At 39.2% G+C, this 121,896-nt stretch overlaps 1 long non-coding RNA gene across 2 annotated transcripts; it reads left to right on the top strand.

Annotated features, from left to right (window-relative positions):
- Positions 1-20,974: 20,974 nt before the first annotated feature.
- Positions 20,975-84,579, top strand: LOC106028863 (uncharacterized). Of its 2 annotated transcripts, none has more exons than XR_010047937.1 (3): positions 20,975-23,853; positions 24,604-25,960; positions 80,506-84,579. It is a non-coding gene; the product is annotated as an uncharacterized LOC106028863 (long non-coding RNA). The 2 variants fall into 2 exon arrangements; XR_010047938.1 differs by lacking the exon at positions 80,506-84,579 and adding an exon at positions 71,506-72,547.
- Positions 84,580-121,896: the final 37,317 nt, after the last annotated feature.

Below are 121,896 nucleotides of genomic sequence, written 5' to 3'. Positions count from 1 at the left end.
TAATTCATCAAATGAAATGAAAACTTACTTTTGAAAAACGTTTATGAGGTTCTTCCTCATGCACAGTGCAATAGCACCCCTTTATAGCACTGTGTAGTGTAGGATTTATTGTATTACTTTCTTATTGATTGATTGATTGGTTTTTCTGCAGTGCTGGGGATTGAACCAGGTCTCCCCATGTCCTAGGCAAGGGCTCTCTCAACAAGCTACACCCTCAGCCTTGCCTAGAATATTTTTCATTCCCTGAATAAGTTGTGAAAGAAACTTTGGCACATCTCTGCTCTAATTCCATATTCCTTAGAATAAATCATTTTATCAAGTAATTTATTTCATTAAATAGATACAAGAATTAGTTTTAATGAAACAAACAAAAAAGTAGTCATCCAAAGACTATATTATTTCTAGATCATTCCCAAATATTCCTCTCTCTCTTTAACCCCTAAATAATTAAAAAAAATTTTTTTTATCAGTAGTGGGGATCGAACACATGACCACATGCTTGCAAGGCAGGTGCTTATGCCGCTGAGCTAAATCCCCAGACCCCTGAATAATATTTTTAATATCTCCTTTTAATTTGTTTTACAATGACAGTATCAAGTTAGAATTACTTATAATTTAAGAAAACTTCTGTTAAAATTTTCAAATTTTAAATAGAAAATCTTAAGAAAACATATTTTGTCATTTATTTATTGAGACAAATGTGAGAAAGATCTGGTACTTTCTGTTTATCAAGTAAATTGAGCTTTGAAAAATTATTGAATTTGTGGAGTCAGGGTGCAGAATCACAGACCAACAGATAGACAGATACACAATATCAAAAAACAAGCAAATATCAAAGCAAACCTGTAGTCCAAGTGAGAGTATATGCTAAGGCATGGTTGGCTTTTATTTTATTTTAATTTTGGAGTTTTGAGGAAGAGAAGAAAATAGGGAAAGAAGTAAGAAAGGAAGGGAAGGAGAGTTTGCAGAAATTTCACAGACAGGGCCTGGTTCTGCCTCAATTCTTTTCTCTAATTTCTTTATTTCCTTCAGTCTCCTCTTTGCTCACGTCCTCCATCCTGCCTTCATTCACTGTCTTCTTTTCCACATTTATTAAAGATTACGGGGCAACCACTATGTGTACATACTGAGCTAGACACTAGCATACACCAAAACAGATGTCGTCTTGAATTTACAATGTAAGCCAAGCAAACAAAAAGACATTGCATAAAGAACCAGGAGAGCACAAAAGAGGACCCAGCGTAGGTGAGGGTTTTTGAAAGTTTCCTGGAAGAAATGACATTGAAACCAACATGTGAAGGGTGGGTAGATGCAGGCCAAGGGAATTAGGAGAAGATAAAGATTATTCATGCACTGCAAGCAGCCAACAGCAGAGGAGCCAAGGATGTCCATTAGGGTTAGAAGGCAATAGTCTAGGTGGAGAGTTCTCCAGTGACGTCATCCATCCTGGCGTGGAATGCAGGCTGTTGTTTTGAAAACAAAACACATATCAGTACTTACAGAAAGTTGCTTAGCTGGGATGAGGGGCAGGGTAGGACGGGGTACAGTACTTGCCTAGTATGTGTAGGGCAGTGGATTTGATCTCCAGCAGGTCAACAAAGATGAAAACTGTTCTTTTTCCTAAAACTAGTAATGATTAGGTAGAGTTGCAATCTTTATAATAAAAGCTTTCTCTGGAACCAAACAAACAAAACAAAATAAAAATAAATAAAAGTGCTTGAGGGCTCGAGATATAGCTGAGAGGCACAGTATACCCTCCTAGTATGCACAAGTTCATGAGTTCAATCCCCAGTACATAAAAGAAAAGCCATCGAAATATCTTTAGAATTTTAAAGCAAAGAATGTTAGGCATTTAAGAACACATGCAGTATCTATAACCTCTGTCATCCGTTTTCTAGACAGGAACCCGAGTATGGGATATGGGGCAGTCAGGGAAGTCTGCTGGGTGAATTGGTGGCTACCATGTTTAAGAACTGGCAGGGTGACACATCCTTTAGCTGTTGAGAGGTTTTTCTTTAGGGGTCTTCTTCTTAGCATCAAGCACCTACGACTTAGAGGTCTCACAGCAAACATTGTTTCAGATGCTTAATCCTAGCCCTCAAACATTTTGGTGGTCCAAGCCATTAAAGTCATAAGAGTTAAGCACTTCGGGATTTTTACCGAGGGAGGTGTCACTGTGTTGACAGTCAGAGGGAACCAATGCTCAGGGTTGTATTGTCTCTGCCCGTTCACCTCTTGATACAGAAAGATAATCGTACGGCTTGGATCATACGTGGAGATAGACACCTTGGGTCCCTTTTTCCCATCCTCAACTACATACCCATGGCTGAAAGCAGACTTGATTCCAAGCAGTACAGGAGATGTGCTGTGAACGGCCCTAGCAAAGTTTGGTACATCTTTCTGTGACAAAGGCCTGTCCAGCTGTCCACAAGGATACACTCTGGGCCTACGTCCTCTCAAATTATTCTAAATCTTGTTGAATCAGCTCAGCTTCTCAGTGTAAGCTTGTCTGTCTTAGTTGAGCTTCTAATTATGCTTCTGCTGTTGGTTAATCTAACAAAAAGAAAGGGTTAGGGGAAGTACTGGAACCATAGTTTCTCTTTTGCAAATGTCAGGATGCATTTTAAAACTTGATTGGAGGAGTCGGTGTAGCTTTCTGTACTATCATGCAGTTTTTGGCCTTATTTTTTTTGCCCTATGGTACTGAGGATCGAATAGAGGGTCTTAAACATGTTAAGGAAGCACTCTACCATTCCATCAACAGCTTTTTAATAACACACACACACACACACACACACACACACACACATGCATGCACTCACACAGACATAAAGTAGCAAAGAATGTATACTTGGTTTCTAAGTAACCATGACTCAATCATATCTCTACACTGGCAGACAGGTTGTATTTATTTATTTATTTATTTATTTATTTTATTCAAAAGAAGAAATGATATTCAGTTACAGCTTCATGCTTAAGGCAAATATATCCCTCAACTTTTGGAATGATGTTCCCTTTAAGGGACATATAGAGCACGGTTGTTTGTTATTTGTATTTTAAACCAGTAGGTAGATCTTATTTTAAAAGATTTGAAACTGAAGATATGTTATTAAACTCCTAGACGTGTTTTAGGGAGGACAAGGAATAGGGTCATGTGTGCATAAATTCAGAATTAAACAAGTCAGCCTTTTACTGTGAAGAAGGGTTGCGTTTGGAAGGGAATTCTACATGAAAGCAACCTTCGCTGGACAGAGTGGAGTCATTCTGTGCAGGTGATGTGCTTGTCGGGCAGGGATGACATTGTGATCACCTGTATATTTCTACACTTGCCGGGACTCCTCGTAGAGACTCCCACAGGGAAGGTCCTCAAAAGAGAATTAGATGGCTGATCCAGCACAGCTGGAGTCATCAAAGCTGCTGAAATACACAGAGCCCGTGTCCCCGCCTGACTCCACTGTAAAACCCTTCTCTGCTTATTTCCTGCTGCAGATAGAAAAATATTTTGCAGCAGGAGTAGCTGACTCAGAACAGCGATAGTGAGAAGCAAAACTCAATAACAACACAGAGTTAGCAACAGCTATGCATGAAAGTCGCTGCTAATCACTATTATTTGATCTAATCCTTCAGTAGCTAGAGGAGGAACAGTTTTATTATTTCTATTTTAGAGCCAAGAAATCTAAGGCTTAGAAAACCGCCTCAGGCTGTAGAGATAGGAAGCAGAGCCAGGAATCCGGGTCCTGTGTCCGAATCTGGATTCTGTGCTGTTAGTGATTACTCAGATTCACTGGGCTGGATCTTTCAGTTCAGGAAAAGCAGAGGGGCTTGTCTGGGCCCTAGTGCATCCAAAGCAAAGACTGGGTGTGCGATATAGCTGTGAGTTAGATCTTTCCTTCTCTGTTTCTCACAACTTGTCACTATCAGTACCTGGCACTGTCACAAGTCCCTGAGGGCGGAGGTCTGCCAACTCCTGGTCAGGGATCTGATGCTGGGCAGCACAGCAGGAGATGAAGAGGTGGTGGGTGAGAAGCAGTGACACTTCATTTGTATTCACAGCCGCCCTGTCACTCCCATTACCTCCTGAACTCTCTCTCCCTTCTGATCACCCGAAAGAGCACGCACCCCACCCGCACCGAAATCTGAGCTGTAGGGTCATTTGAGTCACCCTTAAACCATGCTGCCACTCCCATCCGTGGAAAAATTGCTTCCACAAAACCATTTCCTGGTGCCAAAGGAGAGGGGGATTGTTGCTTTAATGAGATGAGGGAGCTAGACCAGAAAACTTCAACTATTCTGCTCCGTTGCCCTTTATGTACCCTCTTTCCCACAAGACCCAGGGGCTGAACAGTCTGCTCTGACTATCCTTTTGGGGATACCCTTGATGTGCATGTCCTGCAGTCCAGCTTCTCAGACACACCTTGTCTATAATTCTTAGGTGTGATTCTGGGCTTTGTTGCATATTTTAGTTTCACAGTTAATAAAACGTATTTTGATCTATGTTCTTAGAGCCATGTGACATTAATGTTAATACAGACACAACTCATATTAGTGAACACCTGCCTTGTAGCTATTCACCCTGTGTCAATTACCAGGTTTCATGGTTTACTGTTAGTTTAAGAAAATTCCATATGCTCTGACCTCATGACACTTAAACCTTGCTTGTGCGGTTAAAACAGGAAAACTAGTTATTTGATCCCATGAAGGTAAATCAGCTGGTAGACACACTCAGATATTTCCATCCCCACTGGTGTGGTGGGAGGCATATATTATTCATTAGGAATACACAAGAGAGTATTTGCTTTTAGTGCCTTTATAACCAAAATCCAATACAAAGAAGACACAGCCCTAGTGCATTTACCTTTAACATGTATCATGATGTCATCATATAAGAACTGTTCCCCTAGTTTCCCACATAGGTTGCTTATCACGGCTACCCTCCCACGTGCTGGTGGTGTTGTCTGAGAAAACCGGAAGCAGGAGCTTTAGTCAGGCCCTCAGGGTGAGGCATCTGCTCCCGGGCTGGTGCCAGTCAGCCTAGGTGTTCGTGGAGCAGGTTTGGCAGGCCACCAGAGAGAGAGCATTTCATAATCCCGCACTCACCCTGAGGATTCCAAACTCTCCAGATACTAAGAAGAACTCAGGCCTGGCAAAGAAGAAGGAACTTATTCCATGATCTAAGCAGCTGGAGGAAGAAGTCAACTCAATAAGATTTCTTTTTCATTTTTGTTTTCTTTTATTTTTAGCTTGCATGCATTTTTCTTCTCTCACCAGATTTCACAGTGTATTAATTTGTTCTGTTGTTAGGGCTCTTGAATGTACTGTTGCATAAATTCATCCTTAAAAACTATCTCGGGTGTTTCAGCGTGGAGAAACTTGTTTATGCAGTAAGTTGTTAAGATGGCTAACATTTATGGAGAGTTTCCTTGTACTAAGTGTTGAGGTAACATGTGCATGGAAAACCTCAGGTTATCTTGGAACACCATCCAGTGTCTCACTAGTCTTACCAAGTCTAATTACAGTTGAAGAAATTGAAACATACGAAGGTTAAATAGGTCAGCAGAGCAAGTAAACTGCCAAGCTAAGAAAGAACTGCTGCGATCTGGTCAAGTCCATCTTCTGAGCGACCTTGAGATCCCTGAGATGGAGCCAGCTCCTGCCTCAGTGCCCACTAATAACCAAGTCGCCATCCTTGCTCACCACCTGTTTTGCTTACTATGTATTCATTCAAATCACTGGGAAAAGTACTGCCTAGGAAGCCAGTTTGAAAGTTTTTAATAAAACTAAACATGCTCTGACTTTGTGATTCAGCAATCAGGCCTTTTGATATTTACCAAATAGACCGAAAATGTATGTTCTCAGAGAGATCTGCACATGAATGTTTATAGTAGCTCTATACATAATTGCCAAAATGTGGGGTCAACCAAGGTGGCCTTTGACAGATGAATCAGTAGAAAGGCTGCAGTACATCCCAACAATGAACGTTATCCATTCTTAAAACGAGATGAGCCAGGAGGCCCTGAACAGTCATGAGGAATCCTAAGTGCATATTTTCAAAGTGAAAGAACTAGTCAAAAAAGGGCACAGGCTGTCTGATTCCAATGACAACATTCTCTGATAAGCAAGGTTATGAGACAGTAACAATGATCAAAGATCTGCATGGTTCTGGAGAAGGAGGACTACATTAGCAAAATATGGAAGAAGTTTTAAAGCTGTGGAAGTCGTCTGTATGGTGGCTATTGGTCATTGTACTTTGGTTAACACCCATAGAATATACTGCATCAAGAATGAATGTGAATGTACCTGTAGATTTTCATTATGAATAACCTATCAATACGGGCTCGTCCAGTGTAATAAATGTAATGTTCTAATGTAAAATGTCCATCGTAGGGGACACTGGTGGGGGAACATATAAGCGTGCTCTGTACTGTCTACTTACTTTCTTTCCCAACTTGCTAAAACTTAGTTATTTGTTTGTTTGCAACATTGTAAACTGAAACCAGCACCTCATACACATGATAGACATGTGCTCTACAAGTAAGCTACATCCCTGCTTCTTTTTATTTTCCTTTGAGACACAGTCCCTTTAAATTTCCTTGGATGAGCTCAAACTTGTGATGGCCCTCTCTCAGCATCCTAACTAGCTGGGGTCACAGATCTGCACCTATTACCATATTGGGGATGAAACCCAGGGCTTAGTCCATGTTAAGCATCTGCTCTACTACGAAGTTACATCTCAGGCCATAAATAATAATAATAATTATTTTTTTTTTTGTAAAAGACAAGGAGGAAATTGGATGGCAAAGATTAGCAGGTAGGATTAGAAGAATATGTTTCAATTTTTCATTACAGCTATTTCTAATAGTTATTCAAAATAAATAAATTTTTAAATAAAAACAACCATTTAACTGTCTTCATTGCATATTCAAAATAAATTTAAAGCTTTATTTTTATTTATTTATTTATTTTTCATTTTTATCGGTACCGGGGATTGAACTCATGACCACGTGCTTGCAAGGCAGGTGCTTATGCCGCTGAGGTAAACCCCCAGCCCCAAATTTAAAGCTTTAAAGCAATGAATCTGGGAGTACAGTTCACTGCCAGAGAATATCCTTATGTGTGAAGCCCTGGGTTCAATTTCCAGCAAAATATATACAAAAAAATTAAAAAGGCACCAAAAGAAAGAATTTTCAGTTTTGAGCATCATCTTATATTGAACTCTGTTTTAATGCTGAAATCTTCGTCTACTGTGTTCTTGATGCATTAGGAGTAGCGTGCTTCAATGACCCTCTCAGTAAGGAAGGGCGGGGTGTGCCCAGAAAGCGTGGCCTTCATCCTGCCAGCTGATACAGGGCTTCGTTCTGCCAGCCTTTCCCCTTCTCAGCCACACACACTTGCATTTATTCCTCATACACTCTGTGGGGAGCTCACTCTTGTCTTTCAGGCAAGACAATGCACAGGAGACTTGAAGAGAAAAAGAGGTAAGGACACACATGTGCACAGAAAGCCTGAAAGAGAGATGAGGAGAGAAGAGAGAGGAGAGGAGGAGGGTGGGAGACGGTAAACACAGTGTTGAAGGGTCAGTTAGGAAGTTGCTGTGAGTTTGCATTACAGGTTTGGCCTTGGCAAGTGATTCTCAAGAATGAAAGAATACCTTCAGATTTTCCAGCAAAGAATGGAGCTGGAGGTCTTTTTGATTCTCCTCAAATCTTGAAAGGAAAACAAAACCAGAAACACAAAAGGACTAGGTCATATCTGCCATCACTTCCTGCATCCTCGCTACCAGGCCTGGTAGACACCATCAATCATACGCGGCCTCCATCTGTGAGCCTGTCACTTGGTTTGCTCCCTATGGTCACGAAAGCAGATGAGGAGCAAATGCCAGACACTTGGCTGCGTGGGTCTTCAGTGCTGATTGGGTAGAAGAGTTACTTCTCTTTGCCTATATTTTAATTTTCACCAAATCCAATTTACTTGGACAGAATGAGACAGTTATGTTTAGAGAGAGAAAATGGAATAAACCCAATTCCACTTAGGTGTTTTTTAAAAAAATATTTATTGATTGTTTTTTGCTAAACTGAAAACATTAGAAGTTTTAAATATTACTGGACAGGGTTACTTGGTTTGGAACGTGCGTGCACACATGCCCTAAGTTTGATGCAGTTGAGAATGATACAAACAATGTGCTTTTTCCTCTCTAACCAGTTGCTGAACATTTAGCTTTAAATACAGAATCATAAAATCAGCCAGGGCGAGAATTTTGCTCCATTGTATTACATAAAAATGGCTTATGAATGGGAACTTGCAGTCCTATTTTGTTCTGTTCCAAGGAGCCAAACTGCAGAGTTCTTCCTAGGCTGAATTAGCTTTTAGTGATGTGCCTCAGTCTTTCCATGGGTGCTGGAGGTGGTGGCCCTAGATTATCCTGCACAACTCTGCAAATAGTGCCAGAGTTTATTTTCAGGTACAGAATCCAGAAGGCACTCATCCTGTTTCTATCAGTAAGTTCATAATATCAGGAAGTAAATGATATACTTCAACTCTCTACATCCTATAGATTCCAATATGCACATCTGGGTCAGTGCATTTTCTCCTGAGCTAGAGGGGAATTTGGGCGGTGTCCTCCTCCCCACTCCGGCTGAGGTTTCTGGCCACAGCTGTGTTCTGAATTCGCTGAGGAAAGAGGCTATCTGAGTGTGTTCTCAACACTTCATTCATTCTATCCTTTAAACAACTAAACCTCTAGATCCAGATACAAGTAACCTCTATCTGCATTCCTCAAAGATTAGATTTCCTTCCCAAAGTGAATACTTCATTCATTTGCCAGAGGCATGCTCTGTCCTAATACCATGCTGCATGGTTTACAAATTTTACTTGATTTTGATGTTCCTGCAACTCTTTGTGTCATTTTTTAAGTCTGTTAATGCTAGGGATTGACCCCAGTCCTGTGTACTGAGCTCTCTCTTTGCATCCCTTCTTTTAATTTTTTCTTAATCTTAAAACAAGGTTTTGCTAAATCGCTGTTTCTTAAGCCAGGTACAAACTTGTGCTCCTTGTGGTTCAGCCCTGTGCACTGGGGTGTTATTTCTGTTTCACAGATGAAGAGGCTGACATTTACACAGATCACAGGAGCATCAGCATTGACTTGAGCACCAGCAATTGCTGCAGTCGCAGCAATAGTGTTGCTTATCATGGAGAATTTGCTGGTCCTCAAATGTGGAAAATACACTATGTTAGGAATCTTCACACAAGTCTTTGAATGAAGAGTTATTAATATCTCCGTCTCACAAGTGGAGAAACTGAGGCCAACAGAGCCAATGAAGTACCCAAGGACAGAGAAGGCATTATATTAATAGAGGCCCAGGAGGTAGCTTCACTCCAACACTGCTGATTTTCTTACGATGAGTCCTAGAAATATAGGGGTATAAAAGTAAATCATAAAATTGCTGTATTAAAATGAGGTAAGAGGGTAGGGCTTAGCTCAGCAGCACAAGGGCCTGCTTTGCAAGCGTGAGGTCCTGAGTTGGATCCCAGGTACCAAAATAAAATAAGACAAGAAATGTTAAAGCAAAGAGGAAAACTGTAAAACCTTACTGTTATTGAAAGATTAAAAATTTAAAATCTTGAACATTTAACCATTCGTAATAACCCTAGATACCCAGAAAAATTTGCCCAAAATTCAATGTTAGTTTCCCTGTCAACAATAATGCCTGTTTCAGTTTCCTAGTTAAGAGGGTTGTTTTTCATTATTACTATCAACATTTTCTAACACTTAAAACAAATGTGATACTCATGAAAGTTGAGGGCAGAAAGTAAAAGGCTGTCAGATGCTGGGGTAGTATAACTGTTTTTTTTTTTTTTTCCTTAAATATGTGTCTTGTTCTTTGCTTTTTAATAACACCCAACAAGTAAGAATCAGCATAAATAATGAAAGAATAAGGATTTTGTGTAAAAGTGAGAGGAAAATCAAATACTTTGATATACCTGCTGGTTACTCTTAGGTAGTATGTAGTAAAATGTGACTATCCATGAGGACAAGAAGACACTTCCTGCTCTGAATTCCCAGGCATGATTCTTCCAGTTACTACTCTTTATGTTCAGGATGTGAGCACACTGAGTTCACCCCAAGGCATGAAAAGAAGGATGTGTACAAACATTGCTAATTTAACAGAGTGTAAAAGACCTTTGCCTTAATTTACTTTATTTGTTGAGATTGACATGAGCATGCGAAGGAAGATTAAGTAACTTTCATTTGTGCACTTGGAACACAAAGTGATTAGGCATGAGATGAACTCCGGAAGAGATGCCCTTGCATATGGCGCCACTTGGAACCAAAGGGCTTCTGCCTCTTCATGCTTCATGGACCCATATCAATCTTTCTGCCTCCAGCATCTCTGTCTCCTCCCTCCCCACTACCAGCACTCACATGTGTGCATAGTCATCTTGGGAGGGAGGGAAGTTTATTCTCCAGAAACAATTTGCTCGTTGGCCACTCTTGGAGTCTGCCAACCAGGTTGCCAATTCTTATGTAGACACCTGCCCATTTGGAACAGGAATGAAAACAGCCACTCATTTCCCAGAAACCATCAAACACCCTGTCAGTGAACAACAGTTCTCCATTAACGGCAATCTGGGCAAGACACGAGTGGGTCACATTCATAGATGATTATCAATTCTCCCAGCCACTCGGCTCCCTTAAAACTGCTGAAAGTTTCTGATCCTCTCAAAGTAATTTCAGAAGGATTACCACTCAATACTGGTAACACTAAGCCACTAAAACTTGATTTTTTTGGTTTGGCCACAGTTGGATTTCCAAACAACAGTACAAGGTCAGCCTGTGTTTTCAGGTGGTTTCATTGTCAGAATAACAATGAGAGTTATTTCTAACCACATCACTATTGAATGCTGGAATATATACATACTTTTTTTCACATAGAAGAAAGTACATCCTGCCCCACTGTGTGTGTGTGTGTGTGTGTGTGTGATAGGGGTCCTTGGCACTTTACTTGTTCTTTGTTCTTTGCCCTATAGACACACTGCCCCGATCTTTGGAATACAACATCCTCATGAATCTTGGATACAACTTATTGTAGGTCAGGGCTGTCTACCCCTTTCCGATGCAATGGTATCACTGAAGCGAACTTTCTGAGAAGCTTGGGTCCTGTCTTTAGAGCTCCTGCCTGGCGGAGGCTGTGGACTAATGTGGGTTTAACGCTGTTATGAGTCAGGCGGCTGAGCCGGGTAACAATACGAGTCTGTTGGACATGTCTTCTGGGTTGTCACGTTCAATTTGCACATGACCTCCTGGCCAAAAAATGGGAAAGAAGTGGGAGAATGTTGGACTGAAAGCTCATATTATTGCTTTGACAGCTTCACTCATCTAGAAGTAATGCAAAATGCAATTTATATTTATAAACTCTGACCTCCTGCACAGAGAGGGAAAGTATCTAATGATGGGCCGAGGTAGTGGAGGAAGAAACAGATCGCAGTACAGCTGGAATTTGTCTACATTTTTGCTTTTCAACCATTCAATTACAGTCAAAAGATAAACGAAACCCAGACAGTGCACTGGTGAGGCATGACACAATTATTTTATAGTGACTGGGTTCTGGCTTGGAGTCTTGGCAAAGGTGGCTGTGACACGCCTTATTTCACTGGAGACAGATAATCTGCCTTCTCCCACTGGACAAAGGCCCTCTGCTTGTAGGTGCGTCATTATGCCCATCAGAAAGGAAAAAAGACACCAGCCAGTCACTGACACCCCAGATATGCATTTGGAAATTCTTGAGAGAGGCTGACACGTTAATCCTATTAACCAAGATAAATCAAGTCAGGCCTGGTGGTAACTGGGGCATTATTCACTTTTGAGTGGAAATAGGCAGTGGACAGAAAGCACCGTTTTCTTTTGTGCATCAGGAAATTTACTGGCTTTTACATGTCCCCGAATAGCTTCATTTTGAATAGAATCTATGCACAAACTGGGGAGAAGGAGAAATCATCATCAGGTCCTCAAATATATCCTAAGTATTTCTGAGCAGTGTTTCAAAGGAACGTGGTTTCTACAAAAGCAGGGCTCACAAGGGAAAAAAAAGATTCTGGGTTTCCTGGACATAAAAAGAGACAGGAATAATCGCTTTCATAAAGTCATCAGTGTCCTTTGAACTGGTGGCAGTCTACCATTGGTTTGTTTTGTTTTAAGATCCCTTTTCCAGACCCACAGCTCAACCTTAGAAAATAAAACAAAAGAGACAGGAGAATTGCATTAAACAATGCACCACTGCGTGCCTGATTCAACTGCTCAAACACAAGCACATTTTCTATATTCCTCCAGTTTTTCCCTTCTGTTATTTCCTTTGGGGGCACAAACGCTTTGGTTGTTTACATTTTTCTAGCTATAAAATGTCTCCTTACTATGTCCCACCAGCACCTTCTGATACAGAGGGCACAAGTGCTTTATTTTTTTTTCCCCCTTTAGTAAAAACAAGCTGAGCACAATGGTCTTCTATGCCCAGGAATATCAAATAACCTGTGCTCTCAAATGGATTCTTTCTACTTTCTGGATCTCGCCAAAGTTATGACAGAGAGTATTCCCACCTTCCAGAGGAAACGACCTGCAGAGTTCAGCCGGTCGATTTCTCCAGGTTTCCTCTAGAGAAGGAAACTGGTTCAGGTTTTGAAAGCATCTTTTAAAAAACATTTTACCAGCTTCCCTGCCCAGGGCATGTGAAGGGGGACAGGTGTGAGTGGGGCAGGGGCCAGGCTCAGCATTTGAGTCGGTGCTGATGCCGTTGTGCTTGGGGACACTGTGGGTAGGAGGATGGCAGTCCCAGAATCAGGGCAGGAGGAGGATGTTTTCCTTTTCATGGCTGGATGAGAACTGTATTATCCCCACCCCCCACCCCCATTTGGTGAGCCTGGAAGAAAGTTCTGGGCTGGCCATGAAAACCTGGGGCTCAGGAGGAAACCCACAACAGGCTTCCACAAGGGGCCCTCCCAGGTCCTCTTAACCAGCAAGAAACTGGAGGTTGAGAAGGCAGCTTCGGTTTGTTTCTCTTACCCCAAGCACCTGCCTTCCTTCACCTGCCTAATTCTCCCCCTCTTCAAGTGACCTCACAACTGTCACTTTCATTTTGTCACTAACTGTTGGAGACAAATTAAAAAAAAAAAAAATCTGGGAGCCTCTGGCACCTACTGAATATTCTAAAGTGACTTCTCTGGGGGTTGACCAGGTAGGAAGAAAATGGGGGTGAGGCTTTTTTCTCAATACACAGTAGGCAGTTTGGGAAGATCTGAAAGCAGAGGTCAGGTGGGTGGCCTTGGGGAGCCCTGTTCCGCAGCCCCTTTCTGGGAATGCTGAATCCAGCTGTTGCCCCTTCTCACCCAGGTGAGACCGGGCCTCAGTCTCATTAGACCTTAGCCTGCACTGCTGGGACAGAGAATTATGAACAAATCTTGTTTTGATTCCCAGTTTATGGGCATAATTGTAGGGCGGGTTTGACTAATGAAGGAAGTTAGTTTGAGTCAGTTTACTAACTGACTCTGTGAACAGCTCCCGGGATGCTGGACGCTGGGCGGTGGACTGCAGCATGGGTCTGGTTTCTCTATCCTATCCGAGCCCTCTCGGCCACCCCTCTCCTCGGGAAACGAAAACAGGAGCCCCTAATTGCAGGGTTGAGCCTTCGCGGCCCGGGGGTCTGCAGCCCCAGGGGCTGCGAGCTGGATCCCACCCTAGCTGCAAGAGAGGAGGCGCCCAGCTCGCTGCCTTGGGGTGCAGGGCTCCCCGGGCCTCGCCGCCGGCCCCGCAGGAGTTAAAGCCCGAGGCGGACACCAGGGAAGCCGCCACCGCGCTCCCTTTCTCGGCTGTCAGCTGAAAATAGAACGGCTGCCCTCTGGACTTAAACTCCCGACAGAAAGGGCATTTTATTACAGGTTGTGACAAGTTGCAGAGAGACTCGGAGAACTCCTAAGGGGAGCCGCAGTGCAATGAAAAATGCTCGCGATGCGTGGAAGACAGAGCGAAGACGGCTTCAGATGATAGGTGCGAGAGGACCGAGCCGCTTCTGCACGGGCAGGGCCGGTGGGAGCCGCGCGGGGAGCCGGCCAGCCGGAGCCAGGCCCGGGGACCGGCGGCGCTGTCCCTCTCAGCAGCGGCCTGGAGCCCGAGGCCCGGCCAGGCGCCTGTCCTGGGCGAGCCACAGGCCGAGGCTGCAGAGGACCGCCCCAGAAGATGCCAGACACCTCCGCGCCCAGCGTTTGCTGTTTTGTTTTCGGTTATCCGCACGAAGGAAACCACTCTTCCCTGCTCTGGCAGGCTCCCTTCTGGTTCTCCGAAGGGACAAGCCTGAGATCACCGTTCTGTTTGCAACAAGCCTCCCACCAGATCCTCCTGGATTTGCTTTATTTATCTGTTTTTCTCTCTCCAAGTTTCCCTCTTCTCACTTTAGTTAAAACTGGTGAGAATACAATCACCGCAAAGACTTGTGTTTTCTGCCACGTGCTGAATTCTGTGGATCTTCTGCGAAGTCAGCTCCATGGCCCCCGTTCTTAAGGATTTTTCTGGTCAGCTGATTTTGCAGGGCGGGGAGCTGGTCCTGCCTTCTTTCTCATCACCGTTGGCCACTGGAGAACAGCTGGGAACTCAGTGCTGGGAATTCAGAATGGGGTGGGGGCCCTGGCGGAACCCAAGGCAACACGTCAGGTGCAGACGCAGACCGCAAGTGGGGTGGCCCCAGGCTCCCACCTTAGTGAAGGAGGCAGCTATGTGGGAAAACTTAGGGAGTAAGAAGGTTGGGCAGCCCTGCCTCCCAAAAGGCTGTCGTCCCAGGTCCATCCCCACACAGCTCACCTGGAGATGGAGTTAGTAGTCTCAAGAGCTAGACTCCCCTATAAAGTTCGTTTCCTTAAAGGATTTTAGCTCATGTGAATTCGTAGACTAGAAAGTTTTCTGCAAGCAATACTTAAGGCATTATGCATACACTTAAAAACAACTGCAGATGCTCTGTCTCCTCCCTTAAAGAACTATGCAAATGACGTGTGAACAATGTCTTCTAAGTCTATGTTTGAGAACTGGGAGAAGCAGATAAAATTGCAAATATGAGGCCAGGGGCCACCAGTTTTTCCTCTTTGAAAGACTGACTTCTGCCCGGAGTTTGAAAAGTTGCTCAAGCTCTTTTCCTTCTCTTGCATAAAATGTAACAACTTAAAAACTATTGATTGTTAGTTTCCAATAGGCTATTTAGTGCGGAGAGGATCTTGGGTACATTGTAGAGGATCTTGGGTACATTGTAACTCCTCTTTTGCTTACCCAAACTAAGAGCACCTCCCAAATCTGTTTTCTCCACTCAGACCCAATATTTAATTATACACTTCTTTCAGAACTATTCATTCTTCTGTCAGAGTGTGCCTGATTTTTACAAACGGTCTCCCTCAGGAACTCTCAGATCTCCCCCTTAACGACTTATATGAGACGTAACAACAGATCTCCACCTGAAACTGATGATGGAAACAGAAGAACGTTCTTACTACAAGCTAGCCTGCAAAATGTGCCCTGGGTACCTGTGCAAAGAAACTTCTGCAAAAACTTAGTCAACATCAAACAGACACGGGTGGAAATAAATGGAAAAAAAAAAAAAACACCCGTAACACAGGGAATTTTTGTATAGCACTGAAGCTAAGATGAGTGGACTGGGAGGTATTATTTGTTACTCTACAATGATGTACTAATAGTGATTATTGTACCTTAAAAATAAAACTGTTTCCAGGAAGAGCAGGCCATTTGTTCTCATTTTGAACTAAACAGTTACAAAGTACTTGTTTTTCAAATGGCTCTCTACTGTGCATATGGTCAGGAGGAAAATTTGCAAAACTGTAGGATCATTTCCATTAAATAAATAGCACGTGGAAAATGTCAACCCTCATGATACAAAATCTTTCTCTAATATTTTTCTCTTCAAAAGATTAGGGGAGAGAAATTGTAAACGAAATTACTCCCCCACCTTGTTCTCTGTAAATTGAAATCTTTCAAAATCTAAGAGGGTAACACAAGCAATAGAAAAACTCAAAGCAGTTTGAGTGTTGTGTTTATTTCTACACGTGGGAAAAAATCTCAATAGGTAAAAAACTCAATCTGCAACTCTGTTTTTTCTCTTTCTCTCTGGAATCTGAGAATATCTCAACTCATCCTCTAGAACCAAACTTGAATATGCTGAAAGCTTCTTTGATTTTCATGTTGTTCTCTTATGCACTGTGTCCTTTTCTTTTCCAGGAAGCAGCAAATTGTCAAGAGAAAATAAAAAGTCACACATTTCAAACTTTCACCCACACTTCTCCCAAAAGAAAGAGAACAGAGAGATTTAAGTCAAAGATACCAGAAGCTGTCAACAGCAGTTGCTGGAAAAACAGTTGTACAAAGAAGAAAGGTCATCTACAAGAAAGCTAAAATAAAAACCATCACCTGTAAGTGAAATTGCTTTGGCAGAGAAGTGTTCTGACTTGTGGCGAAAATACTAACAAAATTGCCACTTGGAAGCCTATAGGAGGGAACATAGTGTTAAGGAGAAAAAGAGACACGTTTGTAAGGAGGGGTAAATGAAAGCAGGAAAAATCCCCAGCGATGTGTTTTGCACCCCAGTCTTTACACAACTTCCAGGTATCCTGGAGATGGGCTGGAAAATAAGGCAAAGAAAGTACAGGCTACGTTAGCCCCTTTGGGAGGAGGGGGGATCTTTTTACTATTTTCTTCCCTTCTGAGACTTGGAATAATAAACTCGAGTGCCCGCCATCAGCCCCTGTCCATCTTCTTTAGCAAACTTGACATAGTGGAAGAAATATGACACGTGAATTATTAAAGAGGAGCTAGTTGACTTTTAACCCTGGTTGCTTTTCTCAGACCCCATTACCTGCAAATTTATCTGGCGATACACTGCAAGAATTATAGGGCACGCAGGCAGATCTAGGGGGTTGTGAACATATCAGAGAAAAGCAGGCTGTTTTATTTTACCATGTGCTACACTTAAAGCAGTGAGTCGCATGTTTCAGAAAACAAACCATTCTTCTAGGAAAGGGCCCGGTTTCTCTGTCCAAGAAGCAAGACGGGAAAGAACTCACCAGCATTCCTTCGTCTCTGATTCTCTCTCCCTCCAGAAAGAGCTGCTTAGGATTTTAATTTGTTTACTTCTACTTAAATTAATTCTTAACTTTAGGAACAACAAACATAAAAGGCCCTCTTCCTATTCCCCTCTCATCTCCTTTCCTTTTGGGCATAACTGCTTTTACTTAGTTGGAAACACTTGTCAAAAGGAAAAAAAAAAATATTTTCTATGTACTCTGAAAGATAGGAGCACACAGTCCCTTCCCCAAAGTCAGTTTCGTGGCAAACTTTACAGACTATCCAGAGACTATTTGGCCCAACTGATAAGACATAAAAACCAACAGTATCATCCAGGCACTCAGACAAAAGTTTTATTTGTTCATTCATTCATTTGGGTGCTAATGAAGCAGCTATTATCCTGTTGAGGAACTGGGCAGCTGCTGATAGAACACTATGGGAAGGAATGCATTGAACACTTAGGGCTCTCTTCTTTTAAAATGAACAAGAAAGGAACGCATGATAAAATCCTAAAGAAGAACTCTCAGTAGATTTGTATATTCTGTTGCCAAGGTGAAGGTAATGATTGAATCTATCCTAAATCTGAGTGCTGGAGTAGTCAGAAATGACTGCATCTGACAGTGGAGCCAGGAAGCAAGTGATGGATGCTATTGTCCAAACGTGACCCTCCATTAACACCACCTATCAGCATCTGGATGCTGTCACGGGTTCCCATCCCTGAGCCAAGAGGGTTGCCTGGCCTGCTCCAAGGCTTCCAGGGCTTGTGTGCAGCGCTCAACCCCGCATCAACTAAATGGGTGGAGAGACCGACCCAGCCGCTGCACCCTGTATCTTCCCTGGCCTTATTACCCTGTGCGAGGCCCATTGTTTGGCAGGTGCTGCCAATTTGCTCCTTATCTTGCCTCTGTTTATGAGGGCTTTTTATTAATAACAAAAGGAGAAATGGTATTAATATTAATTAACACCATAAAATGAAACAGTTTCGGGAACCCACCAAATGAATAATCTCATCTTATAATTGGAGCTGGGGAAGAAAGGGAGGGGGAGAGGAGAGGGGAGGGAGCAGGGGGGAGATACAGATGACCTACTGGGTGACAGGCACAGGTTGGAAGGGTGACATTTTATTGTAAGCCTCCCAATGAAAGGAAGAAAAGGAAGGGACCAGTCAATTTAATGCAGGGACCAAGAGTGCAAGAGTGTTGCTAAGAGACAGAGATGCTGGCAAAGTTCTATCAGAAGCACTACTCTGACCTTATGCAAATAGAGGCGGCCAACTCTTTGTGGAACCGCTGAAAACTCCACCCCCCCCGTGTCACCAATACCTGGCATCGAGCCTTTTATTCAAATGTTCTCTAAAAACACACACAGAGGATGTGACAAAGCATGACACATTTAAGGGTTTTAACAAAACACACACAAAAGGGGGATAATAATAATAGTAGCAATAATTTTTAAAACTTGGGAATAAAAAACCCCACACCAGATCTGCCTGTGGAAATGTCACCCCTCTTTACCTTCTGGCACTGTCATTTTCTTTTAGCTGATAAGTAACCCAAAGATCCAGAAATTGCCCTTTTATTGCAAAGTAGAGCTTATTAAGATATGGCAGTGGTGTTCTGAGTACCATCATTAATTTACGCCCTGAAGAGTGTGAGGAGGGGAAGGGAGAGAGTGAGGGCAGAGGAGGAAGCTTCACACACACCGGGGACATCACAGCACACCCTGCCCCCTGATCTAGCCGGGGTAGGGCAAGGTGAGTGCAGAAAGCAAGAAGCCTGACAGATGAGAAGTTAATACTGCTCTGCTTTGGTGGAGGTGGTGGAGTGTTACTGGGAATCAGACTCACAACCTTGCACTTGCCAAGCAGGCCCTGTGCCACTGAGCCACATCCCCAGCCCAGGGCAAGAAGTGAAAAGTCACCTCAGTTAAATGGAAAGGACAGACACATCTCAGAGACCTGAGGGCACCTGGGTGCCTGCAGGAGCAGGGTCTTGAGCATATAGGACAGGACTGGGAGGTGGCTGTGCGTGTGTGTGTGTGTGTGTGTGTGTGTGTGTGTGTGTGTGTGTGTATGTGTGTGTGTGTGTAGTCACTGGCCCCGTGATGGCCAGGGCTTCATGGGGAAAAGGGTGCACAGGAAGCAGTGCTTGGAGATGGAGCCCGAAGCTGCCACACCACATGCCTCACCCCTTGGCCCCACTAAGCTGCCTGATGCAGCAGAAGAAGAAAAACAACCCCACCTCGCAGTGTGGCCTGCTCCAAACTGCTGGGCGCCCACCCTGTGAGCCACTGTCGGGGTTGGCCTTTGAGCTGGAAGACTTCCAAGCGTTCTGGCCAAATTCATCCCTTTTCCCTCCCCTTTTTTTCCTCCAAGCTGAGTTGCACACTGAGCGCAGTGGGAGCCATGGCCTCAGGACAGTCTTCCACCGGGGAAAACACCCCTGAAGTTAGGTGTCCAGCCTGAAAAGGTAAACATCAGGCAAAAGAGAGATCCTCACACTTGTCAGCCAAGTTTGTTCCTCTGGAGCTGAAGATTTGGAACTCCTGGGGCCTGGGAGGCTGCCCGGGAGGGGAAAGGGCTTCTGTCCTCCTGCAGCCTCAGAAACCTCTTTCCTGCCAGGATTGGGGTGGCCAGAACCCAGCACAACCTAGGAATGGATTGCTGGCTGCCCAGCTCCTCAAGCTGCTCCTGCTCTCCCCACTGTGGAAGAGCAGAACCTTTTCAGGAAGTGAGGGTGTAAGCGCGTCACACTTGCAACTTGGAAAGCTTCACTTAGCACCCTGTTCTTTGCCCACTCCATTTCCCGGGAGTGCTTTCAATAATGATAACATGCCCCTTCTTTTACATCTCTATGATAATAGTTGCAAATGAAAAGGTTTCTCCAGTCGGAGTTGGGGAGGCTTTTTGGGAGGTTGAGGGGCAGTAACTTCCCAGGGCAACTTCTTCGTGGGATCCGCCCTCCTCCCCTTTCATGGCGGGACTTTTCATAATGCGCACAATACTATTAAAATTTCATATTAGCAGTGTGTATGGTGAACTTTGTAATGGGAAATTCAATAGCTGCTGTAAATATTAATGGAATATGAAATGAAGCCACAGCCTGGACCAGCCCTGACAGTAAAACCCAGTGAGCATGTGGCGGCCCCGGGGCGAGAGAGGCCTTTGCTCTTGTCGCTGTACCCTTATTACATTAGCGCGGGCCTCCCCGCGCCGGCGTGGGCTCAGAAGCCGAGGCGCTGGGTCACCCATGACAAATGTCCCCGTGTCTGGCCAACAGGCCCCGCCTGGCCCTGCCACTCCATCTGCTCAACAGGCCCCCGGAGAGCGCTTGCGTGTCAGTTTCAGGTAAAGAGCTCTCCAAAGCGCAAAGTCTACAAAAAGGTTACAGGGGTTCCTGTGTCTCCCGAGCTCTGTGGCCACCACGCCCTCCCCTTCCCTCTCCCCCTGCCCTGCACCTCCTGGGAGGAAGCCTCACTGCTGCAGGAGGGGAGAAGCCCAAGGCCCTGTTAAGGAACCCCGAGTGAATTTCCAGCTTGAAAGCGCGGAGGGTAGCCGGCCTCTGGCCCCCCACCCTCACCCCATTCTTCCCCACCGCGGTGGGTCTCGGGATTTGGTTGGGGCTGGGTAGGGCGCAGGGTAGGCACAAGGGCCCAGTCTGGGCTGGGGCTTTCCCAGCTGCCTCCACCCAGTCCCAGTCCTGCGCCGTCCTGGGTGGCCACCTGTCCCAAGGGAGAGCCCGGGTCGGGTCGAGGTGACCTGAGGACGTTTCCACCTTGGGCCTCGGAGCCAGCAGCTCGGCCTGAGCCCTAGAGTGAATCCTGGGGACACTGGGGGGGGGGGGGAGAGAAGCAGCGCTAACCGGGGCGCCCAGATGGGTCAGTGCTAAGCTGGGGCCCAGAAGCTTCCACGAGCTGGCAGAGGTGGCCATGGACACCTCACAGGCCGGGGAAGATGGGCATTCTTCCCTGCCCTACTATGCATAGGAGAGCTCATTTTTGATAGGCATTGAGCTGCACTGTGAAGAGATGGGCTGTCAGCCTTCCCTGGGGCCCTGTCAGGCTCACCTATGGACGTGTCCTCCCAGGCGCGTGGTCACTGTCTGCCCACTTGACACTGAGGCTCTGGGCTTAGCAGATCCGCGTGCGGCCGGCCAGCAGAGGACCCGGGTGACACTGGGTCACGGGAGCCACTAGGAGACATCGGGTGGCCCTGCAGGGGAAAGTCAAAATGGACTTCACAGCCCAGCCCCGGGCAGAGCTCAGGAAGGTCCTGCCACCCACCCTCCACCTTTAATTACTTCACCATTTGGAACTGGGGAGTGGAGAGCCCGGGCGCAGGAGCAGCCTAGCATCCCTGGCAGCTTCCCTAGAGAAGCTGTCTTCTCATTCCCCTGCTACTGACCCCCGAGTGTCACCAGTGCGAAGCCATGGGGTTGTCTTTACCACAGCGCTCCAGAGTCATCCTCTTGAATTCACAGTCCCCAATCCCCATCAAATTATTCCTTGCCCAGTTATTTTTCTTCCAAATTAATCCAGAATACAGTACTTCTCTCATTGGCCCCACGTGCGCAAAACCCACAGAGCGGAAAACAACTGAAATCAAAGTGGAATTGAAATGCACCAGGGGTTTCTCCGCGGGAATTGTTTCAACAAGGTAGTCGCATTTTGCCAGAGCCCCTGAAACGTTTCAGGTGTGATTTGCATCATCCCTACCCTCTGACCAGTTCCGGGAACCCCTAGCCCCTTCCCTCTGGGCACCCTGGAGTTTAATAGTTTGCCTCAGTTTCACCGGTGCCAGGAAGCCCACTTCTCCACCGTCAGGATCTTACAACTTCTTCTTCTTGCCCTTTAAAAGAATTACACTTTCCCAAGAAGACTTAAAAAAATAAAAAGGGCAAGGAATGGATGTGGGGTTTGTAAGTGTTAAATAACTTTCTCAGCATGTATTAAAGGAAGATTGTATTTTATCAAAGCTGATTGATGCAGTCCTGTGATCCCGTCGGTTTGTCTATAGTATCATATTTATTTAACCTGCTGGGGGACTCCGTTCAGGGGCAGCCTGTTCCCGCTGACAGGAGCACGTGCATTACACACTACCCCAGGTATCGTGATTGATTGTTCCCACCCCAAAGCCTTTGGTTCATAATTTAGCACAGCAGGTTCTGCATCACAGACTAGGTTTAAAAAAAAAAAATACTACCCTGTAGGAAATTTCAGTGAAGGACTATTGCCACCAAACCTTCCACCACCAAATATTTTAAATGTCTCTGGATTGTTTGGCTCTTGTCCTTAATAATTGCAGGGCATGGAAACTTTATTTACCCTAGATCCCTGAAGTGTGATCAGATGACTCATCCTGCATTTGTGGCTGGACCAACATTTCCTGGACCGGGCAGTGGATGGTACAGGAGGGAGAGGCCGTGAGGACAAGGTCAGATGGTGCAGGAGTCGCCTCTGGCACTCTTCCTCTTTTTTCCCACAGCAGGTTTGGAGTGTGCCAGCAGTGGAAAGGCAGACAACACTGTTCTTTCCCACGCCTGCTCTTCTGAGTTTGCTTTGTGAACTTAGTTTATAAAGTTTTCAGGCAGCAAGCTGGATTCCTAGCAGGTGTACTCACTCTAAGGGTGAAGAAAGATTTCTTTTCTTCTTTTTTAAACAGCTGTTCAGTGTGCAAGCAAACATTCATAATATTTGTGTATTTTCAAGGACAAGGACATGATGCTATAGGCATGTCCTAGAAATTCAGAAAGTTGTAACTTGACATTAGTATTACATAGTGCAGGACCAACGAATAATTAATCCCTATTAGATTTCTAAAAGGAACTTTTGACAATTTTTTGCTAACATTAGTAAAACAAACATATATATTATGGATCAACTAATATATGTTTGTGTAGTAAATGTTTTTGTCATAATAAAATGGGGCACATTTTTCTGTGCATCTTGGTAATTATTATCGTGACTGGTAATATTTTTGTTTCTGTGTGTAAAAGCAATGTTTTCAAATTGTGATGAATTTCTACTCACAAAACTGCTTTTCACTGTACTAGATGTTTTAAATTTGTCTTTTAGAGATTCTTGAAGTCTGAAAAGTCATATCTCTCGCTCTCGCTCTCTCTCTCTCTCTCTCTCTCTCTCTCTCTCTCTTTGTGCCTATCAGTTTTATTTTGTGACTTTGGGTCAAACGGGGAGTACATTACTAAAATGGTTAGTTGTATAAGTATGTAATGCTACCTGCAACGGTGGGCTGGTAGCATACCATTTTTAGAAGGAATTTCAAATACGTTACACCCCCTAAAGTATTTTCTTCTTCAAGTCTTAGTTTAATGTTAGAGGAATTGTGTTTGATATTCTGAGTGATAGTAGATTTTTTGGTAATGTTAACAATTTTTTCCCCATCCTTGAGTATCACCTATTAAAGTGTATCTTTTGGCTTAATTATGTATTTTAAAATAGTGATAGAGGCATGAATCACATGTGATACACTTCTGATACCAGTTACCATTTGCTTCTATCACACATGCCTTAGTTCTGTTGTCATTAAAGTCTCTGTCTTAATGTCTCTTGCTAAGAACAGATCTGAAGACCCCCATGGCATGCTTTCTTTGCTGATAAAATCATGTTCAGCAACTTTTTTTAATCTCTAGATGTTGCTATTTATCCTTCAATGATGTTCAATGACAAAAATCCCAGAATGTTTGCAGAGCTCCAGGAGAGGCATCTTCCTTCTGAGAGAACGTCCAATATCGAAAGTAAGTACAGATGTTCAGATAGAAGGCGAAAGGGTAACCTGGCATAGGAAATGTTTACCTGTGCTTCCATGGCAGCCAGGGCCACTAAGGCAGATCAGGCAAGGTGAAGGACCGGCCAGTATTTGTGGTGATGAATTCTACACAGTTTAATCACATGAGCAACAGAAGTTCCGAGATACCACGGTGAACTGAGTCACAGCACTGTTGATAGGTGTTTCAGCAGTCATAGGTTTGCACTGGGAATAAACCTTCTCACGCCATCACACCAAGCTGACTTAATAGACCACTGTGTACATTATCCATAATGACGAAGAAAACCAGCTCACTGTTTCTTGGGGAGCTGAATAAATTGAATGGCGTCCTATTTAGTTTCAAGGGGACAATTTGACTACTTAATGCCAGCACATACATATCTACACGTACAAATTAACTTCTTGGAAGTCTGGCCCCCATTTAGCTGTACAGCCCTGAGCAAGTTAGTTTTTTTTTCTGTTCCTGGGTTTCTTCATCTTGTGAAGTCACAGGAAGTACATCAGGAGTTGCTGTAAGGATTATGTGAATTAATTCATGTGACACTCAGTTCAGAGCTTTCCACATAGCCCTTCCTAGTCATTTATCAGTTATTGCTTCTAGCCCATATAGTGTCCTAATATCTTATTAATATTAATAATAATGTTTTTGTTATGATTACATATAATGTGGCAACCAGACGCTAAAAGTTCAATTGTATTCTTTTCTTTTCTTTTTTAGGTAAATAAGGCAATTTACCATAGCAGCAGACTTACACATCTACCAACCCCTCCTTCTGCAAGGGCACAGGTCTTGACCACTTTGTGCTTGGTTCTCTGGGATAAGGCCAACATTTCACAGACTCATTCTCTGAATGACAGCCAAAGAGACCATCAGTTCCTCTCATTTCATTTGGGACTGACTTTCCCACCTGCAGGGGACACGAAAAAGCGAAACTGAAGCCCAGCCTTGCTGTGCACACAGTTCTTATGTTACGTCCCCAGGTTACCCTGGAGAGGTTAAGTTAAGGAGTAGCTTCTCCAGTGATTTCTCCTACGGATCGGCCTATCAGTATGAGGCGCTGTTATGAAAACAATGAAACTAAATCTGAACTGGTCCTATTGAGACTTCTCCAAAACCTGCCTGATACTGAAGTTTCTAAATTACAAAGCTGCCAGTCCAAGGATAAAGTGACCAATGTCCTCCTGGTGTCCTTCAGACCCAGATACACTAAATAGCCTTCCATGTAAATGCCAGGTTAGCATGTGGCTCCAGGAAGAGGTGGGAATGCCCCAAGTCACAGGGAAATTCTAGACACCTTCATAAAATCAAACCACCCTGTAACTCACTCTGTGGCCACTCTAGGTGACAAGGATACCAGCGTGTTCTTCCCACAAGTTTGCTTATACTAAATATCTGAGTCCTGAGGGCCAGGGATATAGCTCAGAGGCACAGCACTTGTCTGGTGAGCATGAGGTTCTGAGTTCAATTCCTAGTACAAATAAATAAATAAAATAAAATTGATAATGGGTATGCTTAACATTTCTGTTAAAAAAAAGTCTAAGTCCTTCATAGCTTTTTAAAACATCTTCTGTTCATGATATTTAATACTTTACTGATATTTTAACATTCTTTGCTGGAAGTAGCCTTTGAGATTTTGTACTTCATATGTGCCATGCCCTACCATCTATTATATTAGGTTGCCTAAGTCCAAATTTACTTCTAACAGAAAGAGATATTTCCAAACAACATGTTGGAATATTGATTCACATGTAAGGTCTTGATGTGAGTAGGTTGGAATAATAAAAATGTTCAGGGTTTGACTTTGTTTCAGACCACATATTTGGCTTTAGATTTAAGACAAAACCAGTTTTAATCAGAAATCTTAGTGGCATAACGTCAACTGTGGGATGTTTTTCTTTTTGATTTTCGAGCTGGCGTCTTGCAATTTGGATTGTACGGAAGCGGAGATCAACACTAAAGGAAATCGAAATCCAAGTGTTGAAGATGGCACAGAGCTCCCTGCCCTCCTCTCCAGGCTGCACACCGTGGGTCCAGAGTGTAACTTGCTTTCCGAAGTCAGGTCACACAGCCTCAGGTAGGAACAGTTTTTAGCTCGTGTCCTTCCCCCAACCTACTCTTGCAAACAAGCCTGAACAGGCACTGCTGTTTTCTGACATGTGTTCGCCTTGACCTTGCCCTCCGGACCACGCCCTGCTTCTCTTTCAGTCAAGTGTGCCACTTCCCACTTAGCTTTTGCATGTACTCAGTGTGATAAGACAGAGTGTTTCCACCCCGTGTGGGCACCACGATTGCCTGAAACCCTGAGGTGCTGCACTTGGTGAAGATCAGCGTGCTCAACCTCAGTCAAAAAATTTGCACACTTGTAAAATATTACTCCTAAGTATTATCTGTCTATCCTCTATCATACAATTCACATAAAATTGAATTTTAGGTGTTTAAACTCAGTCTCAGTGTTAGGCCTTTTCTCTCTTTTTTCCATAATTTTTCTTTTGCAGAGAGGACTAAAAGGAATTTGAGTGAAATACACAAACATTTTCACAATGGCTCTACAGACCTGGCATGAATCCTTAACTAATAATAATTTCAAAGTTGCTTAAAAGGCACTAACAAAGATATTAGCGTATCTCCAGAAGGGCAAATATACCAGGGTAATCTGTCGTTTCCTACATGTGAATTGTTTGGACTTAAAAAAAATTTTAACTCACACATAAATTCTTTTTAAAAACATGGCCCTTTTAAAGATTTAGCAAATAGTTAAACAAGTTTACCCAGTTCTCCCCCCCCTTCCTTTGAAGTGCACCTCCTAAGTAACAGACACTTTAACTTGCCTTTCTATTAGACAGCCTTTTTCTTTATTGCCTTTTCATAGCACAGCTATCAAAAATAAGATAATGCCCAAAGATCTGGGACCTAATCAGCTTTCTGGCTGAGTTTAAAGTCTGGGGACCATTTCAAGGTAGCCCTGGTTATGTGTGCGGTCCACAGCAGTGTTTGCTCTGCTCCGTTTTGATGGAGAGGGTAATGTGTTTGCTAGATAAGGAGAAAGGGACCAGCTAAAAAAGCCAGGCTCTGTTTGATAAACCCTGACATATTTAGCCATTTTTCACACACATAAAAGGAAGCTTTAAAACGCCAAGGAAAATAGAGGTATCCATTCAAGCACACTAATGTTTATCAAGACAAAAAAAGGTAAATAAAGAAAATTGGCATCTTGTAGTCTATTAAATTAATTAGCTCTAGAGCTTATGCTTAAATTGAAAAGCTGGCTAAAATACAAGGCTATTTCTTGTTGTTGTTACTTAATGTGAAAGGTAAGTTCTTTAAGTTAATGTACATTGGAAAGAAAGTTATTTTGCTTGGTTTGTGTTGCCCTGCTGGAAGATCTGAGAATCCCCTAAAAGGGGCTCCTTCATGAAGCTGCACATCTGTAAGGCCAGGCTGCACGTGGTCAGGATAAGAACGTAATGTGAACTTAGTGCCATAATACATGATGGCATTCTTTGTAAACTGACCTGTAGCTAGAAAACAGATTGAAAAACGCCAGAGTAAAAATATACCCCCTGGTATGTTATAAGGCTCTTACATTTTCAAAATCCAATTAAAATAAGTTCACACATAAACATGTCTTAAAACAACACAACATACAACCTAGAATGATATTTAAAATGCTAGGTGTGAATCTTTTATGGCTTTATTAAAAATTCCCTTTTCTAGACCAGGCAAGGAAAAAAAAATCAGAAAGTTTTACAAATTAAAGTCATCTCTCAAGCATTTCCCTTACTCAAATATAAATTTTGGCTCAACTATTTTTGTTTTTTTACTTTGAAATTTTTTTTTTTCTTTTGGTCCCCCTGGATCCTGGCTCAGGTTTTATACTGTGATGACTTAAACTTAGAAGGAAAAATCAACTCCAGATCAATAGTGGAGTGAATTTTCAAACTCCTTTCTTGGAAAAGATATTTTCTTGTCACTGTTTTTTTTTTTTTTTTTTTTTTTTTTTTCTAAATTAGAAGCATTTAGTAAACTAAAGAAATATTCTCTGCTGATTAGTTCATTTATAGAATATTTAATAATGTAATCACTCTACTCATCCGAATCTCCAGAAGTGTGTATCTTCTATATATTAATCATTTAAAATATTTTTATAACTTGGTGCTAATAATCTATATGAATGTGGGTTTTAGATGAATTTAATGTCAACTAGGGATTAGGGTGTATTAATTAAATTGACTGTATCTTCTATAATGAAAAAAAGGATTTAGTTTTAATACTGATGGTCTTAATAAAGCTTCTCTCTACCTGTCAGTATTTTCTCAACATTAGGAATTATTTTTATTAAGAAGTGAATTAATTTAATATTGGCAGTGTGGCAAAACATGAAACAGATCAAGTGATTACAAAATGACTGTTTTTATTATTAAAGTTTTATAATCAAACTAGGTAACTTTCAATTAAAAAGAAATCAATTTATACCAGCTATTTAAAAATAAAAACATAAATTGGACTTCACGTTTAATTTTCGTTTTAGTATTGTATAAAACATCTAGCCATCCGATGGAATTACACATGCATGGCATCTAGCTTTTAATGCAAATATTTATCACATTTGGTTGAACTCTGTTAAGGAGTACTAAAAGTCATATCTTAAAAATGCATTTAAAGTAAAATTATGGTCTCAAAAGGCCGACTAGCAAAAGTAGATTCTAGCAGACATCTGAAGTCTCTGGCATTTATTTCCTTATCACTATAGTGACAAGGATACACACACCACCCCAAATACACGTGGAGGGTAAATGGGCTCCTGGTGTGTCTTGCCCTTCTGTGTGATTAGATGAATAAGACAAATACGAGCTGAGCAAACCAGCTTGAAGTTCTTATTCTTTGTTTTAGGTTGCAGTCACTGGAGTTATAGGCTATAATTCTGTAAGGTAAATATTTGTTTACTATTATTTTGACATAGAAGATGGCTAAGTAATCAGGGAGAGGAAAGTCTAGTAAATACCAAACCATACTCACTGAATTTGTGTTCTGAAGTAGCACTTGATACTCCACAAATGTGTACAAATATTGTACAATTATTATTAAAAATAAAAGAATCTTTACCAAAACTAAAAGAAACCAAGAACTCAGGCCTTTCCTTCCTTCCTTCCTTCCTTCCTTCCTTCCTTCCTTCCTTCCTTCCTTCCTTTCTCCTTTCCGCGCTCTCTCTCTCTCTCTCTCTCTCTCTCTCTCTCTCTCTCTCTCTCTCTCTCCTTCTCAGCGGCATATACTTTAATAGTTTCAATTTATGCTCAGTTTTGTCACTCACGTCCTCATGAAGGCTCCTCACAAAAGAGTGTCCAGTTCTTTTCTCCCCAGTTTTATCAAGCCACCTGTCTTGTGTTTAAGAGCCTAATAAGCCAAGCTACGAAAGCCTTATATTTACAGTAAGTACCTGGAGGGAGCCTGGGTCTTCAGCAGGTCATCACTGGCGTCTCTTCTGATCAGTCAAATAAGAGGATGGGTCAAAGTACAATTAAACAATGATCTGTTTATGAACTGTAAGCCCAGCAATGCAGAGGTCCAGACCAGAGGCTTCTATAGAAAAATGCTGCATCCAGGTATAGCCAAGAATTTGCCAGCCTAGTGTAGCTCTTTCTAACATGATCACCCTGGTTTCAGTTTAGCTTTGCCAGTTAAAGAATAAAATCTACTTTTCTGGCTTGTTAAGAATATGACAGAAGGTATCCAAAGTTTCTAGCTCTGTGTCTGGCATAGAATATGGTTTCTATAAAGGATGAATTTCATTATTATCTCCAAAAGATAGTGACATTGAAACTCAGTTCAGAAAACAAATTAGGTAAAGAAAAGTTGAGACAATTGGGTGAAGATGTGCAAAAGTCTTCCAGTTTTCTAAGGGAAACTGCAGGAGAGCTCTTCAATGCAAAGAACTCCCTTATAATTCAATCAGTTTGAAAACATTTAGAAAGCTAATCTTGCTACTTGTCAATGGTGGCAGAGTGAATAACTGGATCATATCAGAGTTGCTCAAATCCTTGTTTTTCAAACCTGAATGCATAAAATGGAGCCAGCCGGGAAACTTTAACAAATACCCATATTATATGTATCTGAAAAATGTCTTCTTCCACAGACACAAGCACATGCTTTACAAGTATAATTTCTAGTACTTATTAAAAATGAGATGCTTTAAGGACTTCTTTTAACAAACGATATTGCAATCACAGAAATCATATGTTTGATACATTACAGATTTGCTTCCCAACTTTCTTGTCAAGTTTGCTTAAATTTTTGGATTCTAAATTTGTACTTCTGAATGTTGGCAGAGGATCAGAGCTAGATAAAGAGATGATAAGCCAAACTGTCCACAGAAACCTGACAGTGAGTAGAGATGAGTGAGCTAGGTGATGTGATGGGCTTGGAATTGGTGGGGGCTATGGCGTGGAGAAATTCAGATTCTGCTTTGCCTTGATTTTTGATATTATAAGATAAACTGAAAATCTAGTTTTTTGAAATGTGCAAATACACATATAAAAATTCCCTTGTAGTTCCAAATGAATAATCCTGAGGCCTGAGTATACACTGTGTGTCATTGCTGGTGTTGTCTACACTGGCTGGTGGTAGCTAGAGGTAACTTCTGGCATCAGTGTTCTACAGCAGAACTTTTAAATCTTTTGTGTACATAAGAATTACTGGGGGATCTTGATATATAACAAATTCCTGGGGTACCCAGTAAGGGCTTCTGATCTATACTTTTTACAGTCTCCTAGTTGATAAGGAGACTGACACTGGCCCCTGTTAACCAGTTGGCTTATGATTATTAGGAACCCACCCAAGCTTTCATTCTGTGGGTCTTTTGGACTTCTTTCTCCTGCTCTTCCCTATCCTCCCATCATTGTATCAGCATGAAACTTAGGGATGATTGAAGCTTGTACTTTTGCTTTGGTTTGAGAAATTGGTGGGGTGTTGATATTGCTGGAGTCAGCCTTGCTGGCTTGGCATAACCTGCTCATCCCTAAATACCATGCAGTTGACCTGATTTCTGAACAAATGTAGCAAATGGTACATTATGGGTGATTCCTTGTTCCCCTGACCTAGGCAGATATAATCTCTTCTTGAATGCACAGGTGCAGAAACTGAATCCTGAGGAGGTAAAGTTTCTCATTCTAGGTTCTTGCAGCAACCAAGTGGCAGAAATGAGATCCCCCACATCATGTGAGGATTCCAAAGCCTGTTTGCTTTCCATGGTACCCTCATATATACACCCAAATAATAATGACATTAATTGAAATATAATACAGACCATACTGTATTTTGCTCCATAAAAGATTCAAAATGAATAAAATAACTATTGCTTCACCAAATGAAATAAATTAGAATCAAATAAAATATGAAGCAAAGGAAGATGGAGTACAAAATAGCATTCTACAGACTTTTGGCTCCTGCCAGCAGCCAGGAACTTGATGGCACTTATAAAGAAAGGGCAGACGATAAGGGCAGCCTGTTAGTCTTTTGTTGATACAGGTCAGATGAAGGCAGAGAGGAGGCAGAAGTGGATAAGATTGTCTCATCTCCCAAATGAGCCCTGACCTGCTCTCTGGGTCCAGGGTGCCCTCTTAGGTTTGTGACTCTGATTTGGCTACCATGTTGCTTGGAATCTGTCTGCTTCTGGAGAAAACACAGGTGAAACCAACTGGAAATAGTCATTGCTATTCACCTAAAGCCACTTGCATGGTATTGTACCTCTGAAGCCAGGGTCCTTGTTCATTTAATTCCATCCATATGCTGCCTGGAACAGCACAAAGACAGGTTCTTAATTAAAAGAGTAGCATCAGCTTGATGATAATAATTTAGCTTAATTATTCTCCATTAAATGTAAGATCAGATGGGTTCTTTGTACACTTTAACACTTGATGTTCTTCCTTGGTCTTCTGATTTCACTTTTTACAGGTTCAATACATTTTTGGCTGCTTGAAACACAAGAAGAGTTTAGGATTGATGATTTCAGAGAAAGGGCCCAAAAGTCTCACGGGTACCAAATGTGTGTCTCAGTGGTAACATGTTTGGCTAGCATGTGCAAGACTTTGGAGTTCAATTTCCAGCAATCCCTCAAAATTATCACAGGAACGAAATGAGACAAAATCTCAAGTTTTCTTCTAGCTCTAACACTTGGGAAGGCATTAGCCAGATTGAGATTTGATGGAACTGGATCGTAGGAAAAGGAGGAACCGAGGGTAATCCTCAGAGCCAAGTATCTATCTGAGACGCAGCCAGGCAGCTTCTGAGGCAGCTGTGTGACTTTCAGAATGGAGTCGACTCTCACTCCATAGCTGTACACCATGAAGAGCAGCCAACCAGCTCAGAGCAGAGTTCAGCCCAGGCTGGAAGGCATTTCCAAGGAATTTCCATCTTCTGCCAACTGGATCACTTGAGTCTTCTCACAACACCACATTCCAAGCACAGTGCTCATGTGAAGTCCTCAGGCATCAACCAGGAGGCTGGGCTGGGTTTGGCTCCTCAGACCTGCCACATCCATATTTCAAAACTTCTCCAGGGTTTGCAGAGAATGCTTGACACCAACCGTTCTGTCACCACTTGCTTTTAAAATTGAGTTTCCCATGGCGACTCCCCAGTCCTGTACTCTCAATCTGAAACTGTGTCCCTTCCTATTTTTTTAAACTTTGTTCTTTAGCACAAGTTAAATAAAAACAAGAAAGGAAGCACAGCGCCCGGTGAGGGTGAGGCTTCCTCCTTAGGCAGGGGTCACTGTTCATGCCCAGATCGGCCTCTCTGAGAGCTGAGCTGCTCGCTGCATTCTTCCGCAGATTGGCTCTGAGATCTCTGGGAGCGACGTGGAGCTCTGTCTCTTCTACTTCACGCTTGGCGCCACCGTTCCTATTACAGACTCTACAAGCAATTTGATAGCAGGAAGCACATTTTAAACCAAATGAGTCTTTTCAAAAACAGATAGTATCAAGCACAAATCAGAGCATGTATAACCTCCAGTCTGTTTAGTTCTGAGGCTGTGCTGGTGAGGTGCTATCTATATGCTGTTTTAACTACCCATCATCCTCCTAACATCTACCTGTAGCACCCGAATTTTCCTGGGAGGCACCCCCTTCCCTCAGTCAGCTCTTGTGACTCTAGAGGAGCTGCCTGCTCACACTTATCTGTCCAAGACTGCTGGTCCAGGGCTTGGGAAGTGGCCTGCCAGGGCTAGTCAGAGCTGGTATCAGTGACAATTAGGTTTGGTGTCCAGTGAAAGAGATTCAAAATGAAAGTGACTTAAACATGAGGGTACATTTTAGTTCCCTTGCACAGAGAAGTTCAGTTCTAGGTTGTTTAGGGCTGCAGTAGTTGTGGCCTTTATTTTATTTTATTTTTTAAAAAAGAAATCTAGCTGGGCATGGTGGAAAATCCTAGTCTGCTGGGTGGTGAGGCAGGAGAGTTTTCAAGCCCAGCATGGACAATTTAGAGACTTAGCAAGACCCTGTCCCTAAAGAAAAAATAAACTAATAAGGGCTAGGGATATAGCTTAATGTGAAGGAGTTAGATTCAACACCTCATACCACATACACACAACAATGTATTAATTCTAAAATGGAAATACAAAAAAAACTGAAATAGAGTAACTAGACATGGTCAGGATAGACAAATAAGCCAATGAAATAGATCTTCTCCAAAGACAGAAATAAGCCTGTGCATAGTTAATTTTTAACATGGACACAAAACAATTCAGTGACAAAAAAGAGATTCTTTTTTTCCATAAATAGTCTATAGCAATTGCAAGGTTGTTTTTTTTTTTTTTTTTTTTTTTTTTTAGCAATTGCATATTTAAGGAAAATTTTGGCATTTACATTATGCCATACATCCTCAGTGATTCCAGATGAACCATGGGCCTAAACTAAAAGCAGAAGTTTTCCACCTCCAGAAATAAAAGAGAAACTATGTTTAAGATTATAGGCCTGGTAAGGCCTTTATATTCAATAGATTATGAAAGCATTTTTGCAACTTACAAAAATTAAGTTTAAAAAATGACAAATTTTACATCAAAAATTTAAAATTCTGTAAATCAAAAGACATTGTGAATAGGGTTTGTTTTTCTCCATTTTCTAGAACTTTGGTATCATCTGGACTCTTTAAGTAGATAGCTTTTAGATCTTTTTTCAAAAAATGGTTTAACTTGCTTTCTCTCCCTAAAACTTTCTTGGCTCTCTGTTTCACTGTTAATCATAACATTATTTCAACGGCTTTCAAACCCCAGGTCTTTTGACTTCAGTGTCATTGGAATATTCTTTGCCTTTCTACATGTACAAAGACTTAGAATCAATTCATTCTATCTATGCAATTACCTCTCTGTCTATAAAGCTCTCCACTGGGATTTCCTTGGAAATATTTCAGTGATAGCTTCATTTTGCAGACAAAGGAAACAGAGTGAATAAAACATGTCCTGGAAATTTGACAGTCTTGGCGTTGAAAAGTTAAGCACTGGAAATTTAAAAGAGGCAAACAAACTAGTCCTCCTAATACTGATGTCAGAACATTCCTTGAATTCCTGTGTGATTGCTGCTCCAGAGACAAGCCTCATTAGAATTGATTTCTCAGTTTTAGATTCTTTCTTTGCAATACCTGAACACTGCCAATTAAACCTAGAAGGAAGCTACTATATGAAAAGTTCTGTAATATGACACGTGTGTATGGGTGTGCACGTGTATGTGTTTAGCATACACTGGGGATTTGGACTCTTTTAAATGCTTTTTTAAAAGTCTCTGCTGGGATTAAAACATGGTGCTCTTAAAAGAGGAAGGAGCTGGTATGTAGGTGAAAAATTGGTGGGAGAAGAGAATGTCTTATTTAAAACTGGTAACTTTGTTGACTTTTCTAATAGGCATCTACTGATGCGTCTTCCATACTGTCTTTCATAAATAATAGCATTTCATTGATGTTGTACTACTTAATTCTAAATGATGTCACGTTCTGCGAGTTTGTGACAGTCTTCTGGATTATGGTACCATCTTCTAATATGCATCCTTCATAGTACTGTGGTAGCTAAAGTTTCTTGCAGAAGAACTTATAGAATTCTCCCAGTAACATTAATGGAACTGCATTTAAGCTTCACGTAGTTTCATGGTCTGTTAGCTTTCCACTACTATCTAGACATCCAAGGTAATCAAACTTTAAAAAAGGAGAGGTTTGTCTTTGCTCACAAGTCTGGCTATTTGAGCTGTGATTAGTTGGGCCCATTCCTTTGAACCTGAGGGAGGCAGCACATGATGGTGGGAGCACATGGTAGGATACAACCACACACCTCATGGCAGGAAGCAGAAGAGAGACAAAGACAGGGCTGGAGTCCCACAGTTCCCAAGAGGGTGCAGATCTAGTCCCAAAGGCCACCTATTAAAGTTTCCATCACCTTCCTACAGTGCCGTGGGATAGGGACATACATTTTTAACACATGGGTCTTCAGGGAACAGTTAAAGCCCATAGTACAGTGCACAGTTTTTCAACGTATTTGACTGTGACGCATCCACATTTTGAAGCTGCTTGGGATGCAGTCACACTCATCAAGTGTCCATCTGCACAGTGTTCTGGGGCTGTCCTCCAATGGGACAGATCTGACTTTTCTGTTTCTTTTTTTGTTGTCTTTGTGCAGAGGGATGTGGGCATATGTCCTGAGACTTGTCAATAGATGTAGGAAGGGAAAGATCTCCTCTTCTCCACCTGATCTCTCTGATCAGATCATTTCTACAATTAGGGTGGTCCTCAGGGGTCTGTGGCCATCACAGACAGCAACCTCTGATGCTGCTTGGTTCTCCAGCCTTATGAAAGCATCTCAGATTCCTAAAGTACTGCCAACAGATTTTCTTTGCTTTACATTAGCCAGAGGTTTTTGTTTTGTTATGTTTTGAAATCTCTTCTCAGAGACCAAACAGAGAACTTAACATAGATGTCCAGAGCTATTGAAATTAATTTACTGAAGCAGTTTCCAGGCAGGACTACCTGATCCTTTTGAACAGGAAGGGATGAAGGAGGAACTCTTTTGAATATTTACCAAACTAATAATACTCCTGGTGCGATTATTTTATTTTCTTGACCAATCAGAAATTAACTAGTTTGGATAGGCAGAGCGTCACAGAATTCTGTTTTAATATCAAATTGTCTATTTCTCATCTCTGCCCCATAGCCCTTGTAACATTCCAGGTGTCAAGATTTAAGGTCAGTACTATTCATGCATGATCTTATTGAGTCCTGAAAACAGTCTTCAGAACTAGGCACTATTATTATCCTTATTTTACTGATGAAGAAATAAGCTTAGAGAGGTTAATGTGCTCATCAGAACTGAGAAGTGGCAGAGCCAACATTCGACGAAGGAAGGAAACCATACCACCTCCTCCGTGCCAATATAGTAATTATGCACCTCATCATAAACCTGTTTTCTGATTACACAGATTGCGGAAATAGATAATTTTTGTTCTTAACATTTATTCTTAGCTACAACCACATATTTAATTAATAGATTTCATATTTATTTCATTTGTTTATAAAAATATGCTTCACTTTTATGATTAAGTGACTAAGTGGCTGGGATTGTAACTTACTTAATTACATATTGCTTAATTATTGGTATATTAGTTAATTATGTGGAGTTAATTTTAAAAATTAAGTAATTATATTTTATAACATGTTGCTATTCTGATGTCAGTCATATTTCTCTAATTTTGAAAACTTGACTCAAGCATTATAAAGTGTTCAGTTAATTTTAATTTGATTAGTAGAGGTTATTAGTGAAATTTATTTATATAGTATACATACACATCCAACTCACATCTCTAAAAATCATTTATTATGATATATGCAACATGTATAAAGTATGCAGAAAATGTGCAAGTAATTTCCTTTTTAATTTTCTTATTTTATGGAAATAAAAAGTTTCATCATCAAATAATAATATAATAGCAGTAATTATTGCACTGCATATGAAGTTTCAACTTTGAAATAGCTTTGGTTTTTGAGAAAATTTTATTTAATTTTAGCATTTTGTGGTCTCGGTACTCTGTTCCATTATTATAAGTGGAAACTATTCTACCATGAGCAAATGATTTAACTATGTGGTCAGCTCCTTTAGTACAGGATTATTGTTTTATGTTCTTCACATGGCATATCTTGTGGCACAATGCATGTTTGTTGAATTTGAATTTTGAATTTAAGTGAAATGATGCTGAAAATTTTACATTAACCTCCACCATCCATCTGAATTTAAACCAGCAGTTGCGATCTTGCGTGGGAGAATCATTAATAACGCAATTTCTACTGAGATTATTTTGGTGACAGAAACAAAATGAAACACTTCCTTTGAGTTTTCCATTTCAGCCATGCATAGCTCCATCTTTAGGGTAGTATTTTTGACTTGAACTAAAATTATAAAGTATGTTATCATTAAGGTATCTGATATATCATGACAAAATAACTTAATAAGTTTAATACAATTTTCTATTTTTGTAAGGACAAAGAAATTGAAGCCCAGAGAAGGTGAATGATTTATCAATGTCACACAGCTCTGTGCTGCCATAAGTAACCCTTGAATATAGTGTTTCTGGGTCTCAGATTACTATTTCCTCTCTTCCACCTGCCCTTGGCCAATTACTACATGAATAGCAGTGAATTATTATTACTTATTGCTAACTGAATCCTTCTTCACTTACTTGATTCGTTTTTGTGAATGACTTTGTGAAATATCTCAGAGGTTTCTAATACTCCACTATAGTGCTGTGGAATTCTACAAACTATGATAACAGTGCAATCTCCCTGCAAAGATGTTAGTAAGAAGTATCTGAGACCTTACAAAGCATACGTTTTCCCTTTAATCCGGTGGTCTCACTAGTGGGAAGACATTTACACTAATGTGGACATTTCCACAGTGACCCATACTCTAAGACACACATACATACTCACACATGCAGATAGTCTTCTCAGCAATAATAATAAATTGGAAACCTACTAAATGTCCCTCTACGGCATCTGGTTATGATACATACATACCATACATATGTAAAAAAATGAAAACATAGACCTTTTGTTTCTGGTATCTGATCAGATGTTTTTGAAGTCTGACCAAAATTCACCTGCTCTTCTCTGATGGTAAGTTAGGCTAGTGTCTTCCCAGGGAGAGGTCGTATTCCTCGTGGCTTCTTGCCCCTAGGTAGCCCGTGAGTAATGGATCAGGAATAGAAGTGGTGCTTACTGCTTCATGCTTAGTCCCCAAAAACTTTACATCTGCATCATTCTGGTCTTTTTTTAATTTTTCTTATAAGCTGCAGAGTTGTTGTGATTTTGAGCCTTCTAATGCTTTTTTCCTCCAGTGAAGTTGGGACATTTCTTGGCTCTGTGATACAGGGAAGAGATGGAGAGATTTCATTAAACCATTCTTAGAATTTTCAATCAATTTCTCCTATTTCAACATTCCACCTCCACATCTTCACTTTTGTTTCAGGATAACCTGGTGCCACCCAAGCTTGCACCCTTGGAGCATTGCACATGCGACACATGGCTTTACAGGTTCCTCTACAGATGTCTTATGATCCATCCTCTGGGGCCTGCCGTTCCAGGTACCAGTTTCCCACCTGTGTCGGAGTTCCAGAAGGCTCCCTGCTTTATTATTATCTTTCATTTACCTGTGGTCATGTGCTTATGAGTGTGTGGGGGAGGGGATTAACCCCTTCCTAGAACTTAGTAGGTGGGAGGAGCGACTGAAAGAAGAAAAAGTTCATGTCAGAAGATTTGCTTATGAGATCAGAACAGCTGCTCGTTTTCTTACTGCTAGGTTTTTTATAGGTGTAAATATTTTATTGCACAACCACAAAGTTAAAGGCAGATTCAAATTGTATTATTTAATGAAAAACAGAAGCATTTGGAAGTGTAAAAATTTCAGCTTATGTTTTATTTCCCCTTTCTTACCTTCTTGGACAGAGAGAACTCAAAGAACCCTTGCATCGCTGAAACTAGAGATCTGGGGAACATTAGTGCAGAAACATACTGTACCCTTCTAGCCCTGGAGCACACATTTTGCTTTGTGTGGTGAATTGGAACAGACAATTCCATTCTTTCCTCCCCTCTTCCTCTCATCCTGGTGTATAAATTTGCAGAATAAATAGGGTTAAGGTTGCTCTTCGGGATTGTGAGAACCACGAATCTCATACCAAAAATCTTGACCTGAGAAGTAACACCAGTTTCTCCATTTGAAAAGACACTGCCTCTTTCTTTACAAACCAGTGTCCAGTGATGCCTTTGTTACAGATAGCCCAGTTTTTGGAGTATCACAAGACAAAGGCTTTATTTAAGTGGCTCTCCAAGGAAATATGATGAGCAGTTCTGGTTATGGTTTGGATCTCCAAGGTCCCCCAAAGGGCCATATACTAAAAATTGGGGTGCCAGCCTTTGTACTGCTAGGAGGTTTTAGAATCCCTAGGAAGAGGCCTAGTAGAAGGATGTGACCTTGAAGGGAACATTGGAACCCTGGCACCTTTCTGTCACTCTTGCTTCCTGACTACAATGAGGTTAGCAGGTTTCCTCTGTCACATGTACCTGCTATGAGGCATCACTTTAGCCAAAAGAAACCAAGTGATCATGCTTTGGCTTGGGGAGTCAAAATAAATCATTCCTCCTCTGAGTTTATTATCTCAGGGTTTTTTGTCTCAGCCACAGAAATCCAACACATTCCTCTTGGTGATTGATACATTCGTGGGATGGGTAGTGTTTCTAGAATATTCAAGGTGGGATGAGCTGGTGGAGAACATTCAGATGAGCTGCCATAAGATGCAGAGGAACTATCTCCCACTGGAATATCAAGGTGCCAGATGAGTGAATTCATTCCTGAATGCTAGTAAAAGGAAAGTGTCTTTGGGGACCACAGATTCTCTTTGTCCAGCAGTCTCTCTCTCTCTCTCTCTCTCTCTCTCTCTCTCTCTCTCTCTCTCTCCTAACACTGTAAGCAATGGCTTTCTATTCTTTGGCTTCCATTTGCACATTGTACATAAAAACAGAATGTAAACTGATGTACTTTGTAGATGATATGTATTTTAATTAGGTTAAGATTCTAGTTTTTATTTTTGTATCTACAAAAAATGACTAATACTACCCACCTTGAATGGTTAGCTAGAGAGAATAGGGTGGATTTCCTAGCACAGTGCCTGGTGCTTAATACCACTATGAATGAGACAGAAATTTCAAGGTATAGATCCTACCTACTTTCTTGTGAAACTACTGTATGAATATCTGCCAGCTTTCCCTGGATCTGGGACCCCAAAGAGAAAATTATCATTCAAAAGGGCAATACATCAATTGATCTGAGTCTGAAAAATACCTCAGGATCCCTGAGCTGCTTTTGAAAATGTACACTCATTAACCAGCTTGGTGGAATAATAAAGCCTGTTGTCATCATAGCACAGAGAATTCCCACTAGAGAAGGACAGGCCTCCCCAGGTAAACAGCAGGCCCAGGTTAGTTGATCAAATACAATAGTCAACATTTTCATTAGTCTTTGGACAGGAAGAGGAAACACCATACACAAAAAACGAAGTACTGGTAATGAAGTTGTTATGTATCATATATGTGTGTGTTGGGGGGTGGGAAGCCGTTAAAAATTACAGAAAATATTGTTTTATATGATCCAAATACGTCTATGATAATTACATGGAGTGGATAAGGGTGAATCAGCACACTCAAAGATACCACCTAAAGCAACAATTACTATGTTGATTCAAAACAGTGCCCATGATTTGGTCTACCTTCACATTTCCTGTGACACTACATCACTTGATTCACTTATTTCATGAAGTTTCAGAAAAGAAGAGCTGATTTGTGTTTTTTCTCTCTCTCTCCCCTCTTTTACTTGAGACTAATCTCAGGAAGTCACTTGGTGTCATGGCACATACTTGTAATCCCAGAACTTTGGAGACTGTGGGAAGGAGGATCCCTAGGACTTTGCAATCTCAGTGACATAACTAGTCCAAGACCAGCCTAAACTCCCGAACTACATAGCAAGACCTTGTCTTGTGAAAACGAAACAAGCAACACAGTAACAAAACAATTCCCAAACAACCCCCCCCCCCACTAGATCTTATGAAGTGTCTCAGCCCTTTAAATTTTATTTATGCTTCAGGGATGTAAAATGACTACAACAGTGATTCTGATTTGTATTTGTATTAAGAAAATAGTAGATTATTTCCAGCATTTGAAGCTTTATGTTGGGGCCCAATTTCTCCATGTAACAAATAAATGAAGTTGTTTAAGTTGTTTAACTAGTTAGTCTATTATAAAGTGTTAAATAGTCATAAGGCATTTCATTTAAAAATGCTACAGATTTAAATTTGTCATTTAAAGACTAATTAGATTGACCAATGGGTACTAAATTATAGTTAGACAGGAGCAAAAGCTCTGGTGTGATATCATACAGGAGTGACTATAGATATTGCTTGTGTAATATGCACATCATAAAAAAGCTAGAAGAAGTGTTTTTCAATCTCTTCATGATAAAGAGGTGGTAAATGTCTGAGGAATAAACTGATAATACATACACCATGCACTGAAACACCATGTGGTATCCCATGAATATGTATAGTTTTCATGTTTGTATTGGTAAAAATGCATTGGGTTATAAAATTTAAGTTCAAAATCCTTTTTATTCAAATTTGTTGTCTATATGTTTCTGCCAGTTATTCTGATTAGAACAGTTTAAGTATTGTGCTTTCAAAGGGCACACTTAAAATCACGTTCATATGCTCTTTCACATGCTGATAGGACCACTCCTGTTTCCTTTGGTTTCTGACCATCTGTTATGGTTTGTGTGTGGATGTCCCCCAAAGCCTCAAGGGGTCCTATTAGGGCAGGCTTTTCAAAGCAGCTGAATCTAGTTTATGATTGGTTCATTGTCTATTGCTGGCATAGAGGTGTGAGTGCTGTACCCACCCTAGGGCAGATAGCTTGCATACAACATAAGAGAGGAAAAGAGGCTTTCTTCTCCCCTTTGCTGCTTTTGTTGTCTTCTGCTGTCATGAACTGTTGCCCTTCTGCCAGGCCAACCTGCCTCAGAGCCAGCTGATTATGGACTGAATGATCTATAAATTGTGAACTAAATAAATTTTGGGTGTTGGGTATTTTGTCTCAGCAAGGAGACAAAAGACAAAATTTGGTACCAGAAAAGCAGGGTCATTGTTGTGACTGTCCCTGAAAAGGTGGTCAGGAGCCTTTGGGAATGGCTGGTAGGAAGAGTTTGGAAATATTAGGAGATGCCAGCTAAAAATTGTAAATCTGGAGTGCCTTAAACTGTTCTGTATGGGAGATTCTGTATGGGAAACCAGAAGGCTGATAGAAATCCTGCTGGTAAAGATCAGACTTGAGAGGTTTCTGCTGGGAAAAAGGACTGCATTGGACCCCAGATCATGTGTGTCATCTGGAAAAAAGCTTGGCAAAGAGTTTGTCTGCATTTTGCTCATGTCAAGAAACTGCCTGTGTCTAAGAGAGTAAAGGTGGTGGTCTAATTAATGTGACAGAAGAAATTTCAAGTCAGTTGAATGTAAAGGCGGTGGCAGTTGAGGGCTTTTAGCCAGATTTATGTTGAGAATCAAGAGCAAAGAGCCCAGGAAAATGATTTAAAATGCTGTGAATTTGGCCAGAAACGAAACTCCAGTAAAGCTGTGGGCTGCAAAGGTAGAGCAGAGGAGATTTTTATTGCTGAGAAGGAACAGGAGAATGGAAAAGATGGCCTGAGGGCATCATAAGAAGCAGCAGGACTCCACTTCTTGCAGCCTCAGAAGTGCCAAAGTGAAAGACTTTGCTTTGAGAAGAAAACTGTGTAGCACCATGTTCCAGAATGGTGCAGCATCGAGAATTTGTTCTTCAGAATTCAGAGTGTTCAACAATCCAGGCATAGCTAAGAAAGAGGAAAGCCTGGCTCCTGCTCCAGCTGGCAGCAGATCTTGGCATCATGCATGTGGTGCTGGTTTTAGGTGCATGCAGAATGGAAGAGTTGTGGGGTCAAGAAGGTTCCCACAGAGATTTTAGAAGTCCTGAGAGGCCAAGCAGTGTGTTCCTGAAAAGTCAGTGTGTGAAGCTGTGACTATGAGGCCAAAGGTGCAATGCAGACTCCAGAAGTTTGGAAAAGTCAGGAATGTGGATCATTTAAGGAAAGCTGCAAGGAAGGAACAAATCCAGCCTAAGAGAAAACTTGGGAGCTGCTACCACTGGACGTGCTATAGAGGACATCCAGACACAAGCGAAAACATTATCCTACCCCAGACTGACACCAGTTTCCTGTTGGATGGAAGGAGAAGTATCATGAGAGAAAGAGGAAACTCAGCTTGCAGCTACAAAAGTGCAGTCATCCAAATAAATGAGAAACAGCTTAGTGGAGACAAGGACGTAGAGAACTAAACTGTATCTGTGTCACATACCTCAGGCTGCGTAGACTAAATTAAAAGCATCAACCTGATTTCTTTGCAATTTTGTGTACCTCAAGACACTTAGGAATGGGTGCAACAGAACCTGAGAAAGGGCCAGAGAGGAATGGCTGGTTGCTTTCTGCCTGTACTTTCCCTAACAGGTCATGTTTTTTTTGTATTTATGTGAGAGTGTCATATAGAATGGCAGGTGGTGGAGTAGAATTAACCTAAATTTTGGTAAAATATTATAAATAAATATTGCATTGTCAAGAAAGAGGTCATTTTTTGTAGATAAGGAAGGTCAGGTAATGCCTGAATTATAGTAAGAGCTTAAGTTAAAACAAGGTGGCAATGCCAGAGCTTCTGAAAGAAGCTGGCCCTCCTTTCAGAGATGGTTCTAGTTCTGCCATAATGCCTGCTTTAGTACCCTAAAGGCTGATGAGTTATTGCAACAAGGCTCCAAATAACTTATGCTATTTTTCTCATTTGATTAATCACAAACTAAATGCTGCTCATTATGCAAACAGTAGAGTGACATGTGTTACCTATAACTTAAATACAAAAAAGTTCTGAGAGTCAGAGATTCTAAACTACCATGACAAAATACAAAAACAGATGCAGCTAATGCTTAATCTTCTTTGACTTTCCTGAGCGGGATTTGGAGGGGATTCTGCTCTTACAATGGACCTATTGTCACAGTGACTGTCTCTTGGCCCAGCTACTACCCACCTTTAATCTTCAAAAAAGGTCCTCGATATACTTTAGTTAGGAAGCAGACAAAATAAGGTCAAACAGAAGCCAAACCAAGGTGAGTTCCCATTCTTTTTCTCATTCATTGCAAATTATGTGGGAACACAAGCAAGGGTTAACCCTAAAGTATTCCACCTTGAACCCCCAGCACTTTCTTTATCTAGCACACCATAATAAAAGATCAAGTTCCTGCTTATTATCTTATTTTTCCTGCCTGCTCCAGTAGGTGAAGGCCCAGTCTGGTTATGGATTAACACGGTGATCAATAGTAAGCCTGCTGTCTCTCTCTCGGCAGGGGAAAATGAACTCAAAATGCAGTCAAACTCTTATTGATCAAGGATATAGGTCTCACTTTCATTACCTCTGTCTCTTGATAACCCACAAATAATGTGATGAGTTGCTAATCTCTCTGGTTTTCAGTGGCCCCTTCCCCCTCCTGTCTGAGCATTGCAGCTTTTATTTTCATCTTGATATACACTCTGTGTAATTCATGAAGCTCTAACTTTCGCTCTCTTACCGTCAGACCTGGTCAATCAGAGCTAATAATATTGCTCTTCACTGGGAATGGAGACTCCAGCAAGTTCAATGCATGGAGTCTCCAAACACAGAAAGGAAATACAACACAACTTCTGAGGATAGAGCACTATGGTGTCTTTTAGGTGAAGCAAAGCTCAATTTGGTCATCTGATCCTTGGGATCTGAGCTGTTCCAAAGGAAGTTGTGCTGGATGCTACAAACTGAACTGTTCATGTCACTTGCGTGCTAATATTGTGCTGGCTCCTTTCTCAGAGGATGTGAACTGATCTTGTGCCCTGGCCTTCTACCTCAGTGGGCCCAGGAGAGGGTGCCTGACCCTAGTGTTTTAACCACTTTCAGAAAATGTCTGTAAAATGGCTGTAGAAAACATCATGGGATAAACCTAAGAAAATAAATAAGAGTATTTGAGATGTGACACTGTATTAATTTTTGTCTTTTTCTTTTTTACTATAGTACTGGGAATTTTACCCAGGGCATTGCATTGAGCTATATCCTCAGTCCATTCTTAATTTTTATTTTGATATGAGATGTCACAAATCTACTGAGTTATCCAGGTGATGCTCATCTTGATCCTTCTCCCTCAGTCTTCCAGATGGCTGGAATAACAGGTGTGAGCCACCACATCCAGTTTGCATGGATTTCTTTAATTAAAAGTGATGTTCTATAACAGAAATACCCAGGCTAATGGGTCAAAAGCCCACTTCAGTGTCTAGATCTTTTATTTACCTGTGAGAGAAAAGTGGATGTTATACGTAGAAAAAGGTATGTCTCTTCATGTTAGTCAAGAAAATTCTCCTCTGCTATAATTTATGAGATAAAAATGGATCCAAATCAGATCTTTTGGAAAATGTTGGCTTTTAGAAGCATAGTTTTTGTCTTTGTTTGTTAATAACTTATTATGACTTTACCACCTTATTTTTTTTTTAATAAAGCAGGGAAAAAAAAGCGACCTAGTGTCTCTAGTGTGTAGAGTCATTTAGTTCTCAGGTGTTTGGCTTATAAGAGACCGTCAGCTATAAAAGAGCAGTGAACACAGGTATGAGGCAGGCAGCGGTGAAACCCATTCTTTTCTTCAGGTGCACTGTTAGACTGAATTAACTCTCACAAGCATTGCTTTGCCTCTGATATAAAATCAAGGAATACTCACTCATTGGATAACTTTAGAGAGAGACTTAATAATATATTTTTTGCTGCCAATTTATTTAAGATAAACCACAATGAAATAAATAAATTACTTTTCTGAAAAAGTACAGGATGACCAGCAGCAACTAAGCAGATGAAATACTCCGCTCGCCATCATTCTGCAGTGTCTGAAAGCTGCTTTTTAGCTCTAGTCCAAACAATTTGTACACCTGTTGAAGAGAAAATAAAATATGACAGCATCACAAAGTCTGGGGGATTAAAGTGATTTGCACTGAGCCCTTAAAGCTGAGGTAATTGCACGTCTAATTTTCTTCTTTTATTCTGCAGAGCCACACATGAAATTTGACAACCAAGTCCTTGTCCCGTTTTTGCCAAAGGACTAGGTAGAGATTTCACTAGTGCCCTCCTCCCTTCTCTGTTCTCCTTTGCTGAGTCTCCTTGAAAACAATCTGCCTTCCTTTGGTTTCATGGGCTAAAATAAAGAAGACTGACGGAACATAGACTTTGTTTGGCTGCTTTTGGAAATACTTTAGAAGATGCACTTTTACCTATTATTTTAAAATTCCAAGATCAAAAAGCTGGGAGAAGCCAAAGAAAGGTTGTTTGGTTAAAGCTGGAAAGAAAGCTTCCCCCTGCTATTTGTAAGCATTGGAGAGAGGCCCTTTCCAAGTCCTTCCCAGTGTTCGCTGTATTCTCGTGGTGTGCAGTGTCATATACGTTTAGACTCTGATTTGCTATACTTCCCAGGCTGAACATATGCAGCAGAATACCTTTGATGTTGCCATAATTGTGTGTGTGATCTTCAATCATGGATGTCATCAAATTTTATTAAACTTAATATAGATAAAACCAAGACATTATTGATTAGTTCTGCCATGCAAACTCCCAGGCTCCCTTGTAGAGTGGTTTTCTTCTGGGGAAGCTGTCTTTATCCTTTCAATAATACTCATGCCCCTGGAGCCACTGTGGCTTCTGAGTTTTCTTTTGAAGCCCACATCAATCATATAATTAAGACATCTTAGTACAACTCCAGCCATCTCAACATATTACCAGGCATGTGCTTTGGTTCGCTGCTGTAGTAGTAATTCATGCCCTCTCTTTAATGTGGGCATCATTATTGCTGTTCTTTGTTTAGGGTTCTTCCTGGCATATTTTCCATTGATCCAGATTGAACTGGAGAGACCCCTCTTTGGGTTTTAACTTTTCTCTCCTTCCTGGTAAGATTAATTGGATTCTGATGTTAGAGTCTTGTTCCTCTTTCCAGATCCTTCTTAGCTTCACTTTCTATGAACGATGTCTGGTCTTGTCCAAGGGATGTCAAATGTTTTGATGAAAAATGAAAAATTCAAACAGTGTCCCAAACAATATATCTTATAGCGAAAACACCCAGATCATTGTCTTTCTCTTGGAATAATTTTCCATTTGTATTAGGCCAACACTTGCAGTTTGCAACCTTCCTCCCCTCCCCTACCTTGCTGTCCCTTTCTCTCTCCCATATTATTATCCTGGTTTTTTCTTCCCTATATTTATGTCACAAACTCAATCCTAACATCTAATAGGAAAATGCGGGATGGGGGGTAGGTGGGGTGCACCATGCTAAGAACAAGTTGGAGAGGTCTGAGCATGGCAGTTCTGGCTGGATTTCTAATTAGCCAGTTTCTCCATTACAAGATACGCAACTTTGGTTCTCAATCAGACATGTGCATTTCCTGGAAGGAACCTGGTCTATTTTCAGATAAAAATATTGCGCTTTCCTAAACCAAAACTTTTGGTTTTCATTTAAACAGAGTTTGTTTCCTGCTGAATTTGTGAGTGGGGTAAAAATAAAATCTCAAAGCAAAAAGCCCCACCTTGCTCTTAAAATATAAAGTAACAGATTAAAGACAGTTTTTTTTTCATGTGTGCCGTGTGACACATATGGTTCTTCAGCTTAACTAAAATCATAAACTATCTGCACTATAGGTTCTTGTTCAAGAGTTATTTCATGAGTTGTTGGCAGTTCAGCATCTGCTAGAGGTTTGTTCAAACATCTCATATTCAAATAGAATGTTAGATTGTTTTTTTTTTTCAGCTAGCAATCCTGGAGCAATGCTTTCCATTGCACATTAGTGTCGTCAGCCGTCTCACGAAGTGTTTGTGCTAATTTTTTAAAATCTGTAGTTGACATTAGTAATTTCCTTTCACAGACATCTTAAAAAAAGGTGATGTCCTCCTTTGTGACTCAAATTTATTTTCTAGGAATTCGTTTCTGAAAATGGGCGCCTCTCTATTCTTTTTGTAAGTGGCTGTTCTATTTGGCTTTGGCTAAGCAGGAAGCTGCCTCTAATCTTATGATGAGCACCTCACATCTCCAGGATTTGAGATTATGTACCTATTGCTGCCTTTGCAAAAGTGGTACATAGGTATTATTTGAGCAGTTTTTAAAGAAGAGCAAAGCCTGCAGTCTATCTCCAGAAACCCATTTGACTAAACACTGAAGTACAGTTTATTTAGTGAGCCATTTTGAAAAGTGTTGAAATAGATACATGTAATAAGCCATGTATTAATTCTTAGTTTAAGAATAAGGCGATCTTGAATATATGCACGGAATACAAAGAAGCAAGCGAAGCAACCAGCGATGAAGCCCTGGACAAGCCACTTAACCTGCCTTGCTTTGAGTTCCCACTGTAATCACCACGTTCCCATCTGCTGTGGGCCATTCCCATGATCGGAGGTCCCTGCCAGCCTTCCTCAGCCCTTGGCCTCTCATCCTTCCAATTGGCCCAATCTTCTGCAGCTCAGATCATCTTTTATGCCTGCTGTTTCTATTCTCTCTTTTTCAAGACCCTCAAATGACTTCCCATTAGCTTCTGGGTCATATTCAAATTATTACCTATTGGTTTCAAGACCTTTAGTCAGGCAATTCCTTTTTATGTCACTTTTAATCTCTCCCCTTCCTGCTCCCTTTGTGGCTGTCAGAATCATCACCAAGCAACCCTGTTCCTCCCCGCTTATCCCTTGAGTTCTGCTGGCTTCAGCCTATCAGGGAAAGCTTTCTTGATTATGTCCACCTGACTCGAGCCACAATTCCCAACCTCCCCTGCTTAATCCCTACCCCCAAACTTCAGCTGTTTCCTGGTGGCTCATCACCATGTCACCAGGTTTTGTTGACCAAAGAAAGCCAGCCACTGAGTAGTTGTAGAGGGACTTTTCTCACACAAGCAACATACAGATGGCCAAAGAGAGCAAGGTTGAAAATATAGCAAAGGAAATGTCACTTGTATTCTTTACACACCAGCTAGGTCACTTGTTCATCCCTCCAGTCATTAATTAATAGATCAGTTGTCTTCTCTCTCTTCTTGCATATGTTTCTTTAGCACTGCTTGATAAGGACTTAAAATGGAAATAGAACCCAAAACTCTGTATTTGGGATGAATGTGTTTAATTTCTTCTTGCAAAATATGTCAAGGAGGAATGCAATGGCCAAAGTGGTAGTTTTTAACAGGAATTCAGATATTTTGAGATGAATTTTTCTGGCTTCCAAATGCAATTCACAACAGGTCACCAAGTCTTTCATTTTCAGTTAATTTTCTAATTGTTCCTTAGAGAAAAGGAAAAAAAAGGAATGTATCTTACATACCTTGTAGTGTCCAGACATCTTCCATTACAACCACTGAAATATATTTTCTGGGTGAAATAAAACTAACTTTTACTTTTTTGGACTATACATAACAGAATTGCTAGGTAGGTTGTGTGTGTGTGTGTGTGTGTGTGTGTGTGTGTGTGTGTATGTGCATATATATGTGCACATGGGTGTAAGAAATGCCCATTAAAATTCAGGAGACTTGGGGTTTAGGGTATGGCTCAGCCACACAATACCTGCTTGGCAAGCAGGCAGTTGTAAGTTTGACTCTTGGTACCAAAATAAATAAATAAATAAAATTCAGGGACTCATTATTAAATTTAATCAAATTTCAAGGAACTTTTATGCTTACTAAAATTTGAAAATTAATGCATTATGATAGCATGCAGAAATAATCCATTATAAATTTTATCTTGCATTCAGGAATACAGCAACTTAGGTAGCAGAATGTTTTTCTACATCTTATCCCTTCACTGATGTCTTACAATATATAGTTATTAAAGATCTAAGAAACCTGAATTCCATTTCTAAATCATTCATCAAATTATGAAAATAAAAATGTGAGTCAACTTCCTATATTTCAGCTTGCTAATGAGCTATTTTTTTTCTGCCTGAGACTTTACCCTTGACCATTAAATGAAGAAATAAAGCAAAGTACCATATTGACTATTTTAAACTTTTTAAAGAATTCATGGAGATTTCACATTCTAAAAGCAATACTTATTTATTTTATTTATTTATTTTTGGTACTGGGGATTGAACTCACGACCTCACTCTTGCCAGGCAGGTGCTTATGTCACTGAGCTAAATCCCCAGCCTTACAGGCAATATTTAATGATGGCAAGATATTAAATTTTGTACTGATTTGATGTTAGCAACCATCACCAATACAATACAGTAATACTGGTACAAATAGAGATTCTGAATATCTTAACAAAATTTTCCTTGTCTTACTGTTCTTCTTCCTAGTGGGTAATAATTGAGCCAAAATACTATCATTAGCCCTTTTGGGCACAGTGCATATGTTGCTTGCTTTTTGGCCTATGAGACCACCCAACAATATTGATAGAGATGCTCCCACTGAGGAACCCAAGAGAAGACTATAAAGGAATTTATATATTTACATTTACATATTCTTGCTTTTATTTATTTGTTTGTTTGTTTATTTTTTTTATTTTAAAGAGGATAAAACAGAGTAAAGCCAATTAAAACAAACCAGTGTAAGTGAAACAGGACTTCAAAACATTACAAAATCAATAATAGTTACCATAATGCCTTTTGATATCTTCAAAATAGCTGTAGATATTTTTGGACATAGTAAAAATGAAACAGAACAGAATAGAATACAAACAATAAAAATAAGACAATGAACACAATAAAGGACTTCAGAACAACCCAATAATAAATCCAAATTCGCTACCATAATATATCTTGCTATCTTTGAAATAGCTGCTCCTGCCACTGGATTTAACATAATCAAACAAAACAAAAGATAATAAAACTCAACCTAACAAGATAATGGAAACCATATAAGACCTCAAAACAAGCCCATAGGCAATCAACTATGGCTATAACCCTCAGAAGGAGATCCTCCCTAGATGCCACACTGCGTACTGCTATCCTCTGAACCTGTGATCAGACCACTGGCCCTGGACCTGCAATGGTAGTGAAACAACAAAGCACCACAGGCATCCAATTGCAATTCACCTCCATAGCTATCATCACTGCCTGTGTTTTTCTGGATAAGCTTATGGTAGGGTGGGTGTGTGGTTGGTACTTCTTGTTTGCCAGCTCACACCAGAAGGGGCTGGTGTCAAGCTGTTTCCAGTTTGAGAGAAGTCGGTGCATGGTGCTGGTTCCCAGACTTGATTTGTTTCCTGGTGTCGCTTTCTTTTGTCTCCCCCTAGTTGGTGAATGATGCTGAGTCATGGGGAAAGGCTTGGGTCTGGCTGTTTCCAGTATGGTGGCAGCCTGCACATGGCGCTGGTTCCCAGATTGGGTTTGCTCTCTGGTATGGCCTTCTTCTCTCTCCCCCAAGTCTGCAAATGGCCTCGTTTTTGCTTTTAAAATCATGTTGATAACCACTAAAATGTTATATCCCTTAGGTTTTTCTATGGCCTACATTGAAACAGTTGTGCTATTCTTAAATTGTGAGACTCAGATTCCTTGGAGACTGGTGCTTTGCTGAGACTGGTGCTTATGATGTGTGTTGACCACCCAATTGGGAACTCCATTGTTCACCTGTAGAATTTTACTTTTTATAGTTGAGGATTTCTTTAGGCCCTTTAAGATATTCAAAGAAAAAAAGGCAGAATCAACTTAAGAACTGCTTAAAATAAATGCTTTTGAAGTAGATAGGAAGGGGCATCAAACAGAGCCTCTATCTCTGGACCGCTACATAAGATGACTGTGAAGATCAACAGGGATGATGTATTGCAAAGGGTTAGCACTGGACGTGCTATGCTGTCAGTACTAGTATTCTTGTTCTTATCTCTAATGCTAGTTTGCCATTAACTATAACTTCATGTGTAAAACTACATAACATATGGCTGGGGATTTGGCTCAGTGGTGTAATCATCTGCCTGACAAGCACAAGGTTGTGAGTTTGATCCCAGGTACCAAAAAAAAAAAAAAAAAAAAAAAATCATATATATATATAGTTCAATGTAATTTAAAACTATGATAGATTGAAAAATTAATTAAAAAATTATTTGAAAATTTGGATCTGGATCCCAAGGAAATACTGGGCTAGGAATTGTTTTAGGAATGTGGTCTACACCACTGGGCCCAGTTGCCATTGGTAGAACTGGAGATCAGCTCTAGCCATGTTTGACAAGGTGGCCAGACAGACATAGCTGGGGGCTGGCTCCACCTGATTTAGGTGTGATTAAACCCCTTGGTGTAGACATTAGGCCACCAGAAGGGACATTATTTCTTTCTCTCCAAACACAAACCTGAGTGTGGAATGACTTTCCAATTCCAAAGAATCCTTTATGGCCTTCTTTTATATATCTTTTTCAATGAATTGCTTTTATTTTAGTCAACAAACTGTGTCATTTACTATAGTAAGAAAACTCCTGTTGTTCAAGGTCTTTATCAGAGCTCCTACAAATCAGGTTAATTGGTGATCAACGGAGCTTTTTTGCCTTTAATGAGGCTTAGTAGCCCAAGGCAAGGCCTACCTCTTGATAAGGGACTTTCTTTTTTCTTGTTTTAAACTCTTTGATCACTTAAAAACAAAAAAAAACAGGAAGAACAACCACAGGGAATGTCATTGTTTTTTAATTGCCTGATTACCAAATGTTGGAGATAAAAGATAGATGTTCTCAATTAATAACATTTACATAGATTAGCATCACTAACAAGCCTCATTAGTAGCTGCTGATTTTTGTTTAGATGGTGTCCCCTGTCATTTGCTCTCTCTCTCTCTGATTGGGCAATGCAGTGCACCTTTAGTATGACAAAACACTGCCATCTAATCTATTTCCATTAATCAAACTCTAAAGCATTATACATATGCAGCCAGGTTTTTAATTAATTAAAAGCTAATATTACCTAGTATAGACTTAAGAAAACGTTTAATGGGTTAATAAAGTTTCAGAAACTGTTTCTAAACTCCGGTTATATTTTAGGGAGCCTAAGTACCCTCACTGGATCAATCGCCCCCCAAACATATGTCTGTGCATGCAGACAACCTTCACAAAAACAGAGTTCTTTTACTGAATGCCTGTCTGGTGCCTCGGACTTGACATTTATCACTCATTAACCTGCCCACAATCCTGTGATAAAGGTAACATTATCACTGTACACACAAAGAATTGAAAGGTTCATAGAGTCAAAGGGTCCAGTACAAGGAAACTGAGTTCCAGCTTTGTTCCTTGAGAGAAGCCCACCGATTTTCATATAGTTTGCTGATATCTGAGCAGAAGCAAGGGATTGGGTTACTCCACAACTAACCTGGAGTCATATTTTAAACTTCATCATTAATTTTTAAAATTTAAAAAGTAAACAAAAAATAACTATGCATTACTACAATTATGTAGAACTGCAATAATGTAATAAATTCCTTAAGGAGAAGGATTGAAGGCAGTACTTTTTAAGGAAACAATCCAAGTTTAAATATTTTGTGAATATTAAAAAATTTTATATAACAATAAGTGCTTTTTGTTTATTTGTTTATTTATTTATTTGTACCAGGAATCAAACTTATGATCTCGCACTTGCCAGGCAGACTCTGTGCCACTGAGCTATATCCCCAGCCTATCACAGTAAATGGAGAGAGATGTTATATGTATTTGATAAAAATTTTCTATGTATTTGATAAAAATATAAAATTATTTTCTGTTACACCCTATAGGGGAAAGTATATGTCTCATATGAAAGTATATGTCTAATATGATATTTTAATTTGATGTGTAATATGATATTTTAGGTAAGAACAAAATGCTCTTGGGCTCTAAGAAATTAGTTTAAATTCCTTACAAATGTGACTATAGAATTCACAAGGTGGATTAAAAGCCATCAGCAACTGATTAAAATTTCAAAAGAGAGATGCACTTCAAAAGATACAAGGATGATACCCTGGTATATTCCCACTATTTTAAATAGTCAATATTAGTGGCACAAAAAAAAAATGGGAAACAGATTTCTCCAACAGTATTTCAAGCGGACCCTGATATAAACCAACTGTACATAAACAGAATAGATGCAACTGTGAAATCTCTTTATTTGCCATGGACTAAGTCATATTTCTTGGTGATTATGAGAATTGAAATGACAACTCTGAAATCTTACGGAAAAATCTTATCAATGTTTTCTATTGAAGTTTACAAAACCTTGAATGAATAGCACAAATAAGAAAAAAGTACGTGATTCAGCGTGGGCATTTGTCCATTAGTTCTTTTAGAGTCCAGTTTAGGGGGCTAAAACACCACATCCTATTTCCCTTCACTAGCAGCACCTATCAACGATCACCTTAAAGAAATTTATGTTATAATTTTTCTGTCCCCTTCGTCTCCAGCCCCTTTGTACCCCACTTTGCTAGGATCACTAATGGACTAAAGCACACTGTTTGATGTTCTCTCTTGCCACCTTTCTTGGCATCAAGTAACACTGCTAATTTCCCCGCCTTGCATCCCTGCCTTTGGCTCCCACGCTCTTCTAGTTCTCACTTCGTCTCTTTTTCTTTATTTCTCCTTTTCACCTCTAACAGTTACTGTGCTCGGGGCTCAGCCTGAGCCCTTTCTTGTGTGTCCTTTTTCCCTCGGTGATCTTGTTGATGTCCCTGTCTCAAGGCACCATCAAACCATTATCAGCCCCAGGTTTTTTATTCCAGCCCTGACTCCACTTGAGAACTCCAGATGCATTATCTAACTGCTTAGCTTCCTTCTCCTCTTGCCTGTCAAATATGAAACTCAACCTTCATGTTTCTAAAACAGGTCTTGAATTTCTGACTTTTTCCGGAATGACTTTTCACTCACCCCTTTCTTCTTTTGATGATTCTGTCCGAAAAAATGGCACCATCTTACACACAACGGTCAGGTAAAACTGGTTAATCATCTTTGATCTTTGTTCTCTCACTTTACATTCAACCCACAGTTAGGCCTGTCCACTCTGCCTGGAAAATATGCCCAGAATGGGACTACTTCTTACCACCTAAATTTCTATCTATATCATCTGGGCCACAACTGACCTGCAGGACTCTATGATCTCATCTTCCTTCTTCTGTTCTGGTCCATTCATAGGCTCTTTTCTGCTTAGAAGTGTGAACTCTTAACTACACAAATTGGCTCAGTTACCTCAGACATTGAGGCATTGCTAGATTATGGGATTTTAAAAAGTTGGATTATTTTCAGAAAATTATTATATGTACTATATAATTTAAACTTCTGTTTATTTTTTATTTTAAAGAGGGTAAATCTAAACAGAACAAAACAGAACAAAGTAGATCAGAAGAAATCAATTTAAGTGACACAGATTTCGAAGCAAGATAACAGGATATCTACCATGGCTACTGTAATGTCAAAAACAATCTGTATTTTTTTTTTTTTTTTTTTTTTTTTTGGTACAGGGGATCGAATTCATGATTTCTTGCTTGCCAGGAAAGCACTTGTGTCGCTGAGCTAAGTCCCCAGCCCTTATAATTTAAAAATTTAAAGGAAAAAATCTGTAAGATATTCTAAGGCAAGAGTTAAATGGTCACTTTCACACTTGCATTCTCAGGATGTAAACTGAGCTCAGCATGTATTTATTGAAAGGAATAAGTCAAACAATGCAGCATTTTAAAAGTATTTCCCATATATTTTTGTCTTTTAATATGATAAAGGTACATAACGTTGATTGTAAAATTTTAAGCTGTACAGACATATTCAGCCTTTACGGCCAAAATGCCTGTGCAATTGACTATTGTGAATGGATTTGCTTCATTTCTTTCTTTCTTTCTTTCTTTCTTTCTTTCTTTCTTTCTTTTTTTTTTTTTTTTTTTGGCTTTTTTTCGTTTTTATTTCTTTCATTTCAGCTCCACTAAGGTGCTAGTAGAATATGCAACTTAACGGTTCTTCCCTCTCTGGGGATTCTGAGCAGCTGGGCAGCCAAAGGTCCTCAAGTTCACAGCTTTTGAATCCCACATTAGGGTCCTTGGGTCAGAGACCACTGTCAAGGTATCAAGAAACTCCAGGCTACATTCTATGGCCTCAGGACAGAGTGTGAACCCTTCACTTGCTTTATTTGAGTCTCATTTTTCACTGGTACAGTTACTCTTTCCAATAAAGCCGAAAAATCATTTAAAAGAAATTAATGCATTGCTCTGGAAAGAACACAATAATAAAAAAAAAAAAAGACACAATTATCCAATTAATACAGTCACTTACATGGGCCCAGAATTTTATATAAGTAGCTTTGTTAATGAAATATGTAGTCCTTTTGCCAGAAATTATACTGATTGTATATTAACTTTCTAATTTATTATAATAAATATATCAGTCTTTCTTCTTAGGCTGCCATGTTAGAGAGGGATATAGAAAAAAATTTTCTTGAGCCTATTTTATTCCATTGTGATCATTTTCTGAAAAAAATTGCTTCATAAAGAAACATTCTTCTGGAAAATAACACCATACAATCTTGTAGATCTCCACAGGACTAAGAGATTTGCTTAAATTCTTCCACTTAAGACTGGGACCTATTTCTCACTGGCTCCTAGATGGTTGCATGATTGATTCCACGATGGCACTGTTTGCATTGGGCAGTTAATAACTGAGTCTTGAAAATTCTTGGAGGTTTCATTAAGGTGTTTCATTAAGGCTGTGATCTGCTAGCTATTCCATTCATAACGCTCATCATAATTATGCAGGAAACATTTGGAGGAAGAATTCAACTGCTGAGAAGTTTTATTTTGTTAAAAATATTTTTGTTAAATATATTCTAAATTTAAGTGTGTGTCACAGTATCAATAAGGTGGCATCAGCAGTTATAGCTGGGCAATCAAATCAACATTCCTTTATGATCTTACCCTACCTCCTTGAAATCTGCAAATCAATCACATTCAAGTGAATAGTATATAAAATTCTATAGTTTATTAATCTACATTTATTGACTTAAATTTAAAAAAGCAGTTCAAAAGGAAAATGAAAAGCCAATGGAATGAGCCTAGTTCTGAAGAAAGCGTCACCAAGGTATTGAGTGGTCTTTGCTCTGGTCCTTTCATTTGCGGAGAGACCATTTTGTACTTGGACTTGGGTTTGACTTCCAGTTTCTTTGTTTCCCAGAGCCTCAGGTTCCTCATCTGCAAACTAGGAGCATAGTAATATTCAACTCAAAGCATTGAGGTGTTAGTGAGATATAATGGATAAAACACTCAGCCTTGTTCCTTCCGTATTTTCTTACTCTATAAGCAGAAGCTGTGTGTAAAACAATGGTAGGTTCCAAGTAGCTGATAACTATTTCATCTCTCAGTATTCTGAGGTGAACATGTTAGAGAGAGATATAGAGGGATATAGAAAAAAGTTTTCTCAATCCTATTTTATTCCATTATGATCAGTTACTGAAAAATTGCTTCATAAAGAAACATTCTTCTGGAAAATAACATAATCAGGTATTTGGATGGGTGAAGCAATTCAGTCCGTAATATACTATGGACACACTGATGGAGATACGCTCTTTAGACTGAGGGCTTATCACAGGGACCAGTTTTCTGCATAATTATGATGGATTTATCAGTTGAATAGTTGATACTTTCTCTGGTATGAAATATTGAATGTCTACTCTCTATTGCTCATTTTTGATGTTTGAAATTCATATAAGCTAAATTATTTACAATTATAAATAGCCAAAATAATTCTCATTATTTTCCAGGCTCAGTGGCTCCCTAGTAGGCTCTACTTTTAAACTGTTAAACCCCGGATCACCCAGGAGGGCATGCATTTCCATCCTTTGCTTGATAAGAGTACCAGTGATAACTCGGCATCTATTGTTCAGAAATCTTGCCTCAGGCCTCACAGCTAGGTGCATCAAAGTCACTTGGGTATGAAATTCCTTAAAATCTTTTTTTTTTCCTTTACCTATTCACCTTAGATGTTTGGAAAAACATCACTAATTTGGCAAGTTCTGTTAGAAATTAGTCGGTCTTATATACATAGCTCTGAGTTCCAGGCAATTAAAAGAGTAGAATCACTCAGAATGTTGAGAGATGAACCCACTAAAATACAAAGGTTTAATTTCATCAGGGATTTTCTAATTAATGATGTTTGAGTGGGTTTTAAATTCCCCAACCACATTCCCCACTATCCTTCCTGAACACTTGGGAAAAGCTTAAGCCGTAGGGCATCTTTTAGATGAGCACTGGAAGCTGCATTTATGCTGAATGGAATGGTCCTGGTAAATGCAATTATAGAGAGAGAGAAACCTTGTGTTCCCAGGATACACGCTGAACTCTATTACAGTGTCCCCCAATGTTTCTTTGTTCCACTGTGTGAAAGTAGCAGTTGGCTAACACAAAGTATTAAAGAAAAGACTTCTCTTAATATTTCCTTTGGACCATCAAAGAAGTACACCCCTGCTTCTGTGTGGGCATTCTGATTAGGGTGGAAAACTAATTTTCCAACTGATGCTTTCAACGCTCAAGTGGGGAGGAGGCTGCCTTGCCTCTAAAACTGCATCTGATTGATGCTACAGAGGGGAAAGGCACATTCAGTTCACTTTAGATGCCACTGTGGAAATTATTTTTGGGGAAGGTCTTAGTGTCTTGGAAGGTCAATTTTTCCTACAATTGGATTTCTATTTTGGTTGCTAAACTTTCCAGTGCCTCTCACTAAGCTGGTGCATTGGAGGGTTCTCCTTAAGTTGTATAAAGACTCAGTAGGAAAGAAGATGTAAAAAAGATCAAAGAGGGAAAAAGGATACTCAGTGTTTCAAAGGGTTACACACAATAAGCGTGTCTACATATTATTCTAAGCTTCAACCATCCCTTATAGATATGCATTTTGGGAAATTGTTGCATTTTTTAGATTAAATATCTGTAATTGTTAGGCCACAAATTCTGGCTTTGTGACAAAATTGTTATTCATCACAAGGATGCTGTGAAATAGGGAAATTCAAGTTGACTATTTGTTTTTCTTGGTATGAGGGATTGATTCAAGAATTTTTACATGGAGCTACATCCTCAGCCCTTAAACAAAACAAAACCAAACAACAACAACAAAAAGCTTTTGAGATACTGTCTTGCTAAGTCATTGAATTGCCTGGGCTTGACTAGAAATTGTGATTCTCCTGCCTCAGCCCCCAGAGTGCTGATATTTTAGGCATGTGGCACCAAACCCAGCATCTAATTGGCTTTAGCTAATTATATAAGTAATTACATAAGTAAATGGACCAGGATTGCAGTAGTTTTGCTTAGCTCTTAGGGCTGCTATGGCTGTGGGAATATAAATATGATGTCAAAAAATGAATGGAAAACTGCTTACATACCTATATACTGTATATACCTATATTTGTATTTATGAAACAAGAAAATACATCTTAGATTATTTGTTAATGGGGCAAATAGTAATGAGAAAAACCCTTCAGCGTTTATAAAATCTGCCACAGTTCATTTGCTTACATGATGATACTTTATGATACAAATATTTCTCCAAATTACCTAAGTTCTGGAATTATCAAAGATAATGTTCTAAACATGCAGAGTCACACCTATTGCATGACTGGGTAAGAGGGTTAAAGTTGGAAATAGGAAATTTAAAGAAAATTCTAAAAAAAAAAAAGATGCAGTTGGTTTTAACCATTCTGGGTCTTGTCTTTGTCCTAAATTGTTAAAAAAAAAAAAAAATCCAAGTGATGTAGTTCGATAAGAAAAATAAGCAGTTATGCTTGTTTAAAAAAGTGCTTTAGAAGTTTAGCAAATCCACTTCAAAGGATCTCAGAATAGCAGAATAGCAAGCTATACTGGCAGGCTAAGGCAAAGTTAGCACAACATTTAGGTGTGATATCGTTTGCTATGGTTACTGCTTGGGTAAGCCATTCACTGTTGAGTCCTAGTATTTTTATCCATTAGGAGAAGGTTGTTCTTCTGGAATAAACTAGAAATGATTCTAGAGGTCTATGAAAAAAATTAAAACATTTAAAAAAAGACAGGCATAGTGGTAAATGACTGTGTAGTTCCAGCAGTCTGGGAGCTAAAACAAGAGGATTCCAAGTTTGAGTTTACCTGGGTAACTTAACAACTCAGGGAGACACTGTCCAAAAGTAAATAAAAAAGAAGACAAAAACAAAATAACACAGGAGTTCTTGTCCTTATTTTGCAAAGAAGGTATCTCTAAAAGGAAGAACCAGAAAGAGGAAAAAGAAGAGGAGGCCAATAAGGTAGCAAGCACTTAGGTACCAGGCTCAGGGTTCACTGTTATTTATAAATTGTTTAATTTGAATCTTCTTCAAACCCCAAGAGGTTATCTAGGTCTATGAAGCAAGAAAACTAGGGACACCAACGTTAAGGTAAGAGCCTAAGTATCTATAAAAGAAAATTAGAGTCAATACATAGATAGCAACTGTCTAATGTCCTTCTGACAATACTGCTGAGTCTGAAAAAAGTTTGTGGTTAAGTGTCCTGTAATTTCTGCTCTTCCACTTCCTTGCTAGTACCTCCCTAACACACTCTAGGTGTGAGGGTTGTAATCTAACACACCTACAGGAGATGATAAAGTCCTCAATCTGTGCTTTAGCTCTAAGCTCCCAAGGATATCTCAAATATGCATCTTGTGACAGTGGATCTTGCCACCAGTGACTTAATTTTTTTTTCCACTTGTGAGATATTCCTTGTGGTCAGGCCATGGGCTTATTCAAAGTTTTGCAATGTTCTTTTTGATAACTAGGCTGAAATTACGGTCTTAATCATTGAAAAAGTCAAGACAGTAGCTAACACGGACATCATTAAAGAGGAAAAAAATTATTATTTAATTAAGTGACTAGTCATTCTATTGTTACTTTATTTTCAGGTTCTGTGGAAATAGGCTCCCTGCTGTTTGCAGTTTCTGGCTATCTTTATTCCTGTCATTATTAATTCCTTTTACTACTCTCCTGGCTAATCAGCCCATGTCATATGTTTGGAAGCAAGGTTTTTATTGTGCATTCCCTTTTGGATTCCAGGGTGACTAGGCAATCTAGGCGAAGACTCAGTCAGTACCAAGGTCAAGGGTATACCTTGTGAACATCACAGCCGCCTCTCACACAGTTTTATGCAACTGTTACATTTTGGGGTCAGAGTTCATGGAGAATTTCCATAAATCTGATGGGTAATGTGCCAAATGCGATTAGAGAGGGCTTCATATGATCACGGTCAAATGAAAATATCTTATGTTAATTTCCTAGTACAAGCTTGAGGCAGGTAGTTAATACTTCTTTGTGAAGAGCCAGACACAGACAAGAAAGAAACAAGCCATTGTCTCAATAGAAGGATAAAGCCCAGGCAGGGTCTGAGAGAAGTATAGACCCCGGAAAAGCAGAATTCTGTTGTTGCTTTGCGTATTTTTCTTTCTATATTTTACATTATCCGTTTACTCTTACCCCAATTGTTGCCTGAAAACACATTTTCCCTTAAACCAATTTTATCAGTGTATTTGAATATTTAGATATCCATGCATTCCCCATGTTATTTTCTTGGAAAGAGAAGAGAGCCTTAGCAAATGGAGGACTGTTTGCAGATATAATCTCTTACTTAGTCATAGGAATGCTTTTTCTTTTAAGCTTTGAACTAAGTCAACCATACTCAGAAGAGTGTGTTGTAAACTTTCAATCCTGAGTTAATGCAAAGGATCTTGGCTCTACTTATATTTACAAATAAGACACTATTAATATTTTAAAGCAATTGTAGAGGACCTAAGAAAATAGACTCGTCACCTATGCCTAGCCTTCTGATCGCCCAACACAGCTCAGCACATGAGGAACACAAAAATCTTAGGCTTAATCATCAGTGAATGTGCTAAGAAAACCCCAGGTGTAAATGCAGTTCAAATAATGTGCAGAGATGTGGTGCATTTGTTATTAATGACTGAGAGTGCTTTGTTAATGTTGTAGAAATTTAATTCAGTTTGACATGCACTTGCTGACTGTCTTCTCTGTCCCTTCAGAGGCCGCTGGGATAAGTGATATTGGAGGAATTTCCAGAAAAATCCTAGGGTGTCAGCAGAAAGTTTGTAAAATGTCATGAGAGGGACAAGTTCTCCCTGAGAAACTATGCCTAGAAAGCTCAGCACTCTGGGAGGTTGGGGCAGGAGAGTTGCATATTTGAGTCCAGCTTGAACAATTCAGCCATGTCTCTCACTGTCTCAAAAAAGTGAATAAATAAAGGATTAGGGCTGTAGCTTAGAGAGACAAACAAACAGTCAAACAAATGACACCAGAAATATGACTAAACTGTGAAAAAGAGAAAGAAGCATCATTAGAGAGCAATCTAGGAGAATTGATGGACTTCCATTCATTTGGGGAATGAAGTTCTAGGATGACATCAGAAGAGGCTCTATTTCCATCCCACAGGACCCTAACTATGCAGCTAACCTTCCTCATCAGAAGGATGCTAACATTAGGGCAGCTTCTTCTAGGTCTTTCCTAGCTCTCAAGTTCCCTGGGCTATGAAGCTCAGTGGCCACGGTTTGGGGTCTGGAGTTAGAGACCTCTGTTCTATTCTTGGGTTTAAATGATTGAGTGAGCAATTTTACTGTTCTTACTACTTGCTATTCTTAACTGTTGGAAGTGTCAGTGAGTCATCTATAAATAGGCACTAAGTGGCCTGAGAGTGACAGAAAGAGGTCAATACACTTGGCATGTCAGTTCATAGAACAAGTTAGTGACTGAAAGTTTTACAGAGAGTAAGTTCTCTCCTTGCCTCTCCTCTCCTCCTCTTATCTCTTATCTACTCCCCTCTTCCTTCTCCTTTCTTCCTCTTCCTCTTCCTCTTCCTCTTCCTCTTCCTCTTTTCTCTCTCTCTTGCTCTTGCTCTCTCTTGTTTTTGGTCTGCAAATGAAGCATCATTGGAACATTTAGGTAAAATTATTTCATATCTGTGAATCAAGTTAATTATTGCTTGGTAGACACCAATTAGTTATGACTTGAGTATGATCACGTTTTCTAATATTATGAAGACCTTGGCTACCAGGATCAGAAATATGGATTTCATACAAAGGAAAGTGAGGCCTCCTGATAAATTAATAGTAGCCATTATTAAAAGGAAATGAGGTTTTAGGAAGATTAACCCAGAGTTGGGGTCTTGCTATGCAGATCCCCACCATGGGAATGGAGAGCTATAGGCAAGCGGCAGGGGTGATATAGTAGATGTGGCGAATGGCATTAAAGAGCAGGACTGAACTGGAGGGAGGTGACAAAGGGCCAGCCTGGTGACTCTGTAGGTCAAAAGGGAGACACCTGTCCTCATGACTCAGAGCCCTGGTAGCCAGGGAGCTATGGGGACAGATGTAGAGACCAGGACATTTGGAGATGAATCCATGATGCCTCAGGTAGGATCATGGAGGAAATAAATTTACACTGAATTTATTAATGACTTTCTCCAATAATTAAATATTTTAATGATGCATTGATTTTTCTCCTCTGATATAATATGTGTGCAAAGCAAGGCACTGATGATGTCTAGATGAGATTTTCTTTCCTACCTAGGATCGAATTCACAACCTTGTGATAGCCAGACGGACTGTATACCACTGAGGTATATCCCTTAGCTGAGTTTTTAAACTCCATAAATACAGGTGTGACAAAGCTCATATTTTGATTACATTCAGGTGACAAAACATCGGACTGTTTAACACTGCTGAAGGAGGGACCAGAAAAGGAAGTCTTAGGCCTCCATACACAGTTGTTTAAGGAACCGGTGAGAAGGGATGAGAAAGTAGGGTATCCATTATCTGGGTGGTGCTGTAAATTGATGCCTGGGTTTCCTTCCTAGATATTCTGATGGTTTGAGAAGCAGTTTGTGCAGGGAGATTTTATAACATGACTTTATAACAGCATCCCCTTGGTGTACTATTGGAGAGAAAGGACAGGACCAGGCAAGATCTTGGAGCTTGGCCCACGATAAAGGGAAAAGTGTGGTAGTAGTTCACCTTGTGCCAGACGCCTTGGCATGGGTGTTGTGCTGCACAATTCCTCCACTCTTCTCTGGTCCTCTGGGTGCAGTTTAAGTAATTTCAGTCTGAAATTCAGAAAGGAGGTGCAATGCACAGCAGGACTCTTTGCTCGAACACTTCCATCCCTGATCTTCGGGAAATAAAAGTAAACAACTGTTGGCTTAGTGCATGTGAATTCTCCAGAAAGAAAACTCTAAATTTAATGTTGCACAATGGTGTGCATACTTACTCGACATGTTAGTTTTTGGTTTTATTTATTGAATGTATTTTAAACTTTTCATGTTTCACCCAGAACCTAGGTTTACACACACCTCTAGCCAATTTAGTGACACAGTTGTATTAGTTAGTAGATGGGGAATATCAATTTCAGGGGCAGAAGACTATGAGAGATAATGACAAATGACAGTGAATAATCCAAGAAAAATTAGAAGACTCAAAATTAGAAGACTGTCATTTATTGAGCACCTACTTATGCTAGGTACAGTGAGAGGTGCTTAGTATGTTCTTCATTTAGTTCTATAGTAGATTTGTAATCTGCCCAGCATCTAAATCCACTCTTTTTAAGATTTTTTTTGGAGAAATAGAACCCTGCTGTCCATTTGAAACTCTGAAAGGTATAATTTTCTTCATTCTCTGCCAATCAGGGACATCTGAGGTCCAAATGGTAACATGATGGCAGAGGGACAGATAGCAGGTATCTTCACTGACGTCATAGCTGTGCCATGTCATGACACCGAAGATCTGATGGCTGGGTGCTCACTGGACTTAGTGGCTGCTCCTGGATTGTCTCCTGCATCATCTCCTGATTCCTGTTCATTTCCTTTGCTCCATGGGCCCTAATTTCTTTGAATCCCATAATTATCTGGCATCATTCCAAACATTTATTTTCCTATTAAATTAGCCAGAGTTCCTTTCTCTTACTTGCAGCTAAGATTCTCAACCCGCACAAATGCTGATGACAATTCTGAGACATGTATTTACCTACTCGCATTCTTAGTCAATGACAGAAATTCAGAGAGGTTAAAGGACTTTCCTGAGATCACAGAGTGACAGAGAGGCTGAGCCAGGGTCCCACCTCAGGTTTTTCCTATAGAGGCCATCATGGGTTGGGTGAGCAGTCCTGACTTCAAAATTCCTGGGGACACTATACCTTTTCATCATGAGAAATGTGGCTCCTGAGCTACTTTATTAGTAGTTCATTTATTTTAAAGAAAAGAGGGGGTGTTTATGTTAAAATTCTTAAACAACAATTGAAAATTGTTTTAAATAAGCTTTTAAAAAATTCACTGAAAACCTGTTTATAATTCTAATGACACTGGAGGTTGAGGTAACAAAGATCGCAAATTCAAGTCCCCTTTGAACAATTTAGTGAGACTGTCTCAAACTGAACCCCCCCCAGAAAGATCAAAAAGATAAGGGCAAGGCAGTTCAATTTCCAGAACTAGAAATAAATGTATTAAAGACAAATTATTTGAAACTTTGAATGTGGATTCTTGAGCTATTTGGAAAATGTTGCACCTAAAACAACTTTGATAGAAGGGTGCAAACTGTCCATCAAGCAACAAAACAGAAAGAATTCTCAAATGCACGAGGGAATGTGAAGAGCACTGGGACCTGTCCCAAGGCCTGGGCCCCGTGGTTTATCCCTGGGTGCCTGGCCAGGAGGAGATGCTGTGAACGTATTCAGGGAGTTGCTGCAGCCCATCCTGCACACGCCTGCTCTCCACCACCCTAGCAGCTGCATGTGTCATGTTCCCGAGACCCGCGGACGGTGATTGTGACCAATTACATAAGATGCCATGTTCCCTAATCACATCACTTGCAGCCCTGTGAACGGCGGTGACAAGAGTTTGAGGGAGAAGATCACAGCTGTCTAACAAAAAAGAAAACAAATCAGATAAAGCAGATCATTTAGTGCACAGGAGCACAAACTGCAGGCGGCACAGGAGGGCTGGGTGATGGGGTCTCATTTACTCTCTAACCCACCTGTACCTCGACCCATTTCTAGCCAGAACCCCAAGTCACATGCTGAAGGGAGCCATGCAGATATGGCCCTGTGCACCCAGCTTGCCTGTCTGTTTATCTGTTCCTGCTTAGAGCCCTCGCTCCTGTTCTGCGAAGTGAGCATTGTCACTTTGGTAAATTTGGAGCTCATCACTGTCAGTGAGGAGACAGCTCTTACTAATCAAAGCACAAACACCACGAACATCGCTCCCTGTTCTGCTCTGAAGCAGTTCTAAACTTCAGATGCCACCACTCTGTTTTTAATCTGTCTTCAAAGAGAGAACCAACTGTCTTGCATTAAACACCAGGCAGTTCTTGAAGTCATGTGTGATGAAAGTGATTAAATAATTAATTCAAACAAAGGTGATTTCTGAGTCAGGTTAGGGGTCAGTATGAAAAAGAAGTCTTGATTTAAAGCAGCATTTACTCTGTGTGCTGTGGAAAAATATTTTTAATATGAAATTATTGTACGGGAAACAGCAAACCCATTCCCTCACTTCCTGGGCTCTGGGCTTTGAGACCTCTGACTGATTTTTGAACTGCCTGGAGGTATTCTCTTCTGCCCTCAGCCTCTGCAACTCCTAGTGCTGTTCCTGGAAGAGTCTTCTCCCTGATTTTTATCTGGGCTTCTCTTTTCAGGGTAGATTTTTGTCAGTTGTCACTTTTCCAGAGAGTTCATCCATTATAGTTCAGATCTAAAATGCTCTAAGGTCTCATGCGTTCAGAGGTAAGGCTTTTGGGAAGTGACTGTGTCATGGGAGTGCTTTATATATCAGTGGATTAGTCCTTAGCTGAATGTGCTGTTGGGATTGGGGACGGGTGGGAGAGCAGGGTACGGGGGTGTGACCGGGAAGGACAGCAAACCCTTGTCCCTTGTCTCTTTGCTTCCCAGATGCCATGGGTTGAATAGCGTCCTTTGCCATGCCCTCCTAACATACCCCTTCTGATTTATAACCACCTATCTTAATTACTTTCTTGTTGTTGAGACGAAATACCTGACACCCACAAGCTAAAAGAGGAGAGGTTTACTTTAGCTCCCAGTCTGTAGATGTTTCAGTTCATAGCCAGTTGGCTCCAAGGCAGGGTAGCATGGCACAGGGACATCACAGAGGAGAAACAGTCCACAGCAAGGCAGGCAGAAGCAAGAGCAGCAGGCTTCCTCCTCCCTTAGCTTTTTACTCAATCCGGGTCACATGCCTATTGGCTGGTGCCGTCACACCCACGGTGTGTCCTTTCTCTTCAGTTAGTCCATCATTTACACCCAGAACTATGTTAAACCAGTCAGTGTACTAATCCAGTATCACATACCCCCAATCCAGTATTACACACCCCTGATTCAGTATCACATACCCGTGATCCAGTCACCCCAGAGCCCCTCATGAGCGCATGAGACTTTGGGCCGACATCTAGATACAAGTCATAATACCATTGGACCATGGCTGCATTTTCAGATACCCTAAATCAGATACATCAATCTTCCTATTAATGGTGAAGGTCGAGTATTTTGTTCCAGGAAAGAGAAAGTGAATAATATACCAGCCCTGACTGCCTTAGCTGTAGTGTGGCTTCTCTTCTTAAATTCTCTTGTTTGTACCCTCTTTTTACTCCTCCATGGCACCTATCCTCACTGGTACTTAGTCTTACATCAATTCTTCTATTACCAGGCTTTCCTCACCAAATATACGTACCTCAAAGACAGTATTTGATCATCTTTTCTCCAGGCAGGAGCTCCCATTCTTAGTATTCTCTGAACAGAGTTTGTAGAAATGAATAGTTGTTCAATGAACAAATGGATGAGTGCGTGAAACTCAAAAGTGAAAATTCTTTGAATCTTTTCTTTCTTTAAAAGATGCTTGGGATTGAACCACGGGCTGGCACATGCCAGGCAACCACTTTACCAACCAAGTTATATTCCCAACTCCTTTTACCTTTTCTAAGATCAGAATTAGCTCTCAGAAGTGCATATGATAATGAAAGGCATTGTATATACTTCTAAACAGTAAAACTTGCCCACTCAAAGGCTACATTCACATGTAGACTAGAGATGAATTCTTTCAAAACAAAGTAAACTCAACTGGCTCTGTTCTGAAAATAAACTGTGAACCTTCCGAGATTCCTTTTTCAATAAATCAAGAAATGTTGACTGGGAGGATGGATGGCTTCCATTCTGTGATGCACCCCCATGGCTGTGCATATCTGATTTACAGTAGCTGATCTGAAGCAGTTAGGCCTTGAACCAATGCTATGGGTATGATAGTCAACCTGCCCTGGCTGTGTCCAGCTGTCTGGCTGCAATGGTTGTATCCAGCTGTCTGGCTGCACTGGCTGCTAATTTTTGGTGCACCTTGACCCTTCCTTGTAGAGTAACAAGCAAGTGGGTCAGTGGGCTGTAATGGTAATTATTAGGAACATCTAAGTGCACTTTTCCAGTATCTCTTACCTCTAGACAACCTGATAGGTTTTTCTAAGGGTCCAATCCTGATATTAAAACTCAAAAATTCCAAGTTTTTCTTAAATCAGATATTCTGACGTAGTGAGACTGAGATCTGTCTCGAGGATATTGATCCTTTTAATGCAGTCACCCAAGTGACAGTTTATTCAGGGTGTTAAACAGCAGAACAAGTACAGACAAGTATGTAGAAACACATCTTGAATAAAATAGTAATTACTTATATTTACAAATTCGTTGCTGCTAGGGAGATGAAAAACAGTCCATTGTTATTTCAAAATTGTTGTCAAAATTAGGGTGGATTTAAAAGCAAAGGACTTTAGGAGAGGAAGGAATGTCTGGGCCAGATGTAAGGTGGGAAGGGCATAAGTGCAAAGGGACTGCAGGGCATTGCAAGCTCAGATGTGTGCAGGGAAGTTTCAAGACAAAGCAGTCTGCGACCAGCACAGAAGAGAAAGGCGGGCATTGTTGTCATGGCTGGTGATGGTGGGTGAACGGCATTCTGTAGCTGCAGCCCAGCCCAGGAAGAAGTGAGGAGAAGCCAGGCGTAGAGTCAGAGCTCCATTAACCAAGAGGATGCTGGGTCCATGGGTGCCTGAAGTGCAAATCAAAGAAACGAATGGTAGAAGTTTGTCACATAGCCCCTAGAATGGGGTGAAGTTGGAATAAGGGACTTAGAGGCCACATCCAAGAAAAGTGACCACAGCTGGCCCATAGGAAGCCCTGGCTCTGAGTATTGATATAATTCTGTTCTTTGCTAGTGTGAAGGCCCCTTTCATTTAAAGCCAACGTAATACATGCATAGAGAAAAAAATCTATTAGTGAAAAGAGCTAAAGAACTTATTAGTCAACATAGTTTAAGCTAAATCTATAGATGACTATTTCCCATGATGACTTAAAATATTTAGTAAATGCCTATGATTTTTAGTATAGGACAGCATATAATAATCAAATAATTAGGTTTACAGATTATATTTTGGTTGTAACTTCAAGTGCAATGAAGAGCACAATTACAATTTTAGAAAGCAGTGAATAAGCTTTGTTCGAAAGTTTGCTGTTCTCGAGGGAATTTTCAGTGGAAATACTGTGGTTGGATGGGACCAGACACTGTATGAATGTTTTGATATATGGAGTTATAATTGCCGTCAATGTAAGTGATGTGGCTTTACTAAGAGAGATGATTACTTAGGGTTTTCCAAAACCCCCTAAAAATGCTTCTATACACATGTAACCACATGTGGTATAAATAAAATGTGAGTCAAAAGGATGAGGAAAGATAAACGTATAATTAAAAACAGCTCAGTATCTGCTCGGGTTCGTCCATTTCCACCAAGACATGTGCGGTTGATGGCGGTTATGGACCCGCAGTCTATCAGCATCGACTGCATGCGATAAAACCTAGCAATTCAGCCTGGCCTCCAATTATTGTACACAAACAATAAATCTACCCCGTTAGCAGAATAACTATGATAACTGTTGATAATGTTGGCAAGTGGCAGAATGTGATCCTTGAGTAAACAGATTTGTGTTAAGAAACGAAGATTACTTGGGCTTTCAGTGCCTCGCATGACTTCCGGTCTCTTATCTGTAGTTTGAATTAAAAGCCAGGTTGTAGCCTTGAAAGCATCTATGCTAATTACTGTTTAGGGGTCCAATAAAAGATCTCAGTCTAACCATTTATTTGTGAAAATGAAATTTTCATCTATAGAAGGTCAGTTTTGGTTGAAATAATATAAAAGCAGAAGTCAAGGTTCTTTTGCCATGAAAACTTGCTTATGGAGCAAATATTTGATATTCTTTCCTTAACCTTAAATCCTGCTCTTCATCTTGTAAGAAAAATAATAAATGTAAGTACAATAAAATGATGAAATCATCATTTGAGTTTTTCTCTGGGAGACAGTCATCTAAATAGATGAGAAATCTTTTCCAAACGTTGCTAGATGAAATACCCTGATACATGCTATCTGAGAGTGAGTGGACAGCTAGCATTTCATCAGCCATGGTTTCATGTTGTTTTCTAAAGATGAATTTAAAAACTATGGTTTACATCAAGATGTAGAGTTGCTATCTTTCTGGGATGTACTTTCAGAGAAGCTAGTTGTATATGCTATGTATCTATATGGGTGTCCAGAAAACATCCTCTAAGTTCCAAGTTACCATGCTGCACTGTATCCGGGGGGAGGAAGCTGACAGATGTACACATTTTCAAAGTCAAAGGCCAATCTTATGGCTGTTATCTTATTTTGGATAACTGATACTTTATTCTTCATGGATTTAGAAGTTTAATTCAAGATGTCTATAGAGGGTATGTGTGCTGTGTATGTAGACGTGAGTATAATTTTTCTCTTTGAAGACTTTTATTTAAATATGACATACACATTTACATGTAATTTACATATAATAAATCCATCAATTCAAAAGACAAGTGGGTAAATTTGACAAATGTGTGCATTCACATGACCACCCCTGCAATTGTGATTTAGAACCCCATAAAATGTTCCCTCACGCTCCCTCCTCTTCATGCCGGTGTCAACCACTAATATATAACTAATATATATATATACACATATAAATATATATTTATTTGATATATATATAAAATATATATCTAAATAATGCAAATAAAATTTTACAAATACAGTGTTACACTTATATTTAAGGTATACAACATGATGTTCTGGTATACAACACATAGTTAGATGATTATTATTCTTAAGCTAGGTCATTCATATATATCATCTTGTATAGTTATCTCTTTTTTCTCCTTCCTTCCTTCCTTCCTTCCTTCCTTCCTTCCTTCCTTCCTTCTTCCCTTCTTTCTTTTCTTCCTTCCTTTCTTCTTTCTTTCTTTTCAATATGGCACTTAAGATCTACCTCCAGGCAAATATCCAGCCCCAATGTAATGCTAAGCATAGTGTTCGTGATGCTCGTTAGAGCTCTAAACTTACCCATCTCACAAATTAGCAGCAACTTTATACGCCTTGACTTACCTTGTCCTCCCCAACCCCTAACTCCAGTTACCACCGTTCTGTTCCTTATTTATATATATTTGATTTTTTAAAGGTCCTCCTTATATGTGAAATAATATACTTCATCCCGTGGCTGGCTCTTTTGACGAAGCATGTCTTCTGAGTTTGCCCATGTGGTGGCAGATTGTAGAATCTCCTTATTCAAGAATGAACAGTACTCAGTTTATGTGTATCTTGCACCGTCTTCATTCACTTCGCTGTCAAGGTCCCTTCAGGTCATCTCCATAGTTTAGCTGCTGAGAAGAGCTGCCGGGAACGTGGGGTGGGGTGGAGACAACTTCACGGTGACTTCACTGCCTTTGTGAATATACTCGGAAGAAGGATTGTGGATAATATCATTCACTTGTTTTTGAGAATGTCTACATCGTGTTCCATGAAGGCCATGCCTACCTCCATTCCCACTGATAGTGTGTAATGTTCTCTGCTGTCCACATCTTCAATAACTCTTGCTCTTTCTCTCTCTCCTTGATCACTACCAGCAGACATGGCGTGTTACGTCATTGTGGTTTTACTTTATATTTTCCCCAGTGACTAATGAGGTTTTTAAAAGTATACTCTTGTCCTTTGTAAAATTTCATATAAATAAAATGAAAGATTGAGATCCCTGGGTGATAGGATTAATATATGCGTAACTCTACAGGAAAGTGCTAACCTCTTCCAAAGTAATCGCACCATTTCCTGTCCCACAAGCACTATGGACGCTTCCAGGTGCTTCATTTCCTTGTGAACTTCTGGTACTTACAATCTTTCCAATTTTATTTGCCTTAATGAGGGTGTAGTTTTATGCTATGGTGGTTTTGATGTACTAATGTATTTTTTTATTTTAATGACTGATGGTATTGAACAATATCTTTTCATGATTTTGTCATTTGTGTGTCTTTTTGATTAAGATCTTTGCATGCATTTGAGTTGTATTATTTGTCTTCCTACATTGGGTTACTAATGTTCTTATCTATTTTGAGTGAAAGATTTTTGATGCATATAGGTATATGGTTTGGAAATATTTTGCTGTAGTCTATGGTGTGTCTTTTCATTTTTTTAATTATTTAAAAATTAAAGTTTTTGATGAAATATAATTTACTACTACTTTAGAATAATGTATGCTTCTTCATACTGTCTACAAAATGTAGTCTTTACATTTAGTTTAATTGAACCTGTTTTAGTTAATTTTTTCCAGTAGTATGATATAACCATTGGGATTTATTTTGACTATGTAGTTGTCCAATTGCTTCAATGTCATTTGCTGAAAGGACTATCTTTTTCAATAGAATTATCTTTGCATTTCTCCAGAAACTGAGTTCCTTTCTTGTCTGGGTGGATTTTTGGACAACTAATTTTTCTATTCCATTGAACTATTCTTTATAATCTCATGACAATACTACACTGTATTGATTGTTGTAGTAAGTCTTGAAAAGAGGCAATTTACATTTTCCATGTTGTTCACCTTTAAATAATTATGGATAATTTTGGTCCTTTGAGTGCCTAAATCAATTTTATTTGTTTATTTATTTATTTTATTTTAAAGATAGTAAAAATCCAACAAAACAAACGAGAACAAAGCCAATCAAAACAGAGCAGCAAAATTGGTACAGAAATTCAAAGCAGGACACTAGGAGAACAATAATTGCTATGATAGCATATCTTGTCATTTTCACAATAGTTGTGCATTCCATCAGTTATAGCAAAATCAGACCAAAACAGAACAGAATAAAACCAATCAAACAGAATATTGAATAAAGCAAAACAATCAGAACAAAGCCAAAACAGTGAGAGCAATATTGGATTTCAAAGACAAGATAGAAGGAAATCCCCCATATTTGCTGTATTGCATATGGACATCCACCCAACAGATGCTCAGACCACTGGCCCAGGCTTTCAAAATCGACCAGACAATACAAGCATTTAGTTGCTTTATGTACCTTAGTTGCTATCATCTCAGCCTATCCTCTGAGCCAGTGGGTTGCTTATGGGGAAGGTGGGTTTGATGTTCAGCTCACATGGCAGTAGGCTCATGGGAGGCACTGACTTTTCTTGGAAGCCTCACGGTTTGCACCACTTATCAGAAAGGTTGGCTAGTTGACTTCTCAAATAAATTTTAGAATAATCTCTTTTTCTTAAAATAAAAACTTTTCAGAAATTGCAGTAAGCCTTTTATCAGTGAAAGGTGAATTAATATCAAGGATATCTTAATATCAAGTGTATGAACCTGTTATACTCTTTCATCTATGAAGGTATTCTTTAATTTCCTTCAGCAAGATTTTTCACATATCTTACATTTCTATGCTAGTAGAAAGAATATATTATGCATTCATTTATCCATTTATTTACTTTTGTGGTACTGGGGTGGAATACAGGACCTCAAATATGGTTGCCAATTGTTCCTGAGCTGTATCTCCAGTTATTTTTCCTATATTTTGATTTCTAGTACTTTATTCATAGTGGATGAAAATATAATTAATTTTTAATATCAGCCAGATAGTTTATAAAGTTGCTAAATTTGCTATAAGTTCTAGGGGAATTTTAAAAATATAGATTATTTCAATAGTCTTCATTGATGATTATATTGGTTGTGATTAAAAAACAGTTTGGGAGGACTTCCGGGAAGATGGCAGAGTAGTGAGAAGCAAAGGAAATAGCATCTCTGAGAGACATCATCTAGATGTGAGAATAAACCATGGCGAGGTAGGCAAGAAGGAAAGAAGTGGGTCCCTTGGACCTGGAAAGAGCCTGAAGTCTGAATTGAAGCCCACAGAGAGAGTAAGAAGAAAATCTTTAATGAAAAAGAAGGCATAGCTGGCAGTGCCCTGGCCAGGTGCTGGACTCACTGTGTGAGGGGAGCTGCTGGACCCTGGGGATGTGCAGTCATGGTGACAGTGGTGGCTGACAACCCTGGGGCCTCTGTGGAGAAACTCAGCAGTGGAGGAGAGTGAGGGACGTGGAGGACTCTGCTGGCCAGTGGTGATTGCAGAGGACTCGGCCACCCCTTGGGAGGGAGAGATTGGCCAGGAGCCATTTTGGAGCTGGGCTGGATAAATCCAGAGCCAGAACTGCTGCCGGCTTCCTCCAGCAGCTCTTAGCTGGGTGCATACCTGAGGAAACTGCTTGTTCTGCAGTGAGCCCAGTGAGTCTGGTCTCAGGCAGGCCGCTAAGGTTCCCTACTAGTCAGTTATAAAGCAGCTCCTGGCTTGCAGGGACACAGCGGCACGAATTGGGATTCTATCTCCACAGGCTGTCTACTAGGGAGCCCAGAGAGAATCCTGGAAATGAACTACCTGTTTTATTTTGATCAGTCTGCTTTTTATTTCTGTTTCTCTCATATCTATCTATCTATCATCTGTTTATTTATTTATTTACTGGAGTGTGAATATGGCTCCTAAGCTCCTTGTGGGTGTGGTTTTGTTGTATACCTTTTATCTCTCCCAGCCCTTTTCTTTCAGTTTTCTGCATCATTTTCCCTAAATTGGTTGGATCCATCTTTGTCCTCTAAACTACTAGTAATCTCTTTTTTCCCACTTTTCTGTTTTTTCTTTAATCCATTTTGAATCTTAATCCTTGAGGACAGAATCGATGTATTACAAGCTTACATATTGTATATAACTCTTTTGCATTCCATTGAAAAGATATGAGATGACACTTAAACAGACAAAATCTCAGATACCCTGTTCACCAAATGCAAACCGAGGGGCAAGGATGCTGGAAAATCTGAAAGCCCCCTACCAGGGCTCTCCAGAGTGGTAACAAAGCAATTGAATGAGGCTCTAGAAAAAATGAAATCAGAAATAATCTCTCAAATAACTACAGAGATTACCAAAATACATGCCATGCTTAGTGATGTTAGAGCAGATCCAGACAAAATAAAATAGATTAACTCAAGCAAATTATAGAAGCATAACATAAGAAACAAATTGAGTCCATAAAGCAGATTCAAGAAGATATTCACGAGAATAAAACTCCATTGAAAGTATTTGAAGCAGATTAGGCCAATGTGAGGACAGAATCTCAGATATTGAAGACAGGCTTGAAGTTAGTGATTGGGAAAAAAAGATGTCTCAAAACTAGCAAGGGAACATGAGAAATCAATCCAGCAGCTGCTCAATGAGATAAACAACAATAATTTAAGATTAATTGGAGTTAATGAACAAGCAAGAGATACTACAGATGACATTAAAAACATCTTCACAGACACCATGACAGAAAACTTTCCTGGTAGAGAAAAAGAATTTGACATACAAATAAGTGAGTCATATAGAATCCCAATTAGCAATGATCTACATTCAGGCTTCTCATAGTCAAGATTTGAGAAATGCAACACAAGAATAGAATTTTAAAAGCTGTTAGGGAAAAGAAACAAATAACTTATAAAGGAGAGTCTATGAGAATTGCAGCTGACTTCTCTGCACAAACTCTCAAGTCAAGGAGATCTAGGAGTGAAGTATCCCAAGTTTTAAAGAAAACAACTTTCAAACCATATTGATGTATCTCACAAAACTATCTTTCAAAATTGAAGTAGAAATAAGATACTTCCATTATAAAGAATGTCTGAGGAAATTTATGGCAAGCAAACCAGCACTCCAAAATGTTCTGAAGGAGATTCTAGAAAAAGATAATAAAGACTACAATTCCATAAACCGCAACAGAAGAAATCCACCAGGAAAGGCAAACAATTACAGTGAAGGGAAAAAGAGTAAAAAGTAGGGGGAGCAGGAGCCAATAATAGGAAAATAACATAATAAGAATAAATCAATATATATCAGTTTTAACTACTGATGCTAATTGTCTCAGTTCACCAGTCAAAAGACGTAGACTAGCAGAATGGATCAAGAAGCAAGATCCAACAATATGCTGCATAGAGGAAACACATTTAATCCAAAGATAAATTCATAGCTGAAAGTTAAAGGATGGAATACAATAGTCCATACAATAGGAATTCATAAAAAAGCAGGGGTTGATATTTGATTTGCATATAAAGCAAATTTCAAACCAAGACTGATTAAGAGAGATAAAGAAGGTCACTACATCCTGGTAAACAACCCAAGAGGAAGAGATAACAATCTTAAATATATATGCAACAAATATTAGTACACCCAGTTATATAAAACAATTAGTAATGGACATGAAAAATCAAATAAGGCTTAACAAGATTACACTAAGAGGCCTCAATACTCTGGTCACAAAAAGACAGATCAACTAGACAAAAAATCAATAATGAAATATTAGAACTAAGTCAAACTTTTGAGTAAATAGACTTAGTAGATATCTATAGAGTTTTCCACCCCACAACATCAGAATACACATTCTTGTCACCTGCACATGGGACATTCTCCAAAATAGATTACATAGTGGCTCATAGAACACGCTCAAGTAAATGTAAAAGAATCAAAATTATCCCATGCGTATGATCAGAACACAGCACAATGAAATTGGAAATACATGTCAAAGGAAATCACAAGAACTTCATCAAAACATGGGAATTAAATAGCACCCTATTGAATAATCAATGTGTCACAGATGAAATTAAAAAAGAGGTTAGACAGTTTTTGCAGTTCAGTGATAATGATAATACATCAAAGCAGAACTTGTGGGACACAATGAAAAAAGTCTTAAGGGGGAAATTTATAGCACTAAATACCCATATCAGGAAAACAGAGAAGCTCATATAAACAACTTAATGTTGAATCTTAAACTTCTAGAAAAAGAAAAGTAGGCTAAACCAAGAGCTCATACAATGGAGGAAATGATAAGGATCAGAGCAGAGATTAATACCCAGGAGACCAAAATATATATATATATATATATATATATATATATATATATATATAAAGAATCAATGGTTGAAGAGTTGGTTCTTAGAAAGATTAAATAAAATTAACAAACCCTTGGCTGACCTTATTAGAAAAAGGAAAGAAAAGACTCAAATTTATGCAATCAGGAATGAAAAGAGTGAAATTACAACAGCCCCTGTGGAAATCCACAAAATCATCTATACCTACTTTGAAGACTTCTATTCCTCTAAGATGGAAAATACAGAACAAATAGACAGATTCCTAGATACATATGAATTGCCAAAGCTAAGCCAAGAAGATATAAAAATCCTAAATAACCCAATATCAATAAATGAAATTAAAAATGTAATTAAAAACCTATCAACAAAGAAAATCCCAGGCACTAATGGATTCACTGTTGAATTCTACAAGAAATTAAGTGAAGACCTAACACCACTACTTCTCAAACTCTTCAGTGAAATTGAAAGGGAAGCAATACTCCCAAATTCATTCCTGGAAGCAAGCAGTACTGATTCTGAAACCAGAGAAGGACTCAACCAAGAAACAGAATTACAGGTCAATCTCCCTAATGAACATTGATTCAAAAATCCTCAATAAGGATTACTGGCAAGCAGATTGCAGCAAATTATCAAGAAGATTGTACAGCATTATCAAGTGGGATCCATCCCAGGGATGTAGGGATGGTTCAACACACATAAATCCTTAAGTGTAATACGTCATATTAACAGAGACAATGACAAAAATCATATGATCAGGCCAGAGATTTAGCTCAGCGGTATAAAACCCTACCTGGCAAGTGCAAGACTGTGAATTCACTCCCTGGTACAAAAAAAAAATCATACAATCATCTCAATAGATGCAGAAAAACTTTTGACAAAGTGTAGAACCCATTCATGATAAAAATCCTACAGAAAATTGGAATAGAAGGTCTCTGTCTCAATCTGATAAAAGTCATCTATGACAAACTAACAGCCAACATCATACTAAATGGACAAAAAATTAAAAACTTTCACTCTAAAATCAGGAAACAAGACAAAGATATCCACCGTCTCCACTCCTATTCAACATTGTCCTGGAAACTTTAGCCAGAGCAATTAGACAAGAGAAAGAAACAAAAGGAATAAAGATAGGAAAGGAAGAAGTTAAATTATTATTTGCTGATGATATAATACTCTACTTAGAAGACTCCAAAGACTACACCAAAAGACTCATAATTTAATAAGCAAATTTAGTAATGTAGCTGGTTATAAAGTCAACACTCAAAAATCAATAGCCTTCTTGTATGTGAGTAACAAACTCACTGAGACAGAGATCAGTGAAACTATACCTTTTACAATAGCATTCAAAACAATTGAATTACCTAGGAGTCAATCTAACAAAAGATGTGAAAGACCTCTACATTGAAAACTATAGTAGTCTGAAAAAGGAGATTGAAGAAGGTATTAGGAAATGGAGAGATATCTCATGCTCTTGGGTAAGAAGAACCAACATAGTGAAAATGGCCATACTCCCAAAAACTGTTATACAGATTCAGTGCAACTTGTATCTAAATTCCAATAGCATATCTCATAGAATCAGAGAAAATCCTAAAATTCATCTGGGATCAGACGAGACCTAGAATAGCAAAGGTGGTCCTGGGCAACAAAGATAAGACGGGGGCATCACAATCCCTGTATTGAAATTATACTATAAAGCTACTGTGATAAAAACAGTGTGGTACTGGCAAAAAAAAAACAGACCTGAAGATCAGTGGAACACATTAGAAGAAATAATTGCGGGTAGACTAAGCTGCCTTATTTTTGACAAAGGTGTCAAACACATTCATTGGAAGAGAGATAGTCTGTTTAACAAATGGTGTTGGAAAAACTGGCTTTCTACTAGTGAAGATTAAAACTGGATGTATATCTTTCATTTTGTACTAAGCTAAAATCAGAATGGATTAAAGATCTTAATATTAAAACAGAAACATTAAATCACTGGAAGATACAGTAGGTAAAACTCTTGAAGACATTGTGTAGGCAAAGACTTTATGAATAAAATCCAGACTGCACAGGACCTACTGCAAGGAATCAACAAACGGGATCTCATCTGACTGAAAAGCTTTTGCACAGCAAGAGAAATCACCAATGGAGGAAAGAAACAGCCCACTATGTAGGAGAAAATATTTGCCACTGTTTCTTTGATAAAGGATAATTATTTTTTTTATTTAGAAAAAAAAGCAAAACAGAAAAAAGATAGAAATAATACAGAATTTCAAGAAAACAGTAAGAAATCACTAGTTGATAAATTACATATTGTTATCTTACACGTTACAAAAATCAAAGCATAAAAAGTGGACAATCAAACAATGACAGTACAAAATATTCTGTTTGATAAACTAACAAAAACTTAGTAGTATGATTATCTATCTTGCACACTTAAACAAAGTCACATCCTTTAGAGCACTTTCTTTCCCTTTCATTATTATAATATCTATTATACATCTTGGGTCATATTATTCTTTCAGGTTTTTATTATTATTTTTATACTAGAGAGACAATGTAGTATTTACAAATGTGAGTCTGATTTATTTCACTTATGAGGATAATCTCAAGTTGCTTCCATTTATCTATAAAAGTCTTAAGATCAGCCTTTTTTTTATAGCTGAGTAATATCCCATTGTATAAAATACCACATCTTTTTTATCCATTCTGTGGTTGATGACCATTTTGGTTGTTTCCAAGATTTACCTATTACAGTATGCACTACTATAAACATGGGCGCACATATATATTGCTGTGATGTAACCTTTTCAATTTTTCTGGGAAAATACCTAGGAGGGGAATAGCTAGATTGAGTGGAACTTTTAATCCTAGTTTTTTGAGGAATCTCCATACTGACTTCCGCAGTGTCTACACCCATCTCCACTTCCACTAACAGTGGAGAACTGTTCCTTTCCCCCCACAGCTTTGCCAGTATGTGTTAGTGTCTGATTTCTTGATGGCAACCATTCTTTCTGGAGTGAGATGAAAGTGTTTTAATTTGCATTTCTCAAATGACAGTGATGATGAACATTTCATCATGTATTTATTTGCCATTTGTATATCTTCATCTGAGAAAGGTGTGTTCATCTCAGATATGCATTTTTGGAGGGGTCTTTGAATTTGGGGGCTTGATATTTTTTAATTCTTTGTACGTTCTTGGATATAAGTCCTTTGTCTCCTGCTTTTCTGGCTAAAATTCTTTCCCATTCTGTGAATTTTCTTTTACAGGATTGTTATTGAGAACATATAAAGAACTAAAAATAAGCAGTCCTCCCAGATTTAAAGACACAATCCAAAAATGGGCATCTGAAATGAACACACACTTCTCAGATGAAGAAGTACAAATAACAAATAAATGCATGAAAAAAATGTTCAACATTATTGACCACTCAAGACCGAGATTTCACCCCACCCTAGAAAGAATGGCTAGTATTAAGAAATCAACCAATAACAAATGCTGTGAAAAAGGAACTCTTCTCCATTATTGGTGGAAATGTGGATTGGTACAACCACTGTGGAAATCAGTGCAGAGATTCTTAAAAAACTAGGATTGGGGGTTCCATTCAACCCACCTATTCCCATTCTGGGCATCTTCCCAAATATTTAAAAAACATCATACCACAGTGATGTATATGCACCCATGTTTATAGCAACATGGTTTATAATATCTAAATCTTGGAAGCAATATAATGCCCATCAACTGAGGAATTAATACAAAAGATGTGGCATTTCTAGATAATGGAATACTATTCAGTCATAAAGAATGATAAACTGGACATTTTTGTAGATAAATGGATGTTTCTTAAAAACATACTTATTAGTGAAATAAATGTGTCAAGCATGCATAATCACTGCATTATTTCATTAGTATGATAAGGAAAAAAACGTATTTTGTCCTAGAGAGAATGATTTCAGCCAAGCAACAATGCAGGACACACCTGCCTTCCCTTTAACTAACCCACTGTGAGCCATTTTGAGTTGACTTTTGGATGTTTTAACAAATTTCTGATGTGCTATAAGGTTTGAGTTTTCTGCATGTGAATATCCAGTTGTTCCAGTACATTTATTGAGGGTACAATCTTTGGTCCACTTAATTGCTTTTGTGTCTTTGCCAGAAATCAAATGTCTGTTATGTGGGTACCTATTTTGGGACTTTATGTTGGTACTCTGGTGATTTGTCTATCATGATGTCAATGCCATGTTGTCATGATTCATATAACTTTGTCATAAGTCATGAGATTGGAGAGGGTTGGAAGTCTAACGTTTCTTTATCAAAGTTGTTTAGACTACTCTGTCTTATTTATTTTTAAATAAACATAAGAATCAAAATGTTCATCTACATGAAAAGTGATGTTGACAAATTTTTTTTATTTTTATTTTTATTTTTATTTATTTATTTATTTATTTTTGTATTTTGTATTTTTACTGGTACCAGGGATCGAACTCACAATCACAGGCTTGCAAGGTAGGCGCTTATACCACTGAGCTAAATCCCCAGCCCCCATGATGTTGACATTTTGATTAAAGTTTGTGTTTTCTGATCTTTATTATTTTCTCCCATTCATATTTGGTTTCCTTCTCTCTGTTACTTTTGATAAAATAGTGTGCATCTGCTTTGCAAATTTAAATGTTTTTCATTTTTTTCTTACCTTATTGAACTACCTGGGACCTCATCTAGAATGGTGGTCAGAAATAGTGAGAGTGAACAGCTCCTTACCGTTTGAATAGAGGAAGCTTTTACACTTTCATCTCTAGGTGTGATGGTAGCTGTAAGGGGATTTTTTTTTTTTTTTGTCTTTTTTTACTTTTTATTGGTACCGGGGATCGAACTCACGACCGCCTGCTTGCAAGGCAGGTGCTTATGCCTCTGAGCTAAATCCCCAGCCCCTAATATCCTATTTAGTAGTTTTGGATTAGACTTCCTACAATCTTTTCCTGATGAGTCTGTGTCTATGTTCATGAGGAATATTGTACATCAAATAATTTTTTCTTTTCAGTTTTGATACTAGTTTTCAAATAATAGCCATAGAGCTGAATAATTATTGTCATAGAAAATTAGACAAGGAGTTGTGTTAAGTCTGGTGAATGCATCACCTTGCTGTCCATCCTGTGTTTGGTGGTAGCTTAGGTGTCCCTCTGGTTGAGAGCAGACAGTGTTTGTTCCAAGCACACATTCATTTCTGGGGGCTGGGTGAATTCCAAGATAGGTCTTTCTCATGGGAAAGGGTTTTGCATTGATTTTTTTCCCCAGATTTTGTGTCTTTTGGCTTTACATTGCCCTGTTCATTTGCAACTTATATTTTAACTCCAATCCCCAACAAGGCAAGTACCCCTCCTTCATTTCTACTTCCCTCCATGTGTGTGCTCGACCACTGAGCTATAGCCCCGGCCCTTTTAGTTCTTGGCTAGCTGAGTCATATAAGTGCATCTTGAACCTGTGATCAAACTCTTCAAACTCTCTCAGTGCTGGGATTACAGATAATCATCAATTAACACCTGCAGAATTTTACATGGGGTACCCTGGGAAACTCAAGATGGCCTGCTTCTTGAGTTTATATAAAAGTACATTGTGGCTCAATCATATCTAATCCTATGCTCTGGTTGTTGATTTGTATACCATTTTTGGATTTCCTTCAGAATGGTGTTTTTTCCCTGCTAGATTAAAAATGGAGTAAGATACACTCACCACCTTCAAGCTGCTATCAGCTTAATGCAGGGGCTGTTCAGTGCGTCACAGTGTTAAGCGCAGTGTTGTGACATGGGCTACTTAAATCTAACACAAAACTAGGGAATAATTTTAAATCCCAGGACTCTCATATGGGTCCTTACAGTGTCCTAAAAGTATGAGATACTGGTTTAGATTAGGTGACCTCACCTCCCACTGTCTCACACTCTGCTCTCCACAGACAAAGGGAATTGTCCCCTGTGGTCACTGAAGTACATCATGTTAAGCCAATCCTAATTTCCTTTCTCTGTTCATCTGTGGAGGCCCAAGGAAGCCATTAAGTTAGTGATTTCCTCCCAAAGCCACTAGGGGCCCAACCACAATCTATTCAAATTAGGTCTTCTCTGATGCTGTCTAAAATCTCCACCTTTTTTTGTTTCTACAGAAGAGTTTTCAATGGTGTGGGACTCTTTTCGAGTCTTAAAATATGGTGTTTCAGTGAACAAACATTAGAATTCAATCTACATTCACAGCCTTTGCTAAGTACATGAGCTTGTTCAAATTCCCCATGTTTGGTGAGTTTTTGATCCTGCATCCATAAAGGGAGAGCTTGTTAACCACATGGGGTTGTTGTGAAATGGCTTGATTTCCCAGGGTACCCCATGTAAAATTCTGCAGAAGGGAAGTTGGTCCCTCACAGGTGACTGGGGTACGTGGCACACCTATGAGCAAGGAGATGTGAATGTGGCAAGGTCCAGTGAAAACACCTCGCTTCCTACATGGAAAGACCCGGAGTGGAGTTGGTTGAGATGCAAATGTACTGGTCAGATAAAATGGGAGCCAAGAACAGAATCAGAGGAGCCAGTGGATGCGATAGGTGTGTGTGCGGTCCAGCACAGAGGTGATCGAGGCTCAGGTCTCATCCTGGGACTCTCTCTGAAGGCAGATCCATGTGCAGCCAGGGTCATGTGGTTCACATTCTAAACTGAGAAACGTGTCTGCTAGGGAGGGTGGTCGTATGGGTTCCTCACAGCAGAATATCAGTAGAAGAAACTCACTTTGAAGAAGCGTTATTTGTTGTTTCGTGGATATGCAAGTCAAAGGTAGGCAAAACAAAACCAAACCAAAGCAAAAAAAAAAAAAAAAAAAAAAAAAACAAAAAACCCAAACAAACAGACTAATGAAATCCACAGATTCCTGTTCTCGAAATCCATTCACAGTGGTTACTGCAGCTTTTTATGTATCTCTGAAATACAGACCCTTCCTAAAGCAGGTTATATATTCAGTCCAGTGTCCACTTTGTAATAATAACACTTGTAATTCTAGTGTACAGTCTTTCGCAGATAGATGCTGTTAGAGAAAAGTTGTCAGACTAAAAACAGAAATAGACAAGATGGCTGTATGTGGTCAGCATATCTGTAATCCCAGCCAATCTGGCGGCTGAGCCGGAAGGTTCTCCCACTCAAGTCCAGGGGAGCCAACTAAGTGAGACTCTGTTTCAAAAAAAACAAATAATTAAAAAGAGCTAGAGTTATAACACCCTGTGAAGCTCTGGGTTTGATACCTTGTTAAAAAAAAAAAAACAAAACAAAGCAAAACAAAATACATGGTGAACGTTTGACTTTACAGATCTGTAAGCTTCAAAGGAAACAATGAAATTAATGAAAACAAATTTTCAAGATAGAAATTTTGTCAAATGACCAAATTATTTTATTAGAAATAAGAGGCCATGCAAAATGCTATGGAACTGCTAAGCATGATATCATTGAAAGTATTTACTATTCTCAAATAAGAAAATCACTTTCCTCCCTTGGTTATGATGAACGATTGTAATAGGAAAGAACATTTATTGAGTACGCACAGCCCCAGGTATGTGCTAAGCGTGGAAAGTACGCTGTGCCTTTGAGCTCTTACATCACCCCAGGAAATGTGCTAATGACGTGATCTGCACCTCATAAGTGAGGAGACTGAGCCAAAGAGTTGTCAGCAGCAGAGTGTAGCCACAGTCTGGTCCACCTCAGCCCAAATCACTATGACCATGGCTGGTGGGTCAGGTAACAGCTCGAGGGCCCCTCTGGTTGTTCCTTGACTTCTCCGTAGTCCCTGCTTCTGTTCCACAGGGAAAAGAAAAGCTGTTGTTCCTCGGAAACCTGTGTGATGTCTTCTGACCCGCACCCATGGGTGAGGTTGGCAATTTGACCTATTCTTTTCCTGCTCGGCCCCTTAATATCCTAGCAGAGCAGCGGTTTGCACCTAAAGCTACAGAGAAGTCTCCAGGTGCCCCTCCTCTTAAACACTATGCTCCGTGCTGTTCTTATGAGATCCTGAAAACTATTTCATGGGAATTCTGTGTTCAGTGACTCAAATAAGTTTGAAAATCAGCAATTGAGGATGGAGAAGACAGCCCCAGAAAAGAAGGTGGAAATTGACTAAATGACTCTCTTAACAATTCTAACATTTTTTCCCCCCTTTCTCATTGTCATGTATAACAGAGGACCTTTTGCAGGGCTATGAGTTATATGTTGTCATAAAAGATAAGATGCAGAAGCAATTATGAAAATGCAACTTTTTTAAAAATGTAGATTCATATAGATATAAATCAATTGTACTCCTTCATTGTCTTTTTTCCTTTGAATATTTTTCTTTGAAGTGTTTGTATGTTAACATTTAATGGAATATCTTATTATAAAATAAATTAATAAATTTATGTTTTTAGCATTTCTGAATTTTAGTTTCTAATACAATAAATACTGACAGATATAATGTATGCAAATGACTTCACTTAGTGTTTAACTCTTTTAATGCTTAATATTTTTTTTGTACCAGGAATCGAACTCAGGACCTGTCCTTGCCAGGCAGGTGCTTATACTGCTGAGCTATATCCCTGGCCCTGCTTACCTGAGTAATGCTTTTTTGACAAGTGTTACGGGGTCATGATTTGAAAAAGCCTGGAACTCTCTGATTTAATAAAAGAGGTTTGGAAGTTACTGGTGGGTTCTTGGTGGTGGCAGATTGGGATCCTCTTGACAGTGAGTCCGGCTTTGGTTTTACCAAAGTGATGGTTGCTGTACAAATGCACAGACCTCCCAGGCTGTGGAATTGGCCAGAAAGAGGAATTGGTCATATCAGGCGTGAGATCTGCTTCTACAGAAGAGTATCTGACAGCAGCCCTCTCAGCTATCAACGATGCAACAAGGTGTATGTACTGCAGCTGTGAGCCTGTAAACGCAGGGCCAGGTGGTGAACTAAAGCATCTGTATATGTATCCAGGTCTCCTTGGGGCTGGTAATAGAGAAAGCATAGAACCTCCTTCCTGTATTATGGCCTTCTTTCCTGACTTCTGCTCAGCGGCTTGCTCTGGGTTTGACTCCTTGTCTTACTCTTGGCTGTGTTCACTCTCACATGGACAAACAGAATCAATTTTATATCTCAACTGTTTATCAACTATGGTAGGATTATCCCCAGAAACTGACTAATAAGAGCAGCAAACTGAGAAGAGCTTTCTGAGCTATTATTCCTCCTTTTTCTTGTTCATGGCTCTATATTCACCCGGGTCATACATCACCCACCTGAGCTTTGGCAAAGTGGCACGGATGATATTGACAAGGTTGTTCCACCTAGGGAATCCAGGAGACTCATGTTGCAGTCTCTAGATGATACCCAAAGAGCCCTAGCTTCTTATTCACTGGGGATTTTGAGACTCATTTCCGATGAAGCGTGGAATGAGGTGACAAGCCAGCTATTGGGTGGATTGCAAACATGTCTTTTGGGATGGCACTTCCTGAGCCTAGCATCCTTGTGTCCTGTGTTGGAGTTTTCACTGCTCACCACCACTGTATCCACAGTAACTGCTGGAAACCAAGAGGGGCAAGTTTTCCTGGTTGTCCTCAAACCCATGGGCTTAAGTGATGCTTCTGCTTCAGCCTCTGAGGTATGTGCCAAGCATTCTTCCCTTGATGAAGAGCTATGATTCTCAAGTCAGACATTACTGGTCACCAACCAGTGACTCCTTGGTTCTCAGGAAATGTCAGAAGCTCACTTGCTTTTCCAGGCTCCCTTATGTGGGTCAGGCTTAGACACTGAGGCTGGCAGGAAAGATTTTTGATGTGTTTTTCTCTTTCTTTTGGGAGGTGGGAGCTGGCAGAAAGAGGCATGGGCATGCTGGGCAGATTCTCTGAAAGATTTTTCTTCTTGTATCAGTCAGGGTCCCAGCAGGAAACAGATGGCTCCCTCAGTCAGGGTAATTAAGGAGAATTTAATAAAGTGACTATTTACAAATGTCTGGGCAGGGGTAAGCAAGGCCTGCCAGGGGTGTTTAAGGGAGTCCGCTGTGGGGCTTGAATTGGTGGGGAGCCATTGACATGCTAGGGAGAGTGGGGAATGGGGACCTGAGCCAGAGAAACCAGCTGTAACTGTGGCAGGGACACCCCAGGGACTTGTGGATTTCTCCACTAGAGAAAGGGACCAGCAGGAAGGGAGCCAATGGGCCTTGGAAGTCAGAGGCCAAGGGAGCTACCTAAATCCTGGAAGGCCAGGCATCACGACACAGAGAAATTGGAAAAGAAAAGAGGGTGGATTTGGAGGAGCTAGAGTGAAGAAAAAATACCCATAATATTGGGGAATCTTTGAGAGAGAAGGAATCAGGGAGACACTGAGAGAGGGAGACCCTTTCTTTTCCCTTGTCCTTCAGCGATGCTGGGGAGACACCTGAATGAAGCTAAGGTAGAGACTGGGTACCTAGGTAACACAGGTGGAGAGTATCAGATAAGCCCACCCGCGGCTGCTGAGCTCTGGATCCCTCTTACTGGACTTCCTATCATAGGAAGAAAACAGATTCCTATTATTTAAAAACTTTCAGGGGTTCCCTCGAAGCCAAAAGCATCTTCAGCAATATAATCCCTTGACAGGAAATGAGACTATTACTTCCTGAGTACATATCATGTGTGTAAGATATGTACAATAGCTGAATAGATCTTTAATTGATGTGAAGAACTTTTTCCCCTTCATTCCCTGGAGGCTAAGAGCCAGGATTCTCATAAATTGAATTTAGTTCTTTTCTTAAGCCTATATGACAATCACTATTGCCACTAAATTCATCTCACTGAAAAGGAGCCCAGGACAGAGAGTGCGAGTCCATGGACAGAACATGACCATCTTCAGATTCACCACCGAGGTCCTTTGGGACACTGAATCTTTTTATTCTTGGGCAGAGAAAGTCACTTCAGCACAGAGTGGTTTGTACGCTGACCTTAGCAAAGTCTGTCCAGATCCTACTTTTCCCTCTCAGAACACTCTAGAATCTTCACTCTCCTCGTGAGTTGGGGACGCTCTGCACTGTAATTTTTTTACTTTGTTTTCCCAGGGGTAATGTGGCCCTGACCCCTCACTTCCCCTGAATCTGACTAGGTCATGTGCAGTACCTGCCAGCTCACTTCATTTATCTGACAATTATTTGTTGAACATCTGCTGTATTCCAGGCAATATTTAGTGGCTGAGGATCTTGTAGAGATGGGATGGAACTTTCTTGGACAAGTATTACATAAGGCAAATAAATTAACGAGAAAGACCATTTTGCGGGGATAAGAAATCTAAAAATATGTGAGATGCTGAGGGTACAGAGGAGGACGCTTTGGACAGAAGATCAGCAAAACTCTCTGAGAAGGTGACATCAGAGCTGAGCCACCAGTCTGGCGGAGTGCCTGGGTAGATTAAAGGGAGGAGGAAAGGATGGAGAAATGAATTCAGCATGAGAAAGACCAAAAGCAACCCTGAGTGACTGCAGCATGGTAATCTGGGGGTTGGAGGCCGGAGGAGGATTAAGAAGTCAGGGGTGAAGGGCTGTGGGGCTTTGGGAACCACAGAAGACAGGAATGTATTCCAGGAATAAGAAAATACTACATTTATAAATGTGAATCTGATTTATTTCACTTACGAGGGTAGTCTCAAGTTGCCCCCATTTACCTATAAATCCTATGGTAACCATGGTTGATTACCTTGTATTCTGTTTTTACATCATGTATTATGTCCATCCTTTGTCAAAGCAGACTGACTCTGCTTTGTTTTGTCACATTTGGTTTTATTCTCTTCCAAAAAAAGAAAGTAATAAGAACTGTGGGAGTAATGAAACCCAAAATGTGTAATTGTTATTGTAAAAAAGAGAGGAAAAGAAAGTGCTCTAAAGGATACAACTGCAAGTGTGTTTAGGTGAGTAAGATAGATGACCATATTACTAAGTTTTTGTTGGATCATTGAACACAACTATTTGAAGTCTCACTGTTTGAGTGTCCACTTTGTATGCTTTAATTTTGTAACTTGAACAACTATTTCTAAGATGACAGTATGTAATCTATTAACTAGTGATTTCTTACTGTTTATTTTTTTTGAAATTTTGTATTACTTATACCCTTTTACTGTTTTGTTTTTTCCTTTAAATAAAATTAAAAAATACTTTTCTATAGGGTGAGTAATTTCCATTGTATAAAAATATCACATCTTTTTCAACCCTTCTGCAAATATCATATTGTCGTTCTAGTGTAAAAACATTAATAATAATAAACTGAAAGAAATAAGATCTAAAATGTACAATAGATATTGTAATAATGAAAGGGAAAGAAAGTGCTCAAAAAGAAAGAACAACGTGTAGGTGTACACATAGAACTCTGTGTATGTTTAAGTGTACAAGATGGATAACCATACTACTGTTTTTGTTAGTTCATCAAAAAGAATAGTTTGTGCTGTCATTGTGCGATTGTCTGTTCATTTTTTATGTTTAGATTTTGTAACTTGAATAGCTACTTCTGAGATAGCAATATGTACTGTACCAACCAGTGATGATTTCTTAATGTTATTTTTTAAAAATTCTGTATCATTTTGACCCTTTTTTTTCCTGTTTTTCTTTCTTTTTTAAATAAAAAAGAAAATACTGGGTTATAAAAGTAGGGATGGTCTGACTTTCATTTTATACTTAGCATCCTGGTTACTGCACGGAGCCCAGCTTGGGGTGGGGCTCCACTGAAGTGAGAAAAGCCAGTTCACAGGCTCTGCCATGCAAGGGCGGGAGACAGTGTGGTTGAAAGGAGACTGAAAGACTTGGACAGGTTGTGTATATGTCAGAGATCAAGTATAGAGGGCAGAAAAGAAGGGGAAAAATAAATTTATGCCTCAGAGAAACACTCTGGGTTAAATTCTTCACTAAGATAGTGCCTATGGGGTGTCCATGGAGCCCACAAAACAGGTACCCCTCTAAACAGACTTCCTCTCTACCTCTGGGCTATGTTGCTGCAGGAGCTCTTTCTAATTTGAGCAGGAATTAGGTTAGGATCTTCTAATTTTTTTATCTTGATGAAATTTTAGAGTATTTATAAGCCAGCTTGAGCTAAAGACAAGAAGGCTCAGAGAGATTAGGAGGTGTTCAATTTAGGAGAACAAATTAGTCAGAATCAAACAGTATTTCAGGGTTGCTATTGTCTGCCCAGGATATTTGATAGAGATTTCTCTCTTATTTAATCCCAAAGATGTAATTCTTAAAAATGTTATTTTGCTCCCAAGGAGGAAACATCATAAACTTTAAAAACATATGGAAAAACACCAATTCAGAAAAAAGCAATTTCTAAATCTAGTAGATGTCTCACCAAGTGTAATTGATAGAACACTCTGAACATTTTACCAACTTGAATCAATTCCTTGGTTCAGTCATGAAATTTTTAACATTCTCACTAGCAGACTATGTAAAGGGCAGGGGCCTCTCTGATCTGCCTCGATGTGGAAAGTAGAAACGTGTTGATTTTTTGAAACCAGCCGATGCAAATTCAGACACATTCCCAAATCCGCATCTTGGCACATCCTGGATAACGATACGTGTGGCTTGAAATGGGCAAAACATTTGTTTGGCAAAGATTTACTCTCTTTATGACTCTCATGTGATTATAATGCCAACCTGTAAGCATTCAGCAGAGTGGGCTGAGAAATGTGTTAGCAATTTTAAGATCACACAATCAGATAGCCATTAGTAGCTATCATATTTTCAGTGACTGTTATGTGTTTACTGCCTTCTTTATTATGATTGATTATTATTAATTTTTTGGTGGTGCTGGGTGCATCCTAGTTGCTTTCTTTCTTGTCCCTGGGACCCCATATTTGACACTTACAGCTTAAGGAGTGAGAGGTTTATTTTGGGCTCACAGTTTTTAGAGGTTTCAGTTCAGAGTCTGGTGGCTCTAAGGTGTGACATCATGTGGCAGGGCCATCGAGGAAGAAAAGAAGTTCATGGTATGGCTTCTCGGAGGCACAGGATGAAGGGAAGTGTGAGGGAGAAAGATGAACCCTTCCATGTCACTGCTCCAGTGACACACCTCTTCTGACCAGGCCCTACCCACAACAGCAAGTTACTCATGAGCCCCTCTACTCCAATCACCTGTCAAAAACCCTACCTGTGAGCACATGAGGCTCAAGGGATCATTTTAGGTGTAAACCATAATACTGGGACTCAGATTCAGGACTGTGTATATGGGAGGCAACATCTCTACCACTGAGCTACAACCCAGCCCTGCTTGGTCCTTTAGTTTACATCGTCTGAACTTTTTACAACAGCCACATGAAATATATTAGATTGGTTGACTTCCTAATAGTTACTTTTGGTCATGTCCTTTTCATGGTCCTTATAGGAGAGAACACATTCTACCATACATCTGATTTCAGGCTTGGGTAAATAATTTGCTTTGGTCCCTGGGATGTGGATGAGAATGTCATCATTATACTTAGATGAAGACTGCAAGAGACTTCAGATGTTTTTCTTACTTGTGTTTCTGACCTCTTCTATGGGGAGAGAGGTCTCCACATAAATATTACAAACTCATAGAACTTGGGTCCACTCCCTACTCAAGCAGTGTAGCTGAGCCCAGCCAAGACCAAGTGAGATCATCTTAATCTCAACTAATCGGTCATTAGTATGAAGTAGATTATGGTGTTGTGAACCAATAATCTAGGGCCTGCTTATTACACAGCACTATAGAAGCAATGGCTGTCAAGAATACAACGTGTTTCTTAGCCCTATGTTCTACATGATGAGAAAAGAGATATGAATGATCTTACTCAGCTCACAGTGTTGGGAACTGGCTCAAATCAGCTCACATGCTTTACATCTTGTGTCTTCTTTCCTCAACACACTCTTCTTCCATCCCTTTCTCATGGGAAGAAGGACAGAAAATTTACCATTCGATCTGCTATTTCTCCTTGTTGTTGTTGTTGATAATTAAAATGTATTTATTCCTTTGCAAGAGCACAAAAATAAAGGAAATGGTCAGTATGCAGACTGAGATAAAAAGGTAACCTACATACTTCATGTGTCATTTCTGCTGTCAATTACATGGTAGGCAGCAGTGAAAAGCAATCTTTTTGGGGGGGATACTTAAAATTAGCACAGTACCTATTCATGATGTAAAGTATCATTCAGAGAAGTGAAATATTATTCTCTTTATTTCATGCAATAAATTAAGACAGACTGGTGATTCACTTATTTTACTTCTTAGCAAGATAATATATTGATTCTCTCCCCTTTTAAAATCTCAGTGAAAACTTCAAATAAAATCTAACTACATCATTCTCATTCTGAGCTCTTCTGGAAATTACACATTAATATTAAGCATACTTTACATCAGTTTGGAAAGTCTATTTTGTGCAGACAGATCTCCAAAGTCAGTCTTATTTTTCTGTAATTAATCCCTGAAAGGGCACGGTGTGGAATTTCCTGGTAGCTCAGTATATGTTAGTGGGGATTTTAAAATCTAACACAGGAATTGGACTGATTCTTAAAGGTGAAGACAGCCACATAAGAAAATGCCAAGAAAGGGTAAAGAAAGGTAGCATTGCCCAGATAGACCTGATCGGAGAGTGCAGATGTTCAGATAGATGGGGATACTCACACTGATAGAATTATGGGGAATTTCCAGCTAGCCACCTGTACAGAAAACTAGTTTCCAGTGTCTAGGGGAAATTATCCACTACTCAATACTGAACTGGGGCAATATGGGGGCCTTAAAGCAAGGACAACACCATAAGTACTTTCCCTGGAATTTTAGGACTCTGCTGTGTGCCCAGAGGACTCAGATACAGTTGCCTGTGCCCATAGCCTGTTTCAGTGCCCCAGAAGGGCAGTTGGAGACATGCCAAGATGAAAGATGGCCTTCTCTGTCTGTTGTGGTTGGAAGTTCTAGGAGAAAGCTCTTATCGCAGAGGAAAAGAGGGCAGAAAAACACTCTTGGCTGCAGAGGTGAAGTGAAAGGCTGGACCTTCATGATCTGCAGATTTCTAATCTTGACTCTGCACTATATGCTGAGTTGAAGGACGTTAGGCAAATCCTGCATTAGCTGTCTTTCATACACAAGAGGAGATGCCGAGAGACAGGAGGCTGACATGCATAGTCCTAGCTTTTGTAAAGAGGTCTCTTTGAAAAAGAGATTTTGCAAAATATAGATCTTAATGCCAATCCTGAATGAAATTCTTGGATGGATTTTTAAGAGGATGGTTGTGAAACTTTGACAAAAGGACATGGTCTTAGGAGCCAGAATGGACTCACCGAGAACAAACCTTACCACAGCAATAACTTCATACCCTTTGAGCATATGGTTTCGAGTTAGAGACATGAACACGCCTTTGTTTGAGAGTGATAATCAATGTAGTCTCTTGAAAGACCCTTGAAAATAAGATTTTGACATGGAAATTAGATAGTAGTGAAATTTGGGGCTGAAGGATTGATTGCTTGTTAAAGAGTGTGGTGCGGGGAAGTATGACTTCTCCCTTTGAAAGTGGCTTCTCTTAGTGTGACACAAAGCTCTCTCTACTCTTCCATCAGCGTGAGAGTGTAGCGCAAGCAGAACCTCACTTCTGTTGCTGAGAATGGTTTGACTAGGAGACTGTTTGATCTAGATCTAAAACTTCTGCTGACATGAGGGGAGGGTCAGGTTGCAGACACACTTCTAAGGTTAAAGAGGTGAGCAAGGCAAAATTGACATCAGTTGAAACTTAGATCCATCAAGTTCTTCCATGCAGTGCTGATGAGCCCAAAGGTAAGTCGTGTTTAGTGCAGATTGGAGTCAGCAGCATCCAGCAACACTCCTTTCTGGAGTGGCTTACGTTTTTCATTTGAGGATCTACCTTATCCCTATTGTACAAGCATGTACCTTCCTAAAGGTCTTGTGCATGGCTTCAGTAAATATCCTGTGACACAGATGGCCAAGCAGATTCCCAAATCTCAGTAGAGACAGAAATTAGCTCAGAAATACCCACTCAATTGGGCACATTAATCAGGAACAATGAGATGTGTATTTTGTACTTTTGATTGAGCTATGCAGGAACCAGGTTTAACACTCTCACTACCCTGGACCATGCTTTTATGCTGTGATCATGAGGACCTGCTGCTCTTGGTAACTAGTATATGAAGCTGGGTGAAGCCAGTGTTAGAACTGTAAGACCCAGGAGCTGGAGAAAGACACATTCCAGTGACATTGTGTGTGCTGTGAATTCAGGATGAAATCTGAATCTGGATTTCATTGTCTCATAAGGTTGTAATTTACTTTTTTTTGGTTAAAGTTTCTGTGGATAGACTTGTCTGTTACTTGTAAGAGGAATCCTGATTTAATCTTTGGGATCTTCTAAGCTAGTCAATGAAAAACTCAAGATGAAATAATAATAAAAGCTACTGTCAATGGAAAGAGACAGAGAAGTGGGATCCTAGGACTGTGTGGTTTGGGGAAGAATTTAGTCCCAGAAAGAATGAGGAAAGAAAAAAATGTAAGACAACAGTTTCTGCAGAGATATTCATCTGTACTCATTCAGTTCTATACCAGTTTCCTTGTTTAAGGGGCTGGATGAGTTTGCTTTGCTAATAGGTGGGGGATTTTGCCCAAATTCCAATGCTGAGTCCAATGGGAAGTGAAAGTGTAGCTCCTGGGATAAACCACTGAAGGAAAGTGGAGTTCTGTCTCCTTCTCTCTTACCTTGCTTTGGGGAATGTAGAGGCCCTGAAGGCAGAATCAAGGCTGGAAGAGAACTCTTCACCTTTGCCTTGTATGAAATAAACTTGCATGTGTTATTGATTACATTTTAAGGTTTGCTTGTTTCTGTAGCATACTTTAATGTAATTAAACTAATATGGCTCTCATAGGGCTAAAATTCTAGACTAATGATCAATCCATACAGTTAACTATAAAGAAATAGATTAAAGGTTACATGATTAGAATGGGATGATATGGAGTGACTTGATGCTCAAGTCTCAAGTAAAGAACTATTAAAAGTCTCCTTTTTAACTGAGGGTGAAATGAGTACCTACTAATTAATCAAGGTGATTTACCTGTATGGTAAAAGAAGGCTTAAAAGAGAAAACATCTAAGTTAGTTTTCCATTGCTGGGTCACAATATATGGCATATGCAACTTAAAGAAGGAGAGGTTTATGTTGGCTCACAGTTTGGGGGGATTCAGTTGATGGTCATCCGGATCCAAGTCTGGAACATTATGGAGGAAAGACATAGAAGAGGAAAGCTATACTTTATGGCAGTTAGGAAATAGGATATGGGAATAGCCAGAGAGGAATAGGCCAGATGTGCTCCCTAAGGTTAAACACCCATGACCCACTTCCTTTATCTAGGCTCCATCTCCTTAGTTTCCACCACCTCCCAATAATGCCATTAAATTGTGAGCTCATTAATCCATTAATTGACTAATGGCATAAAGCTTCACCTGCTGAAAAACGTATCTCAGCCTACAGAGGATGCTTAGGAGCATATTTTACTCTATACCAAAACACCCTTCACACAAGCCTTTTTTTCATGATAAGGCTAAAATCATGGATGTCTGGCTTCCCAAATTCAAGGATTAAAAATAGAAAAAAGGACAATGACTTTTGCTCAAGATAAACTTCAAGATCGCAAAGCAACCTACAAAGCCAGACCCTAGGTTTAGCATGAGTTTGCTAATTTACTATACCTAGTTCTAAAACTGACTTTTCTAGTACAGCTTGTGTCAGGAGCAGCCCATACACAAAGACTTAGGAGTTTATCTCCTGATTTCCACAAGGCAAGCAGGGTGTCAAAATCCTAATGCCATCCCATGCTGCCTTGAGGAATAAATCATTACCCAGACATATGCTAATCTTACTCACCTTAAAGCCTGCTCATGTCCAAATGTGGTGATGCACGCCTATAATCCCATACTTGTGAGACTGATGGAACTTAGTGAGATCCTGTCTCAACATTAAAGCAAAAAACTTTGTGGATATATCTCAGTGGCAGAGAATTTGTCTAACATTCACGAGGACGTGGGTTCAATTTGCAAAGCAACAACAATAAAACATCAGATCCCCCATGGAGATTGTGTTTCATTTCTGACTCTGTAGTCTGTGAAGGACTCTGAAAATTTGCCTAAGTTGCAAGACAAATATCCAAGATATTTTACTTTTGTGGAACATATACCATTGAACATTTGTTGATCACAGGTCATATCCTTTAAAATTTATAGAAAATTCATTTTGTGCCTGGGTCATCTCTTGGTCCAGATGTTAGGGGGCAGTTCCTGCTTTGGAATCGTGCAGGTTCAGGAACAAATATCTCACATCACCTCTCAGGGGAAATGTTAAGGAGGAACCGAAACAAAAAGAAAAAGAAGAATTTACCTTGAAGGAAAGAAGACATAATCATTGTTTCCATATGGTTTGAAGGTTTCCAAATAAAAGACAGATTAGATCAGTTCTGCAGGATCTTAGCTGCAGAATTTTACATAAAAGGCACAATTTCTGTTCATTTTATAGAGGCATAAAAGAAGCTGTTTCATAATAAAAGTGGCTGTTTTGGCAGGTAGTGAGTTCCTTTTTTAATTTTAATTTTTACCAATACACAATGATGCCATTCATCATGGGAGTTGGTATGTGTACATGATACATCTGAATTCTTTGTCATCCCCTTTCCCAATGCTTCCTGCTCCTCTCTACGTCTCTGAAGTGGATGTTGGATATATGATTGAGAAAACTGTTAAGAGTATTATGATTAAGAACTGGAGATTCACCATTCAAATTCTAGCTCTTCTTGATTTTTCATTTAGTATCTTGCTTTCCTTATAAAGCCACAACTACTCAAATTACCAAGCTGATAGGAAGGTCAATGGTTGTAGAGAGGCATGCATAGTGGTTGTTCAGTTAAAGTTACAATAATAGTCATGATGCTGATTTACTGCTGCTAACGTTGATGATGATATTGTATAAAGATCAGATCATGTAAGCTACAGGGAATTACAACACAGCCTCTAACATCCACTCAGTCATGAACTTCTAGGTTTATGTGACACTGTACTTTACTGTGCTTTTCTGTAATAAGGAAGGAACTCTAGTAAGTCCTAAAAACCAAGGGGACCTCATTATTCACTGTGTTCTGCACACATGTACCTCACACAAGTTACACACATCCTTTATCAAATGACTTCTCAGATGTGAGCATTTTCTATAGGTGACTTGCGTTTGTCCAGTGGATCCTGTGTCTGAAGGTGGACATTGGCTTCAGGATTAAACTTACACTGGTTTTTTTTTTTTTTTTTTTCTCTAACATCTTTGCATTTTAATCTTTGGGAAACATTTAAAATCCCAAAGAACTTATCAGAGTCCCTACTGATTCAAACAGAGAGAATCTCTCTGTTAGTCTAAAACTCTAAACTTTACAATAGCTGCTCAGAGATAGATACAAACCCCACCCCCCGCCCCAGGTAGAATCTGAGCTCTATCAAAGAAGCCTGGTGCATTGAGGGCAGGTACTTCATATGGAGAAACTCAGTTTTGAATTTGATTGAAGCAAAGAATCTTTAACCCTTACTGCTGGGCTTCAACATTCAGAAGTCTCTGCCTCAGGGACAAATAGATTTTCCCGTGATGCTGAGGTTCAACATCAGAAGCCAGAGATTTTAAGGAACCTACATTTGTGATAATCAGCAGAAATGGAAGATCCACTGAAGCTTATTGTTATGCAGAATGATCCTGTGAATTTAATTCTGTCAAACAAGGCAATGTGTGATGGCACCTGTACCTCTGCCCTATCCTGAGTATTGACACAGCCAGAGGTTCCTTCCTGTGAAATGCTATTGCTTCTCTTTCTGCTAAGAAGTCTACAGGACAGGACAGGAGAAACGTTTCCAGAATCTGTAGCAGAAACCAGTGGAAGGGTTAAGGTGTGGAAAGTTCTTTTTCTCAGATGCTGAGGTAGGCAAGGGGTGAAAATTCCTCTAAAACTAGAAAAATTCCTCTAAAACTAGAATAAACTTGTATGCTCTGAATTATTGTTGCCAATGAACATTATGCAACCAATCTGCTCTTTATGTAGGAAATGTCTTGAAAAGGTCTCCAGTGCCATCAGTACCTAGAATTAGCAATAGATTTCATAATACCAAAAGCTTCCTGTTCAGTAGAGGATTAAACATATATCATACCATCTAGATATTTTTTGTCCATATGAATCACGGTTACGGAAAATTTTCAGGCACAGAGTAAAAAGATTCTCTTTTCACTGTACTTTATAATTTTCCAGAGGTGGTTATTAATAGATGTCAGAACAAGGCTAACTTTTTAAGCTCACAATCCCTGCAGCAACACCCCTCAGCTCTTGACTGTTTAGGTCCACTAATGTAACCACATTGGGAAAATGTTTTAAATGGACTAATGCTTCTAAATGCCATTTTCTCATCAAAATACTGTCCCTTGTTAGGTTCACTGAGCTAATGCATTTATGTAACACCTGAATTAGCACCACAGTCTCCTCATACCTTGACCTTTTCCTTGTAGTCAAAGCATACACTGATGCTGGAGAGTACAGGCCTTGGGAAGAGGGAGGCATTTAGGTGACAAGTAATACCTGGGTTTTATGGGCTTTGTTGGTTGATTAAACACCAAAGTGGTTTCTGAACATGTGTTATGTTAGCAACAAGTAGAAAAATGCATTCCCGAATCCATCCCTACATGTATTATCTATGTTAATCATTTCAGTCTTGCGAGTATGAGAAATTTCTAGGTCCCAATGTTTAATACCCTCATCATGCATGAATTCTTGGGCACTGGACTTTATATATTCACAATCTTCACCTTGTAATTTTGATAACCCAATTGCAACAGGAAAGTAACAATGGAAAACACATATCTAGAATTGAAATGTGATCAGGTAATGGATATACTGGGATGTATACGATCATTGATCATTTCTTTTCCAATTTACTTTGTGTTTGTTTTTTACGTGAATCTCTTGGTATGAGGTGCTGAGATATGCTTAACTTGCCTGCTATAAGCAAAATGTCAAGGCAGGACAAAGGAAGAAGGAGAGAAATAGTTTGGAGGTAGCAAAGATCGAAACTGCTCCTCCAGTCTTCCTTGTCTTATTGTGCTGTATCTCAGAGTGTCAGAAGTGCACATCAAAGTAAGATATAGATGCAGTGGTCAAAGTCTTGAGCAAAAAGATGACTGAAGGATCATGGATGAAATTAGAGATGGAAGTTTAGGGAGAATTGGTGGGGACTGCGAGATCAAGTCCTCTTTGGTTGTGAATAGGCACATCAGCATCGCCAGATTGCATCGCTGTGTGGTTGGGAACAGGGCACAAGGCACGGTATCTGGAGTTCATGGGAGATTTGTCTCATAGTTTAACAGGTGCTGGATCCTGGAACCATTTATTGAATGGTTCTCCAGGTTGAGCAAACTCTGACTTGGGAAAGTGGCATGTATGAAAAATGGAAATGTGTGTTTTGACCTCAACATCATGAACCAAATCAGTAGATTCTTACTGAGAACCTATATTGAAAGCACAAAGCATCTCAAGTGACATGCTTTCTCTCTGACAACCACTTCTAGACACTTAAAATAAAGGGAAATAAAGTTACTGTTAGAGTGTTACACTGCTAAACATTGTGCACAGTGAACATGAACAATCTGTGAACCTTGATCATGGAATTTTCAGTTTGAGAATAGTCAACAATTCAGCTTAAAAATTCCCAACAGGAGAAAGGAATGTGTTTGCTATTTTGTTAGTAAAGACTTGTTTGTTTATATTGTGTTTGGAGGGAGAATTTTGGGTAAAAAGGGCCTGGTGAGCTGAGAGCAATGTTCTAAATGTATGAGAATGGTCTTTGGACTCAGTCTGTCCCCTGAAATGAGAATAACAATTTTTTGCTCTCTGGATTATTGTTAGAATTAAATGGGGAAATACCTAGCCCATTCTAGGAGTTCAGTTAGTATAGCTGCTGTAGGTGTGCTGAAGTGTCCTTTTCTTCTCTTCTCCCACTATCACTGTCCACCACCCATCATCCTTTTCCAGCTTTCTATCCTTTATCACATTCTGCAAACTGAACTTGGAATAACAATCTTGTAATACTTTCCCCTTGCTTGACTATGGATTTCTGCAGTAGAAGAGAACCAGGAAATGATAGTGAATTGTAGATACTCCTGAGGGGTTGGATCTTTTCATGATCTTGGGTCTCTTTTATATGGTGTTCTGTTTTCTGTTCATAACTTCTAGCATTCTTCTTCACGATTTTTCATTTGTTTGAAGTCAAAATTTCCCCCTTAGAACTAGAGATTGAATCCAAGGAATACCATACCACATTTCCCACTCCTTTTGTGTTAACTTTGAGCCAGGCCCTGGCTAACTGACCCAGGTTGGCCAGGAACTTGCAGTTTCTCTGCTTCAGCCTCTTGAGTAACTGAGATGACAGGTGTGTGCCACCACATTGGCAGGTCTTCTCTTTTTTATTTTTCTTTTCATTGACATCGTGTGGTAATTGAAGAGGAGGAGGAACTATCATCTTATTAGAAAGATGAAAATGATCTTAATCATTTTTAAAAGACCACCTTTTAAAAAAAGAAACCAAAGCAATGAAAAACCACAGAGAAGTATGCTGGATGCTGGAGTGGGAGCAGCCTTTTTTTCCCACGTGAGGAAAGGAAGGTAAAATGGGTAGAGAGGAGGCCAGTAAACCGGGGATCACAGAGCAGACAGAGCAGAGGCTTTCCAAGTGCTGTTTTTGAGACAGGAGATATATTTGCATCTTCAGTAGTAAATTTAAAAATAAGTAGATCAAAAGGTGAACACTGTCTGTAAAAAATACTTTTCCCTGAAACACAAATTAGAGTTGTCTTAGTTATAGTGGGAGGAAAAAAAAAAACCCAACATATGTACATTGTATCATCCTTCTAGGTGTTTCTTGATACAAACTATTTTACCTGTATCCTCTCCTTTGAACCTGTCAAAATCCTCTGAGATTAGCTTTGTCACTTTTTTACCAAAAAGAGAAATGATGCTTACGAAGAGTCCACCTGGCTGAACCTAAGTCACACTGAACCATAGAAATAGAGACTGGAATCAAACGTACTCCTGATTTGTTTGGCTGGTGAATTTTGTCAATTAAAATACTTTTTTTCTTTTAACAGTGACTGGTACACACACTCACACAAACACATGCACAAACATACTTGTGTGTTATACACACATCAGCAGCAGACACTTCTGGGCATAGAAATAGATCATTTGGACTCTAGGATTCATTGTCTCAAATACAATTTGTTTCGCTATGGGCTAAAATTCTAACCCATGGATCCACAGATTTTGGAAAAGTCAGAGTTTTATCTCTGATTGTTAGATAGCAAGTTTTTATCAGGTGTGTATTCTGCGTCAGCCCCAGGCTGTATTTGATGTGTGTTAACTCAGTCATGAGATGGTATTATTATCATTTCATTTCCTAGGAGGGGAGAAGAAGTGCAGAGTGGTTCAACACATTGTCCAAACACAGGTGAGAGCTGGAGCAGGCAGTGAACACTAACAAGCAAGCTTCTTCTGAGAAGATGGTCTTCACTTCATGATCTCTTTCCTATTAAATCAGAGGGTTGGCCAATGTGTCAGGCTAACTGACTGACATCTTGGTTCTGAGGGAAGGAGACTAACACATGGATGATGTGAGTGGATCCAGGCAGGGGAAGACCCAGGACACAGAGGGTGTCACAAGTGTGCTGACCCTAGAGTGACTATTTTGGGCAAGTGACATTGATCAACCAACCTTCAATATCCACTTTTCTGTTATTCCTAGGACCAGGAAAAAAATACATTCGATTAACTTCATTTCCCCTGATACACTGGAGTTCTACAATTTAAATGGAGGAAACTCTTAGAAAAGCAGTCTGCTTGGAAGAAAGATTAGGAAAATTTATAGGAAGCTGTGATTGCTATTCTTACTTTAAATATTTTCAGGGTGGCTTTGGTTGACCCTGGGTATTATCAGAGAAAGGCTAGAACCTCTTCAATCACCTTTGGGACCCTATATGTATCTATCCATCAACACTCTTCAAATTTTTCTTCTTTTCATAAAGTACCCATGGCATTGTTGGAGGAACATAGCTATGTGTTACATAGTTTCAATGAAAAAGATTTACTTCCATTCCATATGAGTTTGAAGAAGCATTCTGCGACCTTGCACAGTCTGCAGCGGCAGGGAATCAAGTCCTTTGTATTATCTATTTAAGTCTTTAAATTTGATATTTAGGTTAAATACAAACTACGGTTCTTAGCATTATTCCAAGGTCACTATTCACAATGGAAAAAATGTTAAAAGCATAGAAGTAATGCATGAAAAATCCATTATTAAGAGCGGCATTCCTTATCTACAATAGCGGTTACTTTAACACAATTTCCTTGCATTGTGGGGCTATACTGCTGCTATCCTTGATACAGCTCTGTTAATGTTTCCATTATAGACCTGCATTCAGCATTTCCACCTATTTATAATGCATGTGTTAGTGGGGGAAACTTTGGTTTATGGTAATCTCAGTTTTAAAACTTCCCCAAAGAAATGGAAAACATATGAATGAAAATGTGCAGAACATCCTCTTTCTTGTCCACAGGGGAGCAAAACACCTTGTTTGGGGGATTTCAGTGAGAAATTGATTTTTGTCTTTTAATCAGTTGTGACCAACTTTATCATGCTATTAATGCAAAGGCATGCTGAACTAATTAAGAACCAGGACACTGGAAAGAATGCTAGGAGGTCTCCAACAGGCAAGGATTTATCACCCCCTCCATCCCCAGACAAATGGAGTATGATGTCCAAAGGACCCTGGGAAATGCATCCCGCAATTGTTATTGTTAACTTGTTCCATTGTTAAACAATCTCTACTGTCAGGAATTTTTTCCTTATGTTTAACATGAATCTTTGCTGTTTAAGCCAATTTCCCGCTGCTTTTAAGGGAAATGACAAACAGCTGTCCAATATCATTGGGATATCCTCTTTTCTTTTACAGATACCACTGTAGGATTCCTTGGAGGTTCAAACCTCCCAATAGCACATGCCCTAATGCTCATTCTAAAACTCTTAATCATTGTTTTTACCTTTTGACATGTTAAAATGCTGCATTGAGCTCTAATCTAATAATTTCCTAGCCTTAATCTTCCCTGCCCATGAGTGCAGAAATTAAAGTTTTTTTCATTCTTTGTTCTTTTGGAAAATAAAATATACTTTGTCCTGTCACTTGCAATTGAACCTGAACTCCAGATCATTTTCTTTTGCCTCATCTGTAGAAAGATAGCAGATTGCAAAATGTGCAGATCTGCAAGCAGAGCCTTTGAATCTGGGTCTCTGTGATTTCAAAGCCTTTCTTACTAACTCTTGGTCTTTCCTACTTTCCGGATAAGAGGGACAGAATATAGTTGATGAGTTCATGGAAGTCTACTTTAAAGATGCATTTATTTAGCATGAATATGGATTTTGCATACATCGAACATTCTCTGTTGGATTGGGAAAAAAATGATACTGCAGGGGCCGACAGGCAGAGACAACGTTCCCTGAACTTTTTTGATATCACCAGCATCACTTCTTTACAAAACTATAAAAATCTGACAGCTCTACAACGCCTAGAGGAGACAGTGATGAGTTTGGAGATAAATGTCTAACAATAGGCACAGAGAGGTTAGGAAACTCATCCAAGGACACAAAGCCAGTCGCTGACACAGTCAGAGTTGGAGTCCAGGACGCTGACTGGGGAGTCTGCATTGTCTGCTGTCCTTCAGTGTGGCCTTTCCCTGACAGACACATGGATAAGGGAGAGCAGGGAAACAAGATGGTGCCAGCGATCAGGATAGCTCAGAGGGGAGGGGCATTTAAATGCCATGTCCTACAGATGAGCTGTCGGGCTAGAACCCCAAGGGGCCCCATATCTGGAGAAGGCATGCTCTGAGACAGAAAGAACGGGGGGGGGGGTGTTAGGCAGCAGGGGAGGGGTGGAGAGAGGAAAGGGGGAGGGAGGCTACTTGTATGCCTGATTTATTTCCCTTAGCATAATGTCTTTCCCATTTTTCTGAAAATAACAAGATTTCATTCTTCTTTGGGGCTGTTATGGTATTACGTCTCTGTATCCATAACTATATATCAAAATTCCTTTATCAGTTCATCTGCTGATGGGTCTGTAGGTTGATTCCCTTATTTAGCCAATGCAAAAGCAAAAATAAACAGACACGCCAACAGATACTCAAGTTCATTTTATATTTGTTTAATATTGGCTGATGTTTTGTTGGTGACTTTTCCGTAGCAGTTTACTTGCAGGAAATGAAGCTATTGATTCTCTGCAAGCCACAGTGATAAGCTAAGGTTGTTCCTCAAGGCTTGTGCTGTCTATCTCTCTCTCCCTTGCCCTGCCTTGCCCACGTTAGCCACTTTCTTGGCTCTTTTCAAAATTTAATTTAAATTTATTTTAACTGATATATAAAAATATTTGTACCTGTTTAGCTCTTTGTGTTGTTTCAATACAAAGACACTCACTCCAAGCCTTTAGCAATCACTGTTCTACTCTGAATTTCTATGCAATCAGTTTTCTGATATTTTATGTATGAGTGAGACCATGCTGTACTGGTCATTTTGAGCCTGGCTAATTTCACCTAACGTAATGTCCACCAGTTCATCCAAGTTGTCACAGACACAAGATATAATTGTTTTCGTGGCTGAGTAATATTTCACTGAATAGTGTCATATATACCATTTGGCAGTTGGTGAACACTTAGGTTGTTTCCATTTCTTGGCTATTGTGAATGGCACTGCCGTAATGATTGAGGATGGATGTCTTTTCAACACACCAATTTCAACGCCCTTGGTGAACACCAGTGTCAGGTTGCTGGATCCTGTGGTAATTCCATTTTCAACCTTTGGAGGAACCTCTATGTTGTTGTCCACAATGGCTGGACTAATTCTCACCAATAGTGCATGAGGAACATGTTATCTCTTTCTTTTTTTTTTTTTTTTTTTCTTTTGATTATTGGTGCCAGGGATTGAACCCATGACCTCAAGTTTGCCAAGCAGGCACTTACGTCACTGAGCTAAACCCCAGCCCAACTTTCTTTTTGGAGAGTAGCCATTCTCATTGGAGTGAGGTGCTATGTCTTATGGTTTTTATTGACATTTCACCAGATGATGAGAAATGTTGAGCATTCCCCTCATATACATTTTGACCATTAGCTTACCTTCTTTTGAAAAACGTCTATGTAAAACTGTGACATGGCTCATGTTGATTATTTTGATATTTTTTCTGTACTTCTATTGGTTATGATTGATATATCTACTTCTTGATTTTTCAGTTTTAGCCTAACACAATTTTCACACATACACATTTATAATACATACATATATATATGTATATACATACTTGATACATACACTCCCACTTGATATAATCATTTAAAATTTGTTTAGATCAGTATTCTGCATTTTCATAATTGAGGCTACATAAACTATTCAAGACATCTAGATCTGCTACCTATTCCGTGCATTTTATCTTTACTCCTGGGACTGCTTTTATCTGATCACATTGCCGCCTCTACTTAGGGTTTAGTTGTCACTCTGGGATCTCCTTGTATTGTGATCCAGGCATTCTTTCCATTCTTCTGTGTTGGATCTTGTTTTGTTTTCACTCCCTGATCTTCTTTTTTGGGGATTTATTTCCTCAGTTTGCTGGTGCATATCTCTAGTATCTTTCTTAGCAAGATGCCAGGAGGAAAAACATTTTTGACACCTAGCATGTTTGATAATGTTTACATTCACTATTATATTTATTTCTTGACTTTAAGAAAACATAATTCTAGGATGATTTTTTTCTCCATGTTCTAGTGGTTTCAGTTTCCTCGTTCAATGTCATTCTGATCCCTCACTTTTCATGCATGACCCAGAACCTGCCATCCATAGATGGTTGTGCCTGACTTTTGTCTTCAGGATTCTGAAATGTCACAACTTTGCAACCAGTGAGACGTTTCTGTTAGGAGCCCATGACCGTTAGGTCTACTCAGTAAAATTTCTTGAATTTTTCATATATGGTTTCTTTCCTTTTAATTTTTCTTTACCCTCTTTGAAACTTCATGTAATGTACCAATTACTCTTTTGTTTACATTTAGTGGGCTTTTCCTCCGATTGGAGAAGGGAAACGTGATGGTTCTGACAAGGAACATAAAGAGTAGAAAGGGCACCCCTAATGCCTGCTGGATAGGGAGGGAAAAGAGGAGCCTAGGTTAGTGATATTTGTCAGTCTGTCTTAGTGTCAGGCTGCTCTGGGTTCCTGGGGTTGGGTGTTTGGCATTGAACACAGCTGTTATCTCACCCTTCCAGGGCCCATATTCAGAAGGTCTGTAGTCACATGGAGACTCCTAGGAAAACTCATTTCTTCATGCATTAAAAAAAATACCTAAATGCAACTGCACTTACTGCACCAAGCCACAGAGAACACTGGAGCAGAGATGCCAACAGTAGCCAAGTTCTCTGGTAGTCCCTTAGCATAAACTTCCTGTGCTTCCCCCAAAATGCATGCTGTTTTCCTGTCTCTTCAATTTCCTTTGTCAAACTGGCCTTGAGTGTCTGTTTCTACCATATGTGTTTCGTTCCTTGGTGAGAGACCCTTGTTGGACACATCACTCTGCTTACCCATGTTCTCCTCTCGGCTCCAGATGTTCCCACTGTTCACATCCAGCACATCTGATCTGGAGGCAAGAGGAGTCTTCCATCCTATAGATCCTTCGCCCTTCACCCTGGCCTGGAAAAAGGAATTGGGATTAGATACACAGAGCCTGTTACCAGTATGGAAGGGAAGTATCCTATCTGGGCAATTCTCCTGGCTAATGTGCAGCATCATCCCCCTCACCAAAGAGCCTTAGAACCAATGGATTGACTTGATTCCACACCCTGAAGAATCACTAGCATAAAGCAAACCTTGCAGTAAAGAAGCACACACCGTTGTAAGGAATAAATGGTCCATGCCTTTGGGCTGGCAACTGGTGAAGAAGGTAACACCCTTCCATATGTGTTCTGCAAAGCCCTAGAAAACTTCTTGCTGCTCGCATCAGGACTCTGGACATTATATGATTTGTTGCTCAGTGGGAAGACATTTAAAAGTCCTGAAGGCAAGTTCTTGGCATCAATAAACTCAAGGTGTTTGATGTGGTTGGATGCAGAACTGTTTTGCTCAGGGCTCTTGCTCAGCACGGTGTGCTGTGTGTAGTTGTACAGCTGTTGTCTCCATTTCTGAAGGCTCTGTAGAAACAAGTGATCCACAGTGTGGCAGGGAGTGGGAAGACCTCACACACAGCATGCCCTGTGTTTGAACTTTTGGCTCTTGCTTGTCTCCACAGTGTGCTCTGTGCTTGAAGAGGACCTCAGAATGTATCTACTTTCTTGAAGCAGCAAGCTGCATGTGGTTCCACTGTGTGGGCCTCATTCTCTGATGAGGGACAGGTTGTGTCTGTGCACAACTCTGAGTCTCCTGGAAGATGCTAGAAATAGATGAATGCTCATCTATTGTGTGTGCACTGTTGGGGACGTCCAGGGTCCCCAAGTGAACAGCTGCAGATATTCAGGCACAGTATCCAGTGGGAGAAAAAGGAGAATGTCAGAAGTGAAAAATAATAACTGAGGTATTCCTTACCTTTTCCTGTTCAGGTTCCAGCCACACTCACATTCAGCCATAGTCTCCACTACAATCCCCAGTCTGTCACCCTCCCACGTTGCACATTTGTTGAGCCTGGAATTAAGCAGATTATCTGTCACATCCCTTGAGAGTATCTGGCTGTGAGTGGATTGAATAAATGCACTCTTAATAATTGCAGTGGTGATGAAATCTTTTTTGTGCTACACAAAGTGCACTGGACTAGGATTCCAGCCACATGGGTTCTTGTCCTGCCATGGCTAGTCACAAACTGCTAATCTGGGGAAGTTATTTCTTCTCAGGCCTCAGTTTGCTTTGGTTTGGAAACAAGTGATACTTCCGGGTTGTTTAGCCCCCTAACTCAGCAGATTAAGGGATTTGGATCCTCGTTAGATCTTGATGTGACTTTGTGAATATTGTACAGTAGCTCAGATTTTTTGTCTATAAAACCAGAGAAAGAAGTGCAGCGGTGATAATTTATATTCACACTGTAGACTCAATGGGCAGGCTCAGCCTCAAGCACCTGTTGTACAAAGCCAGTAGCTGTTTAAGGTAATGATGGTCCTTACCTCGCGGCTATCGGGCGCACCCTCCCTGCAGTTTGCCCGTAGGGCTGCAGGTGGACTTCAAACTTCCCGTCCAGGTGGATTGGCTTGTCTCTTGAATGTGGCTGAGGACTGTCTTCAAAACGAATTGGAAAATTGCTTTTTCATTTCTGTCTGCCAGAAGCAGTCAACTGAGGTTGGGCGTTCAAGATATGCTTGTTGAATCACAGGTGAGCCTGATTTGACTGAGAGAATCATTTTCCCTAGGCAGAGACACGGACTGTCTTCCAACACCTCCATCTCTCTCCCCTTCAAACCCTGATGCATTTTTTACTCTGGTATCAAGGTTCAAGACAGACAAAACCACTTGGGTTTCCACCAACACACCCACGCCACCTACTCTTTGGCCTGTGTGGAAGGCCCCTTTCCTGCATAGGCAATCATTTTGCTCAAGGAGGCAACTTTATAAGTCTCAGTTGTATCAATTACAGCACAGCTATGCGTGAGAGGTTGCCTGTTCTTTCTAAGGTCTCTTGCTGGGTGAAATATGGACTTTGCTGTAACTCTTCACCTCCCTCTGCTTTGGCTGTGTCTCTTCCATAACTTGTGTGTGTTTCTGTGATTGCATGCCTCGGTCGGCACTTGAGTGGGGTCTGTCATTTTGACTGTCCTGTCTCATTCCCATGGGACAGAGGACTCCAAAAGAGAGCGTGAATCTCATTTGTATAGGTGTCTTTTTGCCAGCCCCAACTCCTGAGTGTTTGTTAAACCCTGACTTAACCCTCTGCACTGCCCCTACAATCATCACCCAGCCCACAGTGAATCTGGGCATTTTCTAGAATCACTCTAGTGTGCCTATACTTTCTAGTACTTTATATGTCTGCATGAAAAAGAAATTCACATAAAGAAAACAAGGCCAAAAGCACACTCAGTTTGGAATCAACTACTAGCATTCTCTTGAGTATGTTTCTATATGTGGATTTTAAAAAAGAACATGTTACACATTTTTCATAGCTTGATCTTCATTTCTGAAATTTTAAATTCTTCTTAAAAGACTGTATTAATTCAATCAGTCATAATTCCAATATGTGGCATGTATACAATTCTCTTCGCTATTTTCTGACTATGGACTTTCATCGTAAACATTTGGAAAAGTCAAAATCAATGGCATTTTTATTTTAGAGGAGTCACTTGTGTTCTATTATTCAACACAACGAAGGAAAAGAGAGCGTTAGGCTGGAGAGCTCTGAGGTGGCCTAAGCTCCTCTGTGTTAATGCCCTGATGGGAGGGAGGCCTGTGTTGCTGATGCTATTTGAATCTTCGTAGAGGGTCTGATAAACACACAGATGAAAAGGGATCCTGCACATTTGAGTCTGGAAGGCGAGAAAGAGTTAAGTGACCATCACCCATTATAGCCTGGGAGGGGGTGATTAAGAGCGAAATTGCAGGGAGGTTTTTAATTTAGCTGCCTCCAGGAGCCGCCCCCAGTCACGCCAGGCTCATCAGATCATACACCTGGCTCCCTCCCTTCACCCCGCACTGCCACTCAGCGCAAATGTGTCAGGAAGGGCACCAAATGGATTGTGTGGCTCCACACCCTTTGCCTGCATGCCTCCCGGAGCCCCCTTGTATTTTATCAGAGACCGCGAGAAGCAGCCAATCAAGTCTAAATTCAACAAACACAGGAAACACACAGGGAAAAGTTTAAAGTATGACTTTGTGCCTTTCAGATGGTGCAATTCCTTTTTGTGGCCAGATGCATAAATACAGCTGTGGATGGCGTGAAGCACAGGCTCTGGTGCATGGCTGATTGTGTCTACTGCAGACACCTTGCCCTTGCGTTTTTTAATACGGTGCATCTGCAGTTTGTTCAGCTCGCACCAATTTTTTCCTAATGCTGTGGATAACTCTGGATGGTAATGCATATTATGCTGATAATATGTGTGGTCGATATGAAAGGTGACTTTGAAGCTGTGTGCCAGTGTGTGAACTTCCTTTAGACTATAATGACATAGTAGTGCTATTAGGGGAGAGGCATCTTCTAGTAATGGAACTAAAGACTCCCGCTGCATTCTATGTGCCTGGCATGGTGCTTGATGTTTGAATGCATCTCTAATGCAGAAAGCATCTCAATGTGGGTTCTACCAGTCCCTGAAACATGGGGTGTAGGTGAAATGTTTGCCTATAAACATTCCAATGAATACTGTATGCTACTCCTGAAGTTTGTGTAATAAGAGGCCCACACATACATTTCATCAAAAAAAAATATATATATATATACATATATATATCCAATATAAATGAGCTTTATATTAGCATAAACCCAGCAAAATATTTATAAATCAATTTTTAATTAAAAATTGGTTCAAAAAGGTTTCTGTTGGTAATAGGCAGTCAGTGACACTGTGAAGTTTCAGAACTGTATATAAAATGAGACTTTGTAAAGCAGATTAGCTTATGTTTTCCTTTAGAAAAAAAAGTAGCTAAAGCTGAAATGAAGACCTTGAGCTTCATTTTTTTTAATGATTTTCCTGATAATAACTCTTGAGTATGAATGTGGGTCCAGAGTGAACTATTGAAACCTTCTTAATTAAATTAGGAATAATGAAATATTTTCAAGTTCCCTATTAGGAATATTTCCTGATGAGTAGAGTTTATTCTTTTTAGACTAGAGCTCGACTTAATTCAATATTCTGATTATGTTGCCCCATCGTGGAGAGGTGGAAACATCAGAATAATGATAACCCTCCTTTTAGTATTTTGAAAACAGCTAACTTTCCTCCTTGTTTAATAAGTACCAAATCATTAAACTAAATTAATCAAACACTATTCTGCTCAAGAAATGGCATGTTTTCAATTCAAATTTTTTACTTTGCAAATTTATCTATTCCTCATGTTTTCTAGAGGAAGCTGCACCACAGAGAGGTCATTTCACTTCAGCTCAGGAAAATGTTTGAGAAGGTTTGTTATTTCATCTAGCTTTACTTGGTTTGCAAAAAAAAAAAAAAAGTTTTCATTTTTTAAAAGCTAAGCATTTTAACTGTTTCTAATGGGCACACATATTTACATGCACACGTGTGTACAAAATCACTGGACATTTTAAAAACATGTTAGTAAGTGTTTTAAAAATCAATGATATTATAATCCAAAGAACTTTTATTTATTTATTTACTTACTTACTTATTTATTTGGTCTCAGAAAGTTCTGTTTAGATTTTATTTTTCTGAGACCATTCTATTTTCCTTTTCAAGATCCTTCTCATTCCTTAGTTTATGGTTTCAGGAACTCAGACCAGTTTATAATGAAGACTTTTTGACATGAGAAAAAACTTAAAGTTGAGAAAATTAGTATTTATTAATTTTTTAATAAAATGTGTTTACCTGGAATTTGAGCAAATATATATATCATTTTTGACAAATATAAAAATGTTCATGAATCATAACTCATTACTCTGATACCTCTTTGAAAATACGGTTGACGTAAGGCACCATTTAATGATGCTGCTGTGTAGGATATAATACATGTATTTACAGGAAAAACATTAAAAGAATCAACAAGAATTACAGTTAAACAAACTTACTGTGATGTTTCCTCCTTTCAATCATTGCAAACAAAATATTGGTCAATGTTTAAACTTATTGCAGGTGCTAGTTACAATCTGTAAGCATTTTGAAAGGTTCATAAATAGCAGTGTAGGATAAGCCATAAATAAAACAAATAGTTTCAAATTTTAATATAGTTGATTCTTATTTAAATAATGAGTGAATGCATTTTAAAGATATGGGTTTTTAAATAAACATGACTCAATTTGCATCCAAATAAGTCAAGAATGAGAAGACAATGTATATGCAATTTTTGGTATTATGTTGATACCTTAAAGTCTCTTAAAATATGACTCATTGCATCTCAGCTTCCTTTGGAAAACATGACACAAGTAAATTTTTTCAGAGTTTAAGCCTGAGAAACTTCATTAATGAAAAAAATCATGGTAATATTTAGAAAATTTTCAATTAAAATTGAACTGGCTATTGTAATATTTCAATAAAAACATGAGTATTTTATTTTTATAGCAAATTTCAAGAAGAAATAGAAGCTCTTTTGCTTCTGTATTCTATTACTGCTAATTTTGCAAAAAATTTCTAATAAATATTAATTTAAATATCATGTATTTATTTAAACTTAGTTTTAAGAAATGCCTTTTCTTTAAGTTGTGTGTCTAATTTAAAAGAAGGCAGAATATTACATTTCATCTTTTCATAAGTTTTTCTTTTCCACTAAGTATTTTTAACAAAATTAATTTAATCAAATCAATTAAATAGATATTTAAAACTATTTGAGAAGTATTCAAACAAATTATAATTCACATTTGACAAGAATTTGACTGCTTATTTATTGTAATAGAGGAGAGCTTTGTTTTGCTTTTAAAGTATTTTAAAAGTATATTTTACTATTTAGAGAAGATTAATTTCAGGAACATCTGAATGTCTAATTTGATTGTGGAGTACAAGAAAAATAAGTCTAAAATGCAGACTTCATAATTTTTATATGGACTTACAAAATCGGAGGTTTTAAAATGAGAATATGTTTTTTTCATTCTTTATAATTTATAAAAAATGCTTCCTTCATTAATTATAATTTCGTGTTGTAAAAATTCAGCTATAATGTATATTCCAAAGATAACTTGTAACAGTTTAGAAATGTTTTGCTTCAGTGTATAAAACATGACAATTTTTCTAACAGCAATTAACAGGAAAAGAAGAGAAAATAATGGTTAACGGGCTTAATTTTTATTTTGTATTTTATAATTTTAAAATGTGTTCATTTAGAAACTTGTGCTAATACAGAATTCTACAGTTGATAATAAATAACAAAACCTAGCAAAGTGATTGAAGAATATCTGAATCTATTGCATTAAAAATTATTCAACATTTAAATTAACAACTTTATTTTGCTCATATATTCTTTTTACATCTTGAGCTTATGTTTGTACCCCAGGTTAGTCATACACTGCATAATAATTGTAGTTAAATATAAGATATAAAGGTATTTTCAAAAATAAAATTATATTAAAATTCTAAGTCAACAGTTACTAATATCATGGCTAATAGACAAACCAGAAAAAATTTGGCATCTTGATTTTGCTCAGTCTTAAAAAAAAAATACCATAGCAGAGTTCTTTCCTAAGAGGGGACAAAATTGAACAGAATGAGTACATTTCTTTTTCTCATCCGTTTGTGTCAATATTGGCCTGTGTGTCCTCTGTTTGACTATTTTCATTACTGAAAGTATTTCAAGAAATTGACAAGGTTTAGTTTAATTTATTTGCTATTGCTTTTGAATACTTATTTAAGCATTCTTAGATAAATAAAGCAAGAGATTTCAAAAACAGGCAGCAAACATTCAGAAAAGAATGGCGAAATTTTCTTCCTTTACTTTATAGAATTTTAAAGTATATGTTAATTATTTTAAAATAGTTTCTTAAAAGATAAAATTTCCAAAGATACATTTGCATTTTTGCCGTTCACTGTTCCTTAGTTTAATTTCCCCTTCAGTTTAGTTTCTTTTCATATAAAAATCAGTTTTCCTCACAGTAACATTTAACACATGTGTTTATATTTCTATGGACTTGTGAGATACACACGTCCCCAAAGAAAAAATAGTACAATAGATAAATAGCTAATTTTTGACATAAAATACTTTGATAGTTTAACATTTAAATATGTAGTCAGGTGAATATTAAGATAATATTCCTGAATATCCTCATAGTTTTCAGATAATGTCACTATGAAAAACATAAAAATCATTGAGACCCTAACACAATTTTTCTTAGGTCTATAATCATGTCTTTAAGCTTCAGTTTATGACTTCAGTTTACAGGGTAATTGCTCACAGGGTAAGTTTTTCACTAACATAGTATAATTAATTATTCAATCATTGAAATGCAGGTTAACAAACTTTCATATGTAAAAGTTAAAAAACTCCTTCATTCAAACTGTGAACTCTAAGCCTGAAACACTCTTCAAAGAACCCCAAGATACCGAGCAATCTTTTATGCAGCTCAACTAACTCCCACCTTCACTGCTATTCACACTTAAATACTCAGTATGCTCAGAGCTTAAAAAACCGCTAGAAACCCTTAATGGATCAGTGATTTTCACTAAAGAACTAGGTGCGTACCCCTTATAAATGAATTCAAAACAATTTTTGTTTTAGCATTAATAGTTTTTCATCAAATGAAAACAAGCTTCTTAGTGAAGGAGAGTAAAGTCTTGAATAGGTCACTTATTAGCATATCTTTTATTTTAAATTCAAGGACAAACAGTCTAAAACAATATCTATTACATGGGCACAAAGGTGCAGCTTTTTTTCCATTTTCTAATATCCCAGCAATGGATTTCCTTTGAGCAAAGGGTAACATAACTAAAGTACAAAGCGGAGGACTCAGGAAGAACAGCAGGAACACATAAAATCAATTTAAGAAAAACAATATTTAATCTTGTCATAGTTTAAAGCTAATGGAGTGAACCCTTTCATTTTTCATGAGGTCTACATTCTCGGTGCAGGTTCTATGCCATGGAAAGTGTATTTCTGATTAAGCATAATGAGGTGCAGATTTGAATTTTGATCTGGTCAATACAGAAGTAACATGTTTTAAAGACGTCCATACACTTTAGGTAAAGTTCTAATCAATAGCAAGAACAGTATTCAATGCTGTGGGAAGCTTTCTCAAAATGAAAAAATTTAGACTTCAGCTTTTTGTGTCTTAAGTGACTGTATAAATTCTTTTAGAAGATATAAACACTATTAAATGTACACCCTCTCCTCCGAATAATTCTGAATTGCATGCATTTTGGTTAAATAATTTTTCTCCAACCCTTTGAAAATAAATGATAATTTGGAGACTGACGATATAAATTATGAATCTTGACAAAAACAGTGAGAAGAGTACTTTCCTTTTTTAGCTAAAAGAGGAACTTCAATAGAATTAAATCAGATACAATAACAATCCCTCTATTTTATGTGATCTTCCTTTCTCCTTTTTCTGAGGAGGAGACTAAAAATCTGTAACTTTGAAGCCCTGAACCAATCATAAAACGGGGTCATAGTCGTTTATGCAACATTGATCTTATGATCACACCTACGAGGGAAAAAACGATCTTTTGCTGTGTGAATATGAGAGGTTGTGAAATGAAAGCCTTCCAACAAGTGCCATTATTCTTTAAAAAGAATTTTTGTGTTAATTAAGATTGATTTAATGTTTGAATTGTGAAAAGCAACTTTGTTCACGAAAAACTATAACACTGTTTTCTTTTAAACAAAAGCATTTTTTAAAAGTATTACTATTGGCCGCACTGAATAACGCTTCCCCTATTTTTCCTGCCTCCTTTGTACTCATGATTTTGTTATCTTAGCTTTTTTTTGCTTTGAAAGTTTTAGTATAAGTAGCTCATTATCTTTTTAGTACATTTTTTTGAGGTATTGTCAAGTCTAACCCAACTAGCAATTGTACATCAGAGGAGAGTAGCAGCTTCGTTTCCTAACGTGTTTGGGAGTAACAGGTAAGGACATGAACAAGAGTATTATGACCCCACTAGGTCAGTAGCTTTTGCATCTGACATCTGTCAGATAGGAACCATCGGGAGATGCTCTTATCAATTACAGGAGATTACTGATAGCACTGGAAATTTGGAATGAGGAAAGCTTCCATTTTTTTCTTTAAGGGATGCCATCTGTATCTACTAGAAGGGGTTGATAAAAGAACTTGTAAATTCCTCCAGGGCAAATAAAATAGAATATTCTAAGAAAAGTACAATTGATAATATTCAGAGACTTAGGACAAAAAGCTTTTGTTAACTTCTAAGGCTGTAGTTGGAAAGCATAGTGTGATGTGCAAAACCAAGTACCAGTACCAATAAAGATTATGGATCTCAACTGTCCCAGTTACCTGATTAAAGATCAACAGTTGGAACAGTAGAGAATTTATTTTTATATAATTTTTCTGTAGCTAAATTTTATTGTTTACCCTTGTTAGAGAAACTAGTAAGCAAGTGACAGTTTTTTTTTTTTTTTTTTTTTTTCAGGTGTAAAAGCTGTTCTTAATGGAGCAAGACTGTTCAGCTAATGCAAAAGAGAAAATTGTGTAGTCTAGCTTTCTCTCTAATTTACATGATTTCTTTTAAATAAAATCATTTACTCAGTGACAGTAATGCAACCAGCAGATGTTTGGTTATTTGCTGAGGCAAGACAGTACATTAACTGATGGAAGTATCAATTGCAGTTATTAAAATAGATGCTATTTAGGAGAACTGTGGGATTCAGAAATAATTATTCATATAATTAGAAATTGGAAATGAGTCAACAGGAATTGTTTTGGCATAAAAAAGGACACTGAAAATGACTTTAAGTATGGTTCTACCAAAGTATATCCAGCACATATAACAAACACATTAAATGTGCTACTTATTTCTAAGATCACACTTCAATCTTTGAGATAGACTGGATTTAGCGCAAAGAAAATCCTGATAAATTGCATCTATCTTGGCAACAGTTTAGTTCAATATCTCCAAGTTTGGATATGCTTCAAAATTTAATTTTTTCTCTATTAATATATTTCATGTTCTTTGGGTCAAACTTGTCTATTTGTTGACTATCACACGGTACTAAAATTTAGAGACAACTCTTTACATTTTCTTATTGTAGGCAATTATGTAATTCTGCCTCTTGCCTTTAAAAATATAGCATGGAAGTAAGCATCAGAATAAGTAATCATATGCAAAAGAAACAGCATAAATTATTAGACAACATAAGAATAGGAATTCCTCTGTGAGCATATTGTGTCAAAACTAGCATCACCACAGAATGGTTATTTGGATTCAGCCCATGTGAAAGACTTGAAAACTCCTTAGAATGTGCAAACTCCATTAAGAAGAAAAATACCAAACAACAACAAGAAAGCACTGTCACCAGACCCTGAAAATTAAAACAGTTTTGATAATCAAGGATTTCATCTCCACATTAAACCAAGGCCAAATTAGGAAGGCTATGATCCTAAGGCGCACTGCAACATTTGTGAAGCAAAGTCAAAATTAATGACAAACAAATCAAGTTTTCTTTGTGTTTGATTTTCAGGCAGCTGCATCCAAATATAAAAGAGCCATCAAAGAAAGATATCCATTAATTATTAACTCCGAACAACTTCAGAACGCAGAGCCCTTAAACCTCCATTGACATCTTTCTGCGAATTTCCTAATCTGTGCAAGTCGTTGGTAAGAGTTGCATTACACACAGCTTGTCATCATCAAGCCTGCCTTTAACAATCCGGCTCCAGAGCTCTGCGCTGCAGCCAGGAACACCACACAAGAGAAACAGTAATTTCTGCAAAGACATCTTTCAGAAACATTTATAGTCTCACATTTGGAATGAATTGTTGGGTGACTGTATCTCTCTCAAGCACAGAAGAGGGTGTCAATAGTCTAATGGGAACGTATATCATGCAAAAATTCTTTTTTTTTTTTTTGGTTGAAGCGCAGAACAACTGTCCTGATTAAAGTGCTGTGCTATCTTATAGCTTACCCCAGTTAAATCTATAGCTAGCTTATTCCTGGTCCTTTTCATTACAGCATGAAAAAATGCTCTAGTCTAAGTGACTATGATAAAAACCTGGATGTATGCAATGTTGCTAAGGAAGCTAGTTGAGATAATTGAAGCTATTCTGAATTATTAGTAGGGTTTTCATTGAAATTGTGCCTTTTCTCATTTTTAATACATTTTAACTAGCTGTATTGTGAATATTAAGAGAAATCCAATTTTGATACAGAGTTTAAAAATATATATGTTAATACTTACAATTGTAAGTTCAGATTTCTATTCTACACTTAGAGAATTCTGAGGTCAAAGTACAGAGAAATAAAAATTTTTTTGTTCACTTCATCTTTTCACAGTATCATCGCAGTAGATGGTATTACACGATGGTAGGAAGTACAAGAAATCAAATGTTCACATAAGAGTGTCTCCAATATTAATGTCAGTCAGGTGCCTTAAAATGCCTTAAAATGGATGTCACAATGAATATTCGACTATCATGTAAACTTTCAAATTTTTAGATTACTTTCTGAGACAAAGTGCTGTAGAAAGAAAACAACTGTGATATGACAGGGAAAACCATTGTCCACAGACCCGTTCTGATGTACCTCTAATCCTATCTCCATTTTACTTTTCCTCATCTCTGTCTTTTAAAAATCTTATCAGAGTACAGGGAGGACTATTCTACCAAACTAAGTGTAGAATCACCATGTATTCCTCCTGGAAAATGCCAGCACATTTGAATAAAAACATAACAGCAATTCACAGCGATGAAAACAAATGACAAATATTTATTAGGAGATCACATTGATCTATCACAAACTTCCTAACCTTTTTTTAGTTCTAATTCATCTGACCGCCAGCAATTCTTCAATCCGTCTCCTTATATCACAGAACCAGAATGATTTGAAAGTAGTATGTTAACTTTCCAAACCAATCTCAAAAGAACAGGATGAGGAAAAGTGTGTATCTGTGTGATGATTCATGTTTAAAGGTTTTATCTCTTTACTCTATTTGATTAAAGGCCTTGTATTGAGTTAAGCAGCAAATCCTGCAGAATAATTAGTGGCTGTTAGTTTTTTCCCCTGCCCCCCCTCCCCATTTAAATGAAAGCTTAAATGGGGGAAAATGGAATGTCAGTCAGAAACTGGTTCGTACCAATCATAATAATTATAATCTATTAGAATTAAGCCATAATCATTAGAATTTCTTCTTTTCTCCTACCTTTGATGGCCTGTTTCATCTGTTTCATTAAAGCTGTAATTTTTACAGATGCTCTTCATGTTCCTATGTTTTCATCAGAGTCTAAGGCAGCCTAAAGGGAAAAATAGCACTTTGCCTATAGAAATATATGTTAATACATTAGTTACTTGGAGCAAGCAACTTTTGCAATATGTGTGTCTGGGTGTCTATAGTTGTCTTTATTTAGGCCTGTCCAGAATTTTGTTGTTCTCCTCTTGCCTGGCAGCTGGACCCTGACCTTCAAGTTCTTTTTTTTTTTTAAGAAAAAGAAAAAAAAAAGAATTCTTTTCAGATTCCAAGTTCCCCCCTTCTTACCCTCCCACTGACACCATCCTTTTCAGCTCCGGAGATAACTTTATTCATCTACACATCATTGTATCAAATTCAATAGGCAAACTGCTTCCACATGCTTCAGAGCTGGGCAGGACAGTTATGTCTTCATTCTGGCCCCCACCCCCGCCTCCCAACCAGCCCCCGCTGCAATGGGATTTTTACTGCCATCTTTTCAGGCATGAAATGAGCACAGTTACAAAAAAATAATTTCAAACAAGTGTTTTACTACTTTGTTGGGTCACTTTAGATGTATTTTCCTGCAGACTCCTCAATTAGATGGAATGCATTGCCACCAGGCTGAGCTGCTCAGAATCCTCTGTAGGCAGTGCATGCAGAAAAAGAGGAATTGGATCTGTGTATTCATTAAGTGCCATAAAGTGCTGCTGTAGATTTTGATGAAAAATTTGTTTATGTTGAGAGTGTTTGTGTTAGTATGAAATTAAGAGGCTCAAACCTTATAAAGTGACACCATAACACAGATCACACAAAAAGTGGAACAGAGAAATTCTCTTATACAAGCAACCAAAAGCAAATATCCTCTTCTCAGAAAACAAAATATTATGTGTGACTCTGATTGATTTTAAAAGAGTGAAATTAATGTTTCGTTTTCTTTTTTTCTTTTTTGTTCTTTCCCTAGATTCTGCAACACTGTGATTTCACTTTTGGGAGTTTGGAATTCTTAAAGCGAAAAATAGAACTCGGTTAATGTCAGGAACATCAAATAAGTGTTTGATGTTGGATGCCCTTACTACAGAATCAGCCTACTGTCTTCAGTCAGAAGAACTGAGTATCAGATTAGTTTACAGAGTGGAAATGGATTTTCATATGTGGATTCCCAATGAGGTAGACCAAAGGCTTTAATAGGCAAAAACAGTGCTATTCTTCCAAAGGTGAATTTCTTTTTGAAATCTTATAAGGATTCCTTCTAAAATCAAAAGATATTTTAGGACTCTAATGCTTAAAAGAAAAAAAAAAAAAAACAAGAAAAATTCTGCTCAAAACAGTTTTAAGTTAATCACACATTCCCATCTATTCTTGGGAAGCTCCCCTCCCCCATATCACAATGCAAAGCTTGAAAGAAAGTTGAATGATTAAAATTACATAGAGCATCTAAAGTCTTTAAATCAGCTAGCCATTGCAAAACATTCTAGATCCTGTAGATAGAAACGGTGAAAGATCTTTTTAACTGCAGACTTACATCACTGACTAGGTGTTTTCTACTCTAGCGTCTATATGTTTACGTGGCAAGTGTTACAGACATTTGGAAGGATTTGAGAGTTTCAAAAGGGAGAAGTTTATACATTAGTGCTGCAAGTTGCAAAACACTGTTGATATTCAAATGTTTATTGTGCAAAATCTGGGATAAGCTTCGGCATGAGGGCCCCTTTAAGTGCCTACAACTCTTGCTAATTCCTCTCAGCATTGAGGCGTGCACAAAGGCCTTAATCCAATTCCACTTTTTTTTTTTTTTTTCAGAAAGCCTATGCTATTTTCTCTCACATAAACTAACAACACTACCCCATCACACTGCGGAGTGGGTCAAAGAAAAAGCGCTCTCTGTTTATACTTCACCAACACTTTGTGTTTCTTGGGCAAGCATGGCATGGAACTTTAAGTGGTTCCTCAGGCCCCATGACATCTTTAAGGGGGAAAAAAATCTTCAGGGATGAAGGTGGTAACTTTTACGAAAGAAAAATGCACTGTGGTATTACAACTTCTCATGCTCTGTTATCTGTGAACAGAAATTGACAGACTGAGTCACATTCTTGCTCTTCTTATTTAAATGGTAGAAGTCAGGGTTCCTTTGATAAAGGACTGTGCACATTTTGATAAGTTGGTAGTATTTTTTCCTCTACAGACTCTTAGTTTTTGGCTCTTTCCCCCAGGTACCTTTCACTGCCTTTCCTTGTTTCCTGCAGGAATTTCCTAAGGTCACATGCACAATACCCATTATTTTCTCTTCATTACCAATTCCGTTTGTTAAACAAGAAGCTGATTCACCCCAAAATCTAAGCATATTTTTTGCACCTGTAATTTTGGTGAGAATTTTTAATTTCAGGTGGGCATATTGCTAAAAAAATAATAACTCCTATGTTTGGCAGTGGAAAACAGCGATTTACCTCTGATTGAGTATACAAGTAAGCAATTAAACTAGCAATTAACTAACTGTGGATACAATTAGAAATGACCATAATTTTGCTCCAGAAGTGAATTAAAGAGGCGGGACCAGGTAACCAAAATGGGAATGAGAGCAAGTCGATTTCAGAGTTGTACTTTGCAACGGGGGCCATCCAA

This window comes from Cavia porcellus, unplaced genomic scaffold (assembly GCF_034190915.1).
Source record: "Cavia porcellus strain 051 isolate PalLab524CR breed Dunkin Hartley unplaced genomic scaffold, mCavPor4.1 scaffold_6, whole genome shotgun sequence".
Lineage (NCBI taxonomy): Eukaryota > Metazoa > Chordata > Mammalia > Rodentia > Caviidae > Cavia > Cavia porcellus.
Note: the sequence above shows the minus strand (reverse complement) of the source record. Positions and strands in the feature narration are given on the sequence as shown.